The sequence below is a fragment of the Hyaena hyaena genome, unplaced genomic scaffold, assembly GCF_003009895.1.
Source record: "Hyaena hyaena isolate Hyena2069 unplaced genomic scaffold, ASM300989v1 scaffold_20, whole genome shotgun sequence".
Taxonomy (NCBI): Eukaryota; Metazoa; Chordata; class Mammalia; order Carnivora; family Hyaenidae; genus Hyaena; species Hyaena hyaena.
Window position 1 is genome coordinate 399489 of NW_024080652.1, and position 116150 is coordinate 515638.

At 56.7% G+C, this 116150-nt stretch overlaps 1 protein-coding gene across 1 annotated transcript; it reads right to left on the bottom strand.

The window, feature by feature from the left end:
* Nucleotides 1–4548: 4548 nt before the first annotated feature.
* PRKAR1B (protein kinase cAMP-dependent type I regulatory subunit beta) lies at nt 4549–104176 on the bottom strand. The gene is made up of 11 exons (XM_039226098.1): nt 104072–104176; nt 102973–103170; nt 86271–86429; nt 83957–84048; nt 39698–39759; nt 38921–38967; nt 32016–32174; nt 27482–27542; nt 22544–22665; nt 6371–6452; nt 4549–6062 (listed from the first exon to the last, which is right to left on the bottom strand). Exons 1-11 carry the CDS (start codon nt 104075–104077, stop codon nt 5890–5892), a joined length of 1161 nt encoding a protein of 386 aa, XP_039082029.1. The 5' UTR covers nt 104078–104176; the 3' UTR covers nt 4549–5889.
* Between the last annotated feature and the right edge of the window lie 11974 nt (nt 104177–116150).

Consider the following 116150-nt stretch of genomic DNA (forward strand, 5'->3'; position numbering starts at 1 on the left):
GCACCGGGTCCCTGCTGCTGCTTTAGTACTCAGTCCCTTTCCATGGTGAGTGGAGCCCCATGGCACGGTCCCCCGTGGATGCCCAGGTAGCTGCCCGTGCCGGGGCCCAGAAGGAGCCTGGGCGTGAGGTTTCCCGCAAGCACACACCTGCCTCTCTGCGGTGTGACATGTGGTACTTGGTGTTGCATTTGGTTTGTTCATTTTTTAAGGAAACCACCCACTGTCTCCCAGAATGGCGGCACCAGCACCCGCATCCTGGTGGCACTGGCTGTCGTCACCGCCCTTCCCCTTGCTGCCCTGATCGCTGTGCAGTGTGGTCCCCATGGTCGGCACCCCGCTGGCTGCTTGGTGCACGCACCTGTCACCTGTATGCTCTCCAGGGCAACCCTGCTCACGCCCTAATTGGGTGGTGGTTTATTGTTGAGCATCCAGATTTCTTTCCTTGTGGGACACGTGGTTTGAAAATATTTTGCGTCTGCAGCTTCCCTTTCCCTTTGCTTCACAGAAGCGGCTGCAAGACAAACGCTTTTAATTCTCAGGAATTCCAAGTAATCCCATTTCCCTTTTACGGATTGTGCTTTGGGTATCTGATCTCAGAGCAATTTCCTTGCCTGCTTGAGATCCCAGGACCTTCTCCTGTTTGTATTTCTGGAAGTTTTTGCCTTTTATGTTTACGTGGAAGTCTGTGAGCTGTGTTGAGCTAATTTTTGTAGAAGGTGTAAGACTCAGGTCAAAGCGTTTTGTGGCCTGTGGAAGCCAGAGACGGAATCGCCCAGCACCTCCCTCCTCAGCCAGCAGTTTCTGTGCTTTTATGTATTTATCCCAGTGTTTATCAGGGCCCGGGGTCCACCCAGCCGGGCTGCCCCAGCCACTCCCAGGCCCCTTCCAGAAGCTACCATGGCCCTGTGGTGTCCACATCAGCCCCCAGGGAAGCAGAGAGGACCAGGGCCACGGGGACAGAGGCGGGCAAGGCCCCTGTGGCTGGGAGTCGGTGCGTGGCCCCGTCTGTGTGGCCCCGTCAGTGTGGCCACGATCCCCAGGCCACGAAGGGTGGGCGGTAACCACACTAGCGGGGACCCCTTCCCTGTGGCTGATGCAGTACCGCGCCCTGGCACCGCCCTGGGGGCCGCAAGGGGGCAAGAACAATCGCCCAGCTTGTCTCAGGCACACAAAAGTGCGCTTTCACAAGACCGGGTCTGTGCCTGCCTGGTGCCAGAGAGAACAGGCCCAGGCCCAGCTGGGGAGAGGCCGCAGCCGGCCCAGCGCCCAGCCTCCGAGGAGGGGGCCCGAGTTCTGCACGGCACAGGTGGCCATGGCCCCGGTCGTTGAGACGGGCCCAGAGTTCGGTGCTACACCCAGCCGGGAGCTTCCTGTGGCCACGGCAGTAAAAGGCCAGACCTGGAGGCTCAGAGCATCTGCCTTCCTTCCGTGGCTCAGTTTGGCCCCAAGCCCATGCCAGGCACCAGTCTGTGAGGATGGAGGGAGGATGCTGGTGGGCATGGCTGGCAAGGCCCAGCCCTGTGGACAGGGACGGGGATGGGGACAGGTAGACAGCCACCAGCAGGGGCCACCATCTCCAGCCTCCAGCTTCTCACCTGTACAATGGGATCTCAGACTTCTGTGCAGCCCCTCTGCATGTGGTAGTCTGGATGCATCCTGTGCCACGGCGCCCGACGCTGGGCAGGCCCGGGGCTTCCACTTCTAATCAGGCACCTGGCCACCAGCGTACCCAGCACACATGGCAGTGGCACCGTACCTCCCTGCAGGTGTGACTGCTTCTACTGAATGTGACTTCTGGGCCAGGGGCCTAACAGGCTCACTCCCCCTGGCCCCTTGATGGGGGAGCCTGATGCCACGTCGTGAGGAAGCCCAGGCCTGGTCCAGCTCCAGGACCCAGGCCTCCCCGCGCATGGGAGGTGGGGACGGCCCTGGAAGGCAGCCCCAGGGATGCAGATCCAGCCCCCGCTGGCCTCCAGGTCCTCTTGAAGGAACCAGTCCAGAACCACCCAGCTCAGCTGCTCCCCACGGCGTGTCCTGTGGTGTGACAGCCGCGATGTCTGGGGTGCCGAATTTGGGGAATTCATTTCATGGCAAGAGGTAACAGAGAGGCTCTAGGCCCCAACCCCCACTCCCTAAAGGGGTCCCTTGACACCTGCCCCCCCGCCGCCCAGCATCCTTGCCCTAGTCTTTCTCGCTACCTCACCCCAAACCCAGCCTAGGACGCTGGGTTCCTGCCAGTGTCGGGCACCTGGGCCACTTCCCTGGGGACACTCTGACATCAGGCCAGGACCGTGATATGCTAGGCCGCAGGACGAGGAAGCATTCTAATGGGTCTGCAAAGACCTGCATCTCACAGGGTCAAATTCATGACTTTAGCAGAATCAATCAGGGAGAACATGGAGGCCTTTCTGACAAAGATAAATACATATCCGGGGCTGTGGGTGAAGGTCACAGACACCCGGCCAATTCCCACGGATGGGTTCCGGGTGGTGGCAGCCAGGGCCCAGGGAGGGGCCTTCCCAAGGTCTGTACGAAGCCTGCAGCCCGCTCACCATGAGTGCACCCTGAGCCCTGCTGCATGTGCACGTGCCTGCCAGGGCCCAAGACCGCGTCCGCAGAGCACAGAATCTCTTAGGAGCCGTTTCCAATATTGATAATACGCTCAAACGACAATGCTTTGAATACATTGAGCTAAATAAAATACATTATTAAAACGAACTTCTTTCTAGAGGCAGAAAGCAGACGGTGCGTGCCTGGTAGGGCCCATGTGTAACGAGGACTGGGCCGCAGTGTGGGCTGATGGAGGGTCTGGACACAGACGGCAGGGACGGGTGTGAATGTACTTGACGCCCTGGACTGTACAGTTAAAACTGATTAAATAGTAAATTCCATATTATGTATATTTTCACACAGAAAAAACCTGAATCTCACCTGTTTATTTCACTCTTAAGTTTCCCGGGCACTGGAACGCCTCAAATTACACACGGCTCACATTACATCTCTGTCACGCAGAGCTTTGCAATAACTGTTCAAATAGATATTTGGAAAAGAAACTCGAGCCAAGTATGTGCTGTGTTCCTACGACAGCAGAGGAACAGGGCGGAGACCACTGCGTCCTGGGCCCCACCCCACATGTGATGACACTCAGCTCTCTGCATCCTGCTCCAAGCCCCCAGGACCACAGCACCTGGACGTGACCATGTGGCCGCAGGCCTGGGGCAGGAGCCCAGAAGCCTAGGATGGCTGGCTCTCACCATACTTCTGGAAGCTCTTGTGGGGGTAGTTGTCAGACTGTAGAGCAGACCCACCAGCACAGCAGGGAGGCCCTGGCGAGCTCCCTGGGAAAGACCGCCAGCTGAGAGCCTGGGTACCCCAGAGTCCCGCGGCTTCTGGCTGTGCACCTCTCTAGCACCAGCCCCCCATGCACCTTCCTGAGTAAGCTCCTTAGAGCCTCACCTTGGGCCAGACTTTGGGCAGAAGGAGCTCACAGAAGTCCCTGGGAGGATCATGGCTTAGGACTGGAGCCGTGCCTCTCACCCGAGTCCTCATACAGGGTTCTGCCCCTCCTGGACCTACCAACTGCCACCCAGCCCAGCAGCAGTGACCTTCTCTGGGTCATTCCTTGCTCTGGAAGCCCGCACAGCCGGAACAGGGCAGACTGACCTGCACGGAGGCTGGTGTCCCTGTTCCTGGCTTGGTGGTGGCTTTCCCCAGGAGCCTGACCCCTGTCCAGCCACGAGAAGAGGGGCTTAGCTGGCAGCCCCACATGCCCATGGGCCCTCCCAGCCCCCACAGCAAGACAGAGACTGGCTGTGATCCCCAGTGAGAGGCCTGCATGTGTGCCCATTTCGCTCTGGGGTTGAAGTCAGCCTGTTAGCCCGGAGGAGGCCAGGGAAGCCCTGCAGCCGGGGGCAAGGCTCAGGCCAGAACTGTGGCTTCCAAAATCTACACATGAAGACTGGATCCCGTGGGCCCCCCATCATCAACCCCTGCCCCCCGCCATCGCCCCCTGCCCCCTCAGGGCCATCCAAAGCACCTGAGGCCGGCAAGCGGCCGCTTTCCTTCCCCACAGCACCCAGCACTGCGGCACCCCCCGGGTATGTCCATGGACAGGCGGTCAACTGCCACGTGCTCCACACAGAGGATGTCACTCAGCCTGAAAGAGGAAGAAATCACACCTGCTACCACGGGGACGAGCCCTGAAGACACGATGCTGAGTGACACTAGCCAGACACGGGAGGACTCACACTGGGACCCACTCCCACGAGGTCCGGCAATCATCAGACTCACAGACACAGAGTAGACTGTGGGGCGGGGCCGGGGGAGCAGGTGGGGGTCCGTGTGTAATAGGACAGAGTCTCGGTGTGGGGAGATGGAACGTTCTGGAGACGGGCAGTGGGGACGGCTGCACAGCAGTGTGACTGTGCTCCATGTCCCCCGTATTTCTTAAAACTGGTTAAGGTGGTAAAGTTTATGTTATGTATATTTTTGCACAATAAAAACGAAAGAAAACCTTCCTCTATTAAAGATTTCAGACCAAACCCCAAGCTGGGAAGAGGTACTTCACGGCACATTTAATACACATGCAGCACTGAGCGCTTCACGGCGCACACGGTGGGCTCGCGCATCACGGGGAATCCACGGGCAAAGGCAGGGCTGGCTGGGGGGGTGCCTCCAACTGGCGGCTTCCCGGACGCGCACAGGAGGGCAGAACCGGGCTGGCTGCACGATCTCATTCTTGTTCTGTCACCAGGGGCACCACGAGGCTCTCTGTCCTGCCCCCAGGCCTCTGTACCTCCAGTTGACGTGGCCTGAAAACACATCTAAGTGGGGGTTCAATCGGTCATTGACGGGCGTGTGGGGCCTGGCTGTTCGGTCTCTTATTTTTTCCTGCTTCGGGAGGACAGAGGCTTGGAAAGCACCTGTTTCCCAGAGCAAGGGCTAGTGGCCAGTGGGGCACCTGCTGGGCAGCTGAGGAGCCCCTGGGGGTCGCAGCCGAACCCAGAGCGTGTCTAGAAAACGTGTCCTCTACCTCATGAGGTCCCTGAGGAACTGCTCACAAGGAAGCAAACACCATCTGCTCCACCCGACCCTGAGAGGACAGTGCTCCCCGGACAGCGGAAAGTCCCCAGCTCCTGGCGTCTCCTTCCTGTCCGGGGCGTCCGGCCCAGCGAGGGTGACCTGCTGCCCCTAACTGTTGGGCACGCCAGCCACCCCAAGGGGTAATATCCCTGGAAAGCCAAGGGCATAGCTCCTCTAGGGGTTCCTGCCAGCCTAGGCCCCAGGAGGTGGGGGGGGCTCACCTGTGGCCAGATGGGGTCCCCTCCTCTCTGAGGCAGGGCCACCTTCAGTTATTCTCACGCCAGAGGTCTACAGCAGGACCCTCTGGAGCGGGGAGCTTCTCTCCCTGACGTGGACTCCCTGCAAGGAGGATCCCTGTGGGATACCCCCTTTGACCTCACTGAGTGATACTCAGACTGCAGCCCTGGTGACCTGACCCCTGGGCCCTGGGGCATGGGGCGAGGTGGGGGGACAAGTACAAGAACTGATCAGTCAGCCCAGTCCAGCTCCCTGGGGTGGGGGGGCCTGGACTCACGGCTGGCCCCTGCACCCCCAGAGACTTGGGGGGGAGTGAGGCTGGGTTCCGGCAAAGGAGCCCGAAAGCTGCAGGGGGAGGTCCGAGGCGGGGGGGGGGGGGGGGACACTGGCACCTCCAAGGCCTGGGGGTCTTGGGGGCCCTTTGTGTTTGAAATGCACGAGGTGACTGTTTTATTCCAAACAGGAGTCCAGAGGGAGGGGCGCACCCCACCCCCGCCCCCGCGACCCTCGGACATAGACCACTCAGAGGGAAGCGGGGCCTCGGGGGGTGGGACTCCAACGGGGCGGGGCTCAGACGGTGAGGGAGATGAAGCTGTTGTAGCGCTGGATGTTCCTTTTGAGGATCTCGGAGCAAGGGCCCAGCACCCGCTCAAAGCGGGGCCGGTCCAGCTTGACGCACTTGAGAGGCCCCCGGGCCACCACGGTGGCCGCCCGGGGACGGTTCAGCAGCAGCGCAATCTCCCCTGTGGACGAGCAGGTGGTCAGGCACCAGGCCTCCAGGGCTGCCTGAGACGGCTGGCCCCGCAGGACCCCAGTGCCGGCACGCGCGCCCATGTGAGCATGTTCCACGGGGCACTGGGGCACAGCTGGGCATAGTCCTGCCCCCCGCAGGGACTCGGGCCACTAAGGACTCCATGCCTTCCCTGGGGACAGCCATGTCCAGGACATGTCCATTGAGGGTGTCCAGGCCTGCCCTGCATGCTCCCCCCAGCTCTCACCTCAGGGCCCTTCTGGAGACCCCCCTATAAGAGGGCAGAGACCCCAGACTCACCAAAGTAGTCGGAGGGCCCCAGACGCCCCACCTCCACATACTCTTCATTGGGGGACCGGCGCTGGAGGACTGAGGCTGTGCCCTGCGGACGCCAAGGGGACATGTCAGCAGTTGGGGGGGGTCACAGGTGAGGGGGTCACCAGGCGAGGGGGCATGTCCAAACCCCCTCCCACCAGCTCCCATCCACCTGCCCCCCTTCCTCACTGAATTCGGGGTGTTCCTCCTCAGGGACAGAGGGCATGGGGTCAGAGGCCACTGCAGGCCAGGTGGTGGGAATCTTTGGGGGAGCCCTGGACTGACGTTGGGCTAGCTCCCAGGGACTTGGCGCTCCAGCAGGATGGGCGTGGTCTCAGGTCACGCACCCAGTGGACTGTGTGGGTCCCTCCTGAGCAGGGGTGGGGGTTCTGCAGCGGCTGTGGGCTCAGTCATCAATACGGGCTCCGGGGCTGGCATGGAGCACACAGATCAGTGCAGCCTCGCTCCTGGGAATTTTCTGGAGCCACAGACGGGCTCTGACCCCAGGCTCCTCGTCTGCCAAGACCCCCAGGCCAGTCCTTTGTTTGGGGAACACGCCCACTGTCCACATCTGTGAGCATTAGAAGGGAGGCTTTGTAAACCACCTGGAGCATCCAGCCGGTGCTCAACCCTGCACTGTGCACATCAGTAAACAGCATTACTCCTACAGCTGAGCCCTGAGCGGCCAGGCTTGACAGCCTCCCAAATAATTGAGCCGCTGGGACAGGCCACCAGCTTTTTCACCACAGGGAGAACGAGGGCGCCTGCCCCGCCCTCCCCCCTGCCCCCTGCACCCAGGCCCACAGCCTCTCTGATGGGCATGTCCACCGCCCCAGTGCCCTTGCACTGACAGATGTGATTCTGTTCCCAGGGGTGCTCAGTAGACCCTGCTTAGGTTGCTGGCCAGGCAGAGCCTGGGTTAATGAGTGACTCCGGCCTCACCACAGTCTAGAGACTCTGTGAGATGACCCCGCCGGTGCCGCCGTGCCTGGAATCTGGGGGCACTGATGGGCAGCCCCTGCAGCTGGATCCCCTGCGCTACCCCCCGCTTAGCTGTGGGCTTCCTGGGTGTTTATGAAGCCAGTTGACGGATGGAGCCAGACTTGTAAACAGCTGAGCGCAGCTGAGCGCCACCGCCACTGCCCAGGGCGGGCGCACACGTGCTCCCGCCCAGCCCCCGGGGTGGGGGGAGGAAGGAGTCCTGGGCTGGGAGCCACGGCTGAGGGTGACACGCGGGCTCTGCCGTCACCAGGGAGACACAGGGCGGCTGATCCCAACACCGCAAATGGGCCCTTGGTGCCCGGACGCTGTGACGGGCGTTGTTTTCCTCAACCCCCCGGCTGTGCCCACCTAATTCTTTGGCACTTTGGTCCTTTAACTTACGATGTCTGTAATCTACAGCCCTTTCATTTCTGCTTAGAAAATTTTCCATTTTACAACTGGGATCGTTTTCCTCTTTCAAAAGCCCAGGGGCAGAACTGGATGTCTCCGTTTGCAGAATCACTCAGCGAGCCTCCAGGCCAGAAGCGTCCGTTCAGATCCAAAGGCAGCTGGGGAGGCCTGAGGGTTGCTGGGGCACCTGTGAGGCTGTGGAACCAGAAGACGGGCAGCCAATTCAGTGGCCCGGACACATATCAGGGACCAGGGCTTATCCTCGCCTCTTGCTCTTGCGACCTCAGTCCCTCATGGTGGCTCACCAGCTGCCACGGTTCTGGGAGTCAGCAAGCGTCTCCCCTTGCCATCAGCAGGCAGAGAGCCCACTGCTTCCTCCTGCAGGTGTCTCACAGCAGGAAAACCTTCCAGAAGCTCCCCGCAACTTTCCCTTATGCTGCATTGGTCCAAGCAGGTCACACGCTCACCGAGGCACAGCAGAGAGGGTGGGCAGCATGGGGAGGACCTGGGAATCAGGCCGCATTTGCAGGAGGGAGTAGGGATGGGTCTGGGTGGGCCGGCACGGGTCCGCCATGCCGACCGTTCACCCAGGACCACTATCCACCACAAGACTGGCAGCATTCCCTGCCGGGCGCTCAGAGCACAGGCCACGTGACCATGGACACTGGGGGCGCATGCACGCGGGTGTGTCACTGTCCCAGCCAGACAGCAGTGAGGGTCCTCGCACATGAAGCGCCTGTAGGGAGAGCCTCGGCAAACACAGGGCAGGGAAATGCCATTGTGTGTTGCAGGTCCTTTGTGGTAGACGCGACCATGTTTTCCCGGATGGTCGGACAGACAGACGGACAGACAGTGTGCCAGCCCCACACTCCCTCCTGTGGCTGTGGACGCAGGGGGCACCGGGGCTACGTGGAACAGCCTCCCAGCCCGGAACACGCTCACGGGCACGCGCTTCTCTGCGCTCGGGTGTGTGGTTTGGGGCCTCTTGCTGGAGTGGCGCCGGCAGACACTGGGGTGCAGACCTGCACCGTTCCCACGACTTACTTCCCAGGCTGCCGACGGGGCTGCGCAGACACCCCCAAGGGACTGCAAGCCGGAATGTTCTGGGCTGGAGAAACACACTTGCCAAAATGCGAGACCATAGTCTTCAAATTCCTCTCAGTGACTCCAAGCCTGGCCCGAAAATAATCAGGTCTCGTGGAACGTGGCCTGGGAGGGCCCAGGAGAAAAAGGATTCATACATGACTCCCTCCTTCAGTGCCGTTTCAGTTTTTAAAACCTAGGAGATTCTGTCGTTCTGCTGTCCTCCAGCGGGCAGGCACAATGCCCACAGGCAGGAAAACCAGTCAAGGTGGCAGGCAGGAGGGCACATCAGAGTGGCTTCTCCTCTGAGACCCCAGTTATACCCCCTTTTATTTGTTTTTCAGGTGCTTGGTGCCTGCAGAGAGGCTCCCTGGACCCATCACTCCGGGAGCGGGGGGGGACAACAAGCATCGTGGAGTCGGAGCCATGGGCTGGTGGCAGTCACCCCAGTGCTTGGCTGGACCCCGATGGTGCCCAGTGGAGGGGGGCTCATGTGGGTCCAAAGTCCATCAGACCCAAGGGTACGTGTCCTTGAACAACTGAGCACCACCAGGCAGGGGCTGGAAAGCCGCTAGAGAAGCACCAGCCCCACCTAAGGCCAGAGTCGGGCAACTTCGGCTTGGAGGAGCACCAGCCACAGCCACGGGAGGGCCCTTCACTTCCCAGCCTCAGTCTCCTCCTCCACAGAATGGGTACAGCACTGTTCAGCCTGAGCAAACTGGGGCCCGAACATCTTCACCTCAGAAATAGCTCCACCCACGTCAAATGGGATAGGTGGGCGTGAGGGCAGCGGACGCTCATGAATAAACGAATAAAGGAACAGAAAATATGCCTGTGGCTGCGGCATTCACGAGAAATTCCCACCCGTTACTCCTTGATGCCCAGGGACCTTTGTGCACGGCTGCCCGTGTTTGTGTGCTTATGCAGAAGCAGCGTGCTACATGTCTGCACATGCACGCAGAGCGCTGAGCTGGCCTGTGGGTGTGAACACCTCGTAGGCAGCTCCCAGGCACCCCTGCATGGAGAGTCTGCATGGATGGTGAGCCATTGTCTGCTCAGTCGGGCTCCTTCTCATTCCTGCCGGTGCCAGAGCCACGTCTCCGCCAGAGTGCTGCTTGCACCTCCTGCGGCACAGCCAGGAGCCATGGAGCCCGGGCGCCACACCCCCGGGGCAAGCCATCCTGCCCACAGCCTGCCACACACCCTGGCCCAGGTTCATGCCAGTGTAGACCAGCCGTGAGGCCGGGGCCCCAAGAAGGGAGCACAGAGTGTGATGCTCCTCGAGTCCTGGCTGGTGAGGGGTCTTTCACCAAACCCGTGATTTGCTTTGTTCCCCCCAAAGTCAGGCCACGTCCGTCAGGAGCACAGGCAAGTGGCCTGTGACTGACACTCCCGCGGGCACACGCGGTGTCTGGGTTACAGACTGCAGCAAACGTCCTTGAGTATAAGGAGAGTGGGCCTGCGAGTCACGGGCCACGTGACTTTTCCCCTGGGCTCTGCTCCCAGTGTCCTGCCGGCTCCTCCCGGCCACCCGCAGTCTCAGGGGAAGCGGGGAGAGGGTCTGAGGCATCGTGGCCACACACGCCCTGCTACAAGCGAGGGCAGGAGAGAGGGGCCTCCACCCAGGGCTTCTTCCAGGTGGGGGTGATGGGCAGCCCGCTGTCATCCATGCTGGGGCCCGATGGTTCTGGTGCTCAGCCTGAGACCAGCAGCCACCTGCCCTGTCCCCGGGCACTGCTATCTGCGGGTCCCCTGTGCCAGCTGACCCCTGTCCCCAGGCACCAGAACCATGGGGTGGGCTCCAGTCCCAAGGCCTCCCCAGGTGGTGGATCATCCAGCCTAAACCACCTGTCTGCCCATCCCACACCACGATTTCTGTCCCTCCCCCACATCACAGCCAGAACCGTGGTCCCCGGGCTCCCACCTACCAATTCCGTCACCGCCCCTGTGTGTGGATGGTCCCTCCACAAGGCTCTCCATCCCCCGTCCCCACCACACCCCGTGGCACCCCAGCTCCAGTCTGTCCATCCCCTGGTGCAGCAGCACCTGTGAAGTCAGGCTGCTTGACACCTGGGGGCTCCGTCCAGTTGGGCAGGATGAGCCAGAAAACTCTCCAAGCAAGAGCAGCCTCTCCGCAGGGTTTCCTAGGAGCTACTCCAGGCCCTGCTGCCTTCGGGGTGCCGGTGTGTGTGCAAGCACATGCGTGTGCACTTGTATGTTGGGGGGCACCCCTGCCACCTGTGTTTAAAGGAGGCTGAACCAATGCTAGGAATTTACCCAAGGGATATAGAAATGCTGAGGCATAGGAGCACATGTACCCCAATGTTCATAGCAGCACTCTCCACAATAGCTAAAACATGGAAAGAGCCTAAGTGTCCATCAACAGATGAATGGATCAAGAAGATGTGGTTTATCTATACCATGGAATACTACATGGCAATGAGAAACAGTGAAATCTGGCCATGTGTAGCAACATGGATGGACCTTGAGGGTGTTATGCTGAGTGAAATAAGTCAGGCAGAGAAGGACAAATACCATATGTTTGCACGTATAGGAGGATTAGGAGGAACTTAACTGAGGAACAAGGGGGAGAAGAAGGGGGGAAATGGTGGGGGAAAGGGAGAGAGGCAAACCATGAGAGACTCTTGAATGCTGACAAAAACTGAGGAATGATGGATGTGGGGGGGAGGGGGGATGGGCATGGAGGAGGGCACTTGTGGGGAAGAGCACTGGGTGTTATGTGGAAACTAATTTGACAATAAACTATTTGTAAAAAATAAAAAAATTAAAAATAAACATAAAAAAAAGAAAAAAAAGAAAAGAAAATAAAGGAGGCTGAACCACAGGCCCACGGACCCCAGCAGCCTCCACCCTCCCACCGGCCCCTCCCCCTGTAGGGTTCTGAAATGGTGCTGCCTGAGGGTCCTCTTCTCCCCTCTGCACTCTCCCCCCATGCCAGGTCACCCCACCCGCCTCCCCTCGCCCTGTGCCCTCAGGCCAGAGAGCCAGCAGCCCCCTAAATGCCTCAAACACATACCCCTAAACAGGCTCGTCCCCTCCCCCTACACTGGCTGTCCCCAAACAGGGGAGCCCCGGATGGTGGACACACAGGCCCCTCCCAGGGCTCCCCTGCTTCTTGTCCTCCAAGGGAGCCCACGCCCTGGCCATCTGGTGCTCTCTCCCCACACACTGCAGTCGGGATGACAGGCCTCTGAGCCTTTGCACATGCTGTTCCCTCAGCCTGAAGGTCATTCCCGGAGCCCCTGCCCGCAGAACCCCATTCACTCCCCAAGGTGTGGAGAATTGAGCCTGGCAGTGGCCCAGAAGCCTCTCCAAATCGTCCCAGGTTGGGGGACGTGGGACAGGGCAGGGTCTGGCACCTGGCACATGGTTCCAGAATGAATTCATGAAGCAGAGCGCAGGCCCTTCCTGGCTGCACCTGAGGTGGGAGCTGACGGGCCAGGCGCTGCCTCGGAGCCCCGGGCGCCGTGTCTGCCTGTCTGGGCGCCTCCCTGGACTTCTGCCCCACCCAGTGAGGAGGGGGCAGTCCAAGCCCAGGCCCCTTTCCCTCCTTTAGGTTTGGTGGGAGGCAGAGTGAGGCAAGACATGCTGACCCAGGGGCATTTGGGACAGCTGCGGTGAGGCTCCCAGTGACCTTTCTCTCAGACCCAAAGGATGGTGTGGGTGACGGTGAGTGTGTCGCGTCTGGCCCCCACCCCCTGCGCCCTGGGGACATGGGTCCAGCTCCCAGCCCAGCCCAAGGGCTCGCATGGTGTCTTCTTCTTTGCCCAGGGTGAGTCTTGTGCTCAGAGAGGCTACTCACACACACACAGGACAGGTCAGGAAGGTCAGAAGCAGGGCCCGGCCCGAATGGCCCAACCAGAAGCAGGAGAACCGGCCGGTTTTTATCTCTCCTGACTGCTGGTCATTGTGGGGAGTTCTCCTGGGATCAGCAGGATGATGAGGGGGGCAGGGGGGTAAGAAGGTTCAGGTGACCTGGAGTCACTGAGCTGGCCTGGGGCAGTGCAGGCACCGTGAAACCGCTACTTCTACCCTGGGTAGTACGGGCTCAGTCCCCACTTCTCCTGGCCTCAGTTTCCCCACTGCAGAATAAGATGCTGCTTATCCACCCCCCACCACCACAGGCTCTGGCCAGGCTCCAAGGAAACACGGGTGCGAGCCTCATAGGAGGCTACTGCTGTCCTCTGGACTCCGTGAAGGTCCTTACCTCAAGGACTCATAGGGCCAGTGAGCTAAACATGGGAACAGGGGACACTGAGTGAGCTCAGGTGTGGGTGGACTCTGTCAGCACCAGCAGCGTCAGCTGATTGGAAAGGATCTGGTTGGACAGACAGGTGTGAGCCATACAACAGAGTGAGCTCTACCTCATAAAGGAGAGAATGACATCTGTTACCATGGAGACAAGCCTGAGATTGTGGTGCTGAGTGACACAACCAGACACAGAAGGACACGCACTGGGACCCACTTGCATGAGGCCCCAGGTCGTGAGACTCACACACACAGAGTAGACGGTGGGGCCGGCGGGTGAGCACGGCTGCACGGTGCCCCGCATGGGTTCACTTAGAAATGACCGAAACAGCAAGTTGTGTATTATGTGTATTTACCACAATTCAAAGAAACAGACATTGTTCAGTGAGGGCCCTGCCGCTGATCCCTGCCCGGCCCTCTGGCTCTCCTGTCCCTGCACGGTCGGGGTCCTGGCTGGGCTGCCCACATGTCCCTCCACCCAGGGCAGGGCCCCGTCCACCCCATGCTCCTCTGAGCTCTGTGTCGAGTGGCTCATGGGCCCAGCGGCCTTTGGGGGAGGACCTAGGGCCACCCACAGGCAGGACACGCCCTCGGAAGTGGCCTCTCGGCTTCAGGCTGCCACCATCCACCACACCACAGGGACACGCAGGGAACACCCCTCACAGGCCACTCTTGGCCCCGGTACTCCCCATGGGAGCCCCTGGGGCCCTGGCTCCAAGCTTTTGGACTCGACACCCCCAGAAACTGACCCATCCAGAGCGGCGCATCTGTCAGGATGTCCCCGAGTAGCCGTCTCACGGCAGCGGTCTGCATGCCACTCTGTCCTCCGCTCGAGGGGCCAGGACTCTGGGTGGGACATGCGGGGCCCTGTGGCCAGCAGCTCCACTCTGCCCCTGTACCTGGGGTGAAGGCCCGAGCAAGAAGCAAATTCTGGACATGCAGACCTGGGTGGCACATTTTCTATTTGGGGGAAACATCCCCAGATTTCACCATGTTTCTGACACTGGTAACAGAAGCCAGGAAGAACCCTCCAAAAAGCGCTTGTCAGGGACATGCACGAGCTGCCGCAGGGACCAGGGGAGGAGGGATGGCAGGATGGGAAGGGACAGCAGAGCTGGGGGAGCGGTGGGGGGGGGCCAGTGGGAGGGGGTGATGCTTTCCTGAAGATGCTCCTCTGTCACTGGCCTTATTCCAGCAAGTGACACTTCAGCTGCACAGTGTTTACAGTCTTTTTAAGAAAGCCTCTCATCGAGGTCTAGCCTGAGCCCCCAGCAGGCTAGCTTGTATACCGTCTGATTCTTTGTCCCTAGAATGTTCTAGGGGCAGACGGTGCTAAGGCCCTGAGTCATGCAAAAGCGCACTTAACCCACGCCAGCAGGGAAGGTGATGTATCTGCCCTCACGGTCGTGTCCCAAGGCCACTCAGAGCCCAGAGCACCTGACCTGCCTGGTCCTACCTGAGGGGTTGGCCCCTCACCTGCAGGCAGGTGAGCCCAGTGAGGAAGCCATTGGGGAACAGGGAAGGGGATGCGTCAGACCTTAGGAGGCACCACAGCCACTGGGACAGGTGGCGCCAGGGAGACTGTCCAGGCACCAAGCGGGCAGTGGCGGGCATGTCCCTCAGATTCAGCAACCATGGCCCCTGGGTCACACAGAAACCCACGCACGGAGGTTCAGGGCAGCTACATCCCAACATGCAAGATGCCCCTGAGCAGGTGAACGGCTACGCAATGTCATCCAGACACAGGGAAAACCTGCGCCAGAAAGAACCGCGTGTGATAACTGATAACCCAGACGGCGCTCTGTCTCACTCCTACAATAGGATGGATGTTCTGGAAAAGGCAGAGCTGTGGACACAGAAGACGGGGGCTGCCAGGCCTCAGGGCAGAGGGATGAGCAGGGGGCGCACAGGGGCCTTTGAGGGCGGTGAACCCTACGTGTGATACATGACGCCAGATACCTGCTGTCCCACGTTCGTCCAAACCCACAGGATGTGCCCTCACCCAGAGGGACCCTCCTGTGAGCCGTGGACTCCAGATGAGGACCACATGTCGGTGTGCGGTCATCGAGTGTGTCAAATGCACCATCTGGGAGACACCGATAATGGGGCAGCCTGGGGGGAAGGGAGCAGGGAATTATGGGAAATCTCTGTACCTGCCCTCAATTTTGCATGAACCCGAAACTGCCCTAAAGAAATGAAATCTCAGGGACCCCTGGGGACTCAGTCAGCTGAGCGCCCAACTCTTGATCTTGGCTCAGGTTATGATCTCATGGTTTGTGGGATCGAGCTGACAGCTCAGAGACTGCTTCGAATTCTCTCTCTCCTTCTCTGCTCCTCCCTCCACCCCTCCCCAGCCTGTGCTCACTCACCTGTGCTTGAGTGCTCTCTCTTTTTCTCTCTCTCAAAAGAAATAAACTTGAAAAAAATTAATTCTTAAAAATCAGAGAGAAAGATAGAACTCTGGAAATACTGGTATCCCTCGTTCTGGAGACCCAGGTGCATGGTGAGGGCGTGGCACTGGCCCAGACACAAGACCCTGGCCACAGGACACGCCCAGGGGGGACGTCTCCTTCTGCCCCTAAGGTTCTGGTGAATGGTGCGTGTGTCTGAGGGGCGAGCAGGGCCAGCCCTGGTCAAGCTGTGGCCTCCGGAGCAGCAGCCGTGCTCTTGCTCCGACACTGTGGATGTTCACAGACTTAGTTTACTAAGAGAGCAGATAAACCAAAGCTGGAGTTTCCATGGCAACGCCTCCCCAGCTGCCAGCCCCTGTGATGGCGAGTGGGAAGCTCCCTGTTGGGACTTTGTGGGAATCAGCTGCCCCAGGCCTCGGCAAGGTCCTCGTGGGCGTGCAAAGCGGGGCCGCCCACACCCTTGGCCATCTTTCTGGACAGCAAGAGCCAGGGGGCAGGTCCCGATGAGGCTCTGGAACAGCTGGGAGGCTTCTCCCCCAGGAGGCCGAGTCTTACACACACTGGGTCCTCTCTAAGCCCAGAGCCCTGTCCCCCACGAAGCTGGGACACGGTGGGTCCCACCTGGTGCTGAGGCAGCCCCTGCAGGCTGAGAGCCGGTTCACACACAGCAGGTGCGCACACTGAGCTGGTTCGCACACAGCAGACGCGCATGCACTGAGCCAGTTCACACACAGCAGACACGCGTGCACTGAGCCGGTTAGCACACAGCAGGTGCGCGCAAAGCTAGTTCGCACACAGCAAGTGCACGCAGAGCCGGTTCACACACAGGAGGCGCATTGAGCCAGTTCACACGCGGCAGGTGCATGCGCAGAGCCGGATCACACACAGCAGGTGCTCGCACTGAGCTGGTTCACACACATCAAGCGCTCGCAGAGTCGGTTGGCACACAGCAGGTGCGCACGCGGAGCTGGTTCACACACAGCAGGTGCTCACAGAGCCAGTTGGCACACAGCAGGTGCACACACGGAGCTGGTTCACACACAGCAGGCGCACGCAGAGCCGGTTCACACACAGCAGGCACGCTTGCTGAGCCGGTTCACACAGCAGGCGTGCACAGAGCCGGTTCACACACAGCAAGTGTGCGCTGAGCCGGTTCACACACAGCAGGTGCGCAGAGCCGAATCATACACTGCAGGCACGTGTGCTGAGCCGGATCACACACAGCAGGTGCGCACAGAGTTGGTTCACAGTAGGTGTGTGCGCAGAGCCAGTTCATGCACAGCAAGCATGTGCAGAGTTGGTTCGCACACAGCAGGCGCGCACGCGCATACCTGGTTTGCACACAGCAGATGCTTGCAGAGCCGGTTCACACACAGTCGCACACACATACCTGGTTTGCACACAGCAGGCGTTCGCAGAGCTGGTTCACACACAGCAGGCACATGCAATCAGTTCACACAGTGCAGGCGCGCTCGCAGAGTCAGTTCGCACATAGCAGGTGCATGCAGAGTCGGTTCGCAGAGTGCAGGCACTCGCAGAGTCGGTTTGCACACAGCTGGTGCACACAGAGCCGGTTTGCACACAGCAGGTGCGTGCAGAGCCGGTTCGCACCCAGCAGGCGCATTGAGCCGGTTCACACACAGCAGGTGAGCACAGAGCCGGGAGACAGGGGAGATGGCCTTCTCCAGGAGGGGCCCTGCTCTGGCTCAGCGACCCTCAGGGCTCAGGTGAGGCCCAACAACTCAGCTCTGCCTTCCTGGCTGGGCTCCCACTGGCCGGCAGGTGTTCATGACTCACCAAGTGTCTTTGGGTCACTTCCTCCACCCCTGCCAGGCACCGGGTCCCCGCCAGGCTCAGCCACACCTGGGGGACCAGCAGGAAGCACACGAGTGAGCAAACTCCACGTCCATCTGCCAAGATGGAGCGGAGACACTCAGGCAATGGCACGAGACCAGGGGCCTTTTGCTAGGAGGAAGGCCAGCCACGCCAAGCCCCCAGCCAAGGTCCCGTAGCCCACGTGCCTTACAGCAACGGCGTTTGCAGACGCCCTGAGCCCAGCACCCAGGCCTGGGCCTCAGGACCCCACACCCCCCTGCACAGAGGCCTGTCCATTCCAGAAAAGCCGACAGAGCCCTGGGGCTCTCCAGAGAGACAACCAACGGGATGTGTATGTGGAAAAGGAGGCTCGAGTCGAGGAATTCGCTCAGTTGACAGTGGGGACCAGGAGCCCAGAACCTATAGGGCTGGCCGGCTGGCAGGGGGTGTTTGCTCCAGAGATGTCCGTCTTTTTTAAGAAAAGCCTTCAACTGATTGGGTGAGGCTCAGCCACATGGTGAAAAACCTGCCCCTTCACTCAACGTCGGCTGATGTCAACATTAATGTCATCTGAAAAGTGCCTTCACATGAACATCTAGGTAGGCACCTGGGGGCCGTGGCTTGGCCAAGCCGACCCATCAAACCAACCCTCACAGAGGGATTGCGGGGCCTGGGTGCCTCTCCCGCCATCCCCAGCTGGGCAGCGCAGCTGCACTGCACGGTGAAAGTCACAGGCGGGCTGAGAACTCAGGGCTGACATGTTCTGATGTGTGCGCATGCCGTCCGCTGGCCCAAAGAGGACAGCTCAACACAGAGTGGCCACGGGCCTGCATGCTTGCTGCTGAGGCTTCCACAGGACACAGGCCAGCCTTGCCTCGCTTGCCCACACAGGGCCTGGAGAGGTCTCTGCTCCTATGGAAACATCAGCCACAGAATTGCCACCGGGGCTTCCAGAAGTATCCGACCCACAGGATAGTCCTCGGAGGGAGAACGGCCGCCCAACACCACATACTAGCACCACCACCTTCTCCAGTTCCATTCTACAACATTCTGGGTCGACTTGGGTCAGATGGTGGGGCCAGCTTCCCCACGCGAGGTGCAGCGTGAGGGGGCGTAGGGCTGGTGGGCCTGACCTGGGTGTGTGGCTGGGATGCTGCATTTCAGGCCCGAGAGCGTCCACTTCCCACGGACCCTGGGGGCCCATCACGACCTACCCGACTTGCTTGATCACAGAGGAAAAGGGGAAAAAATTCCCGTTGCCAAGGAGACCACTTCAAATATATTTCCCAGAGGGTCGGGTTACATTCCAGAGCCTGTTGTGCATGAGCCCCTGCCCCCATCAGCGCAGGGGATGCTCCTGCACGGCCTTGGTGTCACTGTCAGCCCACCGCCCTTCCCCGGCACCTTCTCCCGGAGACCCTGCAGGGAGCCACACTGCCTGCCCAGGGCACATGCTCGCAGTCAGCCGAGAGGGGACGCCAATACCGCAACGATGTCTCCAGAGCCAGCACATGACCTGGGAAAGTCCATCTCCATCGTCACTCACCACCAGGTGCGAATCGTGGAGGGCGGTGCAGTCTCTAGGGCCCTAGACGAGAATGAGGGGTGCCCAGACCCTCTCATGGGCCCACACACACGTGCACACGTCACACAGGAGCAAGGAGCAAGGAGCAAGGACTCCAGCCACTGGGATGCAGGGCAGACGCTCACAGGCCATGTGGCCTACCCCAGGAGGGACGCTGGCCCCTGACCGGGCCTCCCCGGCAGGTGCCTGGGGGCTCACGCAGCACCAGGCACACTCTGGGCTCAGAAAGCAGCGTCTCACGATATCAGGATTAATAAACCAGGTGACGGCTCCCTTTCCTGGCACTGTGTGAGGGCCCCTCGCCAGTCTGTGCCCATCACATACATTTAATGCTTTTCCTACCCGTGGCCTTGGACCTGCCTGGGAGGCAGCTTTAGTCTGCAGCAAATAATGGACACTTGTGTGGGCTGGCTGGGCTACTCCCTCGGCTCAGAGACCATAAGCACGAAGGCCGCAAACCTCAAAGCCTGCAAGGCAGGCACACCAGACACAAGGGCCAGGTGAGGACTGCAACTAATGGGCTCTTTCCCACCCCAAGGGGCCCACCCTCGGGTCTGCTGGGTGTGACCAGGTGAGCATGCAGGTTCAAGGCGCCCAGGTACCACGTTTTTAAAGGGAAGAGATTCCAATCACAATGGGAAACATCTGGAGTTTTAAATATTGACAATTAACTCAAATGATTTAAAAAACCACCACGCAGGCCAATGCAAACCCATCTCTGGCCCAGACTGGCCCCGTGAGCACCAGCTTCTGATTAAGGAGTTGAACCCTAGGGCAGGAAAAGATTTGTGCTCTTAAGCCGGCATCACGCCTTCCCCTTGGCCCCAGGTCCTCAGAGCTGCCAGAGGAGGAGGGGCTGCACACGTGTACCGCTCGTGGGGACAGGATGGGGACAGACAGGCAGTTCCAAGGTTGGGGACTTAGAGTCACCGTGCGTCCCCTCTCTCAGGGTCCGGGGCCTGGGCCTCGCCGGGCGCTCCCACTTGGGGCTGATGCCCAGGGGTGGCTGGTCTGCTCTCTGGAGGGGCAGCAGGCTGACACCCAGGGTGGGGCCCTCAGGGTGCTGAGTTCAGGGCCCTGCTGGTACGGGCATCTCAGCAGGGCTGCCGCTGCCAGGAAGGCCCCCCGGCCACAACCAGCCATAGGTGCCCCCGCGAGTCAGCACCCCCTTGTCCGGAGGCAGTGAGGACCCTCACTGGATCTAATGCAGATTTGGGGGTGGGGGGTCCGACAAAGTGGTGGCTGAAAAGACCCCCTCCGCCCCCTCCTGGACCCTGTGTTCTTATCTGGGAAATGCCAGGACCACAGAGACCCAGAGAGGGTGTCACATCCAAAGCTACAGCTGAGGGGTCCTCTGGCCATGAGCCGCAGCAGAGGGGACATTGCCCACCAGCCCCTTTGTCTGAGGGGCCAGACCCACATTGTAGGGAGGCCCTCAGGCCCCTGGTGACAGGCCCAGGCTCTCCTCCTGGATGAGCAGGCCGACCTCCCAAGATGGAAATGGGACCTGGAGCACCTCCCCCAGACTCGTCCGAGGAAAGGGAGGCAGGTGACCAGCCCCTGGGACCCACTCCACTCGCAGTCGACCAGACTCAGAACGCATGCTGTGTCCTCCTTCCTTCCCTTTCCCTTTAGAAGGAAACCTGAGTCAACGCCGCCGAGAGCTCCTCCCTGAGCTGGGGATTCCTTCAGACATACATACGTGGCCTCCAGGGAGCCCAGGGCGGGGCCTCCTCCGCAGCACCCACGCCTGCCCCGCAGGCACCCTCTGTCCTGTAGGGTGCGGCACTGGGACGGGGTGGGGTGCTGCTCAGCCGGCCAGGGCCTCCGGGGGGCCTCGGGTGCCCCCGCAGACCCGCCTTCCAGACATTTCAGGCCAGTAGCAGGGAGGAGGGGCCCCACATGCCCTCTCTGGAAGACCTGCTCCGTGCCCGCCAGGAATTAGCTGTCCCTCACGCCTCACGCGCCGGCAGAGAGGGCCCGATTCTCCGCACCCACCGACGGCCTGGCAAGTTCTCCTATCGTTTTATTATTTTTAATTTTTTTTGATGTTTATGTTTGAGAGAGAGAAAGAGAGAGCACGCACACACACACATGCAAGTGGGCGAGGGGCAGACACAGAGAGAGAAACACAGAATCTGAAGCAGTTCCAGGCTCTGAGCTGTCAGCACAGAGCTCGATGCGGGGCTCGAACCCACGAACCACAAGATCATGGCCTGAGCCAAAGTCGGATGCTTAACCAACTGAACCACCCAGGCACCTATATTTTTATTTTTTTTAAGTGCCCATTTTTAAGAGAGAGTAGGAGAGTGTGGGAGTTGGGGAGGGGCAGAGAGATAGGGAGAGAAAGATTCCAAGCAGGCTCTGCACTGTTAGCACTGAGCCTGATGTGGGGCTCAATCCCAGACTGTGACATGGTGACCTGAATCGGTGTTAAGGGTCAGACGTACACCTGACTGAGCCCTCTAGATGTCCTTCTTTCTATTTTAAACCCAGAAAGTGACCCCAGGTGCTGAGCAATGTGTACTTGCTGGTTGTGCAGAGACTCCAGCATGGACAGCCCGCTCTGGACAGCGGGATGACCCTGCTGCCACACCAGGCCACCACACTGCCACACTGGGCCACCTCACTGCCACACCGGGCCACCACACTGCCACACCAGGCCACCTTACTGCCACACTGGGCCACCTTACTGCCACACCGGGCCAGCACACTGCCACACCGGGCCACCACACTGCCCCACGGAGCCACCTCACTGCCACACCGGGCCACCACACTGTCACACCAGGCCACCATGCTGTCACACCAGGCCACCACATTGCCACGCTGAGGCCTTCCTTTCTCCAGTGGAAGACACACAGCTGAAGAATGTGCCCTAATGAGCATGAACATGAAATCCTTCCGCCCCTGAGCACCAGAGGAGGAGGAAGTGAGCCCAACAGGCGGCAGCATACTTCTGGCCCCGTGTAATCAGGGCTGCCCACTGCAAGGCAGGCCCCCATTCATTCCGGGCCACATCGGGGTGGGGGCTCACTCAGGGGGTCTCCGCCTAGTGCAGCCCTGGGGACAGGCGGACACAGCAGCTGCTCGCCCCTGTCAGTGACAGGCTGGAGTGTGGCCGACACGGATTATGGCCCCAGAGCCAGCTGTCGCTGGGCCTCGTAAAAATGACTCATGCATGTCCAGCCTGAGAACCTGCAGCCACTTTTAGAAACTAAACTGTTAATTTGAATGCACTGTAGATTTGTGCATAGTTGTAAGAAACAACATTGAAAGTTCTCGTGCGCCCTAAGTTTACACATTTCTGCCAAGGTCACCATGCCACCAAACTGGTGGTGCCACACCACACCCAGGATTCGGATGTGGGTTCAGACCCCTTACCTCCGCAGGGGCCACACTTGTGTTCAGTCCTGTGCAACATCCCCGCCCCGAGGCACCACACGCCCGGGCCGGGGCACTCAAATTTTCTAAGAGGAGACGCGTCGGCATGGGCGTGAGGCTGTTAGGGGGACAGAGGGTGAGGGTGGGGGGGCCAGTCCTGGCACGCAGGAGCAGCAGGGGAGGGGCGCTCGGTCCCTGCACCCCACCGCCAGCATCACTCACCTCCGTGATGATGAAGAAGTCATCCCCCGGCTCCCCCTGGACCACAATCTTCTCTCCGTCCTCAAACTGCACAGGCTCCAAGGCGTCGGCCACGGTCAGGCGCTCCCACTTCTCCAGGGACTCTAGAGCAGGTGACAAGGGGACTGTCACTGTGGCCTGCACCCTGCCCTGCCCCCAAGCACTTCCTCAGGAAGTACCACGGACCAGCCTTTGCTGTCACAGCGGTGAGGGAAATGGGAGCACATCCCTGTGCTGGAGGGCCCAGGCAGCGCCCCAGCGAGTCGGCCCAGGATGGATCCACCAGCGCTCCAGCCGTGCACTGCGGCCACTATGCAGTGTCACGTCCTTCAAAGGGCAATGACCCATGGGAAAGAAGCACCATTCATCATGGCGTGGCTGCAGAAGCCTTTGTGCTGAGGCTGGGCCTCACTCGCTGTCCCTTATTTTAGGTTATTTTAGATCAAAATACTGAATTCCACCTCCATGCTTTTCTTCACAGCCTGCAAATCCCGTATACCCTTCCGCCCCTCTCCACATCTTCCCCTCCTGATCAGCGTCCGTCCCTAACCCTCAGGATGGGAAAAACCACCCAGTATGCCCCATACGCTCCTTGTGTAAGAAAATAATGATTGCCTGATTAACTATTTCTCTTTTGGCAGAGGAAGCTTCCCTGGCCTAGACTTATCAGATGTTACTTAAGTAGGTCAGCGGCTAAAAATACAAAGCAAAGCATTTATTTTAGAACTAGGTTAGGAGCAGGATTTCTCCGCTTTCAGACGCCTGCCAACACTTCTCATAGCAAAGGATGAGCTTCGGCCGAGCCGCGAGCGCATGCGCCCCTTGGGCCGCTGGGAGAGTGCCGCATGCATGGCCGGCCAGCGCCAAGAGTTCCCACGCAGGCCAGCACATCCCCTGACACTGGGGCCCGACAGAGCGGGGCCTCGGGGGCGGAACGAGCCGGCTCGGTGGAGGCTTGTCTGTAGGCTTCTGAGCAAGGGCCACGGGGCGCGCGGCCCTTTGAGTCGTGCTGCCGGGAGCAAGTCTGTTCTGCGTGTCTCACCAACAGGTCTCTTACATCTGACATGTGACACCTGCGGCCTGAAAGTGACAATGGGTGAAGCTGTGTCCCGGCAGAAGACATGGGGAGATGGCAGTTTGTGGACCCCGACTGTTGAAGGGTCTGGTCTCTGAGGCAGGGTCCCTGGGGGTGGTTTTGCTGTGTGCAGGTCCCCTTTTCCGAGTGGGATTTTCAACACCGCGCCTGGATGGGGTGTGAACATTCGCAGGCGTTCCCCGGCTGTCACAGGCATACCCTGGCTGTCACAGGCGTCCCCCGGCTGTCACAGGAGTCCCCTGGCTGTCACAGGCGTCCTGCAGCCAGAGCCCCAGAGCCGGTGCGCGACCTGCAGGCGCAAGACGGGGAAGCCCAGGGTGGCTCCTGCGCTCACGCTCCCCCCAGGACTCCCACATTCAGTGCCACATTCAGGGGGCCGATTCCTGTGTCCACGTGCAGAAACCAGGATCCCCAGGCCCCAGGTGCACATCGGCTGCCTCCGCGTTCCTTCCTGATGAGGGCAAGGCCACCCCACCTTCCCACGCCAGAGGGTTTTGTGTGGCTGGGGTGACTGAGGGCCAAGGGATCAGCCTTGGGGATACTCTGCCCAACAGCCACGGAGAAGTGCTTGGCGGCAATGGACTCATTGGAGGGAACAAAGCTTGTGGATGGGGGCTGAATAGAGCACATTAGAGCGCTGAGCAGGCAGTGGGAGTAGGAGAGATGTAGAAGGTGACCAGAGTGCTTGGGCTCCGAGGGAATGGGGGACTGCGAGGGACCAGGGGGCCCCAGGTTCAGGGATTTCTTGTGGGGCTAAAATACCCCTCCCCCCAGCCCATGAGACTGTGAGACCCACTCAGGAGGCTGCAGAGTTTCGTGTTGCCGAGTATGACACTGGCCACCAACGCAGTGTCCCTTCATACGGCGCATGCAGACCAGGCACCTGCAAAGACTGGTTTGCGGGCACGGGGCCTCCACCGGCAGTGATGGGAAGGTTCTGGAACCAGGGAGTGGGGGTGGGGGTACCACACGAAGTGCAGACACCCTGAAGTTAAAAATGGCTGAAACGGTAGATGCACTTTTACCACAAGAGCAAGAGAAAAACCAGAACCTTCTCTCTTCATCTCACAGGATCCCAGAGAGGGTGTGGGGTCACGCCATTGCATGTGCCCTGGTGAGTGCCAACCCCGGGGTCAGACACCCCTCTGTGCCCTCCCTGCCAAGCCTGCTTTACTGTTTTTGGTTAAATTACTCATTGTTTGCTACAAATAACTCAAGAAATAGAGCAAAGTGTCAGCACAGAGCCCAACACGGGGCTCAAACCCCTGAACCATGAGATCGTGACCCAACCTGAAGTCAGACGCTCAACCGACTGAGCCACCCGGGCACCTGAAAACGGGCCATTTCCTGTGGCTTAACTTGACACGCTGAACTTCAGACAGGCTCCATGTCAAGGACACAGATGGCCCTGTTTTGCCCCCCTCCGGTTTTCACTCCCTGATGTAGCTGCGAAGGAGTGGACACACCGCCCACCACCCACCCCGTCCGGGGTCTTCTGAGCCTCTCAGGCACTGGCCCTCCTACTCCGGAGAACCTGGGGCCTGGCGGGGGCCGCCTTGTGCTCTGCCTCCATCAAACAGCTCCACGCAGCTCCGTCCGTCCTCTGTCCGCAGCGGCCACATCCCCGGGGTGCTCTCCTGGGTTTGGTGACATGGCCTCCAAGGGGACCTGCTCATAGGCTTCCCTGTGCCCCTCCTGGTCATCTGCTCCACACTCGATCTCCTCTACTCATCCTCATTTGGAAAAAAGTTGATTAAAAAAGTAGCGCGAACGACATAACCCACCAACGTCCATCCTGAATAAAATAAAATGAATATTTATCACGATTGCTTCAGATGTATTTAAAGTTTAAAAAATTTTAATTTGTTATTATTGAAGCGCAGTTGATCTTCAGCCCTGTTTTCAGAAGACGTATAGCATAGCTGATAAGATCCACATGCCCTTCACGGCACGCCCAATCTGACGTCCGCCTCCCTCCCTGTAGCGATTTCTCAGGACCTGCCATTGAGCTTCCGCTTCTGTCGAAGGATGGTGTCACGGGCACCGCGGAGCCGGGACCGTCTGCATGTGCTGCCTTCTGACTCCTGCAGCTCCTGCCGCCGCCGCCTGACTGCATGTCCCCCATGGGATGCCGCACGCTGTTCCCACTGCTTGGGCGCAAACACCACTGTGTCTCTGCACCCTGGAGGGACTCCCGAATTCTGTAGAGCAGGTGGGGTGGGGGACCACCGCGCCTGCTCCTCCCATGAGCCCGGCCTCCGAGGCTTGGCCAGGATGGGTCTCCCAGCTCTTCCCTCTTTGGGCCACTGCTCTCCAGGTGGATCTGTGTTCTAGAAAAGCCCTACCCTGGATTTGGTTTCTGCTTCTGTGGACATGCTCTCTTCCCAACCGGGTTCCTTTCCGTGCATCTCGTGCTCTCAGCTTTCCTCTGTAGCTCCGGCACCAATGCTGACCTGTTCAGCTGCCGTGGCCTTTCACTCCACATGTCCACGCTTGGTTCAGGGCATGCAGCTGGGGTTTCCTCCTGACCTCCCCTCCCATCCTCCCCTGGAAGGGAAGGTGGTGGGACCTCCCCTTGTTCCTGCAGCCTGGACAGCTGGGGCCGGGCAGAGGGGAGCCCAGCATCCCCACGGGCTCATGCCACGCATGGAGGGGAGCTGCTCTGATCCTGTGACCTCATCCACGAGCCTCAGCCATGGTGCTGCACCTCTCGCCCCAGTGGTTGCGTTTGCTTCTTTTCCTTTCTCGCCCCATCACACTCTCAGAACTGGAGGATGCCTCTCATCCCCATCCTCACCCTGAGGCCTTGAGCACTGCTGCTGGGCAGTGGTTCCAGCGGTTCCCAGGGCTCAGCACCCCCTGCCCCCACCCTCCTGTGCAGCACCCCTCCCGTGGGCTAGAGCTGCCCTGGCCAAAGTGGAGCCACCAGCCACAGGCTTGTACGTGCATTTAACTTGATTAAAATGAAATTAAGTTAAAACTCGGTTTCTTGGCCACACCAGCCATGTGTCAAGTGCCCAACACAGACAAGGGACAGGCCCCGTCTGCAGCAACAGAGGCTTATCATGTAGGTTACAGCAATTTCAAACACCGAAAACCTCTTCTCTCTGTTGATACTACTGGAAACCAGCTGAACTGTAGCCAACGTGTTTATCGGACCCCAGGACAAGAAAGGGCAAAACTGCACCAGGAGAAGCCCCACTTAGGAAAAAGCCAAAACAGGCCAGGGAAAGCCCAACAGAGCAGACCACGTTTACTAGAACATGAAATGACTGACTGACATGGAGGAAGAGCTGGTGGTGACACAGATGGCAGAGGGACAGACAAGCAGAGCACACGGGACAAGGGCACAGAGGCTCTGGGAGAGGATAACGCTGCCTGGCGGAGCCGCCACCCAGTTCTCCATGGGTGTGTGTGAACGAGTGTGTGCATGTACACGTGTGGTCATACCCGTGCAGATACACACGTGCGTATGCATGAGTGTGCCTGTGTGCACACGTGTGTGAGCGGGCCTGTGTGAGTATATGCATGTGTGCAAATGTACATTGTGAATGCATACGTGTGTGCGAGCATGCCTGTGTGGGTGCATACGTGTGTGTGAGCATATCCACGTGGGTGCACACATGTAAGCCATGCCTGTGTGGGTTCACACGTGTCCATGTCCCAACCCTGCACATCACCAAGACTGCTGGACCAGGCACACAGGGACCATGGAAACGGCTGGAGCCAGCAGGCAGGACTCGCACGAGGCTGCAGGAGGCCACCCAGCACGGGGCCGCACATGGGGCGGGGGTGGGGCTGCACGTGGGGCGGGGGCCACTGACCCAGGATGGAGACCTTGCTGAGAAACTCCTCGTACATCTTGCGCTTTCTCAGCGTGCTGCCCTGTTCAAGAGAAAGAAGAAGACAGAAAAGAACATGGGTCTTCAAGCCTGACTCATTTTGACATTTCCAAACTTCCCCCAATGACTCTGAACTCTTAAAAGTCCACCCTTTGAGCATTCCATGTCCCACAGGCCCCTCCAAGACCCCACCTAGCACCTCCTCCAGGCAGGCAGCTGCACCCCTTGGCTGGCAACAGCGACCTCACCCAGCCCAGGCCAGTGTCCAGTCCGCCCAAGGAGCACCCAGCCGACCAGAATCCTACAACGGGGTTTCCATGTGCTGAAGGCAGGTGTCCCCAAGGGGACAGTCTGGCAAGGGGTCCAGTCTGAGCCGGGCGCACTGCACCCCACCCTTCCCCCCAACACACACACATCTGGAAGAGATGCTGGGGCTGGCGGCAGAACCGAGCTTGTGACACAGAAAGGGAGGGAGGAGGCGACAGCAGTTAAGTCCCTGGGCTGATGTGCCTGAAACGGGTGCCTGGTGAGAAGAGCTAGTGTGGTGCTTCTTTCCCAACCAGGTGCTGGCTGAGTAAGATAAAACCAGTAGAAGGGCCCCCATCAACCTTCACCGGAATTGGAAAAGGGCACCTGCTTCTTCAAGCGTGCATCCCAGCGAGCTGGTGACCTGAGCGAAGGAGGAAGGAGGCCCAGCCTTCCAGCAGCCAGAACCAACCCGGCAGGCAGAGAGCCGTCTGGACTTTATCCCCCTAGCCTGCTGCCCAGGGCCTTTGCACAGAGCACACATTCTGCAACAGTGCACGGCAGCCCCACCAAAGAGGACGGCTAAGCACCACACGTTCAGGAAACCAGGACACACAGTCCACCGGCAGGGCAGCAACAACTCTGCTTAAACTCAAACAGCCTCATCCAGCACCTGGGGTGTAAGACGGATGGAGACCAGTCACCACAGACTGGACACCTGGTATGGGGACGAGGGAGGAGGACAGCACCGAGGAAGATGGGCTCAGGCCAGGGCAGCGGCGAGCCCCTAAACATGCAGGCCCTCCTCAACCTTGTGAGAGTCCTGGGAGACGAGGGCACAATTACCCTCATCCCCAGATGAGGAAGCAGGCTTGGAGGGGCCAGTGACTGACTAGATTGGGATCACAGGAGCAGGAATGAAACCCAGACTGTGCCCTACACATCCCAAAGCTTGGCGGTGATGATAGTGATGATGATGGAGATGGTTGCGATTATGGTGATGGTGATGATGGTGATGGTGATGTGATGGTGGTGGTGATGATGATAATGGTGGTGATGGTGGTGATGGTGATGGTGGTGTTGATGGTGATGATGGTGATGGTGATGGAGATGGTGGTGATTATGATGCTGGTGATGCTTGTGATAGTGATCATGATGATGGTGGTGATTATGTGATGGTGGTGATTATGTGATGGTGGTGATTATGTGATGGTGGTAATGGCGGTGATGATGATGATAATGATGGTGATGGTGATGAGGGTGATGGTGCTGGTGGTAATGGTGGTGATGATGATGACAAGGGTGATGGGGATCATGGTAATATGGATGGTGGTGACGGTGGTGGATGTGAATGATGAGGACATCTCCCCCCAATAGAGGGCACCCACTGTGAGGTCCTGGACCACGGGACGATGGGCACTGCCCCTGCTGAGTGTGGGAGGTGTGGCAGGGGCGGGACAGGCTCACTGCAGCTGTGGTGTGTACCTTTTCCACAGCTCAGCATGTCCAGGAGTTGGGACCCACAGGCATGCAGGGGGTGGGGGGGCATCCGGACAGCCCTGGGTCAGATCGCTGCCCCTCACCAGGCGTGCGGGCAAGCACGGCATCTGTCCAGCCTGTTCCCTCGGCGGCACATGTCCTCCCCAGAGGATCCCAGGAAGGTTACAGGAGCCCCTGGACCGAGTGACAAGCCGATGGGCCCCAGGCCTTGCCAGCACTACAGAGGCTACAGGTCCCGATTTCAGAATCCTAATGGTGCTCCGCCAGCCACACAGAGCCCCACAGTCACCCCCGGGCCCCTCCATGAGCAAGGCCCCGACAGGGCCGGGGACCCAGCCAGCAAACCACCTCATAGCCAGACGGGACAGCACTGAAGGTGCTTCTGTCCGGCCACGGCCCAAGGCATGGACGCAGAGCCCAGGGTGTTTCCAACACTGTGACCGCTGCTGGGGCTGGTGTGGACACCCAGGGGGCAGCACGCTGAGCCTGGGGCATTGGCCATTCCCGCTGGCCTCGCTGTGCGACAGGCATTTCTTCAGAAAAACAACCAGAGATTTCCACAGCTGTGCGACAGGCATTTCTTCAGAAAAACAACCGAAGATTTCCATAGCCCTCCCGGGAAGGACGCCACCCAGTGGCGTGCAGGTGCGTCTCTGCCTGGGGACCTCAATATTCAAGGCCAGCACAGCTGGCGCGGCCCCCCTGCTGCAGGACAGCTCATGGGAGGCGGCCGGCTGAGGCGCCCTGCCCTCCGGGCGCTTGCCAGCTGTGATGGAGACTTCGGGTGCGGCTGGGTGGAAGCCCGGGGGTCTGTTCACATCGGAGCGGGAGGCACCCCTCGGGCACTTCGTGCAGGAGAGGCTGGCGCGTGACTGCCTCATGGGTGTGCTGCAGCCCGAGGAGGTTATCTGTGTTCTTCATGCGGGGGGGAGCGGAGCGGGCACCCCACACCTGACCCGGGAGGGATGGGCAGGGAGCCACCGTGCAGCCGGCAGACTGGCTGCAGATGCAGGCCAGAGCCTGGCCCTGCTCCGTGTCTCGCCGAGCTCCGTCCACCCCCTGATGCTGCACAGAGCAGCAGAGGGAAGGGAAGGGGATGTTCAAGGGAACTTTCCAGATCAGATGCCCTGGGCTCCCTGCAGCCTGACTCCCTGGAGACACACTGGCACCCCCCATGCCCCGCTCCCCACGGCATGTCCCAGCTCAGTGCTAAGTGGATGCATGGCAGAGCCACTCTGCATGATGGAGGCATCCAAATCCGTCCAAACCCAGGACTGACACAAAAATGGACGCCATCCTGCAGGACACTCCCTTCCGTGTCGGCCAGCACCACCATGCTCCTTTCGGGACACAGAGGCTCTGCAGGCTCATGGCACAGCCACGGCTATTCTTAGTACACAGGGCCCCAGAATGGAGACAGAGGAAGTGCCAGCTGCCTCGGTGGTTTGGGAACTTCCCTGAATGTAAGGCTCCAGCCACAAAAATCCCACAGCCCAGGAAGACTCAGCACTGACGAAGGCCAGAAACAATGGCTTATGCAACGCAGGGCCAGGTGCACATGGAGGGGGCAAAGGCTTCTGGGTCCCCTCCAAAACCTGCCCCTGCCTGAGTCAGGGTGGGGGGCAGCCAGCCTCTCCCAGGAAGAACAGAGGCTGGCAGGTTGAAGACACAGAGGACAGAGCACAGGTTGGGGTCCAGAACACAGGGGCGTCAGCCGCTTTCTCCTGATGTGTCTGTGGCTCTAATCTCCTGTGCACGGTGGGTGCTCAGTCGATGCCTGCTGAGTGCACAGGGGTGGGGTCCTCACATGCACGGAGCCTGATCAGACCATGAGCCCCAGGACCACACTGAACCCTCCCCGTGTCACGTAGACTAGGTGTTACAGTGGGGCCAGGACGGATGGGGGGCGCCAATGTTCCCAGGACGAGGGGCAGCCTGGGCAGGACCCCGTCCCCAGGCTCCCATCCGACTGAGGCCTGGGGCTTCTCTAAAGTGCCCATGGATGGAACCCAGGCCACCCCCAGAGCGCCCCCAGATCACAGCCCCTGCCTCACTGGAAGCCACACCATCCACAGGGAGACAGCCTAGCCCTGGGGGACATGTAGGGGACACATGGGGACGCCACAGGTCTCCAGGCAGGGAGCTCACCCCCATCACCCTCCTCCAGGGTGGTGAGAGCTGGGTCTGGGCAGACACTATCTCTGGCCCCCAGAGCTGCTCTCAGCAACAAGCCCCCACCCAGGTTCTCCCAGGCCACCCTCACCGCCCAGAAGAGCACCTGGCCCAGCTGTCACCCCCAGGCGAGTTTCAGCGGCTGAGAAGGGAGGCTTCCCAAGGGCCAGGTCTCGGCTCCAGGGGCTTCTGCACAGAGAGGGGAGGGATGGAGGCCCTCAATCAGGCTGGGATGTCCTCAGAGCGGAGTGACTAGCCCATGGCCAGGCTCCTGGCACCTCTCTGCTCTACTGACTTGGTGAATGGGTTCCATTCTCAGTCACCTTGTGGTCTATGATGGCTGCTAGAGCTCCAGCCATCACAACCCCACTCCAAACAGCTAAAAAGAGATAAGAAAGGAAGGCAAAGGAGCTGCCCCAGCTACCTGCTTGCCTTTTAAGAAGTTTCCAGAATCTCTCCCACACTCTGCATCCACCCCACTGGCCCTTATCTACCACCCTCGCTTGGATAAAGCCAGGGTTCCCATGAGATGCTTGGCTGCAGGTATGCACCAGACATCACCGGCCTGCCGAAGCTCCCGTGCCAGGGCGCCACTCACCATGAGGATTCGCCGGTAGCTGTCCCGGTCGATGCCCCAGAGCTTGAGGTCCGTCTTGGCTTTCACAGTCGCTGCCCTGGGGGTGCCGTAGATGAGTGCCAGCTCCCCAAAGCTGCCCCCCTCACTGATGCTGGTCACCCACTCTCCATTAACGTACACCTTCAGGGGACAGAGCAAGAAATGTCAGAAACATCACCGGGGATGGGTGGGGTCACACTGGCGCGTTTGGCATCGGGAGCCCTCCTCTGAGCCCACCAGAGGGGACCCGGCAAGGAGGGCGTGTGTGGTTGCACCCCCAGGTCCCCTCACCTGCCCAGGCACACCTGGCTCTCAGCCAGCTTAGCTGCCCTCCCCACCCCAGGCCTGGCTGGGCAGGTGCAATGGCACCTTCTTAGTCCTGGCCCCCTCCCCGTCCTGATGTCAATGTCGGCGAGAAGAGCCAGAGGCGGAAACACCGCCCAAGGCTCCTGGTCTGCGCAAAACCCTACATGCATCCCTGGCCGGCCTTTGATTCAGCCCTTGTCAGCCTCAGATGGTTCTCAGGGCCCATCTCCCCAGTCACACACGGTGAGGCCAACTCAGTGCTTACACGGGGCTGCCCAGTGCCCCCACCTCCAGCCAGCAACTGTGCCCAGCCTGGCCCAGCAAGACCCAGGTAGCCAGGGCCTCCCCTGACCGGGGCAGCACCAGGCTCCCCAGGCCTGCAGTCAGTGGGGATGTTGCCAGGGCACCGAGGAGATGATGCTGCGCTGAGAAGGCCCTTTCAGCCTGCTTGGGTGCTCGGCACAGTGCTCCCAGTATGCACAGACAGACCCTGCACGTTCCGGACAACACAAGAATGACCCAGATTGTCTATTATGTGGTGCCTGTGCGGATCTGGCTACTATGAGCTGACACAACGCACACATTATCCCCCCAGCGTGTCAATGGGCTTGAAGAATAGTTCCCATTGGCAAAATGGGTGCGCACCGGGAAAGAATGGATCACGGTGAAGCACGGACTCGATTCTTACTGAAATCAATGACTCATTATCTGCCCAAGAGTGATAACACAGTCGCACGCATCTGCCAGAAAACGCCACACAGGTGAGATCTCCGTGTGCACAAGGGTCAAGGGGAGACCCGGCTGACCGTGCAGCTGGATGGGACCCAGTGAACCACGGCTGTCCAGGCAAAGCTGCCCCCAGGGCCGTGCGTGTGCCCCTGGGAGTGTTCCCAGGCCCCACCCAACCCTGTTGTCATGCTCCTGTGGGGAAGTCGGGGCATCTGGGTACCCAGGGGGGAAAGACGATCCCCGGGGGGGAAGAGACGCCAGCGTCCATATGACAAGGCCCTCGAGGAACCAGAACAGTGTCCCATCCTTCCCGTCTGGCCCAGCCACCAACGTGCAGGGATGCAGCAAAGACAGCCGGTGACCCAGGAGTTTTCGGAGTGGACCTGGGGCCCCTGGGGAGGGGGCGGCAACAACTTATCAGTGGTCCCGGTGACCCGGGCACAGCGGGGCCAGCCTTCCCATCAAGCTTCCCTGTGGTGAAGTCTGGCCACGTGAATGGACGGCTCCAGGATGCCCCGGACGTCCCAGGTCCCCTCCAGCAACCACAGCCCCTCGGGAAGGCGTCAGGGGCACATCCATGTGCGCTCGTCATGTGCGCTGTTGGGTCCAGCCCTGGCCGTCACAGGTCCACAGGCCGTGCGGCAGGCCCCATCCTGGGGGACACAGATGGTGCCCGTGCCTCCTCCAGGGGGATGCCTGTGGGGGCATGCCAGCCGCCCAACAGACAAAAGAGCACAGGGACCCAGGGGACAGAGGAGGGGCTCAGCAGAGCCACCCAGGCACATCTGCACCCTGTTTCCTGAGGCATGTCCCCAAAGCGCAAGCAGGGCAGGACCGAGGAGACCCCCTTCCCTGCCCAGAAGCCAGGCCTCAGAGAGCTCCCTGCGAGGCGTCAGAGGAAGCCATTGTGCGGAGCTGCCGCCGGGCCCAAGACCACGCTGCCCGCCGAGCACAAAGGGGCCATCCTTCTCGGGACACTGGGCTCTGTCACCGTGACGGGCACGGCACTGGGCCCCACCCCAGCTGGCACGCAAAGGGGCTACTTCTTGCGTTGTTTCATTTTTTGTTTCTTCTTCTTCTTCTAGAATAAAAATGGTGGGAGGCCCTACTGGGCTACACTCACAGTCCCACCACCAACGGGGACTTCTCCAGCTGAACCCAGAGCCCCCACCCGGCTGCTCTGCGTTAGTGCATTCATCCATCCGTCTGTCCATTGCCCCCAGTGTGGACTGAGCACCCCTCTGTGCCCTGCGCACTCTAAGTGCTGGCAGTCAGCAGGGGAAGGCAGCGGGTTCCTGTCTACAGGGACTCCCCGACGGGCCGGGAGAAAGGCTGTAGGCAAATAATTACACAGACACACATTCATGTGAAGCATGCTCCAGGCGTGAGGAGAGCAGGAGGCACAGGGACCAGAAGGACCATGACAGAGACTGTCCGTAGAGAGCTGTCTGTGGAGGAGACTTGGGCCAGGTCTAAGTGTCCAGCTCAATGTGCAAAGATGTGGGAGAAGGGTGACTGAGGCTGAGGATGGAACATGCAAAGGCCCTGAGGCCACAATGAAATGAAAGATACTACCAGACGCGGCATGACCAAGCAGGGACAGATGCCACGGTGGAGAAAAGGGCTAAGATGTTGTTCTGGAAGCAAAAGGAAGCCATGGAAGGTTCTGGCACCTCATCTGGTTTATGCTATGACACTCCCTCTGCTGGGGTGTGGAGAACAGCATGGGCTGCCAGAGGGGAGAGGGGCAGGGGTGGAGAGGTCCCTCAACAGGTGGCTGTGACGTAGCCTGAGTGGGACAGACTGCTTCTGCACCACAAAGACTGGGGGCACAGGGGGGCACAGGTCCTGCTCAGAGAGCCCCGGGCAGCCTCCCCCCGCCATGCATGGAAAGGGAGCACCACCCACCTGGAAGCCCCCCCACCCACTGCCCCCCACCCCCGACCCCCCATGCATGGAAGAGAGGGAGCACTGCCCACGCAGGGGTGCTGCCGCCTTGCTCTGCCGCCCGCACTCCCAGACCCGGGCATCTCAGGGCAACGCTCCGCCGCACAGAAAGCAGAAACTGTCTGGGAAGTGGGGACAGTGCCCGCAGCCCCGCCTGCTTTCTCACGCCGCCTGGGGCTGGCCCGGCATGGCCCGCATGCCCCGCTGTTGTTTTCCTTTGCCGACAGCAAGGAAAAGCTAATGGCCCGTCTCTTCCCACCTCCCAGGCCCTCGCAGGAGCGTCCGTGGCCCGTTAGCACCCAGATCCTGGTCACTCGGCCGGGTGCCCACAGGCACCCAGGGGGCAGTGGACACCCCGCCTGTCTCGCGCTATGCCCCACCAGGCCGCGGCTGTCTCCAGCTCCAAAGATGATGCCCATGGGGCGGTCTGGCACACCCTGAGCACGGGCCTTGACGCTCCCATCCACAGTAACCAGGACATGCGGGTTGTTTCCAGTCAGGTGGAAAGCCAGCTGGGTCCCCCCAGAGGAGCCCCAAATCTGTCGTGTTGCACGGCCCTCCTCCTGGCCTCCCCCCATGTCGACCACACTCAGGCGCCCACAGTGACCCCCATTCCAAAGGACAGTCATCACCAGCTGAGTCGAAACCAGTCCCGACCACAGCAGGGCCGCTGGGAAAGTGAGTGCTGGGGCCCCAGACGTGCTCTGTGGAAGAGCTGTGTTTGGAAGAACCGAGATGCTGCAGGGAAACATCACAGCCCACTCCAGGCCGCGGCCACAGCACTCCCTAAGTGACTAAGTAACCAACCTCAGAGCAGGGACTGGAACAGAAACTCATACCCTGTTCATAACAACATGATCCACAGCAGCCAAGATGTGGGGCCACACCTGTGATCACCGACATGACCAGAGAAACACAACATGACCCATGCACACAATGGACTACGGGGCTCAGCCTCATAAAAGAAAGAAACTCTGACACCTGCCACAACGTGCATGAACCTTAAGGACACGATGCTGAATGACACAGCCAGACACAGAAGGACAGGCGCTGGGCTCCACTCGCACAAGGTCCCAGGTTGTCAGATTCACAGACACGGAGTAGAAGGCGGGCCGGGGCTGGGGGAGCAGGTGGGGGTCCGTGTGTAATGGGAACAGAGTCTCAGTGCGGATGGAATGTTCTGGAAATCGATGGTGTGCATGGCTACAGAGCTGTGTGAATGTGCTCGGTGCCCCTGAACTGTAGGCTTAAAAATGGTTAAGATGGGAAATTTTATGTTATGTGTATTTTACCAATTAAAAAAACACAGAGCACCAGGAGAACACTGAATAACAACTGACCGTGACCATGGACCCAGATGGCAGTGCCCTGGGTGCCCTGTCCAGGGGCCACAGCTCAGGGGCCTCATGCCCACCCTGGAGGCTAGGCACCGGAAGGAGCTGGGTGGGGCAGGAGCCTGGGGTGGGGGTGGGGCGGCCCCAGCACAAAGAGGGGCCGAAAATAACGAAAGGCTCACAGGATTAGGGAGGGGCTGGGCCTCAGACAGTACTACGTTCCTGAGCCCTAAAATCGGCAGCGGAGTATCCTTTTAAGTAAAAATGCCATGTTCCATGAATAAAACAAATTGGGAGATATTTTTATCCTTAGAAAAAGGGATTATAGCTCTTGGCAACACACGCTGCGGTGTCTCTCTCGACAACCATAATTGAAACCGAACTTGGTGCTCTCGGCACTAGTCACCTGGCCGCTCCCCTGCCCCCCACCCCGGGGTGCCGCTGGGCCAAGGGCAGTGTCTGCCCTCAGGAGCCTGTGTCCTCGGGGCTTCCGCACGTCGTGGGCCCGCCTCCCCCAACAAGGCAGATACCACCGGAGACTGACAGCCAGCCCAGCGACCCCGAGCCGGGTCAGCCAGGTTGCCTGCGGTGTCCTGGTGGGCGGTTCACAGAAACGGGCCACAGAGGCCCTGCAGAAGTGATGACGGTACCTACTGTGATGTGTGCCTATAACATCCGGCCAGCCGACACACCACTGTCTCCTTCCCGAACGCTGACTGAGCTCTTTGGGTCCCTTACATGCAGTCTTCACCCATCTGCTGCGCTGCCCCGTGGGTCCCACACCACAGGGCAGCTCCTGCCCAGCCGGGAACCTGGAGGGCTTGACAGAGGGGCCCCTACAAGTCACTGCCGGTCCCCTCGGGGTCCGCTGGCCCAAACCTGAGACTCCCGTGGGCAGCGCCCGGCTGTCCCGGCTGGAGTGAGCCTGGGCCCAGCGAGCACCTTAGAGCCACCTTTGTACCTGAACTTCCAAGGCCGTGCTAGACCTGCCAAGATGACGTGTTTGGGGAACCCAGCTCATAAGAAGGTGACCTCACTCTTCCCTCCCCAAACTGCCTCCAACGTCCCTGGCCGAAAGAGAAGCTGGCTGACGCCTGGTGCGTCGTGAGGTAGCCGGCATGGGCAGCCGGCCAACAGGGAGGCTGGCAACTGGCCGTCTGCTCTCCCACCCCAAGGGGCCCGGGGGCCAGGCTCTGTGCCTCCTCTGGGGGTGTGGAGGGTCCCGCCAGGAGGAACAAGCCAAGCCGGCTGCTTCTCAGCTGCTTATTTCTCGTCACATCTGACTTACAGAGGGGCGGGGGGCAGTGTTTGCAAGGACGCTGTCGTGTGGGGCCTGAGCACGCTAGGCGGACGTGAGGGTGGGGGTGAGGAGGGGACAGGTCACGCTAAGAGGCTGAGTGTCAGGGGCACCATCATCTGGGACAACAGGGCCCACGAGGCGCTTAGGGGACCATCCCTCAGGGGGCAGGTCCTGGTGGGTGCCCACCTCTCACACCTGCAAGCGCTTCCTGCCAGGCCTACTCCCTGCATCAGAGGGGCTGGGCAGGGCTCTGCCTGGACAAAGGAGCAGCAGGGCCTGGGTGGGGTCTTAAAGGATACATAGGAGTTTGCAAGGAAGAGCCGAAACAAGAACATAAGGACAAGAGGAGTAAAGACCCAGAGATAAGTCACCTTTGGCCACTCTGCTGCTCATAACCATCTCCCTCAGGACCTGCAACCCCGAGGGCAGGGGCCAGGGGCCCCCAAGTGCGTTCTGGGCACACAGCACTGCTCCATAAACGTCTGAGCAGGAATGCAGGCAAGGGGAGTAGCAGAGCGGCTTCTGAGAACAGTGACAGCCTGAGGATAGGGCTGGGGAGACGGGCAGGGGTGAGGGCCGGGTGGAAGCCTGTGGATCTGAACCTGGAACAACCCCACCTCCCACGGGCGGCCCCTGCCCAGCTGGGGAGCTGGCTGCATCCGGGCCTGTCTTCCCTGCTTCCTGGGCGGGCACTGGCTCTAACCCACAGCCGCGGCAGCAGGAGTTACTCTGTGGGCTGGCAGCCTTCCTCTGCGGCTGTGGGCGGCCGGGGACCTTGGGCTCCCGCCTCAGTTTCCTTCTTTGGTGGCCGGCGGAAACCCGTCCCCGCCCTCACCCTAACCCCCGAGCTCAGGATGGAAAGACAGCTTGATGCCCGTCCTCGAGGTGACTCCGTGTGTCCCTCAACAGTGCAGGGGGGAGAGCCCCCACCTCGCAGGCGTGGAGTGCGGGGCGGGGGAGGCATGGAGGCACCAAGCACCTGGGCCCTGGTGTGCCCTGACGATGGGCGTGTAACCACAAACTGAGCTGAGTCACAGTAAGGAGGCCACAGAGAAAACTGTGGGGCCAGATGCACCTGCAGAGGAGGGACAGCAGACGGAGGCCGGAGGAGAGGCAGGAGCAAGAGGGGCGGCAGGGGTCCAGGCAGCGGCGGCATGGCACCAGCAGACCCCGGGAAGCAAGAGTGAGAGAGCGCTGCGGGCACGGTCCCAGAGGACCCTGGGAAGGGGGAGAGCGCCGCAGGCGGCAGATGAGGCGGGAGAGGTACTCACATCCACTTCTCCTTGGTCTATCACGTAGAAATTATCGCCTTCATCCCCTGAAACGAAAGAAAACATGCTGTGCACACCGCGCAGGGCTCCGGGGGCTGCACTTCTGTCCCCGAAAGCCAGCCCTGCCACTGCCTCACGAAGCCAAGGACTCTGCATCTCACCCAGTTTTCTTGTTTTTTATTTTTTTTTATTTTTTATTTTATTTTATTTTATTTTTTTTAAATATTTTTATTTCTAGGAGAGAGAGAGAGAGACAGCGTGAGCAGGGGAGGATCAGAGAGAGAGGGAGTCACAGACTGAAACAGGCTCCAGGCTCTGAGCTGGCAGTCAGCACAGAGCCTGACGCGGGGCTCGAACCCACGAACCGCGAGATCATGACCTAAGCGAAAGTCGGACGCTTAACCGACTAAGCCACCCATGCGCCCCTCTTGTTTTTTAAATAAAACTTGTACAAACAACATGAGGGGTGGCCCACATGGGCACGGTGAGACGCGCAGCGGGCACAACCCGCTCACAGTCACCAGGTTCCATGTGCGGTGGGGCACCCGTGGTCCCCACCTGGCCCGTCTCAGGGCCCCGCTCTGCTGACAGGAAGTCACGGAGACACCGGCAACGAGCAGAGCGCCGGGACTCTTCTTGAGGGCAGGCGAGTCCTTGCTCATGCCAAGCCCGTGGCCCACGCCCACGCCCACAACCCATGGCCACGCCCACAGCACAGGCCACGCCCACAGCCCATGCCCATGCCCACTGCCCGGCTCAGGGAAGCGGGGAACGCACCTTGCTGGATGACGGTCTCCCCGGCGATGTGCGTGACGGGAAACATGGCATCGAATATGTCACTGGAAGAGAAAACGCACTGCATGTGGGGGCTGCGGCAGCGCGGGGCACGGACCCGCTGCCTCCCTTCACGTGCCGCACCGGCTCCGGTCACCCAGAAAAATGGAAAAATCCACGTTCAAAGAAAATCACGACCCTTTGTAACCCTGCCACCAGGGCAACGGCTGGCACCCTGCAGACCCGCTTCTGCACCCGCATCCATGGGTTTCGGTCTGGGCTTCCACAGAAACAGAGTCACACTGGACACCTTGTTTTAGACACGCAAACAGGGTAACGGCAGGTGTTGGCTGTGTCACATCAGGAACTACTCTACCAGGGTAGAGAACCTGCCTTCTGCCCCTCTCCCTCGAGGGGTATCTACACGGCCTGGCCGGCAGGCGCCACACCCCACACACAGGCTGTGCCAAAGGGCTGCCTGGCCGTTTAAGTTCCTAAATGTGACTGCTGGATGGACCATACGGGCTGGACATGGACAGCGGGAAGTATGCACGCTGGGGCCCCTTATCTCCACGGGATGGCAACCCAAATGCAAAGTCAGAGGTCAGCCTCGTGCTGCCCAAATGCAACGGCCCAGCTCGGGAGGCCACACCTACCCACCCACAGGGCCCCAAAAGGGAAGCAGACAGAGGGAGGTCTAGTGTGCACGCTGGGGCCCCTAGGGGGTCAACATGCACAGCAGGGCTGGGGTGGGGGGGCTGCCTCCCCTCTGGCTGAACAGCAAACCTCCTCCTGACTGGTCGGGTGGAGCGAACCTCAGGGGAGCCCGCAGGTGCTATACACATCGGTGCCAACCCCCAGGCCCTGTGCTCTGCTGTCTCTATGGCCCAGGAAACGTTGAAGAGTCACTCTTAAAGTAGTAGCTTCTTTCTCCCTGAGAAAGAGGACGGGACCTGAAGGGGCGGTGCTGGAGGGGAGGGGCTTCACGACTTTTGCAGGAGTGCCCATCCCCCCCCCACCCCCAGGCTGGGACCTGGCATCTGTGACCCTCCTGGGCTGCACTTCTCGGCCACAGCTTCCCTGGGGGGAGGGGGGTCTGCAGACAGGTCTGGTCAGTTTTCCAAACGGCATTGCTTCCAAACCACAGCATCGGGGCTCTCAGAATGGTCAGATCTTGAGCTGATTTTACAATTTCTATCTCATTGTTAAAAAATTTCAGCCGGTAACGGTAAAATATTTTCCCAAATGCCATAAACGAGCCAGCCCCAGGACCCATCACCACCCAGCCTAGGCAGGTGCTTGGGACAGAGGTCAAGCCCCAGGGTCGGGCCCCAGCCCACCGCCCCCGCCACCCGTGGCTGCACTTCTGCCCCACGCCGATGAGTCCGAGAAAAGGTCTGTTGCTATCTGGTGCCTTAATTGTTCACACGCAAGCACGGTTCTAATTCTAGTTTTCATCCCGTGTTTCCTGACAAGCGTCCAGATGGAGACGCACAGACCTGGCGAACCCCCGAGCGCCCGGGCCCAGCACCCACCATATAGGCATCTCCCCAGGTACAGAGTGATGAATCCCACGCTGCGAATAGTGAGGCGGGAGGGAGAGCCCAGCCCCACTCACCACAAAGGCCTAATCACCCCCCATTTCCTTCGGAAGAAGCCAAGGCCCCCAGGGACCCCCAGCGCATCTCCAAGGCTCGGACACAACGGACCCTCAGAGGCCCCCGCCTTCCCCATCCTCTGCATCCCCTCACACAAAACCCAATGCTTCCTGCCTCTTAGCACTTAATGGCATTAAAAGATGCGCCTGCCTCTGATGAGAAGAGAAACGGTTTCTATTCTGATCTGGAAGTGACCTCTGGAAACCTCTGCCACAGCTCCGGCCGGGCTCCGGAACTGGGCTTGGCAATTCTGCATCAGGGCCAGTGCCAGGCCCAGGGACACGGCGCTCGGGGCCGCGGAGGCACAGAAACGTGAAGACACTGCAGCCCCCGCCCCGTGCGGCCCCAGGGACAGGGGCAGTGCTGGCCATGCGCCCTTTATCTGCCCCTCCTGCTCCAAGGTCGACCTGCGGCAGTCTCATCCAGACAAGGAAACCAGAGACACTAAGAAGCTTCGCCAAGGTCTGCAGCTGGGAAGAGGTGAGGCCAGGCCACACCCCTGCCGTCCTGTGCAGGGGTCTGTGGGGCGCATAGGGCTGGGCAAGGCCTCCCAGTGTGCTTGGGGTGCAGGGCCTTCCCGGTCTCAGCAGGTGCCCTCAGACAGCAGGTGGTGGAGGGCCCTGGTCGCCCACCCTGAGGAAGCCACTGGCCCCACAGCTGCACCCTGCCCCTCCGATGTTGGCCTGACGTTGGGATCCTCGGGCTCCTGAGAGGCCAGAGTGGCTGCCGCTCCCTCAACAGTGGGGAACAGCTGACGAAAGAGTGCCTGCTGGTCTTAGCCCCGTGTCCCTGTGGCCCCAGCGGGTGCTTTTCACCAGAAGTCCCCACAGTGGCCGAGGCGGTATGGACCCACCTGGAAGGCATCGAAGGGTCCCTCAGGCTTTGACCAGGAATGATGGGGCAGAGGCATTATCTGTTTATCTTGGTTTAATTATACTTATTTCCTGGTCCCGGTGGCTTCTGTCACTTTAGGCCACAGGGGATGGTTCTCAGGACATCTTTGGCTTCAGCTCTGCTTACACATGCCTTCCAGAAAAGCAGAATAAACAGAAAAACCAACGAAGTCGACAGCATGAAAACGGTGATCCAGACACTTGGAGCTCGCTCTGCAGGAGAGGGGTCCAGGTGCCCGCATGCCTGCATCACACAGCGAGCCTGGGGCAGGTCTGGGGGGCGCCCGGTGGTGGGAACCGTGAGTGGACGCCGCATTTTGATAAGCTGCGACAGCTGGGGTGGGATGCAGACATGCCTGCGCCGACTCCCGGTGACAAGATCACAGGCTCCACGCGGGTGCAGTGGGCTGTTCGCGACAGAGGAAAACACCACCCTGAGTGGGCTCGGGACTGTCGGCAATGGCATTCCCACACAGGTTCACGGACTCCTGTACAGCCCCTCCCTCCCTCCCTCTGGGCCAGGTGGTTCTGTTGCGGGGGGCCAGGACCCAGAGCAGAGCACCACTGGCAGGGAGCTGGGTCAGGCTGGCGGCCAGGGAATGGACAGACCTGGACCCCAGCCACACCCTGGCCTGGACCCTGTGGCTCAGGGCCTGCAGAGTGCTGGGTCCCAGCTCCCAGGGCAGTGACGGCTCAGAGACCACAGCCCTGTGGAAGTTCCCACCTGACTCACTCGTTGTCCCGGCACCCCTCCTTCCCTGGGCTGCTCAGCTCTCACCCTCCTCCCCCTGCTGCTGCTCCCCCCATATCCCCCAGGTGACCGTGAGTTCTGAGAATGAAGTTCTGCAGCCTGGCACACAGTGCCCCACCTGGATCTGACCCAGAGCAGGTCCTCGGTATAGATGGAAGGACAGGTTGGACAGTGGATGGAGAGTGGGTGGATGGACGGATGGACGGATGGATGGGTGGTAAATTCGGGAGGGGGTAGATAGATAGGTGGGTGGATAGGTGGATGGAAAGATGGGTGAATGGATGGATGGGTGGGTCAATGGTGAGTGGAGGGAAGGATGGGTAGATGGATGGGTAGTGAACCGGGAGACAGATAGGTGGGTGGATGAGGAGATGGGAGTGGATGGGTAGATAGGTGGATGGTGATGAGTGGATAGATGGGTGGTGAATGGGGGGGTAGAAGGAAAGGTGGGTGGATGGGTAGAAGGGTAGATGGCGGGTGGATGGATGAAAGGGAGGAGGAAAGATAGATGGAGAAAGCTGTCTGTTAAGGCAGCTGCAAGACAGAAGATCAGCTAGAACCAGGTGTGGGTCTTCTAACAAAGTCCCTGCTTCCTCAAGCCATTCACTGAGAATGATGGCAAAGGGTCTTGAATCCTCAGGCTGAGCCCAGTACCCTCCACTCAAAAGAAAAGCCTCATTAACCTTCTCTCACTTGAACCTCACAAGCATAGAAAGACGTTGGCTCCCATTGTTGTCCCCACTTTACAGACAGAAATATCAAGGTTCAGAAAGGTTAAGTGACTCACCCACAGTCACACAGCAGTAAGGCTGACCACCCCGTCAAGGTCCCATTGATTTGTGCTGCAGAGGATGCACAGAAGAACACTCCAGTGTGGGGGAGACTCTGTGGGGGAGACTCTGCCCTCTCTGGCCACATGCCCAGGCCCCAACTCCTGGAGATGCTCCTGGGCAGGGAGGCTGGATGCCATCTACACCAGCCAGGACCCTGTACAGACCACAGGGCGTCGCTCCCCCTGCCCGCAGTCACACTTGCCCTCCCGGGCACACTTGGCTACCTCCTGAATCCCACCTGGTGCCCAGTTCCCTTGGTCTTCTGGGACCAGGCAGGAACACCCAGTCCCAGATAAAGCCCCGTCCTGAGAGCTGCACTCTCCCTGGGTTCAGCGACAAGGCCACGGGCATTAGGTGGTGTCAACTTCAAAGCCCAGACCCCTCTCCCTCTCCCTCATGCCTCATGCCCTTGCGGGGAGGAGTCAAGTTTTCAAAGACAAAGTCAAAATGAGGGCTCCGCCTTGAGGTCAGAATGCCACCAATGAATCCTGACTTACTGTACTTCCTGGAAAACTGTACAAGCCTTCCTGGTCCATCTCGAGAGCTGGTCCCCAAATACGGCAGGGTGAAAGCACCACAGCTAATTCCACCACACAGAAAACTTCAGGGTTTGTTGGGTTTTAAACCTAAACCCCATACACAGTTCAAACGCAAGTTAGTATGTAGAACGTGACCTCCTGGTGAGTTACTTGTCTCGACCTTGAAAACGAGACTTTGCAGAGTGAAACCAAGCCGGCCGGGGGCCACCAGACACTTCCTGAGGGTGAGGGGTCCCTTTGTCACCTCACTGTCACCTGGGGCCAGCTCCCACCTCCTCCTCTATCCCAGCAGAAAACAAACCCTGGATCCCGAGACCCTGGAAGTATGCATAGGACATCTCTGAACCCCTCCATCTCTCCCAGAAGGAAGAGGGCGTGTTGCCGGATGGTCAAAGAAGCTGGCTGCTGGGGTGTCTGAGGGACAGAGAGGGTAAGGAACTTGCTTGGGGTCACACAGCCAGGAAGTGGGAGTGCAAGACTCCAAACCAGGTAATCCGGCATGTAAGCAAAGGCCCCTTGTGCCAGGATGTTTGCTCTGCGATGGGTACGTGTGACTTTTGCTAAATCCAAACATTTTCCTCCTGGGACTAGTTTGCTAAGAAGTTTTATAACAGCTGCACTCTATCAAATTCTTTTCCAACATCTACGTGATCCACTACACACATCTCTTTCCTGGGATCTATCAACTGGCAATTCTCGTGGACAGTGTTCTGAGCTCAGACCGTTTTTGAAAGCCAGATAAACCCTATGTGATCTGGATATGTGCTTTTCAAACATCAAGCTGGATTTGTTTGGCTCTTTAGAATTTTTGCATCTACGTTCACAGAACATATACTACACCTATAATCTTTTTAATGTTTGTTTATTTTTGAGAGAGACAGAGAGACAGACTGTGAGTGAGGAGCTGAGAGAAAGGGAGACACAGAATCCCAAGGAGGCTCTGAGCTGTCAGCACAGAATATGATGTGGGGCTCGAACCCATGAACCCTGAGATCATGACCTGAACCGAAGTCCAATGCTCAACCTACTGAGCCCCCCAGGAGCCCCTACACCTATAGTTTTTATACGACCTACTACTTGTTTTTTTGTACTACCCATAACATGCACTGGGATCCAGATTACAACGGCCTCGCACAATGAGCTGGCCAGCTTTTCCTTATTTTCCGTTCTCTGCAGCCACTGGTGAAAGGAGAATGATCTGTTGACATTGGACAGGAGTCTCCCGTAAGGTCGTCGGGGCCTGGCCTCTTCAGAGGGGGCAGGCCTGTGGTCACTTTAACCTCCTTAGTGTTTACTGATGGCTCCACACTATTGTTCTTCACGTGCCAACATCACCTCCATGTTCAAAGTTAGCTCCTGACATTTAAAAATTGAGTTATAAAAACTTAAAGCTTTGGCTTTTCTGTAAAAAACAAAAGGAAGCTCTAACAACATGGGGCCTGCGTTCTCACAAAGCAAGAACTCAGCCCACTCCCACCCTGGTCAGACCACATGTTCTCCAGTCTGCAACAGTGGCCAGAAGGCCACAGATTCCTGTTTCTTTACTGCCTGCAGGCGCCAGCCTGTCCCAGAGCTCACTGCGGGGGTGGGGATGGGGACACAGCTGCACACGTGGGACTTCCTCACAAAGGGGTATTGTCCTGTAACACCCCTGCACCTGCCGCAGATCTGTGCGGAAGAGGGTGCATCACCCCTGCACCGGCCACCGGGGTCTGTGTGGAAGCCATCATGTCACCCCTGCACCAGCCGCGGACCTGAGAGGAAGTGAGCACATCACCCTTGCACTGGCCATGGGGTCTGCGCAGAAGCCATCGCATCACCCCTGCACCAGCCGCAGGCCTGAGCGGAAGTGAGTGCGTCACCCCTGCACCGGCCACGGGCCTGCACAGAAGCCATCGCGTCACCCCTGCACTGGCCACAGGCCTGCGCTGAAGTGCACATGTTCCTGAACCACAAGGAACAGAAGGGAGCCATAAGTGGTGCAAACAGAAGGCAAGAACACAGACCGCGCAGACGCAGAGGATGCGTCCAGTGCCCACGAGCGGGCTTTCCTGGCCCCACAATGACGTGGGAGACGGGATGTCAGGTCCGACCCTTCAGGAGTGGTTCTGCGAGACCCAAACCCACTACTTCAGCCTCTGGAGAACTGCTCTCGGATTGTCTGGACTCCATCAATGTCACCCGGAGAAGGAGGCGCCCCGGCCCTGAGGGCGAAGTTTTGGTGCACCGGGCACCACGGCAACGTCCTGCTTTATGCCACCTGTCACCGCCCCAGTGACAGCGCCGGGCGCCCAGACAGCGGCCCCGGGCTGTGTCTAGGCCTCTGCACTGTTTGGGTGAAAGCTCATGATGTTTCTCCATCCACTGAAAGTTTCCAAATAACCCTCTCCAAACAGTGATAACTCAGGCACAGCCATGCACTCTGGTGAGAAGGTGCTGGAACACCAGGAACATGACGTTTGTAAACCCTCGGGAGCCTCTGCCCTGGGGGACGTGGTGCCACCCTGTCTGCAGTGGTTTCTCAGGCACAAATGCCTGGCCCAGAGAGGAGCGCATACACATGCCCGGGATCCCGGTGGCTGAGCCTTGGGAAGGGACGGGGGCCAGGATCTCCGGCCCAGAATTGCCAACGCACAGCTCTGCCCTGACATTCACCGTGTCCCCAGGTGCCCAGCCACCCCGAGATGCCGAGTCAGAGGCACCCTGGATGGAGACCAGCGTCCGCAGGTGTGGGTTGAGGACGGTGACAAATGTGCCCTTTGACCCAGCAGGGCTGCTGAGGTTCTGTCCCCTCCCCCTTCCCTGTACACTCATGAGATGCAGCTGCAGGGCCGCTGGGGACAGTGCCGTCTGCAGTCAGGGCAATTTGTAACACCTAACGGCTGGGGACTGGTTCATTAAATTACGGAACGGACTATGAGATGGCACTGCAGAGGCACGTCCGCAGAGAACCAGGGTGTTGGTTATGGGTCTGCTAAATAAAAACTGGCTCGCAAAACAAGTCTGACAGAATTACAAGGAGAAACAGACAGACCCAAATTATCCCTGAGGATTTCAACACCCCTTTGTGAGCTACTGGCAGATGCACGGGCAGAAAATCAGTAAGGACACAGCTGAGCTGAAAGGCACCCTCCATAGCTGACATTTATAGGACACCTTATCAAACACAGCAGGACACATGTTCTTCTCAAGTTCACAGGAAACGTTTACCAAGACAGGCCACATCCTGGGCCATAAAATACACCTGAACAAATCTAAAAGGATGTAAGTTATACAGTGTCTCTTCTTGGACCTCAATGGAATTAAACTGGAATTAGTAACAAAGAGATACCTTGAAAGTTCTAATGTCTGGTGGTCGAACAACATACTCCAAATAACACATGGGCCAAACAAAAAGGCGCAAGAGACACTGAAAGTATTTTTAACTAAACAAAAATGAAAATTCAGTTTATTAAAATCTGTGGAGGGACGTCTGGGTGGCTCGGTCGGTAAGCGTCTGACTTCGGCTCAGGTTGTGATTTTGCAGTTCGTGGGTTTGAGCCCCGCGTCGGGCTCTGTGCTGACAGCTCAGAGCCTGGAGCCTGCTTCAGATTCTGGGTCGCCCTCTCTGTCTGCCCCTCCCAGCTCACACTCTGACTCTCAAAAATAAACATTAAAAAAAAATTTAATAAAGTCAAAATAAAATAAAATAGGAAGTGAATACAGAAAATCGTCAAACCCAAAGCTGGTTCTTTGAAAAGATCAGTAAGAACCCACAAACCTCTAGTGAGGCTGAGAGAGAGAGGAGAGAGCACAGAAACTGTTCACATCAGAAGTGAGAGCAGAGAAGGTGGGTACCCTGCAGATCCCACAGACACTAAAAGGCTGATAATACTATGAACACCACATAGAGTGAGAAAGTCGGATGAAAGGGACCAATATTTTGAAAGACGTTGCCCACCAAAGTCACACAAGAAGAAACAGATAACATGATATATTCAAGAAATTGAATCAGTAAGTATTAACTTTCCAAAACAGAAAGCCAGCAGGCCCAGATAGGTTCACTAAGGAATTCTATCAAACACAGAATTGACAGAATTAGTAGAAGAAATTCTACCAATTCTCAACCATCTCTTTCAGAAAACGAAAGCAGAGAGAACGGTTTCTCACTCATTGTACAAGGACAGTATTACCCAAACACCAAAACCAGACAAAGGCATCACAAAAAAGTTAAATCACAGACCACTATCTCAAGAATAGGAATGTAAAAATCCTCAAAATATTAGTGCATTGAATCCGACACTGTATTACAAGACTTAGACACCACAAGTGGCTTCCCTCCAGGTACACAGGCCAATGCCACAGTCACTCTAATCCTGGGGCCCCCCAGGGGTGCAGTCAGCTCAGTGTCTGACTCTTGATTTTGACTCAAGTCAGAATCTCATGGTTCATGAGGTCGAGCCCTGTGTCAAGCTGTGTGCTGATGGTGTGAAGCCCACTTGGGATTCTCTCTCTCCCTCTCTCTCTGCCCCTGCCGGCTCATGCTCTCCCCCCTCTCTCTGAAAATAAACCTTTTTTTAAATGTAAAAAAAAAAACAACAATCTAATCCACATGACCATACCAATAGATGCAGAAAAAGCATTTGACAAAATCCAACACTCATTCATGATAGAACTCTTGTAAAAATAAGAACATAGGAGAACCTTCTCAACTTGATAGAGAACATCTACCAAAACCCTGCAGTTAACATTTACCTGAGGGTGAGAAGCTAGAAGCTTCCTCCTAAGGCTGAGACCAAACCACATATATTCCCTTTACCACTCTTTTTCAACATTACTAGAAGCCCCAGCTAATGCAATTAGGGGAGGGGAGAGAAGGAAAGGAGTAATAGAAAGGAAGAAATAAAACTTGTTTTGTTTGCAGAGGACATCGACTATCTATGCAGAATATTCCAAAAAATTAATAGTAACAAAACCCACTGGACATATAAGCAATTACAGCAAGGTTGCAAGATACAAGCTTAATATATGAAAAGTCAGTCACTTTCTTACATCTCAGCAATGGAAAAACGAAATGTGAAATTAAAAGCACAATGCCATTTACCATAGCACCCCTCAAAATGAAATATGTAGGTATAAACCTAACAAAATATGCACGAGATCTATGTGAGGAAAACTACAGAACTCTGAAGAAAAAAATTTTAAATAAAAAATACAAATTGTCAACTGTATCAAAACTTGATCTACAGATTCAGCTCCAATAAAAATCCCAACAAGACATGTTGTAGACACAGCAAACTGATCCTACAGCTTACACACACGGAAGCCGAAGATGCAGAATGGCCTGTGCGGTACTGAGATCCGAGGATGGGCCACCCGACGTCAGGACTTACCACCAAGCTGCAACAATCAAGACAGTGTGGCATTGGCAAAAGTACAGGCAAATAATAGACCCATGGAACAGAACAGAGAGCCCAGAAGCAGAACGCCCCGAATACAGTCAACTGACCTTTGAAAAAGGGGCAAACACAGTATCCCCCAAGTGAGCTGCAACGACTGGACATCCACACACTGAATCTAGACCCAGACTTTACTCCCTTCACAGGAATTAACTCAAAATGGATCATAGATCTAATCATAAGACACAGGGATACTTGGGTGGTTCAGTCGGTTAAGCGTCCAACTTCGGCTCAGGTCATGATCTCACGGTTTGTGGGTTCGAGCCCCGTGTCGGGCTCAGTGCTGACAGCTCGGAGCCTGGAGATGTTTTGGATTCTGTGTCTCCCTCTCTGTCTGCCCTTCCCCTACTCACATTCTGTGTCTCTCTCTCAAAAATAAACATTAAAAAAATTTTTAAAAACACAATAATAACACTTCTAGAAGATAACACAGAAGACAATCTAGGCGCTTGGGTCTGAAGATGACTTTTTAGCTACAACACCAACAGCCCTGCGGATGGAAGTCTGGCTCCAGCACAGAGGAGGCTCCCAGTCGCCCATCCTCAAAGGACACCAGGACCCTACCCCCCAAGGTGTAAGCAGAGGCCCCAGGGGTCACTCGACCGAAAGCCCCATCATCCCCGGCTCCTGCTCACCTGCTGGGCACCTCTGGGCAAGTGTGAGCAGCCACTGGGAGGTTCAAGCACCACTCTCAAGTCTGACTCACCCACTGGGAGACCATGGAGAACAAGGCACACACAGTCCCTGCCTCAAGGGGTAGAAGCAATGCAGGGGTGGGTGCCGAACAGGTGGGGCCTTCCAGCTGTTGCTCACTCAACAAACACACAGGGGGCCAATGCCAGGTCAGCCCCAATCCCGCCTCAGGCCACGGTCAGAGTGCAGGTAAGAAAGCCAACCCCCTCTCTGCCACCAGGCAAAGACCATACAAGAGGCACCAAAGCCCCTGCGAGCCCAGACATCGGCAGTGCCGTGCTCCCCTCGGCCTGGGGGCCCAGTAGAAGGAGGACACCCCAGAAGCAGCCACTGATTTCTACGCAGATCAGCCAGAGGCAGAAGACGGGCACTGAAGGCTCCGGGTCAGGACCTGTCCCGCACGGTAGCCAAGCTTGGGGCTGGAAACCTCATCACCACCTCTGCACAACAGGCTCAGAAACCATGCCTGGGAGCCAAGGGGAAAGAGAGTCACCTCCAAGAGCCTGTCTCCTGAGACTCAGACTCTAAATCACTCTTCAAGGATCAATGCCGGCAGCCAGAACTGGGCGTCCGGCTCTGAGGCAGCCTGGTGAGGGGGGTGCTGTAGAGGGCAGGGGTGGTGTGTGGAGGGCAGGGGGGGGCTGTGGAGGGCAGGGCGGTGGGGGGGGGGCACAGAGAAGCCAGCCCACAGCAAGTCCATCTGAGAGTCAGCCTGGGTCAGTGTCGCCTCCCTGACAGCCAGCCAGAAACAGTGGGCATATATGGCCCTGATTCCTTGGGAGGAATGGGGGGCATCCTTGCCCAACCACTTGGGGTTTGTGGAGCTCCATGGACTCATCCGTCTCCCACCTGAACAATACTGTCCTCACCTCCTCCAAGCAGTCCCCCGGGATTCCTCCCCCACCACACCACTCAGGGCTCCTTGATTCTCAGGCCCGTTTGTAGAGCAGGTGGTTTGAGCACCTTAGGAACAAGATTCACTGTTCTACAGCCCATGGACAGTGCCAATCCTGCAGGGATGCATGTCTCAGAAGCCCCGAGCTGCCCCGAGCTATCCCCAAGGGGCAGGGCGACCCTGCTGTGAAAGCCGACAGTGAAGAGGGCCCCCTTCCCAGCTGCCCTTCTGCAGGCCACATCCACGGCCAGGAGTGGGACACAGGAGCCTCTGCTGCCCTCCACCCTCCCCATCGCCTCAAGAGACTGGGAGGTGGGGGGGTTCTCCAGGGTCAAAGGCATCTTGCTTATTTTAAACCAAAGGGCCCACAGACGGGTCACAAGACCCAGGCAGCCGGTGTTGTCATAACCGCAGACCCCGCTCCAAGCACGTGGGAGGGGAGAAGGCAGCGGGCTGTCTGCAGACTTGCTGCAGACACCCCCCACCAGGGCTCCATGGGCTGGGGACACGTGTGCTTTCTTTCCACGCCTGCTAAACCAATCAGCTGCTCCAAGGGCCCGGTGCAGATGCACCCACATGGGCCAGGGCCACCTCCAAGGCTGGGGGTGGAAGGGAAGGGCTGGCGCATGGCTGAACAGGCGAGCGGGACCCAGGCTCCCAGCAGGTGAGCAGCCGGGAAGCACGGGCACTCAGGGGAGCCCCAGGGATGCAGTCCTCCTGGGAAAAGCCGCAGCTGCCCAACGGAGAAACCAACTGCCCTGGGTGGGGGGCGGGGGGTCCTGCCAGGGGTGCCCGGTTAGCACACAGCTGAGGCTCGGGGACACCGGGTGGGTGGTCTCCACTCTTGCTGCTGGGGTCCTGAGGCTCCTGTTCAGGGAGGAAGTGTGGCCACCCCAGAGTCATTTGACTTTGCTATTATCACTCTGAGCCCAAGGGGGGATACTGGAGTCAGACCCTCTCGTGTCAGAGGCACCCGGGGGGAGAGCACAGGCCACCAGGTATGAGCACACCAGCAAGGGGGCCACTGCCGTCAGAGCTGGAGGGGCCACTGGGACTGTGGAGACAGACAGGGCTCACGGAGTCGGCCCCAACTGGGCCCAGGTGCGCACACCGCCGTCTGCAGAGAGCCCAAAACCGAGCTCAGTGAGGGCCCCAGACGCAGTAACACTCCCACGTCCCACGTGATGGTGAGGGTGGGCTATGACTTCAGCAGCACCTGTTGGCCCAGACCGTGGCTGTGGCCAGGTATGGATGGCCCGCCAATCCCGCCGTCCCACCAGGCCAGGGCAGAGAAGAACACATGGAGCCTGTCGCTGGCCCGGCCGGCTACCAGTCCTGCGGGCCTCACACCCGCACACGGCACTGAGGAAGGAGCAACCGAGGCCAGCCACGGCACCACAGATGTCCGTCAGAATGCCAACGGCAAAGGCCACGAAGCCACCGTGCGCCTGTCACCGGGGCAGCTCACAGGGCAGTCACTCAAGGACGGGGAAGCCTCTGTGAGGATCCAGAATGACAGCCATGGGCGACCGCAGAGAAAACCCGAGGGGCAGAGTATGTGATACGCTATCGGAGGTCACACACATGTGCGAGGCAGCAGCCTGGTGTGTGCATCCCTGGGCCATGGGCAGGATCCGGGCCAAGGTCTGTTCACGCTCGCTCCTACCCCGTCAGGATGTCCCAGGTTTATCCAGCACCTGAATGAAAACCATCGGCTTTAAACAGTCCTGAGTCCGGCCACACAGTGGGTAACACACCTGCAGAAACACATTTCTCTCCTCATCGTGGCCGGGTGCGGTGGGTGTCCCGCAGGGGCCAGCTCTGAGCCCAAGCCTCTGGCTGCCGTCCAGCTAGACCATCAGCTCCTCCACCCTGGGGAGACTTGGGGTGTGTGGCCCCCTGCACCTGTCCCCCCCAGCAGCAGCCAGCTAGGTTCCCGTGAGGACTCTTGGCTGCACCTGTGGGGCTGGGGAGGCCCCCGTGTTCACAGGGCACAGGAGGCTCAGTGTCTCTCTTCCTGGCTGGTTCCAGGCTCAGCATTCCCCCTGCTGCACGGATCCGTGAGGCCAGGCCACACTTGCTGGCCCGGGTGCATCCCGCCTGAGCTCCCTGCACACAGCCAGCCCGTGGATCTGTGCACGCTCCATGACTCCAGGGCCATGCCCCCCTCCCAGCTGCAGGCTGACCCCCACAAGCGCCATCTGCCCCCAGGGCCTGGAAATGGCCTGGTGCGGGTGCCGCTGCACCGGCCCCGCTGTGATCACCAAGCTGGGAAGCCAGGTTGTGCCAACATGAGTGGATTTACGACCTGCACCTACCTCCAAGCCACTGTGCTGTCAAAGACACTCCCCCAGAGGGAGTGACCTCCAGGACGCAGGGTTATGTGACGAATGCAAAGTGAGGACACCACGTGGAGGGGAGGGGCGGTGTGTGCCCGGAGCCTGGGGACAGACATGGATCTTGGTGTGGTTTTGCTCATCTAAACCAGAGATTGGGAGCCTGGGGGGCTAAGTCGGTTAAGCGCCCGACTTCGGCTCAGGTCATGATTTCACGGTTCATGGGTTCAAGCCCCGCATCGGGCACTGTGCTGACAGCCAGCTCAGAGCCTGGAGTCTGCTTTGGATTCTGTGTCTCCCTCACTCTCTGCCCCTCCTCTATTCATGCTTTCTCTCTCAAAAATAAATAAACATTGAAAAATTAAAAAAAAAAAACAGATAAATCGTGAGGGTAGAAGGTGCAGGTCGGGCCTCAAAACCAGTTCCTCCTTCACACTATTATAAAAGCAAAGTTGAGATCTGAAAAGTAAACCTTAAAAAAAGTAAATGGCAACAAATTATAGCATCACCGCCCCCAAACAGGACCCCGGGCCGCCTGCCTCCTGGTGGCAGGCAGGGCTCACGGGGCTGTCATCCCAAAATGGGGCGCCATGTGTGCGTGCTGGAATAGGGCAGAGCAATCTTTAGGTGGTGGTGTCTAGAGCTGTGTGTGTGGCACGCACAGAACCAATCGGGTTAGGTTAAAGGAAAGGTAAGAAGAACCCAGCCCTGTAGCCCTGAAGTTGAACTGGAAAGATCCATGTGAACACAAGAAGTATTTTATCCTAAAAACATTCCTGGTTCCGTCCAAGAAAAGCCTGGAAGACTGACAACTCAGAGCAGCAGCCCCAGAGAGGCAGGTGGACCCAGGGGCAGGCCTGCAGGCACAGCGGGCGGCTGAGGCAATAGGAACACTGCCCAGGGGGGCGGGGGGGGGGGGNCGATGACTTTTTAGCTACAACACCAACAGCCCTGCGGATGGAAGTCTGGCTCCAGCACAGAGGAGGCTCCCAGTCGCCCATCCTCAAAGGACACCAGGACCCTACCCCCCAAGGTGTAAGCAGAGGCCCCAGGGGTCACTCGACCGAAAGCCCCATCATCCCCGGCTCCTGCTCACCTGCTGGGCACCTCTGGGCAAGTGTGAGCAGCCACTGGGAGGTTCAAGCACCACTCTCAAGTCTGACTCACCCACTGGGAGACCATGGAGAACAAGGCACACACAGTCCCTGCCTCAAGGGGTAGAAGCAATGCAGGGGTGGGTGCCGAACAGGTGGGGCCTTCCAGCTGTTGCTCACTCAACAAACACACAGGGGGCCAATGCCAGGTCAGCCCCAATCCCGCCTCAGGCCACGGTCAGAGTGCAGGTAAGAAAGCCAACCCCCTCTCTGCCACCAGGCAAAGACCATACAAGAGGCACCAAAGCCCCTGCGAGCCCAGACATCGGCAGTGCCGTGCTCCCCTCGGCCTGGGGGCCCAGTAGAAGGAGGACACCCCAGAAGCAGCCACTGATTTCTACGCAGATCAGCCAGAGGCAGAAGACGGGCACTGAAGGCTCCGGGTCAGGACCTGTCCCGCACGGTAGCCAAGCTTGGGGCTGGAAACCTCATCACCACCTCTGCACAACAGGCTCAGAAACCATGCCTGGGAGCCAAGGGGAAAGAGAGTCACCTCCAAGAGCCTGTCTCCTGAGACTCAGACTCTAAATCACTCTTCAAGGATCAATGCCGGCAGCCAGAACTGGGCGTCCGGCTCTGAGGCAGCCTGGTGAGGGGGGTGCTGTAGAGGGCAGGGGTGGTGTGTGGAGGGCAGGGGGGGGCTGTGGAGGGCAGGGCGGTGGGGGGGGGGCACAGAGAAGCCAGCCCACAGCAAGTCCATCTGAGAGTCAGCCTGGGTCAGTGTCGCCTCCCTGACAGCCAGCCAGAAACAGTGGGCATATATGGCCCTGATTCCTTGGGAGGAATGGGGGGCATCCTTGCCCAACCACTTGGGGTTTGTGGAGCTCCATGGACTCATCCGTCTCCCACCTGAACAATACTGTCCTCACCTCCTCCAAGCAGTCCCCCGGGATTCCTCCCCCACCACACCACTCAGGGCTCCTTGATTCTCAGGCCCGTTTGTAGAGCAGGTGGTTTGAGCACCTTAGGAACAAGATTCACTGTTCTACAGCCCATGGACAGTGCCAATCCTGCAGGGATGCATGTCTCAGAAGCCCCGAGCTGCCCCGAGCTATCCCCAAGGGGCAGGGCGACCCTGCTGTGAAAGCCGACAGTGAAGAGGGCCCCCTTCCCAGCTGCCCTTCTGCAGGCCACATCCACGGCCAGGAGTGGGACACAGGAGCCTCTGCTGCCCTCCACCCTCCCCATCGCCTCAAGAGACTGGGAGGTGGGGGGGTTCTCCAGGGTCAAAGGCATCTTGCTTATTTTAAACCAAAGGGCCCACAGACGGGTCACAAGACCCAGGCAGCCGGTGTTGTCATAACCGCAGACCCCGCTCCAAGCACGTGGGAGGGGAGAAGGCAGCGGGCTGTCTGCAGACTTGCTGCAGACACCCCCCACCAGGGCTCCATGGGCTGGGGACACGTGTGCTTTCTTTCCACGCCTGCTAAACCAATCAGCTGCTCCAAGGGCCCGGTGCAGATGCACCCACATGGGCCAGGGCCACCTCCAAGGCTGGGGGTGGAAGGGAAGGGCTGGCGCATGGCTGAACAGGCGAGCGGGACCCAGGCTCCCAGCAGGTGAGCAGCCGGGAAGCACGGGCACTCAGGGGAGCCCCAGGGATGCAGTCCTCCTGGGAAAAGCCGCAGCTGCCCAACGGAGAAACCAACTGCCCTGGGTGGGGGGCGGGGGGTCCTGCCAGGGGTGCCCGGTTAGCACACAGCTGAGGCTCGGGGACACCGGGTGGGTGGTCTCCACTCTTGCTGCTGGGGTCCTGAGGCTCCTGTTCAGGGAGGAAGTGTGGCCACCCCAGAGTCATTTGACTTTGCTATTATCACTCTGAGCCCAAGGGGGGATACTGGAGTCAGACCCTCTCGTGTCAGAGGCACCCGGGGGGAGAGCACAGGCCACCAGGTATGAGCACACCAGCAAGGGGGCCACTGCCGTCAGAGCTGGAGGGGCCACTGGGACTGTGGAGACAGACAGGGCTCACGGAGTCGGCCCCAACTGGGCCCAGGTGCGCACACCGCCGTCTGCAGAGAGCCCAAAACCGAGCTCAGTGAGGGCCCCAGACGCAGTAACACTCCCACGTCCCACGTGATGGTGAGGGTGGGCTATGACTTCAGCAGCACCTGTTGGCCCAGACCGTGGCTGTGGCCAGGTATGGATGGCCCGCCAATCCCGCCGTCCCACCAGGCCAGGGCAGAGAAGAACACATGGAGCCTGTCGCTGGCCCGGCCGGCTACCAGTCCTGCGGGCCTCACACCCGCACACGGCACTGAGGAAGGAGCAACCGAGGCCAGCCACGGCACCACAGATGTCCGTCAGAATGCCAACGGCAAAGGCCACGAAGCCACCGTGCGCCTGTCACCGGGGCAGCTCACAGGGCAGTCACTCAAGGACGGGGAAGCCTCTGTGAGGATCCAGAATGACAGCCATGGGCGACCGCAGAGAAAACCCGAGGGGCAGAGTATGTGATACGCTATCGGAGGTCACACACATGTGCGAGGCAGCAGCCTGGTGTGTGCATCCCTGGGCCATGGGCAGGATCCGGGCCAAGGTCTGTTCACGCTCGCTCCTACCCCGTCAGGATGTCCCAGGTTTATCCAGCACCTGAATGAAAACCATCGGCTTTAAACAGTCCTGAGTCCGGCCACACAGTGGGTAACACACCTGCAGAAACACATTTCTCTCCTCATCGTGGCCGGGTGCGGTGGGTGTCCCGCAGGGGCCAGCTCTGAGCCCAAGCCTCTGGCTGCCGTCCAGCTAGACCATCAGCTCCTCCACCCTGGGGAGACTTGGGGTGTGTGGCCCCCTGCACCTGTCCCCCCCAGCAGCAGCCAGCTAGGTTCCCGTGAGGACTCTTGGCTGCACCTGTGGGGCTGGGGAGGCCCCCGTGTTCACAGGGCACAGGAGGCTCAGTGTCTCTCTTCCTGGCTGGTTCCAGGCTCAGCATTCCCCCTGCTGCACGGATCCGTGAGGCCAGGCCACACTTGCTGGCCCGGGTGCATCCCGCCTGAGCTCCCTGCACACAGCCAGCCCGTGGATCTGTGCACGCTCCATGACTCCAGGGCCATGCCCCCCTCCCAGCTGCAGGCTGACCCCCACAAGCGCCATCTGCCCCCAGGGCCTGGAAATGGCCTGGTGCGGGTGCCGCTGCACCGGCCCCGCTGTGATCACCAAGCTGGGAAGCCAGGTTGTGCCAACATGAGTGGATTTACGACCTGCACCTACCTCCAAGCCACTGTGCTGTCAAAGACACTCCCCCAGAGGGAGTGACCTCCAGGACGCAGGGTTATGTGACGAATGCAAAGTGAGGACACCACGTGGAGGGGAGGGGCGGTGTGTGCCCGGAGCCTGGGGACAGACATGGATCTTGGTGTGGTTTTGCTCATCTAAACCAGAGATTGGGAGCCTGGGGGGCTAAGTCGGTTAAGCGCCCGACTTCGGCTCAGGTCATGATTTCACGGTTCATGGGTTCAAGCCCCGCATCGGGCACTGTGCTGACAGCCAGCTCAGAGCCTGGAGTCTGCTTTGGATTCTGTGTCTCCCTCACTCTCTGCCCCTCCTCTATTCATGCTTTCTCTCTCAAAAATAAATAAACATTGAAAAATTAAAAAAAAAAAACAGATAAATCGTGAGGGTAGAAGGTGCAGGTCGGGCCTCAAAACCAGTTCCTCCTTCACACTATTATAAAAGCAAAGTTGAGATCTGAAAAGTAAACCTTAAAAAAAGTAAATGGCAACAAATTATAGCATCACCGCCCCCAAACAGGACCCCGGGCCGCCTGCCTCCTGGTGGCAGGCAGGGCTCACGGGGCTGTCATCCCAAAATGGGGCGCCATGTGTGCGTGCTGGAATAGGGCAGAGCAATCTTTAGGTGGTGGTGTCTAGAGCTGTGTGTGTGGCACGCACAGAACCAATCGGGTTAGGTTAAAGGAAAGGTAAGAAGAACCCAGCCCTGTAGCCCTGAAGTTGAACTGGAAAGATCCATGTGAACACAAGAAGTATTTTATCCTAAAAACATTCCTGGTTCCGTCCAAGAAAAGCCTGGAAGACTGACAACTCAGAGCAGCAGCCCCAGAGAGGCAGGTGGACCCAGGGGCAGGCCTGCAGGCACAGCGGGCGGCTGAGGCAATAGGAACACTGCCCAGGGGGGGGGGGGGGGGGGGTGTCTTGGCGCTGTCTCACTTGGCCCAGCCCTTCGACCCAAGGTGAATGCTGAGCGCAAGGGCTCTGACCACCCGGTGGCGGGGGGGGGGGGGTCCCAAGGTGTGCAGAGGCCGCTGCTGAGTGCCCCAGCTGGGCTGTGGGGCCAGCCTGAGAGCCCCTCCATCAAACAGAGGGGAAAACTGAGGCTCAGAGAGGCCACTGTGAGTCACAGGTCACACAGACACAATGTCACTGCTGAGGGCCACACGCCACATCCAAAGGCCACCAAAACTCCTGGGGGCACCATACCCTAAAACCTGAAGGAGCAAGATTTTCCCTGTGGGCTCATCCTACTGTATGGGACAAGGGGGCCCGTCTGTCTCAGCCCTCGGTCTCCTGGCCCTGCTCTCCCTTCCAGACCCGACACAGACACCTCCTCCCTCGGGAAGCCCTCTGTGTACCACTCCTGTTGGTGCTGTCTGACCCACTTTACCCCACACCTCCCGTCCCTCTGTCAACGCCTGAACAACTCCAGTCTGTGACTCCTACCTCAAGACAGGCTGGGCATAGGGAACTGCATGCAGAAGTAGGGGGCAGGGAGGGTGGAGAAGGAAGGAGCAAGCGAGGGGGCAGGGCGGCCTCCCTGCTGGTGCCGGGCATCCCATGCACTGTGGGCCCCACCTTTCTAGGGGTGGTGACGTCTGAACGGAGGAACTGAGAACCTCCACGGTGGAGCTGTGCTCCAACCCCAATCCAGAAGATTCTAGAGCTCAATCAATAGCCTCCGCTTCAAGACAGACAGGAAACCAGGTCGAGGTCCCAGCCCACCCTCCACACCTGCTTCAGTCAGCTGCTCCCCTTCTGAATCAGTCAGGGATGTGATGCCGTGGTTTTCCCAAATCTAGCCATGGGTGCCCTCAGACGGGCCAGAAACTCTGTAAGACTCTTCTGGGCGCTTTGGAAGTCAGGTGGATCCTGGGCCTGGACCAGGCTTGGTGACCAGCACCGCATGCGTGATAAAGTCCCGAGTGTGATCATCACCCTGTGAAGGGCCCCGCTCGTAGGGGACGTGCCAAGGCCCCTCACTCTTGAGTAGCACGGCTGTAACTGGGAGGCAGACACATCGAGAATGGCAGCTGGCAGGTCCAGGAAAGGTACACGTTCCTTGGAAACTTTTCAGTTTGAAATACTTTCAAAATAAAAAAAATTGGGGTGGGGGGTCCCTGGGGAGCTCAGTCAGTTAAGTGTCCGACTTCAGCTCAGGTCATGATCTCATGACTTGTGAGTTCAAGCCCTGCGTCGGGCTCTGTGCTGACAGCTCAGAGCCTGAAGCTGCTTCAGATTCTGTGTCTCCCTCTCTCTCTGCCCCCCACCCCAACTTGTATTCTCTCTCTGTCCCTCTCAAATATAAATAAAAGCATTTTTTAAAAAACACTTTTTTTAGGCCAAACTGGAAAAAGTTTACACAAAAGTCTCCACTTGGAGCTTCTCTGGACAAATGTGAGATCTGGCCGCTGGGGCCCAAGGGACCAGGACGGAGGCCTGCGAGCAGGCGCCCTGCTCACGGGAGCTTCCTGACTGCAGCCCAGCCTTGGCGCTCTGTCTGGGCGGGGACTGAGGGGCCCAGCTGGGTGAGGCCTCAGCAGATGCTGGGATGCTGAGCGTGTGGGTGTCAAGCACCAGCATGCCTGAGCCCTGAGAGTCTGGCCGCGCCCTGGGGCTCTGGAAGCCAGGGACACAGTCTGCTGCTGCCCCTGAGGCCCCTGGGACTCCACGACGTAGCAGGCAGGCTCTGAGCAGGCGGAGAGAGGCACAGAGAGGCATGAGGCTGCCAGGCTCTGGAGCTGGGAAGAGGGTCTTAATCCATCTAGGTCTGTGGCAAGCAGGGTGGCCGCAGGCCCAGCTGAGTCTCGGCTTCTCCGTGTGTGAATTGACTCCAGGGAGGGAAGGGGGCTGTAGAGGCAGGTGGTACTGCTACGTTCCCTGCCACCAGGGCCGCCTTCCTCACGGGACACCCAGGCTCCTCCAACAGGGGTGAGGGTGAGCCCCGGTAGAGCGCACAGCCCCACTCCCTCCCTCTCCAACAGCTGGAGCACAGTGACCCCAGGTGGCCGGCACCTCCCAACTAATGGCCGCACAAGACGGAAAGCAGATGCAGAATCTCTCCGGGTCGCAGGGCTCACTGCTCAAGGCAGAGAGAGCAGGCGTGTGTCTCTCTCTCCACCCAGCACGGGTCGGCCACCACCCGGCCTCACCCCCTGCTCTGGAGCAACTCCTACCAAAAAGTGGGCCCGGCACATGGGGCAGGCAAGTGGGTCAACCTCCCCAGGCCCCGAGGCCGTCGATGGCAGGCCCTCTCCTCCCAAAGGGTGGCGGGGGTAGGGGAGCCGGTCCGCAGGGTGGGCCAGTGGTCAGGCTGCAGGAGTCAGAGAAACATTGAAGGGTGGGGATCCCGGAACCGAGATGGGCTGGGCAGCCCCGGCCGAGCTGCCCACATCCCTGCTCTGGTCCATCTGGAAACAGAGCCCACATGGACACGGGCTCCCGAAATAGCTGGGGAAGCACACCAAACACGCACTGGAGGGCCAGGGCTGTCCTCACTTGCTGCTGAAAGCAGCAGACTCCCCCGTTCCCTGTCTGGGCCGAGTCCCGGTCCACAGGGCACGTGCACCGGCTTTACTTCACCCTGCACCCACCGAAGGGCCTCGGGTCGTTTCCAGTTTGGAGCTATCACAAATAAAGCTGCCGTGAGCAAAATGAACGTGCAGGTATTTGTGGGAACGTAAGTTGCCACTCCTCCAGGACAGGTGTCCCAGCGCAGCTGCCAGTCACTTGGCAGACAGAAGTTTAGTTCTTTAAATAACTGCCAAAGTGCCTTGCAGGCTGTGGCATCCGCCCTCCCCCCAGCAGAGCTGAGCGACCCGAGTCTCCACACCCTCGCCAGCTCAGGCGGTGACCCTGCCATTTATCTCAGACCCGACGGGTGCGACATGGGGCTTCCGGATCTGGAATCGAGTCTCCCAGAGACTGACAGTCTGGACGTCTACTCCTGCCTCTATTCACCTATGTTTTCTCCTCAGGGAAGGGTCTGTCTGTATCTCTTGCCTAATTTCTAAGCAGACAGTTTGGCTTTGTGTAGTGGATTCAGGAGGTCTTACTATATTCTAGACACTAGTCCTGTTCGGACATGTGGCTGGCAGACGCATGCTCCCACCTGAGGCCCGTCCTCCACCCTCTGCACACGGCCCTTCAAAGAGCAAAGGCTTTAACTTTGAGAAGTCAGTTTGTCAATCTTCCTTTCACAGATCCCAGTCTTGCTATCTAGAAGCTTCACAGCTGCGCTAAGTCTGCGATGCATCTCGAGGTAAGTTTTGAATAAGATGAGGGATTTAAGTCGAGGCTTGTCTTTCCAGTCTCTAGGTCAAAAGCCTATCCCTCTCCATGGCCTCGCCCTCCTGGCCCCATCAGAATTCAGCTGGGCACAGCTGTGTGGCTCCTGCCCAGTCCCACAGGCCCGTGAGCTGCATCCTGGCGGCCACAGCGATCCTCCTGCCTTATTACCTCGTTATTCCTTTGCGATGTCATTTTCGATGGCCTGGCTTCTGCCCACTCCCAGGCACTTTAGCACGAGCTTGTCTATACCCACCAAACACCTGCTGAGATACTGGTAGCAACTGCATTAAACCCAGGAATCAGTTTGGAGACAAGTGACATCTTTCCAACGTGGAGTCCTCTCATCCATGGACCTGGTATGTTTCACTGCTTATTCAGGCTTCTTGGACATCTTTCTTCAGCATTTTGTAATTTTAAGCACAGATATCCTGCACGTGCTGAGTCTGTACCAAAGGAAATCACTTTATTTACAGTGATCGTAATGATACTGCATTTTCAATTTCTGTTTACATGAGTGCGTTGCTCGTATGTGGAAATGCAGGTGGTGTTTGCAAGCTGACCTTGCATTCTGTGGTGGTGCTGAACTCAAAGCATTAGTTCTGGGAATTTCTGTAGATTCCTTGGGTTTAGCCCACAGTTGATTTAACGTGGGAAATCACTGAATATAAACCCATCCCACTGACAGACTACAGGGGAAAATCCTATGAAGGGCCTGCAGATAGATTACGAGCACTAATTATAGTCTGTGCAGACTACAAATCATTTTATCAAAACCCCCTGAATTCATACTCTAACCGGCTATCAGAAATTGAAATGTTTTAAAAATATCATTTACAAAAACATCAAAATGTGAATTACTTAGGAACATACGAAACAAAAGACAGCACCGCCTTCATGGAGAAAACTATTAGAAACCTTTTTTAAAGTCCTAGGTAAGTGGGGCTCAGTCAGTTAAGCATCCAACTTCAGTTTAGGTCATGATCTCACATTTTGTGGGTTCAAGCCCCGTGTCAGGCTCTGTGCTGACAGCCAGCTCAGAGTCTGGAGGCTGTTTCAGATTCTCTGTCTCCCTCCCTCTCTCTCTGACCCTCCCCTGCTCACGCTCTTTCTCTTAGAAGAAAAAAAAAAGAGTTAAAACAAACAAACATGAGGCCACAGCCATGCAGGCTGAGCTTGAACATGGCGTGCTGTAGCTCGGGCAGGCCACAGAGTGAGGATGGGGCGCTCCGGTGCTAAGCCCTGCTCACCACGGGCAGTGTTGTTAGTATTCAGTCATTCTTGCCTTGACACTGTTGCTGTGAGCCTAGCAATTCCCATGTAAAAATAAGGGACTTCTCACATCAGGCTGTCTGCTCCAGCTCAAAGCCTGGAGCCTGCTTCAGATTCTGTGTCTCCCCCTATCTCTGACCCTCCTCTACTCACGCTGTCTCTTTCTCTCAGAAATAAATAAAAACATTAAAAAAAAATTAAAATTTTTTTAAAGTTCTGGATAAGAGACACACCACGTTCATGGGTTACATAGGAAACATACCGATTCCCACCAAATAAATGCAGAATTCAATGCAATATGAGTCAATACACCAAATGCTTACTCTGGAAAACTGGACAAGCTGATTACAAACTATGAGGAAAACACCAAGGCCTATTCAGTGATGATGAAAATGAAGGGAACTGTTACTTCCAGCACCAGTAAAAGCTCACCAAGTCGGACAGGGATCCAAGACGCAAAAAGATACACATTTCACTCCAAACTGGGTAGCAGCAGAGAAAACAGGGCTGCACTGTTAGGGCTTCGTGCAGACTGGACGCCCATAGAGAAACGCAGGAGAGTGATGATCACACAAGTCAGGCAGTGTGGCTGGGAGAGGCGCGGCTGGGAGCTCCAGGGGGTGGCCTTGCTCTCTTACAAATGGATCATGGCCACACGGGTGTTCCGATTTGCTCTCTAAGCTTTATGAGTGCATGTGTGCACACACGTGTAAACGTTTGTGCACTCCTCCATGGATATGATGTAGCTTGCAACTTAAAGATAAGACAGAGATGGAGAACAAAAAAGGTAGAAGAATTGTCTTAAGTAGAAAAAAATGCAAAAGAAAGAGGGAGCAACTGCCTGATCACCCATCAAGACTCTTGTTGCAGCTACGGTGATTGACACGGGGTAATGCTGGGTCATGGAGAGGCAGGCAGTCCAATCGTCCACAGAGGAAATCCACTTGATACGCAAGAAAGGTGGCATTCCAGGTCGGTGCAAGGAAGGAAGACTTTTTAACAGGTGCTTCTGGGACAACTGGTTGTCCCTGTGGAAAAGTAAAAGTGTTCCCCTCCTTCGTACCTAGAAAACACCAATTCCAGGGACACCAGAGACCTAATTACTAAGGAAAATGCTGTAAGGTTCCTAACATAACATAGGAGACAATCTTCATAGCCTCAGAAAGCGAGAGGATTTCTTTATCCTTAATAAAGTCATAAAATCACTATCTGTAGCAGGAAAAAGTAGTACATTCAACTACTCTGGATAAGCCACAAACTGGGTGATGAATGTGCAAATACGGTGATTTAATATCTACAATATTTTACATCTCATAAAAAGAATTAGAAAAAGACAGAGGTGCTGGGTGGCTCTGTCAGCTGGGTGTCTGACTTATGGCTCAGTTCATGAGTTCAAGTCCCACATCAGGCTCTGTGCTGATAGCTCGGAGCCTGGAGCCTGCTTTGGTTTCTATATCCACCTCTCTCTCTGTGCCTACCCCACTCACACTCTGTTTCTCTCTCTCTCAAAAAAAAATAAATAAATATTAAAAGAGTTTTTTAAAATTAGAAAAAGATAGGGGCGCCTGGGTGGCTTAGTCGGTTAAGCGTCCGACTTTCGCTTAGGTCATGATCTCGCGGTTCGCGGGTTCGAGCCCCGCGTCGGGCTCTGTGCTGACTGCCAGCTCAGAGCCTGGAGCCTATTTCAGAGTCTGTGTCTCCCTCTTTCTCTGACCCTCCCCTGCTCATGATGTCTCTCTCTCTCCTAGAAATAAATAAAAATATATTTTAAAAAATAATAAAATAAGATAAAATTAGAAAAAGATATACAACCCAATACCAAAATGAGCAAAAGACTTGTACGGGCAATAAACATATGAAAAGATGCTCAATCGAATCAGTCATCAGGGAAATGCAAATTGAAATCACAATGAGGCACCATCACACAGCCACCAAAATAACCAAGAAACCTACCACCACCTGGCAATACCCAGCATTGGTGACAATCTAGGGAGGTGGGGGTCCACACACGCAGCTTTTCCCAGTGAACGGAAGAGTCACACGGCTGACAGCCCAGCAGGTCCACACCTGCGTATGTAACCAGACGATGCCTGTCCATGTGCAAAGGAGACACAAACATCCACAGCCACCAAAAAGCAGGGTCTACCCAAACACCCACCAACTGTGAAATTAATGGGTCAGTCACGGAGTATTCAGACAATCAAACATGATACCCAACAAAAATGGGTCAACTTCTGAAAGGTTACACACAGAGCTGCCACAGTTGCTGGCAATCCCTTCCTAGGTGTGTGCCCAACAGGACCGAAAGCATGCTCACCCAAATACGTGCAGGCAGGTGTTCATGGCAGTGCTAGTCACAAGAACCAAACTGTGGGAACAGCCTGATATCCACCAACAGATGAACAGGCAAACCAGACATACCGTGGGCCACCACCCTACCACAGAAAGGGGGGGAATTCTCATCCGTGTTGCAGCACCAATGAACCTTGAAGGCATTAGGCTAAATGACGGAAGCCAGGCTACTTGGGACCACATATTGATCCCATGTACATGAAGCAGTGAGGACAGGCACAGGCACAGAGGCGGCTGGTGGTTGTAGGGGTGGGGCGGGGAAATGGGGAGCAACGGCCAGTGGGCACAGGGTCCCCTCTGGGGTGATGAAAAGTTCCAGAACTAGACGGTTGGGGTGGATGCACCGCCCTGTGACTGTACTAAATGCCACCGCAGTGTTCACTCTAAAAATGGGGAGCTTTGTGTTATGCGAATGCCCCCTCACTTTAAAAATAAAAACGAGAGTTGCATTCTTTGATTAATGACTCTTAAAATGAAATGTTGAACAGAAAATAAGATGTAAAAGAATATAACAAGGAGAATGATTCCATTTATACAAGACTTGAAGTAGCAGAACACAAATGCGTTATTCTGGCACGCAAACGTAAGTGGTAAAATTATCAAGTGACACAGGGAATGGGTCCCTGAAACAGATGCTAATTCTTCTGGTTCTTAACCCTCACAGTTTAATCCATTAGGATTATTTCATTAAAATGCATTATGCACTCTTTAAGGGAAACCTGGGGGGCTCAGTTGGTTAAGCGTCCGACTCTTGATTTTGACTCAGGTCATGGTCCCAGGATCATGGGATGGAGCCCTGCGTCAGGCTCCATGATGAGCATGGAACCTGCTTGGGATTCTCTCACTCTCTGCCCCTTCTCTGCCTGCATGTTCTTTCTCTCTTTTTCTCTCTCTCTCTCAAATTTTTAAAAATTTTTTAATTAAGGAAAAACGAAAATGGCATTCTTCCTGATGTATATAAATCTAAAACACACCTTAAAGGAATAGAGAACAAAACAATGGGAAAAGGGAAAGCTAGAACCAGGCATCCATACCTCATGCTGGAGGGGGCTGAGCCTAAGGCTGGGGTCCCCAGATGCCCGCCAGCACGTGGAGGGGGCAGAGCCCAAGGCTGGGGTGCTCAGATGCCCCCCCAGCTCATGGAGAGGGCAGAGCCCAAGGCTGGGGTCCCCAGATGCCTGAAGCTGATTCCTGCAGTCTCTTCAGCTCAAAGCAAGGAAGAGCCCGTTATGTTTCACTGTGCTCTGTTCCACAGCCTCACCCTGCCTGGAGAAGGCCCAGCCACCAGCCTTACAACAGCTTCTCCTCCTAACAGGTCCCATAGGCAACTTGCAAAAGCTGGGAGTCACATCTCCCATAACTAAAGCCCCGCCTGGAGATATCGCCCAGCTCTGCGTCTGGTGTGACGGAGCAGCTGTCCCTGGTCCCGGCAGAGATGAGGCCCTCACAGCAAAGCCACGGGCCCAACGGCCTCCAGCCCTCTGTGGTGGGCTGGCTGCCACACCCCTGTCCTCCAGAGCCTCCACAGCAGCCTCCACGCCAAGGCCAGCCCACCCTGACGAGGACAAGGTCTGTCTCACAGCAGCATTGAGAAGAAGAGAAGGTCTCCCAAGAGAGACGCAAGACTGAAACTGAACTACAGAGTCGCGAAGAGAAGTGGAGGGTCTGAGTAAATGGAGAGGTCTCTCATCCATCAATGAAGCCTTGACAGGGACGAGACACCAGTTCTCTGAGGAACTGACGTCCAAGTTCAGTTCAGACTTTTACAACAGAAACTATCTAAAATTCGTATGGAAAAGCAAAGCCGTATAGCAGCCAGGACAATTTTGAGAAAGAAGAATAAAATGAGAGGCTCACACGACTTGGTTTCAGAACTTACGACAGAGCCCCCCTGCCTACGGCAGCTTTTGGTGCCACAGCATAACAGGCACACACAGCAACGGACAGACTGAGATCCAGAAATCAGCCCTCACACTTCCGGCCAGCAGGTTCCCATCCAACGGGGAGAGAAGAGTCTTCCAACAGAAGGCGCTGGGACCACGGATATCCACAGGGGAGAAATGCCCCTGGACCCCAGCCTCAAGCCACACACAGGAAGTAACTCAAAATGGGTCATAGACTGCGGCACCTGGGTGGCTCAGTCGGATAAGCATCTGACTTCAGCTCAGGTCACAATCTCATGGTCTGTGAGTTTAAGCCCCGTGTCAGGCTCTGTGCTGACAGCTTGGAGCCGGGAGCCTGCTTCAGATTCTGTCTCCCTCTCTGCCCTTCCCCGGCTCATGCTCTCTCTCTCTCTTTCTCAAAAGTAAATAAACATTAAAAAATTTTTTGAAAAAGAAATGCCAAACCAAACAGGGAGAAAAGATTTGCAAACATACGTCTGATAAAGGACCCACGTCCAGAATATATAAAGAGTGCTCCAAAGTCAACAACAAGAAGACCAAGAACTCGATTGAAAAATGAGCAAAAGATTTAACTGAGTATTTTGCCAGAGACGTACAAACGGCTAAGAAGCACACGGAAAACTGTCCAGTCTCATCAGTCACGAGGGAAATGCAAACCGAAACTGCATGCGATAGTCGCCAGGCTGACGGTAGTCACAGGACAGGCAGTGCCGACGTCATTTTAAGTAAAAGAAGACAGACACACACGGGCCACGCAGGGTCTAATCCCGTCGTTTCAAGCATCCGGAGGAGCCGTGCAGAGTCGTGGTGAGGTAGGGCAGTGGCGAACAGGTACAGGATGTAAGTCAGCGGAAATCACACAGTCGAACGCTTACCCCGGGTGAGTGTATGGTACACGAGTGCTACTCGGGTGAAGCTCTTCCAAAAAGAGAGAGAAGAAGGGACAGGAAATCGACTGTCCTCCACAGGAATCGGGTCGGCCCCTGGTTCCTAAACGCCAGCAGGCTGTAGGGGGCAAAGCCCCCACTCACACCAGACGGACACCCAAAGGAACAACGCCCGGTGGCTGGAAACGATGCAAAGGACACCCTGGGGCAGCTCGGTCCTAACGGGTCACACAGCTTCCTTCCCCCTCGTTCTGCGGGAGCCCTGATCTGTCACGGGGGAACCTGAGGGCCAGGGCCACCTCACTCCAGGGGCCAGCCCGGCCCCACCTCAAGTCTGCCAAGCCTGGCACCAAACGTGGGGTGCAGGCCCCTGTGTGTAATGCCAACCCCAGCCACACATTAATCCGTCATTGCTGTGTTTTCCTGGCTGAGGTCCCTGGCCTCGTGGGGTGCAGAAACTGTCCCCACCGGGCCCGCCTGAGCTCCCCGCCTGCAGGCCCACCAGCATGATGGACGGCTACTGCTCAGGCCACGGCATCTGGGGGTGCTGCTGAGCCTTGGCCTTCATCACGTGGATGAGCCGGGGCATCACGTGGACAAGCAGGGGGCACCTCGTGGACGGGCAGGGGGACCATGTGGATGAGCAGGGGGCACCTCATGGATGGGCAGGGGGCACCTTGTGAACAGGCAGGAGGGACCACGTGGACAGGCAGGGGCACCTCGTGGACGGGCAGGGGGCAGCATATGGATGAGCAGGGGTAGTGTGTGGACAGGCAGGGGAACCACGTGGAAGAGCAGGGGCAGCACGTGGACAGGCAGGGGGACCTCGTGGACGAGCAGGAGGACCTCATGGACAAGCAGGGGCAGCGCATGGACAAGCAGGGGGACCGCGTGGATGAACAGGGGCAGCGGGTAGACAGGCAGGGGGACCGCATGGACGGGCAGGGGGCAGAGGTGCCTCCGCACGTCTGCAGGAAACCAGGCTCAAGGGCAGACAGATGCTTGACCGCACCGACAAGAAGCCCTTGGCTAACAGAACAGCTCCCTTGTCCAAAGCATCTCGGGATGTCAACAGTCACCCACTTCCAAGCTATGGAAGCCCACGCGGTCCACGGGAGGTGGTGCACACACTAGAGATGGAATTCACTCCTCGGGGGCACAGCCAGGCTCCCTGGTGCCGAGGGTACCCTCGGGGGTGCAGCCAGGCCCCAAGTGGAGGGCCACTTGGATATCTGGGCGGTCCTCTCTCGAGGTCACAGAGCCGTGACCCGGTGAGGGTGAGAGAGGACAGGCCTCCTCCACACACTGCACCTGCCTCTCAGCCTGCACTGAGATCCTTAACTGAGAGACACGGAGGAGAAAGAGGGAGCCCCGTCTTCTCTGGAGCCCCTGTCTCTCTGGAGCCCCCCCCCACATTGTCCCCTCTCGTCTTGGGGGCCAGAGGAGGGCAGCGCCTGCCCAAGGTCATTCAGCCTCCCCAGGCCCATGTCCCCTCCCCTCCGAGAACAGAGAGACTGCAGAGACCACCCGGAGGAGAATACAGGTGAAATGCAGGTGCACATCCTCAGCTGTGGCTTTAAGAGGTGGCTTGTGTGGAACTCTTGAAAGAAACATCAGTCAAATCTACTGCAGTGTCGGAGCCCCCAGGTCATCATGAGCAGCAACGCTGTCACTTCCAATCAGGACCCCCTCGGGATAGAGGGGCAAGGGCAGGGCGACGGCTTCCATCTTGTGTCCCACAGCAGCGCCCAGGCCCGCCGTAGCTGAACACAGTAGTGAGTCCACGGCGCCTGACGGGACCCCAACAGCAATGTACCGCGGTGACCCGACGGCGGGAAATGTGGTCACGGCTTCTGCGTGTGGAGGGTACCACTCACACAGACATGCAGGTGGACAGACAGACCGGGTGGGCTCGTGTGCACCGTCTCCTTCACACCTGATGGCAGATGCTGTGATGTCACCACACGGCCCCATACAGCAAGTGGGGACAAGATCAGACCTCCCTCTGGGAATAGCCAGACACAGGGGGGCCACGCCCAAGTTCATACTGGACCCAGCAAGGCAGGGGCCCGAGAACCAGGCTCTAAGACGCTGCAGCAACCCCCCCCCCCCCATCTCAACCTCATGTTCCCTTTTAGGAGAAGAGTCTCAATGTTTCTGGACGGGAAGTCTACACTCGTGACCTTTCCCGGTTCTGCACATCTGAGTGCTGAGGGCCGCAGACGACAGAGGACACGACAGTACAGTGTCCTCTCGCCTGTGCTCCTGCTAACCACCGCCTCAACGTGGCTGAAGGGAGCAAAACGCTCCGGGCCCAGTACCGCTTGCAGAATCCTCACCATTTCCACACAATTAACCCTTGTTCCTGCCACGAGAGCGTCTGTCGGGAGCAGCCCTGTTCTCGGCGGGAACAGACTCACAATGAGTCACATAAACTTGGTCACAAGTTACTTGCTCTGAGAGACACTCAGCTTTGAACTATGAGCCGTTACGGCTCAGGTAATTAAGAACAAGCCATGTTAAACAAACTAAATTAAAACCAAGACTTGAATGCTTAAATTGGCCACTGGCCTGCATATACCAGGAAGGGGGTTCAAATCCAAAAGGACCATTGACTGAGCCCACACGGCGCAAGTGGGGCAGCGGTGTGCCCGCAGGGAGCAGGATGTCCGGGCAGAGGCTGCTCTGAGCCCGTGATGCCCCAGCCAGGCGGCCCAGCTTCCCCAGAGGGAACGACCGAAGAGGCGCAGAGGTGAAGGGGTGCGCCCCAGACCACATGACACCTCCCTGCTGTGTCCAGCAGGCCACTCAACTCACCCTCACCCCCTGCCCATCCATCAGCAGAGCCCCCTGGCCCAAGCTGGCCACCCAGCCTATCCAGTGTCTCCCCTTCAGCCGGACTCTCTGAATCTAAGGCCGCCGGTGGCCTCCCTGAACTCACGCTAGATCCCCAATCCCCCCTTCCTGTGACCTACACCTCTGGTCCCTGACAGCCGCATATGCTACCCAAAAGAGCAGCCTTAGGCCCCGTCCCTTTGGGCATTTCTAACTGACGTGGAAAGTGCTTCACTGCGTGCTCACACAGCTGCAGGAAGTGACTGCTGTCTGCCGCAGATCCCGGCCTTCCACCTGCGGGTCTTTCTGTAAATACGGTCAGTGACCATAAACCCTTTGTGCGAAGGAGACTTCGCGTGTCCACTGCCCCGGCCATGGGACACCCAGATAGTGCCCAGATGGAGAAATGTTACTTCCAGGCCCATGTGGGGCATTTCTGGAGGCAAAGAGCACCTGCACCAGAGGCCAGGGTGGAAAGGGCCGTCCCCGCGGCGGGGGCCGGGGGGCACCGTCCCACCCACTGAGGGCCCGGAGCAGGAGAAGGGGCACAGCAGAGTCAGCTCGCCGGGCGAGCTGGGACACCACATCCTCCTGCCCCCCCACGGCAGGGCTCCGGGGTCCCAGGCACTCAGCGCGGAGCACACAGCTGCCGCCACAACCACACGACCCTAAATGCCTCAGGCGCATCAGTGTCCTCTGGGCCCCAACTCTCTGGAGAATCCTGTATGCCACGGTGACGGGCTACTCACCAGCTACTCCAACAGGACGTTACTGACTGCCAGATGTTTACGTGGCTCCTTGTCTCCCAAACTTTCCCCACAGAACTTACCAGAATGTAAGAACATTTATGCTTTATCTCATCCATCAGCCTACCGTACCTCTCTGTAAGAGATACACTGAATTTCTGGAGTTTTTTTCATAATTTTTCTTGAAAGAGTTCTTTTATATTGGCTGACTACATGTAACTACATTAACATTTTTGATACATAATTATTAAAAGATTATGATTGTTCTGGAAATACACCACTTAGAGTGTTCATATTTATACTGACTTATAGCGCCTCATTTAAAAACAGAGCCCCACCACCACCCTAGGGTCCTCCAAGCCCTTCGCCTTCTGGAGGCTTCCCTGGGCTCCTCCCCTTTTGGGGGTGAAACTCTCCCAGGCCCAGAATCTGAGGACTTCTCAAGGGCACGGGCCAGAGCTCCGCTGCCCTGCTCAGACTCCCCACAGCACCCAGCCCAGGAGAGCACACGTGGCCAAGCTTAGCGGGGCTGACAGCCCGAGGTCTGCAGAGGGGACTTCAGGCCCACACGGCTAGGCTGGCCTCTCTGGGACCACACACAAGCCCCTTCACCTGAGCCCCGTGACCTCGCCTGCACATCAGACAGAGACCAGACACACTGTACACGGCCGCTGATGAGACGAGTGAGGTCATGAGTGTCTGGGGCTCAGCAGACACAGGGCGCAGACAACGCCAACGCTGATGGGTGAGAGCCACCAGGCAAAATCCACACCTGTGGCAGGGATACCTCCCCCAGCACTGGAACGAATCTTTAGAAAACTGCCTTTTCTGAAAGGTCAGGGAAAACCATGGGAACCTGGATGGACAAGGAATGAGTGAATGAGGTCAGATCATGTGGGGTGAACGAATGAGAACGAATCATTCAGGGTGAATGAATGAATGAGAATGAAGTGAATGAATCAGGATGAATCATGTGGGGTGAATGAATGAGGACAGATAAGAAATGAACGATCACACGAGTAAATAAATGAATGAGGAGGGATCATGTGCGGTGAATGAATGAATCGGGATGAATCACATGGAGTGAATGAACGAGGACAGATAAGAAATGAACAAGTGAATGAGGACAGATGCAGGAAGAAGAAGGTAAGGAGAATGAATGAATGAATGATGAATGGCCTCCTCTCCCTCAACAGCTCAGGTCTAACCTCCACCAAAAGGGGGCTTTGTGCCAAAGGCCAGAAGCCTGTTCTGAGGGTGAGACACGAGTGAGGGGCAGGGGCAGGGCGGGAAGAGGTGACCGGTGGCACCAAAGGGTGAAAGGGCGGCGCCTCGGGCGGGTCTGAGGTGGACAGGGCAGCTGCCAGCCCTGGCATGTCCCCCAGCTGCTCCTGGAGCCAGAGCACATCTGTGTGTGTCCACGCCCAGCAGCCATGCTCCTTCCGAAGGACACAGCCGGACCAGCTGTCACCCCCGGGTCATAGCGTGGGGAGCGGGACCCTCAGGAGCCACACAGATGAGAGACCCACTGACTGTCGGGGTTCAGGAGGGACTTCACTGTGTTCTGCTCCTGGGCGTCCACCCACTCAGGGCACGCCCCCAGGCGCCCTGGCGCCAGCACCCGCTGGCCCATCCAGGGCCAACCCCACACGGAAGGAATGCTCCCCATGTGGACACGCAAGGCTCCACGCGGCTGCTCCGGGCGCCACCTCCCAGTGAGCAACACGCCGCCCCAACCGAGTCCCAAATGTAGAGGATGGGGGCAGGTGACAAGTTCTGTCCCCACACACGCCTGCCATTCTCTGTGACAGAACGACTTGTAACAGGGGGTCCTGCGGGCGTTTCCACCACGAGAGGACGAAAAGTTGTCCAGTAGTAAAAGTCACACACGCCACATACACCACACATGCGACACATGTGACCACACAGCACATGCTCCTCCAGAACATCCGTCCACACCCCACTCAGCAGAGCCAACCGGAACCCCTACCCTGTGCTCCCCTGACCCACCAGTGAGCTCCGCGTGACGGATACCTGAGCATGCCTTCCTGGACACCCTGACGCCCCCAGGCCACCCCACAGCCACCCAGAGGCTGCTGAGTCCTGGGCCGGCACCCCCACCTCCCACCCCGACAAAGCCCTGGCCGGCACCCACCCCACTCTGCCCCTGCCGAGTCTGGGCCACCACCGGCCGTCACCCAGAGGAAGGCCATGGCCTGCTGAGGTCCTCAGGCCTGCACATCCTTTCAGATAGGCCTTCAGGGCACAGGGCCCAGGCCAGCGTCCCTGCCACGTGCTCAGTGAAGACCTGACACAGACCCCCACATGCACAGGGACGCAATTTCTCATAGGACGCAGTCAGATCAGTAGGCGGAGAGAAGGTTCTGCTCAGTTGGCCATGTCGGCACACAGGGCTGTCTGGGGAGATCAGCTGCGTTTATGTTCCTAAACCAAAATAAAATTCCTGGTGAAACAAGCCTTCAATCATTGAAAGAGAAACAAGCAACAATCTGGGAAGGTTCTAGAAAAGATCACAAGTGTGTTTGTTTATGGTCTTGAAGTCTGGAAGGTGTTCTGAACAGAACATCAGAGGCCATAAAGGAAAGGAGGGAAAATCCACCAATGTAAAAACTACAGCCTCCCTTCGACGGGCAAACAGACAAAGCCTGGTCCATCCAGTACAATGTTAATACTTGAGCCTTGAAGACGGAGGGGAAACTCCGACACCTACCATGTGGACAAGCCTGGAGCATGTGATGCTGAGTGACACAAGCCAGCACAGGAGGACATGCACTGGGACCCACTCGCACGAGGTCCCATAGACAGTGGGGCCGGGGCTGGGGGAGAAGGCAGGGGTCCGTGTGTAACGGGACAGTCTCAGTGAGGAGGCAGAATGTTCTGGAGACAGACGGTGGGGACGGCTGAGCAGCAGCATGAATGTGCTCGGTGCCCCGACTTAAAAGTGGCTGAGGTGCTAATTTCTGTTATGTGTGTTTTACCACGATAGACAATTATGGGAAAAAAACCAAAAATCTTAAACCTTCCACCCGACAAAGGACCTTCACAGAGACACTGAAAAGACCAACGACTAACTGGGAAACATGAGGTACTGTCCACGCAGTCGTCAAGGCCTGATCTCGTCCGCTCACCAATAACAAGTCGATTAGAAAAAGGAGGCGGATTCAACCAAACCATCAAGGAGCAAAGGATAAACCAGGCGATTTGCGAACTAAATGCAGAAACCAGATGACAGCAGCACGATCCCTTCCCCCTGGAGGGTCCCCTGCACAGGGACCGCATGGGCCCCTGGCGCAAACACGACAGATTTGGGGACGGCAGAGTGTGAAAGGGTGAGCAGCGCCTCCCAAGCACAGGTCCATGCCCGGAAGCCACCATGACTGGAGGTGCCGTTTGCGGGCGGACGTGCCAGGAGGGAACCACTGGCGGGCATCGCATGCAGAGCTGGGCCACTGGACGTCAGGCACCTCTCCCACATCTTCCAACATGCAAAGCCAGCTCCCTCTGACCCCAGGCTGCAGACCCCTGACAGGAAAGAGGCAGGGTTGTGGGGGCAGCGCGAGACCCTGTCCCACGGGGGACACCACCACGGGCCTCCCTGGTTTCTCTCGGCATTTAAGAAAACGTCTTCCCGCTGAGCCTGTGGCCCCTGCCTGAATTCAGCACCTGGTCCGCACCTCCTTCCTTCGCCCCTGCTGTTCCCTCCGCTTGCCCACACTGTTCCCAACACTCGACTGCCCTCCCCGCTCTCTTCTGCCCATCCTCGAAGACCTGGCTCAAAGGTCGCTGGTTGTGATAAGTGAGCACCTCCGAAAGAATGGGGAGAATGGAGTCCTATCATCCCCTGTGACCCCACAGCATTGACAGCCTCATCCCAGAGAAGGTCCCCACTGGGATGAGATCTCAGCAGGAGGAGGGCTCAGCTACGTGCAGGGTCCTGTCGGCTGCTACGTGCAGGGTCCTGTCGGCTGCACGGACCCACACCACACAGTACCTCCAGGGCTCATCATGTTTGGGTTTGGTTGTGAGCTCTGGGACCCAGGGAGAGCGACTTCGCCCTTAGCTGGAACACAGGGGCCCCATCACTTACTCTCACCAGGCAGCGTGAGGGTCAGGACAGACCCAGGGCTCTGACACAGAGCGCAGCATTACCTAGATGCTCTTGGCTTTCTCGCTGCAAATGCCGGGCCTCAATTTTCCCACCTGACAAATGGGAGCGGGGATGTTGGCCAGGCTCCCATGGAGTCCCCATGGAGATGGGGACACGTGTGGCTGACCACAGTCCTACTGGGCCACCTGCCCTTCATGCTGGCCTCTTCCTACAACCCCCACCCCATCCCAGCCAGCTGGGGAATTTCCTCACACCCCAGCAGTCAGGCAACTTGCTATTTTTAGCGACTGAGGCTCAAAAACGGAGTGGAGCCAGGACCCAAGGCGCCATCGGGTCTGAAAGCCAGTGCCTGTCTCCTTCCTGGGGCCGCATTGCCACCCGGGGGGTGGGGGGGCACAGGTGCAGGGGGCTCACCGCTGGGGGCCTCTTGCAGAGCAGCCCCTGGGACTTGGTTCTGAAGGAATGGCCCTTGTCCCTGCCCCTGAGCAACAGGTTGCCCCACCATCCTCTGGGCCTCCGTGTCCTGGCCCATATAACGGGTGCTGGAGGTGGCTCGAATCAACTGTCCACGGGCCTCGGCAGGACATCGGCAAGGGGGCCCAGCAGGTGGGGGAGACTGCACACGATCAACTGCTAGAGTTAAAGCATTGCGGCCCCAAACCTCCAAGGCCACAGACGCACCACTAGATGTCCACAGCTGGACAACAGAGCCGAGGTCCTCCTCCCAAACCCGTGACGGACGGGCGGGGCCCTAACTGTCCTGTGCCCCCGATACCACAAGCCTGGGCCGCTCTTCCCGGCCAACAGTCCACAGAGACCCCACGCTGTGCCTTGTTCTCCTGGAACCACCGACCTTCCACCAGCTGCGCTAATTCTGGGCACAAGGGAAAGAACTCTTCTCTTGCCTGAGGGGTGGGGCTGTTGAGCTGGGTGGTCCCATCATGTGGAGGCAGACGGGCCCAGGGCAGCCCTGTCCCTGTGGGGTGCAAACCCAGCTTCTCCCAGTCCCAGCTGGGGGCTCTGAGCAGCCTACTTCACCTCTCTGTGCCTCGTAAGCGGCCCAGCAACACAGCCCACCAGCGCTGTACGAACGAGACATTGCCCATGAAGCCCAAGGTCCAGGGACCAGCTCAGAGCAGCTCTCGTGATGCAGGCTCCAGAGCCCAGAGTGCAGCCTCTCGCAGAATGCAGGTTCCCAGGGCCCAAGAGTCATTAGTCTCAAGGCCTCCTCTGCCCAGACTTAGACGCTTTATGCAAGATGAAAACCAAATTCGTTGCCTGTTCAAGCCATTAAGCTCCTCCTGAGATGAGGCCCTGTGTTCTCCAAAACACTCATTTGTCTTTTCCTGTTGCCTAAAGGAGAAGCAGCAGGCCCTTAAGCCAGAGCCGGGCCAGTTGGGTGAGAGGGGGGACAAGGGCCCCGAGGCAGAGGCCGTCCCTCAGGCCACATGTGACCGGTGGAGCGTGTTTTTCTCATCACCTGGGAGCTCGAGCCAATCTGTGGAAAAACAGCGCAGAGATGCAAGGGCGGGAGGCAGAGAGACAGTAGCAGACAATAGGAGGCCAGCCCTGCGGCAGTCCAGCCAAAGGCCTGTGTTAATTAGAGCAGCAGAGAGCAGGGCCAGCCAGGAAGACCGTCCCCAGGGCAAGGTGCCTTCACCGGCCGTCTGGTGGCTCCAGTAATGAGGCCCCAGCCTAGGGCCCAAAGCACCACGCACATATGGCGCCTCCTCATTACCAGGCTTCCCAACCCCCAGGGGCATGGCAATGCCTTCCAAGCACCCTAAGCAGAACAGGCTGGGAGGCACCCAGCTAAACCCAGGGGCTCCCACCTCCCTCCCTGAGGCCTGGGATGCACCCTCAGGGCCAGGCCACGGTTCGGTTCGTAGCCCTTCCCAGGGCTCTGGAGCACCCTGCAGGCTGCCTTCTGAAGCCGTTTGTGTCCCTGAGCAGAGGGTAAGTGCCCCCAGCATCTCCAGGAAGGACAAAGGATCTGACTTGGCTCACAGTACCTGACACCAAGCAAGGAGTCCGCACCTGCCACCTGCCCCCAGGACCCTCACCTGGAGTAACTCAATTCCACAGAGGGGCTGTGGAGGGGCATGAAGACACCTGCTCGCATGGAAACATACTGGGACCTGGAGCAAGGGACAAAGGCCCTCCCCTCAGTGGGCCTCGAAACCCTCTTCTGTACACTGATGTGGGGGGATGAGCTGGCCCCCCACAGTCCTTCCTGCTGCATCCTGAGGTCCAGAGCAGCCAGCTCACCTACCTCAGGCCCAGGTGGAGCAGAGAATGACCTTACAGAGTGGCCTCAGACTGAGGACTGGGAGGGAGTGAGACCTGGCCATGGGGTTCATGTGGGTGTCTGGGTCACAGCATCAGAGCGGCAAGGCTGTATCCAGGGAGAAGCCCACTGATGAAGTCTGCCCTCCACATAGCCAAACAGCTGCCAGAAAGAGAATGATGATGATTATTATGACAGGGAGGGGGAGGGGGAGGACAATGGTGATGACGGTGATGATGATAGTCATGATGATGGCGATGAAAATGATGATGACTGTGATTATGATGATAATGATGGAAATGACAGCGATGGTGATCGTGGTGATGGAGGTGGTGACAGTGGTGGTAACAGTGGTGGGGATGGCGGTGACGGTGGTGGTGACGGTGGTGATGGTGGTGGTGGTGGTGGTGATGATTATAAGCACGATAAGAACAGGGATGATGACACACCAGACGATGATATACCCACGGATGTTACTACAATCCGTCTTCACTGCAACCCTCAAAGTAGGTTTTATTACTCTCGTTTGACACTTGAGGAAACGGAATCCCAAAGAATGTTACTGCAAAATCTAAAGACACAATTCAACAGTCTCCTTCCAAAAGACATTTCAACGTACGTTCGATTCTGTAGCACAAATGTGTGTATGTGTGTGTTGTGTGTACATGCATGTATGAGTGTGGCTGTGTGCATGTATGCATGTGTGCGTTGTATATGTATGTGTGCATGTGTATTTCTGTGTGCGTAGACGCATGTGTGTGAGTGGAGATGTGTGCGTGTTTAAGAAATCTCTGGCCTGCCACTGAGTTCGGGGGCCTCCTGGTCCTCCCTCTCGCTCACCAGACCCCCCCCAACGACCACGTTCCTTCCTCCTGCAGACGCATGTGACCCATCATGAGAGGAGTGAGGGAGGTGGAGCACGGCCTTGGAGCCCTGAGACTCATGCTGGAGCCCTGGCTCTGCTGTGCCAAGCGTGTGGCCTTGGGCAAACGACACCCCCTTTTTATGCACAAGGGGGCCCGAGGCTCTGACCTGTCAGCAGGGGTCCCAGGGAGAGCCTTCAGGGGACACTTTCTCCTAGGAGACAGGCAGTGGTGTGGGGTCAGAAGCTGCCTCCCACGGCTATGTAGCATCACCTTCTTTTCAAGAAAAAACTGAACAGAAGGCTTGCGTCTCCGCAGGCAGAAGGACCTGCACACGGATTGAAGGAGAGACGCTGACATTGACCGACGAGAGCAAAACCACCCAGTGTGCGACCACAGGCCTGCCGGTCTCACACCTGAGCTGGGGCTGGGGGGTGGGGGGGGAGGGGGCGGCTTTCGGCACAAAGGTGTGCCCACCCCCAGTGGATTCAGTCCCGGGGATCCACATGGGAGGTAGCCTCTGAGTGGAGACGTGCAGGGAGCCCTGTTAACCTGGAAAGGATGGGCCCCAAACCACAGCCCACGCTGCTGAGCCCGGCTTCTCCTGAACTGGAAAAAGCGAAGTATTTGGATGAAAGTCAAGAGACGAGTCCGGGCCCCAGCCCCCCTGGAGCCCACTTCCTGGTCCATCAGCCTGTTCCTTTAGAGGCCCTGGCCAGAAAATGGAGCCTCTCAGCGTTTCAATATGGAAAGTGAGTTTTCCTGAGGGCAAAACAAAGATCTGAACCACAGACACATCCCCTGACAGAAAGCTCTCTTCCTAAGCCAGCCTTGCAAAGAGGAATTTTCAATCCAACCATCTGCTTCCTGCACTTTTGTCCACCTGGCTCCCGGATCCGGAAAAGTCCGAGGCAGTGGGAACGGCCAGATTCTGGAAAGTTTGGGCCAAGGGCACAGGACCCCCACACAGACACTTCCTGGACACACGTGGCCAGAGATACCACTTAGATCAGCGTGCCTGCAGGCCACACTGGCCCCCAACCAGCCAGTGCCTGGGAGCTGGGATGGGGCCACCAAAGGGTGGGAAGGGTGTGGCTCGAACATAGCTGCCTCCCAGGGGGCACCTGGGCTCCACGGAAGGAGCCACCAAGCCAGTTCTGGGTTCACATCCGAACGACTCAGAGGCCCACATTCACCAGAGCATTTTTCCCAATGACCAAAAGGTGGGAGCAGCCCCAGTGTCTGTCAGCCAAGAAGCAGACAAACACGTGGTGGCCCCCCACAACAGGGAGACCCCCCCATCCTCAGAAAGGAAGGAGGTGCTGACAGCTACAGCTCAGTGCACCCCGAGGGCGTAAGCAGACACAGAAGGACGGACACTGTGTGACTCTGTTCCGAGGGTTTGTCTGTGAGCGCACGCTGGGCAGAAGCCGGGTGGGAGCTTGACCTTCCGGGAGCCCGTCTTCAGTCTCCCCTCCTCGGTCAGTCTCCCTGCGGCCACGCGAGGGCTCTGGTGCACACAGTCAGGATCTCCGGGGGGTGAAGACAGTCCCGAGATTCTGGCCACACGCCGAGCACCGCCATGAGCCCGGTGACGCCAGCGCAGCACAGTGTCCGGAGCACAGCGGGCACTCAGCAGGTCCCTGCCGCCACGACCCAGCTTTCCGCCTGGCTGCGCCCACCCTGGGGATGGTCACCCTATCCTACACAGCTGGGGCCTCCCCGGATGACTGTCACAGCACAGCCTCCGAACTGGTGGGTGTCTGCGTTCCCTGGACGGACACCTCCCTGGGAGGCCGGCTGCTCGAGGCAGGAGCCCGTCCTCCGCTCCACCGCCCTCGGCACCTGTGCGGAGCCCAGGAGACACTGCAATCCCGCCCTGACCTGGGTGACAACTGGGCGCCCCTAGTCAGATAAAGTCGATTTCCAGTGGCCAGCATGGCGCACACACACTGTTACCTCCGGTCACCCTCATGCAGCCCCAGATGCCACGCCCTCAGCCCCGGCAACCGCTGCATGGCCACCACGTGCCGAGACCCCAAACCACATGCGGGAGCCAAAGTGGGTCTGCTCTCGCGCCTGGGAACACACGAGCAAGGAGAAGTTTCCGTGGGTCACCATCATGGCCGCTGCCATAAGCAAGAATAATGGTGAGCCCCTCCCCACCAACACACACCAAGTTCTGGTCCTTCAGCAGGTCCCACAGGAGCTTAATGCAGACCGGACCGGGAGACCAAGGCCCCGAGAACAAAACTAACCTTCCACACGAGCCAGCCCAAATCCTGGCATCCTGGAACTCCCTCCCCACACTCGGGTCACGACGGGGTGACCACAGAGCCCGCACCCACAGCACACAGGTGCACATGCCGGGCCAGCTCGGGCATCAAGGTCTGCCCTGCTCCACTCAGGCACCTGTGTGCCCACAGTGTCTCTACCCAGAGAGGCTCCTCGTCCCCCAAAACTGGCACTGAAGTGCCAGGACCCCTATAGAGCCAGGCATGGTCCATCTGTTCCCCAAGGACTGAAACCAGCTGAAGAATGGACGGTGGTCTGTGTGGCTGCCATGGGGAGTGTCTGACCTCCTGCCTGAGGTGCTGAGTCTGTCCACAGAGACAGCCCAGGGTCCCGGGGCCATCTTCAGACAGCTCACCTTTCACTCTGGACCCCCAGCACCGTCTGAATTTTGACCCATGTGAATGCACCATCCTATTAGCAGCCAGATTTAAATTTGGACTGAGTTTTTTATGTTTACGTTCAAGTTAATAAAGAGACAACTCTGAGTCATCTGGTCCCACCCGGTGACCAAGGACATACCTGCCAGATGGACACTATGGGATAGCTCAGAACAAGGGAACTGTCCCCAGTCCTGGAGGCCAGGAGCCCAGACTCAGCAGCAGCAGGTGGAGATCAAGGTGCAGCAAGGCCAAGTGCCCTTGGAGCCTCTGGAGGGGACCCCTCCGGCCATCCTGAGGCCGCTTTGCTCATCTCTGCCTCTTTGGTCACGGGCTTCTCCTCTTCTGAGCAGCCTCCTCCCCCATGCTCCCCTCTTGCAAGGACACGGCGCCAGCCACCTCCATCTGGTGGACTCCGGAAGTACCAGGCCATGGGCAGCCTTCCGGGATGACCGGTCTGTGCAGTGCTGCCGAAATCCCTGGAAAACGCCCCATCACCTGCAGGGACCCCACGCCCCACCTCCCTGGCCCAGCTCCTCTGGGGGGCCCATCCCGTGGGAACACTCTCCTTCCTGTTCGCTAGGCACTACAGCATCTGGGAATTGCCAGCCTCCCGACGACCCTCGTGCTGCGCAGTGCAGAGCCCTGAAGATGTCAATCCTGGACGCTCAGGTGGAAGGGCCCGTGAGGGTGATGGATCAAGGCTGCGATGGGACTTTCTCTCCTTACTCTGCAGGTTTGCGCGTCACTCTGATTCTGTGTAAGACTGTCATCAGAATGATGGTTACCTAACCAACAAACATAATTCACCAAAAATGAAAGAGAATGAAAACACTGCACAGCCTTTCATCCACACCGAGGAGCTTAGCTTGAAGGAAGAAACAGCCACGGAGGGAAAGGGAGGAAGTTACAGCAACTCCCTGGAAATTGATACGTTAAGCCCCAAAAAAGCCTTTACTGACAAAAAGGGACGTCCAAGACCTTGTAATGTGACAAACCCTCAGAATGTGATCCCATTTTGTGACAACGTCGAATTAGAGCACACGCAGCTCTAAGTAAAGCCTCAAGGATCGCCCAAAATGTTCCCAGCAATGAGCTCCAGGAATCTGATTTTCCCAGCGATTTGCAGGATATCAATTCGCAAGCACGGCACCTGAGGCCCTCCCAGCCGCCGGGTGCCCGTCCTTGGAAAGACCCCACCCCACAGCCATTCCTGAGGCCCTTTAGGACCATGTGACTGACATCACCGCCTGGTCAGTCACCTTCCTGGACCCAGAGCCCTGCCTGCCAGCCCCATCTCCCCACCGGGCAGTGAGCTCAGCCCAGCAAGATCCTTGCATGTAGAAGGTGCTGGAAGACTAGGCCTCTGGTGGTCAGAGCAAAGGAGCCCCACAGTGTCTGTCAATGACAAAGTCACACAGAAGCCGCAGATCCTAACCTGGTGTCGAAGACAGCCAGGTGCACATAGCAAGTTACTTCTGGAAGCCGCCCATGTTGTGCAAGCGTGTGTGTGCCCTGCGGCCACGTCCCCGGGTTTAGGGCAGGCCACCAGCAAGGCCCCTGGGAGGGGTGTCAATCCCAGCCCTGCCTCTCCCTGGGTCCTACCTTCTCTCATTGTCATCCAGGTGAGCAAACAGCACGTTCTTGGAGATGGCCTTGGCCAGCGCCGTCATGGTCTTGTAGTCCTTGGGGATGACCTGCAGGGGAAACCCGAGGAAGTCAGACTCCCGGACACCCCCCAGGGTCGGAGCTCAGGCCCGGCCCCTCCTAGCACCTGCGGGATCCCGAGAAACTGTGACGTGTTAGACACAGAACTGTCTGACCTTTGGCATGTTACCAACACCAAAACGATGGACAACCGGGGTGTGACGTGTATGTCACCATCGCTGTAACCAACAAGATGAAAGGAGGGGAAGACAAGAAGACACAGTGACCTAAGAGGTGGCCCTGTGGGGCCTTGTGGAGTTGGGGCCTTGTGGACAGCTCTGGTGGCCTTAGGGACCCCTAGACAAAGCTACAACACCTCCAGTCCCTTGGATTATCATTTCTTCTGTTGGTTTATTTCAGTGGTTTTGTTTTAAGATAATAAAATACTTGTGTAAATATTTGAAGACTGAAGAAAAAAAAAACAACTTGCACCACATTTGGAGCCACACCCAAATCGACCTTCACTCTCCTAGGTAGTGATGGGGGGGGTCTTGGAAGGGAGGTTGTCTCCTGCCGATAACTGGGCATGGTGATGGGGGGCCTTGGAAGGGGGGTCAGGCCCCTGCCGATAACTGGGCATGGGGAGGCATCTGCTGCAGCAGACCTGCCTGGCCGAAGCTCCTAGTAAGCAGGTGCCCAACAAATCAGTCACCGACCAAACGGCAAAAAGCACCTGCACCTCAAGTTACGAGCATCTCAAACGCCAAGATTTCTCCCTTAAAATAAAAGGCCCCAGTGGCAGGGCTATTTGAGCTGTAACGTGACCCCCCCTCAGAGCTGAGCTGCTAGGAATCTCTGCTGGGCTGGGGTGTGGCATGGGGCCCCCACATATGTGCACGTTACATTTAATACCATGGTCTTTACCAAGGGAGCTTTGAGAGATGGGGCCCAAGCCCCTAAAGATTTATTCTTTAAAAATAAGCCTTTTATTTTAGAATAGTTCAGATTTACAGAAAATTAGCTGAAGACAGTGCCCATACCCTGCAGCCACTTTGCCCCACTGCTCGCACCTGATACTGCTCGGGAACACATCAGAGCCGCGGAACCAGCCACAGTGCCTGGTGGCAGCATGTCCTCAGTTTCACCCCAGCGGCTCGCCATGACCCTAGGCCTCCCCCAGGTCACATTGAGTGTCAGCGCCCTGAGCTCCCCCGGCTCTGGACAGCTGCTCAGGACGCCCCTGGTCTGATGACCTGGACGGGTCTGAGGGGTGCTGCTCACATACTGTGCAGAATGTCTGTCAACCTGGGTTTGTTTGGGACCTTCTCCAGGTTGTCGGGGGTTCTGGGCTGGGGAAGGAAGACCACGGAGGTAAAGGGCCCTGGCAGGTTTTAAACAACACTTGCAGTGGTTCCTAATCTCTGACTGGAAAAGTATTAAGTGCTGGGGTCAGCGTGTAACAGGGCCAGGGTCTCAGCGTGGAGGGGGATGGTGGGGACAGCGGCCGCTCAGTAGCGTGAATGTGCTCAGTGCCCCGGAGCCGCTCACTGAAAAGTGGCTCCCTGGACCCAAGTGCCCCCAAAACCCGTGTGTTTAAGCCCAGGCCCCAGTGCATGGTGTCCGGAGGCAGCCCTGACAGGATCCACGCCCTCCTGGGAAGAGACCCCGAGGGCCCACTCTCCCTTCTCCTCGACCCCCAAGATCACAGGAGGCCACGCGGCTCCCACCAGGAACCAGCCGGCACCTGCTCCCGGATGTCTGGCCTCCAGACCGTGAGAGAAAGTCTGCGCCCCAGCCTCCCAGGCTCACAGAGATGGTAAGATGCCTGATTAAATTTCTTAAAAGGAGCAACACTAAAAATACCAAGAAAAGTAAAAATGAGGCTATAAACACACAAGATGGAAGTAGCAGGTCCCACATCTGTCAGCGACAGGGTGGGCAGGGGGCCAAGGAGGGGGGCCAGGGGGCAGACAGGGGGCCGGGCCCACACACCTATGGGCACAGGGGCACCGCTTGTGCTCTCGCGCTCCAGAGCGCACCCTGGCACAGGTGCACCTGCTCGCGAGTGGCAGCAGCAGGCTGGGCGCCATCCTCGAAGGAGGGACACCGAGGAACAGCAACGTGGAGGAGGGAATTCCCAGAGTTCTTGGGTCGGGAAACCCCACAGGAGGGCTGTGACTGTGACCATGACGTTGCCATCACACTGGCCCCTCCCCCACCAGACGGGAGAGCGGTGGGGACCCTGGGGGCCGGGGCTTGGGAGTGGACCCACCTTCCTCACATAGGACACGGCATCCTCTTCCGTGTACACCTCGGCACTCACACCCCCTCGGCGGCGGCGGGCTTTCACCACGGGGTTTGGCGGGGTCGGAGAGACCTCCTCGTCGTGGGAGTCTGACTTCTGCTGCGTCAGAATCTGCCTGGCCTCCTCCTGTGGGAAGACAGAGGGCGGGCTCAGTGCGGCAGCTGACTTGGTCTGTCGCACTCACAGGTGCAGCCGTGGCGGGGGGGGGGGGGTTGCCGGACCCTGCTCCTCTAGCACCTCAGGGCTCCACTCTGATGGCCTCTCCAGGCAGCGCAGACCCCGGCCTCCAGGGCACCCCCAAGTCCACCTCCCCCACCCACCTGGCCCTGCTGGCCACCACCCTCCCTGTTAACGACATCTCCGGAACTAGGGGGCAGGGGGAACGTCTGCTCTGCTCACCCCTGTACCCTGCATGCCACACAGATACACACACAAGAAATGGTGGATGGATACATAAAAGGAAGGCAAATCTGTTTTGTTTTCTTTCCTCCTGTCATCAATTAATTGGTTTAAAAACTGTGTGTGCAGAGGGCACAGAATACAAAAGCGTGAAGGAGCCTGCACTGTGCACTGACGGGCCCCCACCCCCCACCCTCCACATCCGCAGGTCCCAGAAGCAGTGTCCAGACCAGCAGGGCAGCACAGAGTGAGGTGGAGTCCCAGGCAAGCAGGCCCTCACTTGTCTCCCCACACGCCTAGGACAAGGCCTCTGTCCCCTCATCTGTGAGGACCACCTTGCCCAGAACACCCACACCCGGCAACCTCCTGGGTCAACCCAATGCAACAATTATGCCCTATTTTACCAGGCAGTCACCCAGAAAAAACAAGAAGTTAGGAAAGAAATGGAGTCCCACCCACGGCTCCTTCAGGGGTTCCCACTGCCCCACCTTCCAAAGCACCCTCCCTGCTTCCCAGGCAGCCTGTGAACCCTGAGAGAACCATGAAGCTATCATAATTCATACTATAGTGTAAGTGACTTCTGGAGGCATTCTTCCTCCCAGAGGGCTTGTACTTTCTAATGAAGACATTTTTAATTTTTTCTTTTAACATTTATTCATTTTTGAGAGAGAGATAGAGTGTGAGTGGGGAAGGGGCAGAGAGAGAGGGAGACACAGAATCCGAAGCAGGCTCCAGGCCCACAAATTTTGAGATCATGACTTAAGCAAAGTCAGATGCCAACTGACTGAGCCACCCAATGTGCCCCTAAAGAAGACATTTTGAAAGACCCCAAAGGGGACTTTGAAGTTCAAATGGGAGGTGGGGCATTCCTACCAGGAACACACGGGAAACTGAAAGTCAAGAAGCTATTGTCCTCCCAGAACCAAGGTAGTTCAGACATTATTCCTCATACGAGGGCCACTTGTCATGTGCCAGGCGTTGTTGCTGAGGTTCTGCACTTCCCTCATAGAAGTGTATTTCTTCCACTAAAAATAACTAAAGAGTACAGAGCTGCCCGGAAGTTCAACATGGGACGTGTCAGCTGTGGGGAATGTTATGTGGACCATAGGATGTGCCCCACCTGCCGCCGCCTGGGCCCAAGGCCCAGCTACTCCCTCAATTCCCCTTCAGGGAGGCCCGCAAGCGAGGCTCCTTTCGGGGAATTTAAAGGCCTTTAAAGGCACTGCAGCTCTCCACACACGAGCTTCCCCTGAGCCCCGTGACCTGCTGCAGCGTGAGCTCAGAGGAGGCGGAGAGGCCCCAGTCCCCCTAGGTAAAATCCTGCCCCTCGGAGGGAAGGAGGGAAAGAGAGAGAGAAAAGACGAGCAGGCAGAGCGTCAGCAATCTAGAGAGCCTGAGAGGTACGTGTGCCCAGTGGGGAGGACACTGAGCTGGGAAGGCTCATTTACAGTGTGCTGTGTGACCCTGAGTAAAATCCCTTCACCTCTCTGTGCCTCCATCGGGGACTGCTGAAGGCGACTTCACTGAGCTGTTTAAAGATAGCTTGATGGTAATGAACTGTTGGGACCTCATCAAGATAAAAAGCTTCTGCACAGCAAAGGAAACAATCCATAAAACTAATAGGCAGCCCACAGAATGGGAAAAGATAGTTGCAAATGACATATCAGATAAAGGCCTAGTATCCAAAATCTATAAGGAACTTACCAAACTCCACACCTGAAAAACAAACAAGCCAGTGAAGAAATGGGCAGGAGATATGAACAGACACTTCTTCAAAGAGGACATCCCGATGGCCAATAGACACATGAAACGATGCTCAGCATCCCTCCTCATCAGGGAAATACAAATCAATACCACACTGAGATACCACCTCACACCAGTCAGAGTGGCTAAAATGAGCAAATCAGAGGACTCTAGATGCTGGCGAGGATGTGGAGAAACGGGCACCCTCCTACACTGTTCATGGGAATGTAAACTGGCACAGCCCCTCTGGAAAACAGTGTGGAGTTTTCTCAAAAAATTAACAATAGAACTCCCCTATGACCCAGCAATAGCACTGCTAGGAATTTACCCAAGGGATACAGAAATGCTGATGCATAGGGGCACATGCACCCCAATGTTCAGAGCAGCACTCTCAACAATAGCCAAAACATGGAAAGAGCCTAACTGTCCATCAACTGATGGATGGATCAAGAAGATGTGGCTTATCTATACCATGGAATACTACATGGCAATGAGAAAGAATGAAACCTGGCCATGTGCAGCAACATGGATGGAACTCGAGAGTGTTATGCTGAGCGAAATAAGTCAGGCAGAGAAGGACAGATATCATGTATTTTCACTTATAAGTGGAACTATAGGAACTTAACAGAGGACCATGGGAGAAGAGAAGGGGAGAAAATAGTGGGGGAGAGGAAGGGGGGCAAACCATGAGAGACTCTTGAATACCAAGAACAAACTGAGGGCTGATGGGGCTGGGGGAGAGGGGAAGGAGCGTGATGGGCATCGTTTGTGGGCGCACCTCAGTGATTTTTTATTTTTAATGTTTTATTTCTAGGAGAGAGAGAGAGAGAGAGAGAGAGAGACAGCGTGAGCAGGGGAGGGTGAGAGAGAGGGAGTCACAGACTGAAACAGGCTCCAGTCTCTGAGCTGGCAGTCAGCACAGAGCCCGACGCGGGGCTCGAACCCACAAACCGCGAGATCATGACCTAAGCGAAAGTCGGACGTTTAACCGACTAAGCCACCCAGGCGCCCCAGTGATTTTTTTTTAATGTTTTATTTATTTCTAGGAGAGAGAGACGGCGTGAGCAGGGGAGTGTCAGAGAGAGGGAGACACAGAATCCGAAACAGGCTCCAGGCTCTGAGCTAGCTGTTAGCACAGAGCCTGATGTGGGGCTCGAACCCATGAACCGTGAGACCATGACCTGAGCTGAAGTCGGACGCTTAACCGACAGCCACCCAGGCACCCCAATGGGACTTCCAAAAGAAAAGGGCAGACGGGTGGCATGCATCCTCTCTCTCTCTCTCCCCCTCCCCTAAACAACGGTAAAGTTACAGCCTAAGTGGAGGTGACGGTGATGACCACAGGGTGTGCCTCAGGAGCCTCCATGGGTCTCTAAAACGGCCAGCAAGCTGCCTGGCGCTCAGGCAGTGCAATCCCCCAGGCAGAGACCCTGGGGCCAGCACCGCACTCAGGAAGGTGTGCAGAGGTGAGCTTCCCCCCTGCTTACTACCACCCCTTTCACCTTCCAGTGTGGGACCCTCAAGGCCCATCACGCATCTTCAACAGCCATGGAGCAGAGCAGCCCCTCATCTCCGCTCCATGCGTGCACACACACGTATGCACGTACACGTACACATATCCGTACATATGCATACATGTACACACACAATGTGCACATATGATACACGCGGCACATTGCATGATACACATAACACACATATAATACACATACACAACATGCACATGTAAACCTCACATATACCACACACATATATGACACACATATACAATGTATTCACATACATAAAAGTGACACAATGCATACACACACAGTACACACAGACACACATACACAATATACACGGGCACACACACAGCTCTACACATGTAACATGTATGAGGATACAACACCACCAGCACACAGTGCAGACACACAGGAGGGTGTGGCAAATCATGGATACTATGTAACTTCATTTTAGATACGTTGTCAGTTTGTGCCTCCTACAAAGGGACCTTCGGGAAACATGGAGCTCCAAGTGCTCGAGCTACGCGATCTGTCATGACCACAAACCCCACAAACCGCCATTCAGTGACCCCAGCCTCTGGGCAGCCACAGTGGCTGAGTGCGGCTGAGGCCAGCGACGCGCCTTTCAGAGCCCAGGCTCTGGGTGCGTCTCAGCAGCCCTGCAGCCCCCTTGAGAGGCTGGGGTGCAGCAAAGGGGTTCCAAGTGGGAATGGGGGGTTGCACCTTCTGCGAGGCCAGAAGCCACCTTCTTGAGGGAAAGAGCCATCAGGGCCCCCCTTCCATAGATCCCCCCCTTCCATGGGGCCATGGGCATTGCGGTCCCGGCACCAGCCACTTTCTGTGGATCCAGGGGCTTCCAAACGTGAGGCCACTTTGGGAGTCGTCAGGCGGAAACGGGTCCGTTATTTCTGGACGGCACCCCTTCCCCTCCTCCTCGGGATTCCAGGAAAGCCTCTGATTTTCCGCAGTCCCTTCCTGTCTCCTGTTCTCACGAGGATGAACTGTCTGGGTTGCAGGGTAGTCAAGGGCAGGGAGTCAAAGGAATCTTCACAACAACACTGTGGGAACGGCCTTTCCAGAAAGCTCCGTGGCCAGAATCTTCCCCAGAAATGCCTAACGCCGCCCAAGGGACAGTCCCCGCTCTGCCCCCAGGGCCGCGCTCTCCCCGAACCGTAAATGACGTTCACTGTCTTCTGACCGTGATTTTCCAGCACGAGGGGCGACATGCAGACTTGATGATCAGAAGAGGACATTCTGGGCCGGGAGGTGGGATGTCCGGAGATGTTCCAGAACTGAGTATCTGCTGCTGACAAGCCCACGTGCCTGGGACCCAGCACAGATGGAGCTGTCCCCTCCACCCCACGCTCGCCGCTCTCTGGCTAAGGATACGGCCCGCCGGTCCCCCGGGAGGGCTTCCGGGGCAGCTGACCACACTGACCGATCACGCTGGGCCAGAACACCCCATGGGAGGAGGTTGGTGTTCCCAGGCCTCCGCCCAGGGGACTGTCCCTTGTCACCCTATCCCCTCCGACAGAGTGGGAGCTGTGGTAGTTGGAGACCTACGGAGTCCAGGACAGGGGTCGATGGTGCCAGCCTCTGGGCCAATCCCAACCCCCTCTCAGGGCTGCAGCGTCTCAGAGCACAAGGCAGGCTCCAGGGCCAGCCAGCCCCGCCCACGAAGCATGGAAACCAAGGCCCGGAGAGGACAATGGGCAGGTCCAGGGGCGCTGGACCTTCAGTGGCAGGGAGAGGAGAGAAGGGTGCAATTTCAATCATTTATGCAGCACTTCCTGAATACCAGCCCTCATACAGAGAACCGTTTATGGAGCACTTCCTGAATACCAGCCCTCAAACAGAGAACCGTTTATGGAGCACCTCCTAAATATCAACCCTCAGAGAATCGTTTATGGAGCATCTCCTGAATACCATCCCTCATACAGAGAATACAGCAGAGAAATAGGCACGGTTTGTTATGAAGGTTCGATCTAACAGGAAAGACTGGTGAAAAGTCTGGCAAAGCAGCAGCGTGAGCCATGAAGGGCTGGGTACAAGGGCTGCGCAGGCAAGGGCGTTCCTAGACCACCCTGGAAAGGAGGAGTCCGGGAGGGCTTCCTGGAGGAGGGGCCTTCTGAGCCCACCCAGATGAGATGGGCCGAACGCAGGGGACACCCATGGGTGGTGTGAGCTCAGCCCCCCACCTCCCTGGGTGCCCTCTCCAGACCGTGCTGAATTCCGGTTTACACCATCTCTTCTTTGCATGGCTGCCTTCCCAAGTGTCCATTGTATTCAGCCCCAGAGTCACCTCTGCTTTTATCGTCTGCTGTCACCTCTTCCATTTGTTTCATCAACTTCTCTTTATCCTTGTTAATTTCACGGTGTGGCTCTGTCACTCATTCTCACTCTGATATCCCCAGCCACACACCAAGGTGGCTTCAATAGGCTCCCTCGAAAATTCACGTCCACCCAGAGCCTCAGAGGGCAGCAGTTTGGACACAGGACTTTTGCAGACACAGGTCACAGTGAGGTCTTCCTGGAGGAGGCTGGGCCCTAATGCAATGGCTGGCATCCTTGTAAGAGGAAGAGGAAGATCTGGACACAGGGTTCCCAAGGCAGATCTCACCGTGAAGACAGAAGCGGAGGCCAGGTGACCTGTCTGCAAGTCAAGGACTGCCAGCAACGTGAGACGCTGGGGTGGAGGCCATGTTGGAACCCCCAGGAGGAAGTGCCCATCGAAGCTTGGAACTCAGGGTCCAAGCTGGGGGGCAGGAAATTCCCGCCGCTCATAGCCACCCAGTCTGAGAATTCACTCTGGTGCCACAGGAGTCAAAGACACACAGCTCAGTGATTCCTAATCTTAGTTTTCAGTGAAGCAATAATTCTCCATCTGGAGACCAACTGTGCAACTCATGAGCTTTGATACAGGACGCCTTACCTGTCACTTTGTCCTAAATATCGCATAATTCTTCACTATGCCAGTCTTCTTCAATAGAGCCCGCGAAAGCATATGCAGAGGCCGGCACCTCCTTTTTCTTCTGGTTCTTTCTTTATTAATGATAACAAAGCAACTTTATTGGGTTATGGTCAAAGAATATGGTTTTTGAGTAAGAAAAAGATTGAAGCTCATCTGGGGACACGCTCGATTATAAGATTCTGATTTATGTACACCTTTCCAGGAAGGATCCCATAAGTTGCCTGAACACACACTGGAGGGGCCCAGGGAGAAGAAAACTCAGTAAGGACGCTGGGGCACTGGCCAGCCGCGGCCCTGCTGCCTCGTGCAGCTGGGTGAAGGGCAGCATGCCTGCCCAGGGAGGCACAGCGGGAAAATCCTGTGCCTCCCAATGTGTTCACGGATCTGGCCCAGACCCGGAAAAGCACAAGCTGCATAGCTGGTGTTCAATAAACATCTGTTGAATAAGCGAGTAAACGAATAAAACCATTTTGGAGAACTGTCACCACAAATCAATGGATACTTCTAAGCCCCATGATTTTCTCTCTTAAAATATATGCTAAAGATGCAATGAGAGGTGTCAAAGAGATATCTGTATTAGAATATTTTTTGCAGTGTTTAACTAAATTTTTAATCCAACTAGCAGCAAGATATTGCTTGAAGTAATTTAGAAATATCTACGTAACAGAATACTCTGCACCTTAAATCATGTTTTCAGTAACATTTAGTGGTCACAGAAATGATCATGGAGGAACCTCGGTGGCTCAGTCAGTTAAGGGTCTAGCTTGGCTCAGGTCGTGATCTCATAGTTCATGGATTCAAGCCCTGCGTCGGGCTCTGTGCTGACAGCTCGGAGCCTGGAGCCTGATTCAGGTTCTGTGTCTCCCTCTCTCTCTTGTGCTCCCCCGCCTGCACTTCTCCCCTCCCCTGCTCACGCTGTTTCTCTCTCTCTCAAAAATAAACATTTTTTTAAAAAGGAGACAAAAATACATACAGTTAAGGGAATGAAAACACAAGCACAGACTAGGAGAAAATATTCACAAAATGCACATCCATGAAGGACTCATGTCCAAAATGCTCAAGAAAACCTTGCAAGCTCTACAACAAGGAAGCCCAATTAAAAAGTGGGCCCAGCCCTGGCTGGCAGGGAGCACGCCCGGGTCAGACATGCATGCAGGAAAGACTCCGAGACATGCGTACTTGGGGAACTGTGGGGCAAGACGGAAGGAGACGCCGCCACACGCCTGTCACAAGGGCCACAGCCCATGACAGGTCACCGCCGGCTGCTGGAGCGAAATGGGGAGCTGCAGGGATCCAGAATGCCGCAGCCGCGGGGAAAGGGGCTCTGGCATCTTACAAAACCGAGCCGGTCCCCCCGTGCGGTCCAGCATCATGCTCAGGGATGGGAGACCATCTGCGCACATGGACCCACATGTGGGTGTTCACAAAGGCCTTATCCGTAACTGCCAGAGCCGGGTGGTCACCAGGATGCCCTTGGGTGGCCGGTGTATCTGAGCAGCAGGTGTTACTCGGCCCTGAAAAGACATGAGCCGTGAAGCCAGGAGGACGCAGAGGAACCTTCGATGCGTGTTCCTGCGTGAAGGAAGCCCATCTGGAGAGCCGCCCGCTGTGTGATCCCAGCCTGGTGGCACTCGGGGAAAGGCCGGACCAGGGAGACACAAACAGAGGAAGGGAGGGTGTGGGGGAGGGAAGGACGGGAGGGTGTGGGGGGAGGGGGGAGGGGAGGATGGGAGGGTGCGGGGAAGAGGGCAGGTGCCAGGGGTGGGGTGCACAGGTAGGGCGCAGTGGATTTTCAGGGGAGTGAATCTCTTCTGTATTTATCATTATGTGTCATTACACAACTGCCCAAACCCAGAGAATGCACCTAAGCCACTGACTTCAGTAAACAATGATGTTATCGTGTTGTTCAAGGCTGAGATAAAATGCAAGAGGGTAATGACGGGGGAGGGGAGAGGGAGGGAAGAATGAGAGCTCTGTACTTTCTACTCAATTTTTCTGTAGACCTAAAATTCTCTAGAAAAGTAGTCTATCATTTTTTATAATTAAACGTAGTAGGTTATAAACCTTACGACGTGTGTGGGAGGAAGACAGAGAAAGAAAAGCACAGGAAAACACAGCTCCATGGAAACACATCAAATGCTGCAAGTCCCCCTCCGCGAGGCATCTGTTTCTTTACCCTTTTCTGGACTTTCTCCATTTCCCCAAATTGTGTGGATTCGACCTTTCTTTCTTTACTGTTTGATAATTTCTGAAAGCTTTAAACCTTCTTTTACTATTTTTTAAAGCCATATTTTTTAGTAAGTTTATTTATTTTGAAAGAGAGAGCTTGCACAAGCAAGGGAGGGGCAGAGAGAGAGGGAGACACAGAATCTGAAGCAAGCTCCAGGCTCTGAGCTGTCAGTACAGAGCCTGATGTGGGGCTCGAATCCATGAACCATGAGATCATGGCCTGAGCTGAAGTTGGATGCTTAACCGACAGCCCCCCAGGTGCCCCCAAAACCTCCTTTAAAAAATGCTTTAAATGTTCTTCATTCACTTCATCCAGACACATCACATCACATTTTGCCAGATGTATGCTTGGCTTTGACCTTGTTTTTCTCACCAAGACCTGGGTCTGGACAGGTCCACACAGCTGAGCTGGCCAGCATGAAGACACCTGCCGTGTCCCTGAGTGAGCAGGGGACCTGCTGGGCACCGAGCCTGGGGATAGGTCCAATAGGAGGCCTTCCATCCCTGGTTTGTGAAAGCATCTTCCACGTGGCCACACACGGGCTACTTGGCAGGCAGGGAGGGGAGGGAGGTCATGATCTCACATTTCAGGAGTTTGAGCCCCACATTGGGCTCTGTGCTGACAGCTCAGAGCCTGGAGCTGCTTCAGATTCTATGTCTCCCTGTCTCTGTCCCTCCCCCACCAGCTCGCTCGCTCTCTCTCTCTCTCACTCTGTCTCTGTCTCTCTCTGTCTCTGTCTCTCTCTCTTTCAAATATGAATAAACCATTCAGGAAAAAAAAAAACAAAAAAACAGGATGATCCAGAGAGAGTGGTGGCCCCCGGCACGGCCAGCCGGCCACGGAGCCCAAATTCAGTGCAGGACTCTTCACACAAAGTTAAACACAAAAGCACAACCCATTAAAAGAAATACCTTGAAAAACCGCACTTCAGAAGCCAGAACTCCCACTCTGTAAAAGACACTACCGAGAAAATGGGCAGACAGGCTGCGATTGGACTGGAAGGAGGTGTCTACAAACCAGGACCTGACACAGGACTTGCGTCCACGCACATAAGGGTAGGAGTTGAATACACAAAGAATTTCCAAGCCCAATGGTAAGAGAAGAAGCTAGTAAGAAAACAGACAAAAGCCATGAACAGCCACTTCAGCAAGGAAACAGACAGCAAGTGAGGGCCTGGGAAGATGCTCAGCCATCACTGGTCAGCAGGAAATGCAAAAGAAAGCTGCCTGAAGGGCCACCGCGTATGCATTAGAACGGCTGAACTTTGACACCTGGTAACAGGTGCGGGCGCCCCAGGGCGGAGCCACTGCTGGTGGGACTGCAGGATGGTGTTTGGCGGCTTCTCACAAAGTCAAACGCGCGGACCACGCCATGCAGATATGTACACAAGTGAAACAAAACTGTAAGGTAAACGTCCACATTGGTTTTACTGGTCATTGGCAGACACCGGAAATGACCCCAGTGTCCCTCACCCTGCCCAGGGATGAACACACGTGCTCCGTCTACAGCGGAATGCAGTTCAGCAAAATAAAGGAAACTCAGGACGCACACAAAACTTCGAGGAATCTCAGAGGTGCCGCATTAAGTTAAAGAAGCCAGACTTGAAAAGCCACATTCCCGACAGGACTACACTGACGGTACTTTCCCAAAAAGGCAGAGCTGCAGATTGCTCCAGTGGTGCCAGGGATTACGTGTCGTGGGTGGTCTGACCAGCATGGGTGGGAGGAACTGGGGGGACGCAGACGAGGGGACAGCGGCACGATGGACCTGGGCCTCATTCATGGTGGTGGGAACACGACAGTCAGGGCTCATGTACCTGCATGCCACACAGCACGAGTTTCAGGGCATTTAAATTCAAGGAGAATTTTAGGCAAGCGGAGAGGGCTTCGCTATGCTGCCATGGAGCGTCCCCTCGAGCGACCCATTAGCAGGGACAGGCCAGGCTCAGGGCAGCGTGCCCATGTGCAGCTCAGCCCAGAAGTCATGCCCACATTGCCCAAAACACGTAAAATTCTCCGGAAGTCTCAGACAATGGAACCAACAGAGGTGGGCTCTGGGAGGAAGGGGCAGTGGGGGTGAAAGACTTAATTTTCATACCCGACTTTGTGCCACATGCACACATCATTATCTGGGCCGATGGGCCTGCACACGCATCCACTAGGGCGTCCTGAGAAGCTGTCCTGTCCCCAGCCCCGACATGGGGCCTTAACTGATGGTACATGTGCCCTTCTATCCCGGGCACAGCAGCAGCCACCATCCGTTCAGGAACTGTATGCTGAATGGAGGCTCGTGGCCCAGCAGCCACCTCGAGCCCGACTCCTCTAGGCTCCTCCAAGCACTCCTACCCCCCAGGACACCCCGGGCATTCGATGAAACAGTCCGCCCGTCTGGGCCTCTGTGCACACAGGAATGGTGCCGGTCACCAGCAGGCATGCGCTGAGCTTCCAAACTGAGCAATGACACGCATCCCGTGGCCCAGCACCCGCCCACCGCCCTCAGAAGTGGCTGTCTGAGAGGGACTCTTCGTACGGCCATGACATCTGCCACGGAAGGCTACCACAATCTCTGCCATGGACGGCTGCCATAAACGGCTCACAGGAGAGCTGGCCCTTCTGAGCTGCATCCACTTGTTCCAAAAGCGAAACACAACGTGACTTGTTAGTTTGTACTGAAGACTGAGGAGCGAGCCTGGCCACTGGGGCTGTGTCCCCACAGCTGAGCCGACATCCAGGGAGGGCGCCAGGCCACCCAGAGGGGAGAAATGCCCAGCGTGGCAGTGAGGTATCGATAACCACAAATGAGCACAACACACCGTTGTTTCAGGAAGCCAAAGATGGCGAGGACTTGGGTGCCGAGCACTAGGCACCCGCATCAGGGAAACCACAGATCCAACCAACCCTGTGGGAGTAAACCAGAAACGTGGCTCAAGACCTATAAAAATACGCGGATACGCTGACCCCAGAGCACGGCCCTGACTATGTGCATGCGCTTTTCTCTTTTAAGTCATTTCCTTGGCACAAAGTGTTTTCTGAAGAAAAATAAAAAGAACTGAAAACCATCAAACACAAAACAATGCAGAGAAAGTAAAAACCATCAAACACAAAACAATGCAGAGAAAGTAAAAACTACGACATCCATGTGATCTTATGGCCACAGATGCTGTAACAGTGCTACTGAGAAGAGCAAGGAATGTGGACGCATTGATGCCACTGAAATGGACACTTTAAAATGGTCAAGGGGGTGTGTGGGTGGCTCAGTCGGTTAGGCGTCCAACTTCAGCTCAGGTCATGATCTCATAGTTCCCTGAGTTCAAGCCCCACATCAGGCTCTGTGCTAACAGCTTGGAGCCTAGAGCTGCTTCGGATTCTGTGTCTCCCTCTCTCTCTGCCCCTCCCCTGCTCATGCTCTGTCTCTCTCTCAAAAATAAACATTAAAAAATGTTTTTAACTTATTTTTAAAAATAATAAATAAAAATAAAACGGTCAACATAGTGAACTTCACATTATATACATTTTACCACAATAAAAACAACGCTAAGAAGAAAAGTCAAACCCAAAGTGTACGCACACTACAATGACCCACATCTGCACGTGCATGTGTTTCCTGCAAAGCAGGAATGGTCCTCACAAGAACGCAGGGTGCAACATATGTGGACGTGACGGGTGTATCTTTGCGGAGGGGACTCTTGCTTACGGCATCTAAAATTCACCCGGAAAAGGACCGATGACGTCCTCGTTCCATGATCTTCTGAAAGATGGGGTCTTGGAGAAGCTTCAGGGCCGTGTCATCAGTGCATTAAGGATACTCTGATCCCCTCAAGTCTGGACCTTAGAGCAACGGCCTTCTTAAACGGCCCGAGGTGAAAACATCACTCACCAGGGCCGAGGGCTGGCTGCTGGGCTCGGCCAGCCGGGGCCCGAGCCAGGCCGTCCTTACTGCTCTGTGTGGGGCCCACTACACCTCTCTCAGGGCCACGCAAACACGCTTCCTGCTTGTCACTCGACTTGAAAAAGCTCTCCCGCCCCGGTTTCCACCCACTGTCCACTCACGGTGGCCTCTGCCCCTCCCCTGGGCTGCAGGCAAAGAGCCTTCCTGCTCCCAAATGAACAAACACTTGCTGGGGGAGCCAGCATGGCGGGAGGTGGGACTCCTGTGGGACCTCAGGACGCCCTTAGGCAGGGGTCTCAGATCTGTCTGTCGCCAGAGACCAGTTCCCCAGTAAAGTGCTCCCACATGTAAAAGCACACGGTGTCAGAGAGCCTGCTGTCATCCCAGTGCCCGAGCGTGTCACCGTTAGGGAGAAGGGAGACGGAAATAAGCTGCAGCCCGGCTGCGAGGCATCAGCTTCTGTCCGAACTGCTGCACACCTCTGAGCTTGAAGGCTGGCTGCCGGCTCTCCCGCTTACTGGTGGGTTGCTGTCACCAGCAGACCCAGGTGAACCCGCCAGCAGCCCTGAGAAAGCAGGTGTTTGCAGCTGGATTACTTCCCCCAGGGCACAGCTGTTGGGTTCATACCCCAGGACCTTAGACCATGAGCTTATTTGAAGACAGGGTCTTTGTGGATGTAAATCATTAAAATGAGGTCACTGGGGTGGGCCCTCGAGCAAGCTGACATGTCCCCACGGGAAGAGAGAAGGCTGAGTCAGGGTGGAGGTACAGGTGAGGACAGGACCACCACAGGCTGACGGCAAACCAGCAGGCGCTGGTGCGGCTGAGACTGCATGTGGCCACCTGGTCTGTGGGGCTTCATCCTGGCAGCCCCCGAGGCTGATGTGGTGGCCAAGGTAACCCTGCCCTAGTGAGGACTGTGAGGAAGCCCCTTGTTATCAAATAGCAGGAAGGTACTCAGCCTCCCCCCAACCCTGCCCCACCTGCCGGGACAAGCCACACTGCCTCTCCCAGACCCCAGGCCTCACCTGTCACCTCCTCGGGCAAGTATGATCAGAGAACCTTCCCCAACCCCTGCCCTTTGCTGGCCGCCCCCCATACTCCAAACTCACAGACACCTGACGGCTCACACTGTCACTGCTCTCCCACCCCACCGCCTGCCCCGCTGTCCCCTTCCTGCCAGGCGGCACCGCCACTCACTCGGGTCCAGACCCAGCCCTGTTTCCCCACCCCTACATGCACTCCACCGGCCAGCCCTGAGCACTGCACCACGAGTGACAGCTGTGCCACGCCCCCTCTGCTGCCTGTTGGAGGCTCAACCTTCTCCAGCCATCGCCACATGTTCCCTGGGGGCCGAACGTCCCTGGTTGAGAAGCTCCACTCCGTCTGGCGCTGATGTCTGTCAGCCACTCCCCGGAGCCACGTTGCCGGGCGAGCATCACTGTGAGCAACCTCGGTAAGTGACCACAGCCCTGACAGTGGGGACTGGGGCGGGGGGGGGGAGGGGGGGAGGAGGCATGTCCCCCGCGGGTGGGCCTGGCGGCCACACCTCGCACCCACAGTGCCTCTGCACAGTTGTGACCTCAAGAGGAAGCGAAGTGGATGGGGGCCACGAGGCCACTTGCATCTATCAGCAGAGAAGAGCCTTCCAAACGAAAACCGCCAGAGCCGCTAGGGAGGGCAGAGCCTCAGCCAAACTCGCCGGTGGGCGCGTGAGCTGCTGCATCAAGGCCACCGCCACCCCACGGGCAGCCACCACCCAACAACACCATTTGGAGTGTCTGTAATCCCATTTCCAAAAACAGTGCCACACACGGGGAAAAGTGCACGTACGAATGTGCTCCTCCACTTTAAAGAAAACCGGAAACAACTCAATTGTCTCATCGTGAGGGAAACTGCTGAGAAGACGTCAACACGTGGCCTAGACACGGGGGCCCCACACCCAGCTGAGTGAGGGCCGCGAAGAGCACGAAGCCGTTATACAAAATGGCATCTATAACTTGACTGGATGGGGAGCCACGGCGGGGGGGACCACATATGTCTGTTACCCCTTCTTTCTACTTCAGAACCTTTCAAACTTTCTCTAAAAGGTATGCATACTAGGGGCGCCCAGGGGGCTCAGTCGGCTGAGCATCTGACCTCAGCTCAGGTTATGATCTCATGGTTCATGGGTTCAGGCCCCGCTGACGCTCAGAGCCTGGAGCCTGTTTCAGATTCTGTGTCTCCCTCTCTCTCTGATGCTCCCCTGCTCGTGCTATCTCTATCTCAAAAATAAACATTAAAAAATGTTTTTAAAAAAGGTACACATTACTCAAAGATTTTTTTTAACAGGTTGTTCTATTTTTTTAAGTTTATTTATCTTGAGAGACAGAAAAGGCACGAGTGGGACAGGAGCAGAAAGGGAGAGAGAATCCCAAGCAGGCTCCATGCTGTCAGCACAGAGCCTGACTCGGGGCCCAAACCCATGAACAGTGAGATGATGACCTGAGCTGAGATCAAGAGTCAAATGCTTAACCGACTGAGCCACCCAGGAGCTCCTAACAGATTGTTCTAAAGGAGAGAAATGCATTCCTTTGAGTCAGCCCACAGGAGGCCCCAGTCAAAAGCAAAACACTGCTGGGTGGGGACCCAGAGAAGCTTAAGAGCAAACCTGAGCTTCCTCAGGTCATGATCTCACAGTTCATGAGTTCAAGCCCTGCACTGACAGTCTGGAGCCTGCTTGGGATTTATCTCTCCGTCTCTCTCTGCTCCTCCCTGGGTTTGCTCAACTCTCTCTCACGCTCTCCCTCTCCCAAAAAATAAACGTTTAAAAAATTAAAAAAAAAAAAAAAAAGAACAGACCTAACCCTGACCCCAGGATTCCAACCCCATGAGACCAGGGCAGGAACAGCTAGGTTGTGGGCAAGGGGCCCAGAGAAGGACCCTTAGGTCTCCCCAGAGAGGGCTCAGGGTGGGGAGCCAGGGGGAGGAGGGAGGAGCCCACCACGGAAGGGCAGGTCGCCAATGGGCTCAGAGGCCCCGTCGCACTCCAAGCCTGTCCTCCCACACCTTTGAAGAGGAAGAGGTGAGGGGCACCGTTAATGGAGGAAAGAGGCGGGGGCTGCAGTGGTGCCTCCTCAGAAGAGAGGTGTGGCTATGCATGCACTTCCCCATGATGCACGGGTCTGAGGGGGGTTTTCCTCTGCAGGCGCCCACCGCCTCTCAGAGACACGACAGCCGTGGAATCCAGTCTCCAGTGCCCCACATCACATGCACTTTTATGTCAACAGCACCCATAACTACACCTGGTTCCCATCTCAGTCTCCTAGTTGAAAACTGTCAGTTAGGCCCCAAAGGGGCACCTGGTGGTCTCAGTCGGTAGAGTGTCTGTCCAACTTCAGCTCAGGTCATGATCTCACGGTTGATGGGTTCAAGTCCTGTATCCAGCTCTGTTCTGACAGCTCAGAGCCTGGAGCTGCTTCGAATTCTGTATCTCCCTCTTTCTCTCCCCCTCCCCTGCTCATGCTTTGTCTATCTCTGTCTTTCAAAAATAAATAAATGTAAAAAAAAAAGAAAAGAAAACTCAGTGGGCACATAAGCCATCGTCCCAGTCAGCTCTCTATAGCTCTGTGCCTAGTAGACCCTGAACCGCTTGGGGCGGTGGGGGAGAGATGGTGGCTGGAAAACGGAGCCCAAAAATGAATCAGGTGAGGTCAGCCTCCCGGGGTTGGGCCCTGGAAGAGCTGCAGGACACTCTCCAGAGCTCGAGCACCACAGAGTGCCAGGGTGTGAGCAGCTGCTGGCCCTGGCACACCTGCAAAGGGGCACACCTGCGAAGGGGACACCTGCGAAGGGGACACTTGAGAAGGGGACACCTGCAAAGGGGACACTTGCGAAGGGCACACCTGCAAGGGGCACAGCTGTGAAGGGGGCACCGTGCGGTGCAGCACTGACCTTCTCCAGCTTCTCGAAGTGCTCCCGCAGGAACTTCATGGGCCTGTCGGGCTTGGAGATGCAGAGGTGGACGATGCAGTCCTTGAGGACCTGCTGAACGCCGTGCTTCTGGACGTACAGCTCACAGCCCTTCAGACTCTCATCTTCCTCCACCGGGCAGGAGGACGGGGACGCCATGGTGGCCTCGCTTCCGGCCTCCTGGGTAGGATAACGCACACCATTGGATATGTGCATCTTATAGACACTGAGGTGCATCGTTGTCAAACCCAACGACCGCCGTGATGGCTAACGTGCCCTGCGCCTGTCACAGATCTTCCCTTTCCAGGGGCTGCTTGAGTCTCACATGGCAGCAAAGCCTCACCTGAAAGATCTCTGTTTGCAGGAGGGTCACCGGGCTCTGCGGCTGAGCAAACACAGGGGCTCCAGAAATCTGCAGGTGGCGGGAGGGGACCCCCAGGGCGAGCACCGACCACCCCTCCCCACTTTGTAGGGACAACTGTGTGAACCAGGGAAATGAAGGGGTGCTGCCACCGGGTCGGAAGAGCCTGCTTTGCAGGAACAGACAGAAAACAAGGAAAACAGTTGAAACCCAGCTGAGGGGCCTTCTGGAAGGATGAAACATGGCGAACAATGGCAGGGCCGCGCATTCTCAGCCCGGCGCTAGGGGGTAAGTCACAATGACGGGTTAGGAAGTGGGGCCCGCGCAGCCCCCACTGCGGGGACCCCAGGAAGGTGCCGAGGCTGTGCCCCCTCCCCAGGCCCCGCGCTCCCCCTCCCCCCGCCTCTGCGCCCCCTCCCCGCCCCATCCCCGCCTCTGCGCCTCCTGCCCCTTCTCCAAGCCCTGCGCCCCCCCCCCCGCGTGCCCCTTCACCAGGCCCCAAGTCCTCGGGCCCCTGCATCTCTTCCCCAGTCCCGGCGCCCCCACCCTGAGCCCCCAGCCTGCGCGCCCCTCACGACTGCGCTGCGGGCCCAGGTTCGGGCAAGGGGGCGGGGGCTCCCCAAGGCTCACATTTCCCAGGGCCCCGTGGCCGGCGCAGCCCACCCCTCAGCCCGCGCAGGCCGTGGGTCCCGCTGCAGACCCCATCCCAGCCCCGCGTACCTGCATGCGCGGCGCCCGAAGCCCGAGACAACTGCTCACGGACGCGGGGAAGCCGAGGAAGCCGGGACCGCGGGCGAGCGGGTCCCGCACTGCAGCGGCGCCGCCCTCCGCCCGCCCCCGCGCCGCGACGACCCGCCCCCGGCACCCGGCAGGCCCCCTCCCCTCCCGCCTGCCCCCCACCTAGTCTACTTCCGGCACCTCAGCGTCCCTCCGTCCGCCCAAGACAGACCTCTCCCGGCAGATGTCCCCTCGCCCCTAGCTTACCCCTGCACCCCTCCTCCTCCCTCTCCCCGTCTTGGCCTTGGCCTAGGCTGGGCAGGCTTCAAGTTGGGCAAACCCACAGATATTCATGCACTGGCCTACCGGGACCACCACCACCACTGCCCTCCACCGCCCACCTCCTACACCTCCTCTCCCCCCTCTCCTGCAGACCACGTGATTGTGCACCCTGGCTGGCTGCTGCTGATGCGGTCTCAGGGTACTGGTGGGGCTCCCCCACTGCTAACACCTGGAATGTTCCATCTACAGCCTGCAGTGCACCCATTCTCGGGCTCAAAGACCCCAAGTCAGGGCCAGAGAGGGGTCCAGACGGGCCCAGACCACCCCAGGGAGAGGTGAGCTGATTTCCTTCAGATGCCCCAGTGGGAAGTCAGGGGTTCATCCTAAATTCTTCCCACCATCCTCCAGTGCCCGCGAGGTCACCGAGGCCTGCAGAGTCCCCCAGGGACGTCCTAATCTACAAGCCCAGACCTGCAGGAAAGGGAACTCTCGTTATTTTCCTGTTCTCTGTCATCATGCTTTGCCCCCATTCTGGCTTGGTGGTGGCAGAGACTCAGTCGGCAGGGGGACCCCACCCTTGCCACAGAATGGTCTAGCTACCAGGAGATGGCACAGGGAACCCGGGCCCTGAAGGGGAAGCTTTGTGCCCACCTCTCCCACACTGCACTGTCCACATTCACCTGTCCCTGAGCACCTGTCTACAGAAGCACACCACAGCTTGCTGGCCTTACCCACATGCTCCTCAAGGAGGGCTGACCCTGGCCCCCAGGAAGGTAAAGGAATGGGTCACAGTCAGGTGGACCAGCTAGGGGCTCCTTTCTGCTTCCCCAGACCCTGCCCTCAATGTGGGGCGAGGTCAGAGGTCATCCGGGCAGCCACTGGACAATCAGTAGCCAGTGCGCTTACGTGAGGACAGTGGGACTGTCCCTCACAGACCTGGGCTGTGGAACCATGAGCACAACGCTGGCGGTCCCAGGTAGGTCACCTCCCTGCTGGGCAGTGACAAAGCCTGGCTTCTCTTGGGTGTCCAAGCTGCCGCAGCCTTCCACAGAAAGCATAGGGCTGGTGTCAGGGTGCCCCTTCACCAGTACATTTTGGTTGTCTGAGACCGTCCCCTCCACCCACGGGGAGGCCCCCACTCCTTGCTCACCCCTACTGCATTCCCCAGCAGATGTTATTGACAATCCCCAGCTCTGAGGGGGTCTTTATTTTACCCCTAGAACCTGGGTGATCAAGCCTCGCAGAGACCCAACCTCAGAGCACATTCTTGCCCAGGCACCACCCACCCCGCCCCAGGCTCTGCCAGCTCGTTTCTCCTCCAAGATTCCCCTGGAGAGTTTCTCCCGCAGGAAAACTTCCCTGTGGCGGTGCACCTGTGGAGGAGGTAGGCACCCGTTGGGGCAACCGGGCTGCCCTTGTGGCGGGTGCTGCAGAATACCTACATGGTCTGTTTGCTAAACGCTGAGCCCCGAGCAGCACAGGTGCTGTCTGTTCTATTTGGTCTGCAGGGCAGGGACACACGCACGTTCTCTGGGGCACACGAGGGAAGAGTCCTTGTGCAACCCCAGCCTCTGGAGAGGTGGCAGGCACCGTGCTCTGACTTCCTGGCAGGCGTGGTGCCCTGGGCAGCAGCCCTCAGGGCGGAGGCAGCGGCTGACCGGGCTCGCTGTGGGACAGCCTTCCTGCAAGAGGCCATACACCTCAAACAGGTGGATGTTACTCAAGTGCAGCCTTTAGGTGAGGAGCTGGGACGGAGGTAGAGTGTGCCGGGAGCAGCAGGGGTCCAGTGACCGTGACCCCCAGTGGTTATTATTCCTAGGGCCATGGCCGTTCCTTGGGGAGGGCTCTAAGTCCTGTCCTGAGCACACTCAGGGGCCCTGCAGGGATGCAGAACACAGGGCCACTGGGGAAGAGGGGGTGAAGAGGAGAGGAGGGAAGCATCCCCCAAACCCTGTGCTTCTGAAGAAGCTGCAGTCAGTGAGTGAGATTCCTTGGAGAGGAGGCAGCAGGAGGCTGTTGTAAGAACTGCATTCTCTTGGGGCGCCTGGGTGGCTTAGTCGGTTAAGCGTCCGACTTTCGCTTAGGTCATGATCTCGAGGTTAGTGGGTTAGAGCCCCGCGTCAGGCTCTGTGCTGACAGCCAGCTCAGAGCCTGGAGCCTGTTTCAGAGTCTGTAACTCCCTCTCTCTCTGACCCTCCCCTGCTCACGCTGTCTCTCTCTCTCTCTCCTAGAAATAAATAAATAAAAAGAAAAAAAAAAAAGAATAGCGTTCTCAAGTTTTCAGCTTTTCTTTCTTTTTTTATCATTATGTTTATTTATCTTTGAGAGAGGAGGAGGGAGAGAGAGCACGCACAAGCGGGGGAGGGGCAGAGAGAGAGAGAAGACAAAGAATCCAAAGCAGCTCCAGGCTCTGAGCCCGACGTGGAGCTCGAACTCAGGAACCACAAGATCATAACCTGAGCCAAAGTCGGATGCTTAACTGACTGCTTTTAAATGGTTCACCAGGTGGGTCTGGAATACAAAACTTCCTACCAGTTTTGTCACATGTCTGTGAGGTCTGATCACCTGTGCTCCCTGGGGTGACCCCGTGTGACAGCCCACACTTGGAAGCAGACACCCCCTGGGGCCTCCAATGAGAACCCAGACCCCTGACCCACAGAGCCTGGGGAAAGTCAGGTGTGCCATTCAGTCACTGCATTTGAGGGGACCCTTACGCAGGTGGTGACAGCTGAGTCACGGGTTGGGGGGGTCCAGGGAGAAGAGGCCCAGCTTCACATCCAGGTCGGCACTGGATGAGAACACAGCCGGAGGGGCACCTCCAAACTCCTGTTCAGATCCTAACCCCCAGCGTGCAGTGCTGGGTCCTGGATGGGGCCCTCACGGCGGGATCAGTGCCCTCACCAAAGAGACCACGGAGCATGCCCTCGCCCCCGCGGCCGAGTGAGGATGTGGTGACCAGGCAGCTAGCAGCAGTCTGGCTGGAGCCACATTGGTTTCTTCTTCCCCACATCCAGCCTCCAGAGCCGCAAGGAATTGGTGTCCGCTGTTTACAAGCCCCCCCCCCCCAGCCCCAAGGGTGTTTGTTGTAGCAGCCTGTGCAGCCTCAGGGAGCAGGAACATCTAGCAAAGCATATGGGAGAATACAGCGCAAAGACTTAAATATGAAGGTGGCGCAGGAATGAACAAGCATTAAGGGATCAGAACAAAAAATCCAGAAATAAACCCCAGCCAATATTTAAGGGATTCTGCACGTGATGAAGGCAGCATTGCATATTTGTGGGGATGACAAGGACTTAGTAATCAGTTTGGGGAGAAGTAAAGTCAATCGGGAAAAAATTAGGTTGGTTCTCAGTGTACCTCTTTGTACAGATGAACTTCAGACGGGTCAGAGATGTGAACATACAAGGAACAGAAGGAACGTTGGGAAATGTCTTTTCATCTCCGGACACAGGAGGCCTTTCTCTTTTTTTAATGTTTATTTTTTATTTTTGAGAGGGAGAAAAAGAGCATGAGTGAGGGAGAGGGAGAGAGAGAGAGAGAGAGAGAGAGAGTAGAGGAGGGGCTGAGAGAGGGAGACAGAAGATCCGAAGCAGCTCTAGGCTCTGAGGTGTCAGCACAGAGCCCCACGTGGGGCTTGAAACCACGAACCGTGAGATCATGTCCTGAGCCGAAGTCGGGTGCTCAAGTGACTGTGCCATCCAGGCATCCTGTCACAGGAGACCTTTCTAATCATTCGACATCCAGGAGCCATAAATAGGAAAGTGGATAAATTCAACTCTGTAAAAATGAACACTTTGTGCATAAGAAACCCTCGCACATTTGGAATAAAAACAAAATAAGCAATAAATTCATGGTACCCGTCACAAGGCTGATTTCCTCTGCACGAAGACGCCCAGGCAGAGTAAAAGCACACAGCCCTCGTCGGGCTCGCACAGGTCCTGCCATCCGGCCATCCTGGGCAGGGGTGCCTGGGAAATGGGCCCTGGGGGTGTTTAGAGGGGCCTCTGTGCACACCCGTGTGGAAAATCTCTATCAAAAACTAAAACACACAGATCCCAGCCGTTCTACTTCACTAATTTGATCAAAAATCAATACTGCAGTGACGATCCTGACTGGTGCGTCTTCCTGCATGTGGGAAAATGTACACCTTCCCGGGTGACGGGACGAGAGTGAGAGGGAGAGCCGTGCCCACCGACAGGGTCTGATGGAATGTCCGGCGGCAAGTCGGGCAGCAGACGTCATCCAACTGTTCAGAAGCACGTGGCAGCTCTGCGCGAGCGAACACTAACGCCTCCCCACAGGGTGTTTGTAGGTGGAAATCTACACCACGGTATGAAACCTGGCACGCGCACTGCCGTCTGAGAGGTGATCATGCACGTCGGCACGTGCGAATTCAGGGACGGCGCCTCCAGAGGGACACTGATGGACAAAGGTGGCCTCTGAGGGGAAGTAGGGTAGGGGCCCTGCTGTAAACTGTGTCCTTGAGTACCGTTCGAATTGTGCACCAAATGCATGTATTAACTATCCAAAAGTAATTAATTTTCTTTATATTAAATGTTTAAAATCTTCCTGGAAAGACAGGGAATTCAAAACACCCATTATTCTCACTTTTTCCACAAACCATATTAAAATCACAATAAAGAGATTTTTTTAATCATTTAATTTTTTTTTAATGTTTTATTTATTTCTGAGAGAGAGAGAGAGAGAGAGAGATAGCAGGGGAGGGTCAGAGAGGGAGACATAGAATCTGAAGCAGGCTCCAGGCTCTGAACTGGCTGTCAGCACAGAGCCTGACGCAGGGCTCGAACCCACAAACCATGAGATCATGACCTGAGCCAAAGTCGGATGCTCAACCAACTGAGCCACCCAGGTGCCCCATTTTAATATTCATTTTTGAGAGAGAGTATGAGTGAGTGAGGAGGGGCAGGGTAAGGGGCAGAGGGGCGAGCAGAGGATCTGAAGCAGGTCCTGCACAGAGCCTGACAGAGGACTCAAAGTCACAAACGGTGAGATCATGACCTGAGCAAGTCAGATGCTCAATTGACTGAACCATGTAGGTGCTCCAAGGGGCTTTATTGTAAAGGCACAAAGCCCCCAGGATGGGGCGAACCCAGGGAAACCCTCATGAAAGTCTGGGAGCCCGAACGAGGACAGGAGAGGCGTCCTTGACTTACGGAACTGTGAGCTGGCAGAAAGAACACAAAGAGCCCAGGTCACACCAGACCCCGCCCCCCCCAGCCTCAGAAGGGTTCTCACCAGATCCCCTGGGGGAGCTGGTGCAGGTAGGGGAGGGTTGGCCTTGCGCCCCGCAGGAGTAGGATAGGCGGTGTCTAGACTGGGGGCCCCGGACAGTGGAGACCCAAACCAGGGCGGACCCCTACCCCTCACTGGAACACGGGGGCCCCACCTTCGCCCTCCCCTCAGCGCTGGTGGTCTTCTCCGGGGAGCCTGACCTGAAGACACTGATGCCTGTGGTTCACCAGCGCCTGGCCTGACCAGCAGGGCTGAAGGGCAGTGTCCTGCTCACCATATGTACCCAGCATCCGACTGCCTCCTGACCTTCCCCGAAAGCTTGTGTTGCTGGAGGAGTGAAGCCACGACCCTGGACGCTAGGAACCCCCCCACACTGAGCCCCTGCCACCACACCGGTGAGGAAGCCCGCACCCCCCCCCCCAGCCGGGGCCCACCCTTCCTGGGGGCCCACACAGCACGCGGCAGGGACCACTCAGGGACCCATACAATCTGCAGACTTTCTAACTCTCATGTGAGCTGGTGAGAGGCGGGACAGACAGCTACACCACATTCGCTAACTGGATCCTGCCTCCATATGGGCGTGCTGCCAAACACCTGCTCCCTCCGGGCGAGGCCAGCCGTCACCCAGTGTCCACATGCCTGTGGAAGTCACAGCCATCTATGACATTGTCCAAGCCAGAAACAGAATGCCCTGGACATCACTGTACCTCAGCCCTGGATCTGGCTCTGCAAAGTAACTCTGACCTGCCCACGGGCCCCAGCACCTGTCAGGCTGGTCCAGGGGCCAAGCCAGCAACATCTCCAATCCAGCCAAGGCCCCCATTCCCTGCCTCCCTCCCTCCCCTCCCGGGTCTGCAGACCAGCATTCCCTTCCTCTGTGCCTGCTGAGCTCCTCTGCCTCAGACCCCACTTTCAGAGTGTCTCCTGGAGGCATCTTCACCTCCACCCTGCCCCCACTGCACGTAGGCACTGTCGGTCCCCTTCAGGCCATCGTCTCCATGAGAAGTCACAGTGTTTGCTTTGACTGTGCTGTGTCCTGGTGCCCAGCAGGCCACCTGGAAATCTCAGACACCCAATACGTGTCAGACAAGATCAGGAATGAGTGAACCAACCACACATTAATTGCTAACATCAGTTTATTACAGTAGCTTAGATGACATGCTTTAAAATACGTGGCGTGGCACTGAACGAGCGAGAATGGGAACAGACTCAAAATTCACGTTTCCTCTTTTCCTGGCTCTTTTTTTTTTAATTTTTAAAAATTATTTGTTTGTTTTATTTTTGAGACAGGGAGAGACAGAGCATGAGTGGGGGAGGAGCAGAGAGAGAGGGAGACACAGGATCTGAAACAGGCTCCAGGCTCTGAGCTATCAGCACAGAGCCCGACACAGGGCTCGAACCCACGAGCCGTGAGATCACGACCTGAGCCAAAGTCAGATGCCTAACAGAGGCCTAACCAACTAAGCCACTCAAGCGCCCCTCTTCCTGGCTCTTTGACAATTCAGTGGAGCCAGTTCTGTCTCTGCCCCTGGATGCACGTGTGCACAGTTCCGTCTGATTCTGGCTCAAGCAAAGAGCTGCCAAGTTCTGAAGTTATGCTGAGCTATGAACCCAGCATTAGCCCCGTAGTGATTGTCCAGGACCAGGAAATAATGAAAACTTGGAAGCTGATTTACAGATTAAGAGGAGCAAGCCCTCCTCCAGCGAGGCGCCCCTGCTGTGAGTGGTGGGGCAGGAGGGGTCCCTTCATTCTGCCCCTCTTGCTCTCCCACCACCCTCCCCAGACTCATGGACAGGGACCTGCATTCTCCCACATCAGAACAGACTCTTGCATCTACAATTCCCAGAGGGGGTACACCACTGGCCACTTTGTCAGCATCCGGGACCTCAGAGAAGAGGAATCTGCAACATGTGGCCTTTGTGTCTGGCTCACTCACTGAGCATCACGTTTTCGAGGTTCAGCCACACAGTAGCCAGCGTCTGGCATCCATACTTCACTTCATTCCTTTCTATGGCCAAATCACATCCCACGGCTTATCCATCAGCCATGGTGGGTGCTGGGAGCATGGGCGTGCAGGTACCTGCATGACCCGTTTCCACCTCTACAGGTTGCATAACAGGACATGGAACTGCTGGATCTTACGGGAATCCCAGGTTTCATCTTTTGAGGAGCTGCCAGACCGTTTTCGACGGCGGCACTCCACCAGCAGGGAACAAGGTTCCGTTCCGGTGTCTCCTGTCCTTGTCGGTACGTGTGGTTTTCCGTTGTTGTTGCTGTTTTAGTAACCACCTCCCCTTGGGTGTGACGTGCTGACAGCTCTCTCCCATGCCGGGTGTGGAGACGGCTCAGCACCCTTCCTGCCCCGTTCCAGGGACCAGGCAAGGTCATAGGCCGGCTCCAGTTCAACACAAGGCTGGATCCGTGTGCAGGTGTGGGAGAAACATCAGTGGCTGTCTTTGGAACCCGTCCTCAGCATCTCCTATGACATTTGCAAAGCAGGTACTGTGGGTGCCTTCTGTCCCCCATCTGCCCAGATGTTTCATGAACAGCGGTCACGTTTCATCACATGTTTTTTCTGCACTGAGATGATCCCATGATTTTTCTCCTTCAGCTTTTATAATGCAGTAAATTACATTAGTTTTTATGTTAATTAACCTGCATTCCTGGAATAAACTCAATCTGGTCCCAATGTATTACCCTTTTTAAATTCTTGATTTCCAGACTGAGTCAGATAATATTTTGTTTAGGGTTTTCACATCTGTATTCAACAAGAGAGGTTGATCTATGATATCCCTTCTGTGTAATGTCCCTGTCACCATGTGGGATCACAGTGATGATGATGGCCTCATGAAACGGGTTGGGAGCTCCCTCTTCCTGGTGTTGGAAAGAGTCTAGGACCAGAACTATTTCCTAGTTAAATGTCTTGAAGTTATAAAGCTCTGAGCTTACAGCCATTATCGTGGGAAGCTTTTCAATCACAAAGCGTTTCTTTACTAGGTATTAGACTCTCCTGTTTTCCTTTTTTTTTTTTTTTTTATGTAACTTTTAGCAAATCACATTTTCCTAAGAATCCTCCATTTCATTTACTTTGGGAGGAATAAAGTAATTTATATGATCCTTTTAGTGTCTTTTTTATGCTTAGAACCTGTAGTGATAAACCTTCACACTCCATATGTTGGTACTTTGTGACTTCTCATTTTCTCCCCTTGTCAGTTTTTTTTTTTAATTTTTCTAAATGTTTTATTTATTTCTGAGAGAGAGAAAGAGAGAGAGAGAGAGAGACACAGTATGAGCAGGGGAGGGTCAGAGAGAGAGGGAGACACAGAATCTGAAGCAGGCTCCAGACTCTGAGCTAGCTGTCAGCACAGAGCCCGATGTGGGGCTCGAACTCCCAAACTGTAAGATCATGACTTGAGCCAAAGTCGGATGCTTAGCCGACTGAGCCACCTAGGTGCCCCTCCCCTCGTCAGTCTTAACGGAGGTTTATTAATTTTCTTAGCCTTCTAATAGAGCAAACTCTTGGTTTTATTGATGCTCTCTATTGTACATTTTTCTATTTCATCACTTTCTGTTCTAACCTTTATTATTCCTTTTCTTTTACCAGGTTGAGATTTGTCTATGTATTTTGCTACCGGGGGAAAAATCAACATTTCGTACTCTGCGTGGGCAAGAGCAGTAACGGAGATACTGGTGGAGTAAAGAACATCTGATCTCCATCTGAATTTGATTTATTTGAAGGCAGTCTGTTTTTTCTTGATAGTCTTCTACACATTTGTCTTTGACATTCTTAGATTTCTTTTTTTTTTAAATTTTTTACTGTTTTATTTTATTTCTGAGAGACAGAGAGAGAGAGGGGCAGCATGAGCAGGGGAGGAGGGTCAGAGAGAGAGGGAGACACAGAATCCGAAGACAGGCTCCAGGCTCTGAGCTGCCAGCACAGAACCAGATGCGGGCCTCGAATCCACAAACCATAAGCTTAACTGACTGAGCCAACCAGGTGCCCCGACATTCTTAGATTTAAGAGCCTGTCAATACGTGTGCCTCCTTGGCACTCTGCAGATCCAACCTGATGGTCCTTTCTCTTACGCTCTGGGAAAATGTCTCCATTGTCCCTTCAAATATCGCCTACCCCCTGTATTTATGACCCCTTCTGCGAAGGCATCTATTAACCAAATACCAGCATTTTTGCTTCTAATCACCTCTTTTATGTACCTTCTTGTCCCCATGTCATGCTACTAAGATAAAGACCTTTACCTCTTTTCTAGGTGTGTTTTCTTTATTTTGATGTATGGGTCCTTCTGTTGTGCTGCTTCTGTAATCACTGGTTTACTGTCTTCCCTTCAGTTTGGCAGTGCATCTGGGGTAAGGGGACAGGGCAGATGTCGTCTATATGTCCATGTAGCCATCACCACCATCATGATGCTTAAGTACCATCACCACACACGGTGACCCCAGATGCATTTTGGCCACACCCAGCCCCATCCCTAACCCCAAAGACCTGCACTTCCGTCACTTCGCAGATGTCATGTAAGTGGACTCTCGCCGCACTCACCCTTTAATAACTCTGCCCTTTGGACTCGCCAGCTCACTGTGTAGACCAGAAGTTCATTCCTTCATATCTCTGAGGACAACCGTGGTGCTGAATTTCCGCACTTGAAGATTTTCTTATTGTCTGCTACTGATTTTCAGTTTGATTCCATTTTTTTTTCAGAGGCCATAGTCTGTATAATTTCTTTTACATTGATTTTGCTCTGTGGCCCAAGATGTGGCCTCTCTTGAATTATGATCCATGGTCACTGGAAAAGAAGTGTACTCTGCTTTGATGGGTAGAGTGTTCCATAGATGTCCCTTAATCCTGTCGGTTGATGGCAGTGTTCTTCTATATCCTTGCTGAATGTCTGTCTAGTAACTCTAGCAACAGGGGGCACCTGGGTGGCCCAGTAGGTTAAGCATCTGACTTCACAGTAATTCTAGCAACTGCTGAAAGTGGGTAGGAAGTCCTCACATAAAGTCCCTCGTGTTTATGTGCCTGTACACTTGGGATTGCTAGATCTTCCTAGCCGAGTGACCACTTTATCATTAAGTAATGTCCCTCTCTTTTTGGTGAAATTTTCTTTGCTCTGAAGATGACTTTGGCTGATGTTAACATAGTATATCTGCTTTTCAAAAGTTAATGTTCACATGATATATCCTTTTCCGTGCTTTTACTTTTTTTTTCTTTCTTTTTTTTTTTTCCTGAGAGAGACAGTGTGAGCAGGGGAGGGTCAGAGAGTGAGGGAGATACAGAATCTGAAACAGGCTTCAGGCTCTGAGCTAGCTGTCATCACAGAGCCCAACACGGGGCTTGAATCCACAGACCATGAGATCATGACCTGAGCCAAAGTCGGATGCTTAATTGACTGAGCCACCCAGGCGCCCCTCCATGCTTTTACTTTCAATCTACCCATGTCATTGTGGCTGAAGTGAGATTTAGCATATAGTAGACAACGGGGAGTCAGGTCTTGGTTTTTTATTAACTCTGTGAACCTCTGTCTTCTAACTGGTGCATTTAGACCATTTACATTTAAAGTAATCATTGACATATTAGAGCTTCTGTCTGCCATTTCATTATTTGTGTTTGTTTCCTCTCTTGTGCCCTGTGAGATCCTGAAACACTTTTTACAATTCTATTTAATGTTTTTGCCTCTACAACCATGTTGAGTGTCCTCAGTGGCTGCTCCAGACATCGCCACACACATACACACTTAGAGGTCCCCTGGTATTGATGTTGTATACGCTGAGTACAGTGTAGAAACCTTACTGCCACTTGCACCCCTTCATCCTTCCCACTTTTCAAATACAATTTTCATAAATATTTCCTCCCCATACACTGAGCACATCAGTGTTAATTTTTGCTTCAACCATAAACCATGATTAAAGAAACTTTCAGGGGCACCTGGATGGCTCAGTCGGTTAAGCGTCCGACTTCGGCTCAGGTCATGATTTCACGGTTCATGGGTTCGAGCCCTACACTAGGCTCTGTGCTGACAGCCAGCTCAGAGCCTGGAGTGTGTTTCAGATTCTGTGTCTCCCTCTCTCTCTGCCCCTCCCCCGCTCATGCTCCGTCTCAAAAATAAATACTATTAAAAATTTTTAAAAAAGAAAGAAAGAAACGTTCAAGGTGAAAGATGGTCAGTCATGTTTACTTCTACTTTTACCAGTGCTATTGTTCTTAGTTTCCTGAAGGCCCTGCCTTCTTGTTATAGTTTTCTTCTTGGACAGCCCCCTTTAATCATTCACCAAGAGCAAGTCGGCTAGCTATTAATTCTGTCCATCTGCCTCTGTCTGAGAATATTTTTATTCCTCCTCCACTCCTGAAGATAGTCCTGCTGGAAACTGCTCTTTCAACCCTTGAACAACGTGCCGCTTCCTCCTGGCCTGTGATGTGGGATAAGACACCTGCTGTCCTTCCTGCTGCTGTTCTGCTTCAGGCCACACATTGTTTCTATGCGGGACATTTCTTCTCCTGTCTTTGGTTTTCAGAAGTTTAACTATGATCTGTTGGGT

Coding starts and splice junctions, on each gene's coding strand:
- PRKAR1B (XM_039226098.1), bottom strand. Junction 86,430..102,972: donor ACTTCGAGAAGCTGGAGAAG/GTCAGTGCTGCA, acceptor GTCTTCCCACAG/GAGGAGGCCAGGCAGATTCT. Junction 6,453..22,543: donor ACTTCTTCATCATCACGGAG/GTGAGTGATGCT, acceptor TGGCGTCCGCAG/GGCACAGCCTCAGTCCTCCA.